Source organism: Phyllostomus hastatus, unplaced genomic scaffold (genome assembly GCF_019186645.2).
Source record: "Phyllostomus hastatus isolate PE091 unplaced genomic scaffold, TTU_PhHast_1.1 phas_scaffold_11, whole genome shotgun sequence".
In the NCBI taxonomy this organism is placed as follows: Eukaryota; Metazoa; Chordata; class Mammalia; order Chiroptera; family Phyllostomidae; genus Phyllostomus; species Phyllostomus hastatus.
Genome location: NW_025334005.1, coordinates 7,549,907 through 7,666,689, shown reverse-complemented (window position 1 = coordinate 7,666,689; position 116,783 = coordinate 7,549,907). Strand labels below are relative to the sequence as shown.

The 116,783-nt window shown below is 45.5% G+C and overlaps 4 protein-coding genes and 1 long non-coding RNA gene across 10 annotated transcripts in view; 1 reads left to right on the top strand and 4 right to left on the bottom strand.

The window, feature by feature from the left end:
• Positions 1 to 10,497: 10,497 nt before the first annotated feature.
• Positions 10,498 to 40,909, bottom strand: PATL1 (PAT1 homolog 1, processing body mRNA decay factor). Its single transcript, XM_045855389.1, has 19 exons — positions 40,672 to 40,909; positions 38,732 to 38,843; positions 32,013 to 32,230; positions 31,641 to 31,721; positions 30,850 to 31,044; positions 29,808 to 29,909; positions 29,249 to 29,338; positions 28,806 to 29,026; positions 27,470 to 27,559; positions 25,641 to 25,821; positions 25,004 to 25,127; positions 24,440 to 24,537; positions 23,790 to 23,849; positions 22,624 to 22,772; positions 19,026 to 19,185; positions 14,799 to 14,954; positions 12,738 to 12,829; positions 12,479 to 12,628; positions 10,498 to 12,142 (listed from the first exon to the last, which is right to left on the bottom strand). Exons 1-19 carry the CDS (start codon positions 40,684 to 40,686, stop codon positions 12,121 to 12,123), a joined length of 2,316 nt encoding a protein of 771 aa, XP_045711345.1. The 5' UTR covers positions 40,687 to 40,909; the 3' UTR covers positions 10,498 to 12,120.
• A 10,719-nt stretch (positions 40,910 to 51,628) lies between these two features.
• On the bottom strand, positions 51,629 to 55,936 carry LOC123829341. 2 transcript variants are annotated; one of them, XR_006787594.1, is made up of 7 exons: positions 55,741 to 55,936; positions 55,354 to 55,554; positions 54,989 to 55,119; positions 54,014 to 54,096; positions 53,809 to 53,908; positions 53,437 to 53,493; positions 51,629 to 52,908 (listed from the first exon to the last, which is right to left on the bottom strand). It is a non-coding gene; the product is annotated as an uncharacterized LOC123829341 (long non-coding RNA). The 2 variants fall into 2 exon arrangements; XR_006787593.1 differs by lacking the exon at positions 55,741 to 55,936 and having other exon boundaries at positions 55,499 to 55,734.
• Positions 55,937 to 56,087: 151 nt separating this feature from the next.
• Positions 56,088 to 98,017, top strand: STX3 (syntaxin 3). Of its 4 annotated transcripts, none has more exons than XM_045854934.1 (11): positions 56,088 to 56,317; positions 72,190 to 72,273; positions 81,535 to 81,634; positions 82,533 to 82,607; positions 83,735 to 83,802; positions 85,149 to 85,257; positions 86,141 to 86,214; positions 86,410 to 86,544; positions 88,393 to 88,503; positions 95,493 to 95,575; positions 97,786 to 98,017. In XM_045854934.1, the coding sequence occupies exons 1-10, from the start codon at positions 56,288 to 56,290 to the stop codon at positions 95,568 to 95,570; spliced, it is 864 nt and encodes a 287-aa protein (XP_045710890.1). In that variant the 5' UTR covers positions 56,088 to 56,287; the 3' UTR covers positions 95,571 to 95,575; positions 97,786 to 98,017. The 4 variants fall into 4 exon arrangements, with proteins under 4 accessions (XP_045710890.1, XP_045710889.1, XP_045710888.1 ...); XM_045854933.1 differs by lacking the exon at positions 97,786 to 98,017 and adding an exon at positions 96,091 to 97,730 and having other exon boundaries at positions 56,089 to 56,317; XM_045854932.1 differs by lacking the exons at positions 88,393 to 88,503; positions 95,493 to 95,575; positions 97,786 to 98,017 and adding exons at positions 88,167 to 88,277; positions 89,772 to 89,885; positions 93,067 to 94,991 and having other exon boundaries at positions 56,094 to 56,317.
• Positions 98,018 to 98,201: 184 nt separating this feature from the next.
• MRPL16 (mitochondrial ribosomal protein L16) lies at positions 98,202 to 102,357 on the bottom strand. Its single transcript, XM_045855203.1, has 4 exons — positions 102,184 to 102,357; positions 101,783 to 101,848; positions 99,712 to 99,860; positions 98,202 to 98,897 (listed from the first exon to the last, which is right to left on the bottom strand). Exons 1-4 carry the CDS (start codon positions 102,236 to 102,238, stop codon positions 98,412 to 98,414), a joined length of 756 nt encoding a protein of 251 aa, XP_045711159.1. The 5' UTR covers positions 102,239 to 102,357; the 3' UTR covers positions 98,202 to 98,411.
• Positions 102,358 to 105,996: 3,639 nt separating this feature from the next.
• The window catches only part of CBLIF (cobalamin binding intrinsic factor), a 14,014-nt gene continuing 3,227 nt past the window's right edge, over positions 105,997 to 116,783 (bottom strand). Inside the window, exons 5-9 of one of the 2 annotated variants that reach the window (XM_045855224.1) lie at positions 115,301 to 115,482; positions 111,641 to 111,818; positions 110,049 to 110,250; positions 108,136 to 108,254; positions 105,997 to 106,215 (exon numbers count right to left, since the gene is read on the bottom strand). In XM_045855224.1, coding sequence (XP_045711180.1) covers positions 106,154 to 106,215; positions 108,136 to 108,254; positions 110,049 to 110,250; positions 111,641 to 111,818; positions 115,301 to 115,482 — 743 coding nt within the window. In that variant the 3' untranslated portion in view covers positions 105,997 to 106,153. Of the gene's footprint in view, positions 106,216 to 108,049; positions 108,255 to 110,048; positions 110,251 to 111,640; positions 111,819 to 115,300; positions 115,483 to 116,783 lie in introns of those variants that run through there. The other variant, XM_045855223.1, reaches the window with a different exon arrangement.

The following is a 116,783-nucleotide window of genomic DNA, read 5'->3' as shown; positions in this document are numbered from 1 at the left end:
CTTACGGATTGGTGGTTGGTATCAGCTGTTTCTTCTACCCTTGACTGGACGAGCTGATGGAAAAGGGGAGGAGTCTCTTCGTCATATCCTTACTTTCAGTTCTTATTGGGTAGCAGACGTGTCGTTCACCTATGAGGGGGAGCTTGAGAATGTTGACCAATGAAAGAAACCTATTGGGAGAGGGGCAGGCCCGGACTGCCAATAAAGTCCAGGATGATAGCATAAGGGGTGTGTCCGCCTGCTTCTAGCTTTAGGGACGTTGATACGAGATAAAAGCGAGTCAGTTTCAGTAAACTGTTTTTGATTTAAGCGTAGTGTTGGAGTCCCTCTTGCTGAGTTAAGACCTCCATACTTTCTTAGTAGGAGAAGTGACTTTCAGCAGTCAGGGTCTGCCTGAATGAGTCTTCCCTTTCTAGAGCTCTCTCGCAGTATTTACTCCGAGCTGAAGGCCCAGATTCCTGGGGAGCCCAGAAATAGCTTCCCCGGTTCCTTCCTGGATCTTCCTGGATCCTTCCTGGATCCTCCTAATTCCCCTCCCTGATTTTCTCATCAGCGCACCACACCTCTGATCTCCTGCTTCTAATTCTGTCCCAAAGGTTGCCCACCTAGCTGTGAAGAGAAAATAGACTTGCAGGGACCTGACTTCGTATGTACCTCACGCCAGTGTCTCTTCCAGGGCTCAAGGCCCTTATTGGTTTTAGCATAAGCGCACGTGTGTATGCCTAACTTCGCACCAAAATTTTTCGTTATAAATGGACTTCGCTCACACATTTGTGAAAGTAACATATTCAGTAACTTATTTAACATTTAGATGTTGTAAACTACTGTTAAAATGGAGCTCTGGGGAACCTGTTACATTTTGCTAGTTTAGGTAGGCAATAGATGCAGCTGTCATTGTAAAACAAATTGCTTTTCCTTGGTAATGTTTTCCTGGTATCAAGAAAGTAAAGAAAAATATCCTTTTCTTAGAAAATATTTTTTAAAAGATGAGATTTATGGAACTCGGAAAAAATGCACTTTGAAAGTCTGCAGTTAGATGTAAGCTATTTGGGATTAATTTTTTTTTTATAAAACTGAACTAAAGGGAACCTATTTATGCTTCAATCCTGCTTTTGCTACTTACTGGCTCTAGGACTTGGGAAAAGTCATTTACTTAAACACTGAAAGACTCAGTGTTCACTTCCGTCAAATAGAAATAAAACCCTACAGGGATGCTGTTGTACATTTGAACATATTTGGTAAATTGTAAACAGCTGTAAAAATGTGAGGTGTGTTGCCAAATACACCTCTCAGCTAACTTGCCAATCAGAAAGGAGAAAGACATGTTTGCAATGGGGAAATCCGGCTGTCCCCACCTTAAAACCCAGTTATCCAACTTAGCATCATTAACCCTGGGACAATCAAGTTTTTGTGAGGTCCCTGTGTGCTGCAGCGTGAAGTCTGCAACATCACTTAATCAAGCTTTTTGCCAAAACCATTCAAGCTGATTCCAATCAAGACTTGAGCGCTAACCTCCCCTCTACAGGGGATGGAGGAACCAGCTGGACACCCTCAAAGAAACAATAGGAAACAACTCGATATCATTCAAGAATGTGAGACATTCTATAAGACAACTGGTTTTATAGTAGAGGAAACACAAAAGATCAAGCAAAATTGATGTCATAAAAAAGGGTCAGGGGCTGACTGTTATAAGCTTCAGAAAAACATAAAAGACAACCAAATGCTTGATTGGATTCAGGTTCTGGAAAATACCCAGGTTTTTAGACATTGTTGGGATAATTGGGGAAATTTGAAAATTGACTGGTATTTGATGATATTAAGCAGTTTTTACACTTGTTCAATGTAATATTGGTATGATGAATATGAAGGAAGACATCTTTAAAATTGAAGAAATGTTTAGGAGTGACCACTGTGAACACTTTGACATGTATTCTACTATCTTATGGATTTTAAAAATTAATTTTAAAAATTTTATGATTGAAATATTTGACACCTATATTTATTAGTTTGCTAGGGCTGCCAGAACAAAATGCCACAAATGGAGTGGTTTAAAAATGGAAATTTATTTTCTTACAATTCAGGGGACTAGAAGTCTGAGATCAAGATATTGGCAAGGCTGGTTTCTTCTGGTCTCTTGCTGATTTTCAGATGGCTCTTTTCTCTTGGTGTCTTCACATGGTCTCTTCTCTGTGCCTGTGTTCTAATCTTCTCTTTTTATAAGGACACCAGTCCTATTGGATTGGAGCCCACCCATGCTAATAACTTTATTTTAACTTAAGATCTCTTTAAAGGCTCATTCTCCATATGCAGTCACATTCTGAGGTTCTGGGGGCCAGGGTTTCAACATGAGTTTTGAGAGACACAATTCAACCCATAAAATCCATAGAATGCATATGATATATGAAAGTTATGAAGCATAATAGTAAAACTAATACCCATTAATCCACCACTCAACATAAGAAGTACAAAATGACCAGTTACCTACATCTTTATGCCCATCCCATTTCCCCTAAACACTCCCAAAGTAACCACTGTCTGAAGTCTATTTTTTAAAAATTTATTCTCTGTCCCTGGCTGGTGTAGCTCAGTGGACTGAGCGTGGGCTGCAAACCAAAGTGTCGCAGGTTCGATTCCCAGTGAGGGTACATGCCTGGGTTGCAGGCCATGGCCCCCAGCAACCGCACATTGATGTTTCTCTCTCTCTCTCTCTCTCTCCCTCCCTTCCCTCTCTCAAAATAAATAAATAAATAAAATCTCTTTTTTTTTAAGTAAAACAGAGACATACTTTAAAAAACAAAACAAAACAAAATTTATTCTCTGTCACTGTGCCTTTAAAAAGGCTCAGGCTCTTCATCCTGTAGACCAGGAATAGTGTTGTGAGGGCCTTTCCTAAGTGCCCCCTTCTTTTATCTATTTCCATCTTCATACAGCAGAGTGATTTTTATTTGCAACATTTATTTATTTGTTTACTTTTAATATCCTCACCTGAGGATACGCTTTTATTGGTGTTAGAGAGGAAAGGGGAGAGAGAGAGAAGCATCGATGTTGGAGAGAAACACCAGTAAGTTACCTCCTAGACGCTCCCGGATGGGGGACCGAACCCACATTTAGGTAAGTGCCCTGGCCTGGAATTGATCCCACAACCTTTTGGTGTATGTACAGGACAATGCTCCAACCAACTGAGCCACCTGGGTGGGTGAGTGATTTTTAAAAGCATATTTCAATCTGGCTGTTGTGGCTCAGTGGATTGAGTGCTGGCCTACAAACTGAAAAGGTTGCCCACTTGTTCGATTCCCAGTCAGGACACATTGGGTTGTGGGCCAGGTCCCCAGCAGAGGGCGTGTGAGAGGCAACTGTTGATGTATCTCTTGCACATCAATGTTTCTCTCCCTCTCTTTCTCCCTCCCTCCCCTCTCTAAAAATAAATAAATAAAATCCTAAAAACAATAAAAGCATAACTCAGATCATTATCTTGTTTTGTACTTTTTTCCTTAAAAACTCTGGAAAGGCTTCCCATTCCATGAGAATAAATCCCTACAAGAGCTGGTGTGGTTACCCTGTTTCACTTCCTTGACTCCAGGAACACTGACCCGCCACGGTCTCTTCAGCTTCTGTCGTTCTCATCTCAGGGTCTTGGCCATCTTCTTCATTTTGCTTGGGAATGCTGTTCCGAGACCTTTGCATGGCTGTCTTCTTCTCATCATTCATGCACCTGCTTAAATGTCACATGCTCCTCAAGGCCTTTCCTGACCACTCTGTCTGAAGTACCTATCTCCCCATCCCTCTTGATTCCATTATCCTCTTCTCTTCTCAGCACTTACCACTGTAAGTACCCCCCTCAGTGTGGAAGCTGCACCAGAGCATGGCCCTCGTTTGTCTTTGTCGCCCCTGTACATGGAGTAACGCTGGACACCAGTGCTTGCCTTATGTTATTAAACTGTTCCTGACTTAGGGGGTATTGTGATAAAACAAAAACAGTGTATTTTGAAGTGGGCCTCACACACACTGGCTAATTTATTAAGTTCTGTCCTCTGATAACCTTTTTAAGCTCCGCTTCTTTATAGCCCAACTACTTCATGAACAGGTATTTGTTTGATGTCTACTAGGTGTCCTCTCTGTGCTGGGTGTTGGGGTAGAGCTGTGAGCAAGACAGTTCCTGCATTTGTGGAGCTCACATATTAATGCGGTGAATAAATGAACAAACCGATCACCTGTGACTGAATACATCTAATATAAAAATGGATTTCAAAATATTGGAATAGAGAAGGGTGAAAACAAGGAGTCTTATGTTTCCTCCTTTTCAAGAACGCTCAACCCAAAAGGGACCATACAGATGCCTCACAATGGCCTTCCTCTAATTCTGATCTTTATGTATTGTAATTGCCCCTTTTTTGACATTACTGGGAGGCAACTCTTTGTCTACTGGAAATGAAGGCATTGAAGTCTGATCGGAAGGGGTTGCTGGGGGAGGAGGGCAAAGGGGGAAAAATTTGGACAACTGTAATAGCATAAACAATAAACAAATTTTAAACAAGAAGTCCGATCAGAAGAGTTTGCAGATATGTCCTTAAACAGTTCTAGTTTTTCTGCTGTTCCTATGTGAAGCATGGGCCTAGGGGCAGGAGCCTTCTTGTAGCCAGGACACTAGACTTGGAGCTTAAAATTCACCGTGTCAGTCCCAGTTTTAGCCCTTACTATAAGCTGGATGAACAATGATGACTGAGAACTGAATCTCGTTAATAAGGCAGCCGTTAAATTATGCCACAATGGCACACAGTGGGACACTATACAAACATGTAACAAACAGGGTAGCTCTCCATACAGTGACATAGAAAGATGTCCACATTGTATTATGAGGCAAAAGTAAAAATATCTCTAACTGTGTATGCATATACATACAGAAATCAGCAGGTAGGAGGGGGTGTGCCGGGCAGAAGGGAATAAAGGGGTGAAAATGGGACAACTGTAATAACATAATCAATAAAATATATTAAAAAATAAAAAAGAAATCACTTGGAAGACAATACGCTAAACTTAGCAGTGGGTTTCCCGGGTGTGGAACTTGAGATACTTTCCCTTTGCAAGTTATCTGCAGATTTCTCTCTGGTTCTTTAGACTGGTACAAGATCTAAGCAATTGAAGATATCCTATTCACGACTGGCAAAACACATACATCACTCATTACCCAGCGCCCTTATAGATGTTTCCCAGCGTTCAGGCCTGGTTTAGGTTAGTATTGACTTGAAGAATGAACTTGGCTAAGCCGGGGAGCTTGGAGAGCCACACTGAATAGTTAAGGAAAAGGCTCTCGGATCAGCCTTAGGTGCAATAATGAAAAGCAAACCAGAGGCTGTGAAGAGACCTGTAATCTACTCACAATCTGCTTCAAGGAGGAAAAAGGGCAAAACAATGGTATGAAGGGATTTCTAAGATACTGATTCCTCAGATTAAAGGCTTGTTTCCAAAAAACCCATATATTAATTTCTTAAGGATCACAATATTAATATATTTAATCAGTATATTTAATATATTTAAGAAGACAAGTATAAGGTGCCTTCAACTTCCCCACTTCATTCCCCCACAATGGATTTCACTGGCCTCCAGTGGATGGTAGATGGAGTCCAGTTCTCTGTCAAATTCAGTCGTGTCTTGACTTCCCTAATGATTGACAAGGACCTTGAGTAAAAGCTAGCTGGCTCACACCTAGGCCAAAGTAGATCTTTCTACAGATCCTGGGATCTGTAGATCCCATCTTTCTACAGGAGCTGGGATCCATCTTGATCTAACAGTCAGTTTGGAAAAATGCAATTAGTGTAAATATGGAAGTCTACTGGGAGATAAAGCTTGAACTTACCAAAGTTGTTCTTTGATCTTTCAACTAATAAATCATCTTATGTGTCCAATAATGGAATACCATCTCTCCAGATAATTGCCTTGCTTTCACATGACTTTTTCAGATCCCTAGCACATTCTTCTGTTACAGAGTCAAATGCACGGGCCCTAAATTCAAGGACAACTAGATCAGACCCTTTTGCCCTGGTAAAACAATGTGGAAGAGCAGGGACAATCGCCTACATACAAACTCCCCCACAACCCTTCCCCTTTAAGGCAACCACTGCTATTTGGTCACCCTCAACGGCATTCTTTTTCCCATTCTTTCCCCCTCACACAGATCACACCAAACACATACAGAGAACCTATTTTATGTTTAACATTATATTCTTAGTATTTTTTCCACACAACTAAATTCTTCCAAAACAGTATTTCTTCTAAGAATATAGGCAATGCATTTTCTCTATAGGAAATTTGAAAAATGAGAAGCAAAAGGTCCCCATATTCATACCACCATACATGCATTTCCTTAAAAAGAATTCGATTCAAAGCATGTACACTTTATGGTTTTCCCCCATGTTATATTATGAACACTTTCCATGATTAAATATTCTGCCTAATTATCCATGACACCTGGCTTATCATTTACTTAACCATTTTTGTGATCTTGGACATTTAGGTTATTTCTCTTATTCATAATGCTGTGAAAAGTATCATTATTTGGGAATCTTTGCTTAGATTTCTGAAGCCAAACTAACTAGTCAAAGGCTATGAATACTTTGGGAGCTCTTCACATCGCCAGATGACTTCCCAGAAATGCAGACCTGTACCCCACCCGTGTAAATGGCAGTTCCAAATCCTCACAAGCATTCTTTCTTCTTTTTTTTTTCTTTTTTGGCATTTAAGCACATTTATTGTTCCAAGGGCCCGGTTTGAATGCAAAGTGAGGATTAGTGGGTTCTAAGTAACAGAACAGCAGTGGCATTTACACACATTAACTCCCAAAGACCCTCTGTTTTAAGGCAAAGTGAGGAAGGGATGTGGTCCCAGACTAACAAAGGGACAGTAGACCCTTTTGGCGCACTACCAGTCCCAAGTACCCTCTGTGGCAATGTGAGAGAGCTGTGTGCAGAGGATCCAGGTTGACAGGAGACATTGGGGACCACAATTTTGCACATAATCGATTTGTGATAAGGGCTTTAAGTAATCATCGCTTTCAGATGTAAAGTTACTGCTTCATTCCCAATACAATGGTCACTACTAACCAATTAGAATTGTGCACGTTATCTGTCCTAGTGCATTGTTCCTGAGGACTAAAGGTCCCCTGCTGGATGTCTAAGGGAGTGGCTGTGGCCAGTTCACAGACATAGGCAAAAGCAATTATGGATGTGTTTAATTCGACAGAAAGGTCCTTGAATGTTGGGCCCACATTATAGCTACCAAAAGGGATACAGTGGACCTTTCAAATGAACAGTACTCTGGACAACTACAACTGTGAGAGTTCACTGTCCAAGAGCTAGTTTCTTGAACAAATCACTCCTTAGCAATATCCTAGCTGGTGTGACAGGGTAGGATTCCATTTTTTATTGCACAGGAGTATGAACATATGCAATTATGCATATCAACTCTTTAAGAGAAGGTACGATGTTACCGAGGTAGGCTTATCCTAGACTAATGGGTGGGGGCACTCTGAGCAATGAGGATTTTACGTATTCTCAAAGTCTGTAAGTGACGAGAAGAGCATGGGTGGGTCTTACCTGTTAGGCAGGACCATGAACCATCACAAGATTTCTAAAAATTTTGTTAATTTGATAAGTTAAAAAAAAACATATCTGATTACTACTGGGGGTGAACTTTTTTTTTAAAGATTTTATTTTTAAGAGAGGGGAAGGGAGAAAGAGGAGGGAAGCATCAGTGTGTGGTTGCCTCTCAGGCACCCCCAACTGGGAACCTGGCCCGCAACCCAGGCATGTGCCCAGACTGGGAATCGAACTGGCAACCCTTTGCTTAACAGGCTGGCCCTCAATCCACTGAGCCACACCAGCCAGAGCTGGGCATGAACTTCTTACTATTAAAATTACTTGCATTTTCATTTGTGAAAATTATTATCCCCGAGTCTGTTACATCTTACCTGGGTCTTCTATTTCTTAAATAAGATTATATACCTCTATGTCAGTTTTTGACTGCGACACACCATTGTACGTTGTTTTAGTGTACCGCCTAATTTATTTTTTGACATACATTAGCAGGGAGGCTAACACTGCTCTCATTGGTTACTTGGAGTCTTAGGTATGACTTTTCAAGCACCTAGGACGAACATTATCTGGAATATACTACATGCTTCAAAATCATTTGGTAGTCATTGTAACCTCCTGTTATACTTACTCATAGAAGAGAACCACATCCTTCCTAAACTCCGGCTTTTTCACACAGGCACGTAACACTGACAGTTTCCGGGCTCAGGCTGGTATTTCTCAGGCTGTGGAGAACTGGAACCTAGAGAGGAGCAGAGCCTACAGATTCCAGTTCCAGCCACTGGACCTGAGACCGCCCTCTCCGTTTCAGCTCCCTGGCTCGGGGACCAGTCTCCAAGGTCTTCCTCACTTGTTGCGTTCTGCATCTACACCTCTGGGGACCCATGGGCATCCCTGGGCCACCTCCTTTCTAATCAAGCAGAGCTATCTAGAGAGACTTTGTTCTTTCGTGTAGGGGTGAGAGTAAATCTACCAGAAGACACTTCTACTCCTTCACAGCACTGAGAACATCCTGTATGAACCCCCGGCCCTGCTGCGTCACCTCGGGCAAGCTCTTTAACTCAAGGAGCCTGTCCACTCACTCATCCGGGGAAAAATAAGGTTCATGTAAGTAGAAAGCCTATGTTACATTATCCCCCTCCCTCTTTACCATTTTGGACTTTTTTCTACTTGTTTGCTGTTATCTTTTTTTATTCACACTGAAGATCTCACATGTTTATTACTGAACCAGTCAACTAGTGCAGAAACATAGCAAAGAGAAAAATGGTTTCTTCTGTAGAACACGTCCACCTGTCCAGAGTGGTGGTATTGCCAGCTCGCTGTGGGAAGAGGCTAGCGCTGGTGACACAGCACAAGCGTGTGCACCATCTCACGTGTCATTCCTCACAGGTCACGGGTTCTGCTCCAGGGTGTCTCCCCTCGGAGCTGTGCCTGACTTTACTACAGTTTCCATCCAAACCCACTGGGGAGTCGGGGCAGCCCCCATTTTTTTCATGGTGAGACATCACTTGATTATGAATGTCTGGTGGGAAGACCCGGTGCATGAAAGACTCGACTGCACAATGGCAGAGCAGGGGAAAAAGAGCGGACTTTTTTCTTTTTTTAAGATTTTACTTATTTAGTTTTAGAGATGGGAAGGGATGGAGAAAGAAATATCAATGTGTGGTTGCCTCTCGAGTAGCCCCCACTGGGGACCTGGCCTGCAACCCAGGCATGTGCCCTGACTGGGAATTGAACCTGTGACCCTTTGGTTTGCAGCCCGTGCTCAATCCACTGAGCCACGCCAGCCAGGGCAAGAGCAGAGCCTTTTATCTTGACCATTTTAGAGTAAAAATGATACTGAAGTCTAAAGAGTAAATTTTACTATAACGAATTAGCCAATTTCCCCCACTTCCTTTGAGGATATGTACTGTGAGATGAAATTCAGAGCTAACCATGTAGGCAGCTTAAGGTCAAACTGGGCTACATGAAGAGAATCTTCAAAGTGGCCAGAGAAAAGGAGTTACCTACAAAGCAGTTCCCATAGGACTGTCAGCTGATTTCTCAAAAGAAACCCTGCAGGCAAGAAGAGGCTGCAAAAGTATTCCAAGTCATGAAAAGCAAGGACCTATATCCCAAATTGCTCTATCCAGCAAAGCTATCATTTAGGACAGATAAAGTGCTTCTCAGATAAGGTCAAGTTAAAGTAGTTAATCATCACCCAGCCCTTATTATATGAAACGTTAAAGGGACTTATCTAAGAAAAAGATAAAAAATATGAACAGTAAAATGACAACAAACTCACAACTATCAACAACAAAACCGAAAAAACAAAAACTAAGCAACTAGGACAGAAACAGAATCACAGAAATGGAGATCACATGGAGGGTTATCAGCAGGGAGGAGGAGAGAGAGTGGAGAAAGTTACAGGGAATAAGCAGCATACGTGGTAGGTACAAAATAGACAGGGGGAGGTTCTGAATGGTATAGGAAATGGAGAAGCCAAGGAACTTATACGTGCGACCCATGGACATGAACTAAGGTGGGGGAATGCGGGTGGGAGGGGGTGTGCAGGGCAGAGGGAGATCAAGGGGGTAAAATGGGACAACTGTAATAGCATAAAATATATTTTTAAAAAATCACATGCCTAAAGATAGATGAACTATATAGTGTATCTACTATAATCCATAATTGTTTTGTAATTAAAAGGGGGGAGGGGAGAAATGAAAGCACTCCAGGACTTTCAAGGAACATTACCATGTAAAAATAAGATCCTTATCTGTGTCCCTTACAACAAAATTAAACGGGTGGAAACATCAGGTAAGATCCTTACCAATCTCCAACATTAAGGTTTGCCAGTTCTACCTGAATACACTAGAAACACATTAAAAATCAAGAAAGGAGAAATGCCAGGCACACATTTTTTCAAGTATACAATTTGTTTTTATTTACAATACCCTATAAAAATGTAAATTTAGAAACTTTAATTTTTATTAATTAGAACCAAACAAAAAAGATAAAGCACAGAGAGGAAAAAATAATAATCAAGTGTTCACTTGATCGGCTGTGAAGTGGAAAGGCAGGAAAGGCGCCTAGTGAAAACAGTCAGTGGACAGTGTCGGAGGGACGCTAGGTGACGGCACTGCGGAACAGCTGGTGGGCCCAGGGCTGCACATGGGGAGAAATGGAGATGGAGACAAGGACAGCTGGTGTAACGGAGGCTTTTACTGTTGTACGGTACCTGTATGTGCAAAACGTGTATTCTCTTTCAACATCATAACCTGTCTCCCCCACTACACTCGGAAAGGTGAGAACAGCAAGAAGTGTATCAGGACACTCCTGTGAAACCAATTCAGACGTAACTGTCTCAAGGGCTGTAATCACTAGGGATCTAAACCCCTTATCCTGGTTGACTGCTGAGTGGGAAAGGGACAAGTGAAAAGAGTCATGGCAGGCTGTTCCTGCTGGGATTCATATCCAGGCCCCTGGGTGCCTGGGACGGGACTCGGGTGATGAACTAGCAAGAACAGCAGTTCTGCCCACGACGTGGGGGAGAATGGAGAGCAAAGCAAGCCTGACTTAGCGTCCATGGTTTCATGGGGACGTTTCTACCCATGACACCGAATAAACACGGGCGAGAGAGAAGGGAGAGCATGGCTTACTGAAGTCGTCTCAGGAAGACAAAAGGTACACTGTGGCAGCAGGCTCTACAGTAGAATCACCTCGGGCAACCTTCCACGCACTTGAAGGGGCAGGCTCAAGTGCACTGTAGCTGTAGCAGGAAAGAGGCTTAACCGTGTGCTGTTTCCATTCAGGTGGACAGAAACAAAGGAAATTCCAGTGGGGAGGAGAAAAAGGACTTCTCAGTCTAGAGCTGGGCATCAGCCAATTAAGAGTTCTGATTTTATTAAATATGCTGCATATCCTGTATTTATATTAAAACAAGGAGAACCCACCAAGTTAATTACAAGATGGACTAGAAACAAGATAAAAAATACATTAGCTGGTTTGTGTTTAGAGGAGGGATGTGTCAACTAAATATTTCTCCATCTAAAACTCATTCTTTAAGGATCCTCTGGAGACCACATAAACGTGTGTGCAAGCATATATGTATATATATATTAATTTCTACTTAATTGGCTCTCATATTAATATGGGGCAATGAAAAAGACTTCAATAGGATGCGGGATGGGATCCTTTGGCAGGCTACAATCTACTCTGAACTGGAGTAGTGGTGGTGGGATAAAGGGAGAGATTATATTTGTGTCTCTAGGGCAAAGAAAATGCAAAACTGGGAAGAATTGAGTCAAAGTAGGACATGCAGAATTGTAACGGAGAAGGTAAGAAGAAACCAGCAGAAGTATCACCCAGCCAAGTGTCCCAGAGCGGGGGGAAACACCTGGCACTTAGAGGCAGCCCCTGTGAACAGGAATCGGTCCCACAAGATGCTCTGGGCGACAAGCTACCTCCCCTCCCTCATTACAAACGCTCCATTGGTGATGGCAGCAATGCAGGCGACAGCCAAAAGGAGGTACAGGACACACTCGCAGATCTTTTACCGTATCCCCTGAACTAGCCTACAGGTGATAAAGAAAGAAAAGAGACTTGTTTGTATAAATGAATTAAAACAGAAGGCAATATTTTGTATTAATATAATATCCTTGTAAAAATTCTCATAAGAAAACACCCAAGAGCCCTCTACCCTTGTCATTCAGTCACCTCTGAGGTGCTGCTGCGCCCAGTACGGTGTTTTACGTCTGGTAGATAGTATGTTTGACCGAAGTCTGTCATCTCTTCCACCAAATTCAGATTTATGCCACCTGCCCCACCCCCGCCTGACCTCCGACCCCTACTGTCTGAAGTGCCCCCTAATGTCATCAGTGAAATGTGGAACTCTCCTGCCGCCAACTTACTGCAGTTTTGTCTCCAGCAAGTTCAGCTTCTGTCTGTCAACATAGCGAGAAAAGAGGGATACTAGGTTTGTGGGGATGGAGATTGGCTTGGCCAGGGATGCTTGGGGAATCCGCAGAAGTTCTCGGGTCGCCATGAACATCACCTCCGTCCTAATGGGAAAAACCAGTAATAACAATGTAAGAAAAATGAGAGGATTACCAAAAAGGATGAGATGATTACGTAAAAGAACTTAGAAGAAGAAATACAGCCCCGACTGACCACTGGTTGTTTTCTGCTGACCCTGCAGCAGGGTCTGAACTCTGCAGGTCTTCCCCACGGCTCAGGGCGACGAGGAGCAGTGACAGGCCAAACTGCAAGAGGAGAGAGGGAAGTAAGTTCGACACTGCACCTCACCCCCGCCGCCCCAGGGAGGGGAAACGGCACTAAATCAAAGTGACCCCCCTGCTGTGCTTTCCTATGGAACCGGGCAAAGGCCGGACGACCACGAGCAGAGATGCTGTGCCCTTCTACTTGCACAGCAGCAAAAACCATAGCCGATGCAAACGGAAGTCCCAGTGTCCCACGGTTCTCTCTGCTCCCCTCTACCCCGCCCCCCGGGATAAAGGGGCAGTTATTTCTCGCCATGGATAATGTGGGACGTAGCTTTTCTCCCATTTACAAGAGCAGAAATGATGTTAAAAGTTAAATGAAGACAAACTTTGACATAGAAAACTAAAGTTCATGGAAAAAATAAGCATTAGAATGAATTAAAAAGGTGCTAAAACCCATAGGAAAATGTACAAAGAAAAGTAACTGGAATGATCAGAATACAGAGAGAAGATTTCCTTAAAAAAGGACACACCTATCTGGAAATGCAAAGGCTTAGATATGATGCTAATGAGAGTCCAAAAAATAAAAGAGGGAAAGATAAACAGATATATTCACCATATCTAGGATTATTAAAATTCAGCAGCATGCTTTAGAGAGTGAAATAATAAAGGTATTTTTTATTTAGGGGTAGTAAGAGCAGAACACATACAGTCTAAAGCGGCACAGAACGGAAACGCAGAGAAGGGCCAGAAGTGCTGGGTTACTGTCTCAACCACAGTTACAGTGGATCGTGACAAGAAGGTGGGGGATCTGGGAGTTCCATGTCACCTTTCTGAGTCCCCCTCACAGAGGACCACCCTGCCTTTCCACGAAAAGTTCCTTTCATGTCCGAAAACAACGCTGGGCTATATAATTTCATCTGTCCTTCCAACCTTCTACTGCCTTTATCAAAAGTGTACCAGGAAACCCAATTACACGGAGGGCACATAGCTGATCACTCCGGAACCCCAACCTGAAGTCCCTGGAGGCACTGCTGCCCTCTCCCTTTGGAGTCACGCTTTGACAGGTTTCCGGGTGCAAGGAAGAGCCTACTTTTCCACTTCACTGTACCATCTGGCCCTTAACGCGTGCCATCTATGGGCACGACAGTGATCTGTTCACAGCTGTCTCTCATCTAAGTAACAGGGACACGCTCAGGGAGACGGCATCACCTCCACTTCACACAGCAGGAAACTGGCTGAGCACAGTGAGATCATCTGTCTGGGGTCACAAGCCTAGCAAGTGGCAGGCAAGGAACGAAACCTTGCTCTGTCTAAAAGCTCATGTTCTTTCATCTGTATTACGCTTCCCCTGTGAGCCTCTGATCTTTACCTTGATGGAAGTGAACTAATGAAACGGGGTGTTCTCTTCACGGTCTCAGGACCGAGACCACTGCTACCCCACCTGATGCGCCTTCCCCCTCCCACGGCACTCTGGGTTCATTTGTGACAACAACGGTGTGAACCAAACATGTTTTCCAGGCCTCCCTGCAGTCAGGGCTGGCATGTGACTAAGACTGGCCTTTGAGATTAAGTACTTGTTGGTTAAAACTCCTGGAAAGGGTCCAAATGAGGAAGGCAGACAGCTGATCCACACGTTTCAGCCCTCCACACGCACCCCTCCTCCTGATGCAAAGTGGCACTTTGAATTCTACCACCACCACGGACCCCGAGAGGTCCCGAGTACGGCGGCCACTGCTGAACTGAGGGTGGCAGAGAAGGCAAACCGAAGGAGTCGCACCCCCAACGGTGCTGTGGGGCCATCATACCAGATTCGCTGACACGAGATACACAAAATTCTACTTTGTTGAAACCACTGTTATTTCTAGCCTCTGTTACTAGGAGCTTAATGTAACTCCTGACTGTAGGAAACCTTTTTAATAAGTTGCCACAGCCACAGCAGCCATTACTGTCATCTACAACTATAATTCAGAAGCCCTGTAAAGCTCAAGAACAAAAAAGGCAAGACCACCTTGTTCTGGAGAACAGCTGTGAGGTGAGGATTAGAGGGTGCTGGTGCGGCTGCACTTTGAGGTAGGTTCATTAGCTGTTGCAGAAGGCTGGTGACAGTCACTGACGGAAGATGGTAGAGGAGGAGAGAGAAGGGACTCAACAAGCACGGCAGCACCTACAGAAAATAAATAAAAGCATTAGCCGCTAGTACCTGTTGCTTCAGCCACCCTCCACCTGAGGGCGTGGGTGGAAGGATGCCCAGCGGGGCACTCAGCGGCCCGCGGCGAGCTAACGAAAAAGGGCTGACAAGTCCAGCAGGCACTACTGGAGTCTCCGCAACGGAGTCTAAGGTCATCTCCTGAGCACTTTTTCAACTCGATGTGCACAGGAAGCATCATGGCTTGTGTGAACCAAGGGTATAAAAATCACTTCTCAATTACACAAGATGCATGATAAAACATCAGTATTTTAATTTATCCCACAAACATTTAAATGCCTACAGTGTAGCAGGCACTTAGGCCAAAAACAAAAGTTAAAAGGACAGACAGACCCTCAGAACCTAAAACACAGAGGGGAAGATGAGTAAACAGGCAATTTCAATGTATGTTGAGAAATACTCTAAGGTTGGTAAATTCTCAGTGCTACAGAATTACTGAGAAGTATTGTTCACACTTAATTCTATCATGGTTTATCTTTATAAAATCTCAAATGAGAAAATGCAGAAACGATTCACCAATCGTACAGATGAGAGAAGCTAAGTGATCAGAAATTCAGTGTTCACTGTTACAAAGCTAGACGGAATCCAAGGGTGATGGATTCTAGCCTGCTAGCCAATCATTCCTTCTGGCCATAGGCCCAGACTGGAAAGTTAAAACACAGAACTACCAACATAACTAGGTTACAACACATGGAAAGAAATCAAAAGTGCTTCTAGCACTCATTGTCCATGGTATAAAAAAATGACGGCTGGTTTTACTTTAAATAGCAGCCAAGGATGGAGAGTGGACTACGTTTTGTGATCTACTACTCTAAATAAACAAACCTTTAAAAATTAAAGTGTTATTGGCTATACACAAAAGTATAAACAGCATAATGAAATCCATGTACTCATCACCCAACTTCAACAACTGAATTAACATTTGCTAATCTTATAAATCTGTTCCACCTGTCTTTCATCTATAATTACTTGAGTTTGTATCTCTAACAAAATCTCTCAGAAAAAAAAATCTCACAATTATCACATCTAACAAAATTTAATTCCTCAATATCATCTAGTATCTACTCCCAACTCAAATTTCCCAATTGTCTAAAAAATGTCTTTTAGCAGCAGGTTTATTCTAATCACATTTCAAGTAAAATGCACACACTCACTGCACTTGGTTGGTAAGGCTTTTAAAATCTGTTAACAGGTCCTTTGTCACTAGCCATCACCTTTTCCCATATCATTTATTTGTTGAAGAAACTGAGTCATCTGTCTCAGTTTGAATCTAACTAATTGCACTGCTGGGGTGTCATTTAACAGATTCCTCTACCCTCTTTTTCCCCCATAAAAGCTGGTAAGTTAAAGTAGAGGTTTGATTAGATTCAAGGTCAACAGGGGCTGGTGGAGGGGTGGTCGAGCTGCTGTGCTTTCTACTGCATCACGTCGACGCACATAGCATCTGGCTGTCCCCTTCTTAGTGGAGCTGATGGTGATCAGTGGGTTCAGGTGTTGTTAGCCTGCTCCAAACCCCTGTAACATTCCCCACCCACCTTTTACTTTGTGCTTTTAGCAACAACGATGGCTGTCTGGACTGTTTTTTCTACTGGGGGCTGTAAAATGATTTCCTAATCTTATATTTTTGCATCCAGCAGCTGAAATTCTTCTATAAAGCACTTTCTATTATCAACTCTCTGGTCACCACACTTGGTTGTAATGGAAAGGCAGAATGAATGCTCGGATCTTTTCTTATCAGTTTTCAGATAATGATGGGCTAGCAACCTCTGAGAATGATTAACATACTTTTTGATATCATTATAAACTCACGAAATATATCTCCCAACCCGCTGCTGTAATTTTTCTTTAAGATGCAAACACTTTCACCTTTAACCAAAAGGAGCCCCTTCAGGTTGGTTTGTGCATCTCTTACACAGGACCCCAGTAATCTTTTAGCTCCCTTGCTTTCTGGCGTAAGATATTCCAGGATTATCTTGCACATTTTATAAGCCTCAGCCCTGAAATCAGCTATTATTTCAAGGAAATGGTATGTAGCAATGTGGTTTACTATGCATTAATGAATATACCCATCATTGTACCCGTGTGTAATGTGCAGCCTTATTTCCCCCCAAAAACTTTGGGAAGGAAGTACACATTATACATGGCAGAATGTGGTATTTAACCATGTTTTCCTCACTAGCATGTCAGCTCCAGTGAAGCAGGCATCTTTGGATTCCTAGCTCCCAGCACCTAGAGCTAGATGCTCTGTTTCTAGAACCAAAAATCAGTGCCTAGTACTTAGAAGTGTTCAGTGAACATCTGCTGAATGAAAAAAGCTCTTCCAAACTTGTTTCCATTGATGAGTTCCTCGGACATGATGAGTGCCTGTCTCCTCGCCCACAACAACTTACATGCTGTAAGGCAGCTGCTACTTTTAGTTTTGTTTTCTACTTTCCAGGATAAACCTCAGATCCTTAACCTTCAAACCATTTCCTCAAATCCATTTTTCATTCCTGAAATCTTAGCATGGATGGAACTGAAGAATATTATGCTAAGTGAAATAAGACAGGCAGTGAAAGACAAATACCATATCATCTCACCTGTAAGTGGAACCTAATCAACAAAATAAATGAGCAAAAAGAACCAGAGACATTGAAATAAAGAGCAAACTGACAGTTACCAGAGGGGAGAGGGAAGGGATAATGGGGGAAAGAAGGGGGACATGCAGAAAGGACCCACGGACAAGGACAACGGGGAGGGGACTGTCTTTGGGAGTGAGGGCTGGATGGGGCAGGGGAGAGCAACAGGGGGGAAAATGGGGACAACTGTGACTGAATAATTAAGAAAAAAACATAAGAAATAAAAGTAAATCATTTCCAAAGAAAAAAAGGTACTTGTCTCATCTCATCTCACTTCGTCTGCTGATGAAACCTAAACTTGGCATTCACTTCCTCTGCAGATGCTAACATTTCAAGAAGGTATGTTTTGAACTCATTTCTGAAGAAATAATTCTCAACTCTTTAATGTTATACCACGGATAAAATACGTTTCCTGGGGACTATTCCCAGACAGTTATCGCTCAACTTGTAGTCTACAGGTTCACTCTCATAAATTCTATTTTTCTGAGTCTCACAGTTAGTATACTAGTCCCTTGTGCAACCCTTATCAACCTCTCTGAACTTCTAACACCGCTCTAAATGGTCTAATCCTTCAAGTGTTAGGACAGGAATAAGCAGAGAACGATTCCTACCAAGAGTTAACTTGTAATAAGAGTTAACTTGTGAACTCGATAATCATGTTTCAATTTCCAATCTAGTTTAGATCGTAATAAAAACCACTGAAAACACTGGTCTGATTCCTGTGGGCAGGATGCCATTCAACTCAGTCTACAGCTAATGGCAACAATCCGGTGAGTGATACTTTACAGCCAGCAAAGTACCAAGACTTTAAATTTGTAAACTTCTTTAAAAAAAAACAAAAAACAAAAAAAGATTTTATTTACTTATTTTTAGAAAGATGGGAAGGGAGAAAGAAAGAGAGGGAGAGAAACATCAGTGTGTGGCTGCCTCTCATGTGCCCTGCACTGGGAATCAAACTGGCGTCCCTTTGGTTCATAGGCCAGCACTCAATCCACTGAGCCACACCAGCCAGGGCAGTGGGCAAACTTTAGTGAGCATCATATTCAGCTGGGGACCCAGTTATACAGGAGCCCTGACCTTTCCTCTGTAAATTCTGATTCAGCATATTTGAGGTACAGCTAAATTATTTGCTTTCCAAGTAATTCAGATATAGATGACAACTTTACAACTATGTTCAATGAGATAGAATCACTGCTTTCCTCAAGTTTAGAAACACAGTCTGTTGGATAAAACATGGGATTAAAAACATAAGCCTGGAGTACAGTTTTCCTTTAAATAATCAAGTCATACTGCCAAAGATGGGATAAAACAACAGAAAAAGAATGGAGAGCAAAAGAAATCTGGGCCCTAGAAACATTATTAACTAGCAAGACTCTGAGAAAAGATGTCCCTCCTGCCCACATGTGATCACCTCATCTTGTGCATCCTTCTTGATAAGGAAAGGGAGGTTCCTGGCCGTCGTCATAAGAACGTCAGCTGCTTGCTCTGTGGAGAGGAAAGGGAGAATGCGGGCAACCATTCTCTTCCCCTTTCGGATACACATGATCTGTACAAAGTGGTCGTCACTTGGCCTGCAGGGGAAAAGAATGCTAACGTAGGTCAGCAAGAACAATATAAAAAATCTTCCCACCCTCATATGTTACTGAATGAAAATACTGCACTCATTTTCACTCTATAATTACCTGTACTACAGAACAGTGAGAGTTACTTCTCCAAACCTCAACCACACAATAGAGTAATTTCTCTAGTTTCCCAAATTTAGATCATCATTTCAAAAACTGTATGTCAGAAATATGTGGTCAAACTATTAACTTTTAACTACGCAAATACCATAGTTAATACAGCAAAATCTGAAAAATACCTAAGCAAACAAATTAAAAATAAATTAATAACCTGAAAGTTAGTGTTAACTTTTGAGGAATTTTTTGGTGTATTATATAAATATTTAATCTCTCATAAAAATATGGGTCCCTAGATTTCATGTGGCTTTGTTGCTTCACTTTTCCCAACAACTTCTTATGAACACTTTTCCACATTAATAAATACACTTCAACTACATACTTTTCAGTGGCTGCATAACATTCCAATCTATGGACAAACCCACATTTATTCAATCAGTTCCCTGTCAGCCCACCTCCACAAAAGAAGGCACTTATTCTTTTTAAATAAGATTTTATTTATTTATTTTTAGAGAGGAGAAGGGAGGGAGAATGAGAGGGACAGAAACACCAGTGTGTGGTTACCTCTTCAGTACCCCCTAACTAGGACCTGGCTCACAACCCAGGCATGTGCCCTGACTGGGAATTGAACTGGTGACCCTGTGGTTTGCAGGCTGGCACTCAATCCACTGAGCCTCACCAGCCAGGGCAAAAGGTGATTATTCTTATGTTCTGTTTTGTTTATGTCCTATCTTAGTCTTTTTGCATTCACCAAATAAATATTGGGCATTTACAGAACATTTACCATTAGCAAGATTCTGTTCCAGATTCTGGGTGGAAAAGAAATGACAGAGATACAAAAAAAAATTAAAAAAAATAAAAAAATAAAAAAAATTAAGGAGCTTAGTCTTCACTGAAAGACTGACTGGTTTCTACAGTGTATGAGTATTCTATGGAAAGCCCAAGAAAGTTTAAATGTTTATATTTTTCAGCTTAGTGGAAAAGAAAATACATAAAGATTACAGGGTTCATTTGGAAGGAGGAAGTAAAACTGTCATTGTTTGCAGATGCCATGATAGAGAGACCATAGGGTTTTACACAGAAAACCCTATAGTCCCCACAAAAAAATACTCAGTAAGTGAATTCAGCAAAGTAGTAGGATACAAAGTCAATATTCAGAAACTGATGGCATTCTTGTACACCAACAATGCATTATAAGAAAGAGAAACTAAGAAAAAAAATCCCATTTACAAATAAATGAGAGCATATACTGTGTTCACAGATTAGAAGAATTAACATCATTAAAATGTCCATACTACCCAAAATGATCTATAGATTTAATGTAATTCCTATTAAAATATGAATGGCATATTTCACAGATATTGAACGAATACTCCAAAAATTTATATGGAATCCAGAAAGACCCCAAATAGCCTCAGCAATCCTGAGAAAGGAGAACAAAGTAGGAGGGATCACAATATCTGGCACTACGGCTATACTACAAGGCCACTGTATTTAAGACAGTCTGGTACTAGCATAAGAACTGACATATAGATCAATGGAACAGAATAGAGAACAGAAAAAAAACCCCATGTCTCTACAGTCAATTAATATTTGAAAAAGGGGCACGAGCATACAATGGAGTAAAAACAGTCTCTTCAACAAATGGTGTTAGAAGCACTGGACTGGTACATGGGGGGAAAAAAAAAGAAACCAACTTACACCATACACCAGAATAAACTCAAAATGGATAAAGGACTTATAAGTCATGGTATCATTAAAGTCCTAGTGGAAAACATAGTAAAATTTCAGACATCCCACATAGCAATGTTTTTGCTGATATATTTCCTAGGGCAAGGGAAATAAAGGAAAAAATAAACAAACAAATGGGACTACATCAAATTAAAAAGCTCCTGCATGGCTAAAGAAACCATAAAAGGAATCAACTGTATGGAGAACATATTTGCTAATGACACATTGGGCAAAGGTTTGACCTTCAAAATATATGAAGAACTCATATGACTCCACACCAGGAAGACAACCCAATTAAAAATTGGGCAAAGACCTGGGATGGGGGTAAAAGGCAGAAAACTGTACTTGAACAACAATTAAAATTTACTTGAACAACAATTAAAACTAAAAAACAAAACAAAAGGGCAAAGAGGCCAAATTGACACTTCTCCAAGGAGGACATAGAGAGGGCCCAGAGACACATGAAAAGATGCTCAACATCAGTAGCCATCAGAGAGATGCAAAATTAAAGCCACAATGAGATACCACCTCACACCAGTCAGAATGGCCATCATCAATAAATCAACAAACAAGTGTTGGCAAGGACGTGGAGAAAAGGGGACCCTAGTGCACTGTTGGTGGGAATACAGACTGGTGTAGCCCCTGTAGAAAAGAGTATGGAATTTCCACAGAAAACTAAAAATGGAACTGCCTTATGACCCAGTGATTCTACTGCTGGGATCATGCCCTAAGAATCCCGAAATATCAATTTAAAAGAACTTATGCACCCCAATGTTCATAGCAGCACAATTTACAATAGCTAGGTGCTGGAAACAGCCCATGTGCCATCAGTACATGAATGGATTAAAAAACTGTGGTACATTTACACAATAGCATACTTACTACACAGCAGAAAGAAAGAAGGAGCTCCTACCTTTTGCGACAGCATGGATAGAACTGGAGACTATTATGCTAGGTGAAATAAGCCAGTTGGCAAAAGACAAATACCACATGACCTCACTTATAACTGGAGTCTAAAGAACAAAATAAACTAACAAGAGAAATAGAACAAGAGACATGGAAACATGGGACAGACTGATAGCTGTAGGAGGGATGGAGGGAGGAGGGAAATGGTGGAAGGGGAAGAGACTAGTCAAAGAAAATGTATGAATGGCGCATGGACATGGACAATGGAGAGGGAATCCAATGTGGGCTACAGGGGTGCGGGGGGGGGGGGGAGGGTGCTGTTGAGAAGGGTAAAAGGGAAAGAATTGGGACAATTGTAATAAAGTAAATAAAAAAAGAGATTACAGGGCTAAACATACTAGTAAGTATAAATCAGGTACAATTTGTAAGCTTAAAATCAGAAATGATAATATTCCTGACTGTCTCTCCAGCACCCAGCAGTCCCTAGTAGATACTAAAGAGAATGTTTTCCTGGCTGGGAAAGATTACAAAATGTTTTATTTAAAGCAGATTTGAGTTAGGCCAAAAGGACAGACTTGGAGCTTACTGAGATGGTAGGGAGGGAAATCTAAAGGTAGAAATGTATAAAGTTCAGTTTAGCAGAGTAAGGAGTCCGGCTAGTCTCACGTTTTCCTCAAAGTGTGTAATTCTTACCTCTCTTGTCCAGGTAATTTCCCCCTTAAGTTGTCATACATGCTACAAATTTTGTGCTTTCTTTCTTCCGTCAGGGCAGGTCGCTCTTCTTCCAGACTTAGGAGGTAACGCCGTTCATAATCCTCCACATCAAGGAGTAAGCTGTAGGTCTGAGTCAGGACCAGAGTGTTAGATAAACCACCCCACGGTTCAGGACTATTTGATAAAGACCTAAGAATAAAACCTCAATGTAATAACATTGAGAGAACAAAGGTACTCTTTTAAATCCAGAAAAACAGAGTGAGATAACTCAAAAAAGAAAAAAAACCTTCAAAAACTGATCTTCATCCCTCCTTGACCTCTAATCCAGAATGTAGTGATACTGAAATGATTACTTTTCTAAATGATCACTCTCTAAATTTCCAGCAGCAACAACAGCACTGTAATAAAAACCGTCTGTAGCATTGCTCCAAGTTATGTCTTACATGAATAAAAATGGTAATAATTTTACTACTGGGTGACAGGCACTGTTCTAAGAACTTCGCATGTATGTACTCATTCACCACAGCCCAGTGAAAAACAGACTGCGATCATTTCCATTTTTACAGATAAACTGAGGACAGCACAGAAATGTTAAACAACTTGTCTCAAGTCACAGATTCAGAAGTAAAAAAGGCCTGATTTGCAACCTGTTTCTAGAGTCTGTGCTCTTAGAATCAACCACTATGCTCTGTGGCCTTGCAACACGGTATTTACACTTCACAAACTAAGTGCTGGTAACTACCTTGTTTTCCTTAGCAGCCAGCACAGTGCCTCACACCCAGGGAGTATCCAATAAATATATGCGAACTGATGAACTCACTAAAATAATTAATACATGGACAATGTCATTTTTATCCCCTTTGTCTTAGAAAGGTGACCTGCCCCTAGCACTCAGCGGTGGCCTGAACAAGCCTGGACAAAACCCCAGTACTTCTGGGGCCTTCGTGGCACAGCTCCTTCCACGAGGCCACAGTGAGGTACACTCCATTCCTTTTCAGTGTGCTTTGTACACAACAGGCACTCAACAAGAATATATCCACTAATTAAAGTTATGGAACACTAACTCCTAACTTTCCCACTTGTGTATACATTTGACAGTTCTGTAATTGAAACTAACTATATAGCCAACAAATTCTAACACTTACTTTCTCAATTATGACAAGGGTTTTTCGTCTCTTGTCCCGAACCTGTTTTTCTTTTGTTTCCTAAAAAAAAAGACAAGACTATTCAATGTGGACTCTTTAAGTCTGTTGAAAGTAAGTTTCTAAGTATGCACATGTAAGTTCCACTTGTGAAAATACTTTGAGATGACAATCTTGATTTTTTGAAAGTTAGTAATCTAAAAACAACACTGATGTGAACAAAGGTCACAAGTTGACTGAATCAATCTACATACAAACCATTAAACTTAGATAGGATTCATAGATAGAACTGATCCTTAGAATTCATAGACAGGCAAAGGTAATTTTAGAATGCAGCAGATATGAAGGTATCATAGAAAAATCTGAAAACACATAGAAAATGACAACTTAAAGACTGGAGAAAATAGCTGAGGTTGGTCGTAGCCGGTTGCCCAGTGGAAAGATTCCTGCTCCCTTGGGTCTTGCCTGGCTGCCTTAGAGACGTGTCAGAATCTGAAGAAAATCAGAATGCCGCGACAGGCCCAGCCAGAAGCTCCAGGTTGGGTTAGACTGTGAACAACTCCATCGTGCCTGGTTCCATTCCACCACAATGACCCCAAAAGAAGAAATGATGACCCGGAATTTCTCGACCACAGAATTCTGCTGACACTTACATCATCCTCACTCCGAGATGTCACAACAGCATCAATCATTTTCCGGGGATTATTCACACTAGAGACGGTAAGCTTTCCCAAAGAGCCCTCAAACTGCACTGCAAGGACAAAACATTCCAACAAGTAAGAACTCAGCAATGCAGGCAGGGGCTTTCCAAGATCTTTATATTCTCTATTCTTTACTCATAATCTAATTTACTACAAAAATCCATTTATCATCTAAAGCAATCTCTTATAAAACCTATCCTTTCCCCTTTTTTGTTGCAATAATAATCAAATTAAAATCTGAAGTGTTCCTCCTGTATCTATTTTAGGGATATTAGAAATTAAAACAGACACTAAAAAGTTATAAACTCTCAAATAGAAAAGAATCTAAGAGGTCATTTACCAAACCACTTATTCCACACTTAAATAAAGGCTGATCTCTGTATTTATTAAGGACAATGGTACTTTATAAATCAGTTCTAAACATCTGTATCCAATTGCCTGTATAATTATTTATATTTTAACACAGCAGCAGCTGCCTAATGTCTCTTATTATGGGCCTACGGATAAGGGCCTCACCTGGCTTGTAAGCGTGCTCCAGTTTGGCCACCTGAGGGGTAATGAGCTTGGTGCGCTCCTTTTTAGGGCCATCGCCTTGCAATTCTTCAGCAGCTGACAATTTCTCCAGTTTTTCAAAGTAATTCTGCCATGTGAGAAGATAATTTCAGTTGCAGCACAGGCACAGAATATGGCAGCTCTTTACGGATAAATAATTATACTAGTGGCTGTAATAACTTGCTGTCTGTAAATGTACTACTGATCTCTAATTTTCATTAGAACTACTATAAATGTCCTTTATCAAAAAAATCCCAGCCTTCAAAAAGCTAATTATCAATGGGAATATCTTTAAAGTTATACCACCAATATTCTTAATTGAAAGAACCAGATTACTGATGCCGAAGGGATTTGGAAACACTGGTCTGAAGGCCTCTGTGTGAAGGATAAAAGGCATGGATGCAAACCATTTAGTGAAGAGTGTGAGAGGCTCTCCAGCTGGAAAAGTGGACAGAATCTGCTTAGTCACTTTTATCCACTTGAAGACTACTACTTCAAAAGAAAATGCTATCAATATTCAACTCTACCAGCGTTTATATGAGTGCCTTCACCAGAGGAAGAGACTAAACTGTTATCCGCAAAACTAGCACAGAGTGTTTACCTGGTAATAAAAATCATCCAGGTAGGGATCAGTGCTTTGCAGCTGCATCATCTGGATTTTAGAGACCCAATCCTTTTCTCGCTGCAGCATGAGATTGGCGTAGGGATCCTTCCGGAGATGATCCTGGTGGCTGTTCCGGTGACTCCCTCTGTCTCCCGCACCATTGAGATTCCGATGCTGACTGAAACGCAAACGGGCCGCATTTCCTTCAAGTGGGTGCATCAACTATGCCTTACAATTACAATTACACAGGAGTAAACCAGGCCAATTAAAAAAAAAGATGCCTCTTGGCTTTTGTTAAAATTAGAGAAGTAAAAAAGAGCTGAATCTTTACAGAATTTGAGAGGAAAGAGTTATGCAATACACAATTAAGGAAATAAAACTAAGATGTGACTTTCTTCCTTACCACATGCTAAATACTCTCACCTACGGATTTCTGTGTATGCCCTACAATAACCCTGTGAGCTACTAGGGTTATTTTCTCTGCTTAACACAACCAACCAAGGCCAACAGGCATCAAGTAATTTGTTCAATTACCTGAACCTGGTCAGAGTTAGGGCTCTGAACACAGGCCAATTTGATTCCTAGTCTACATACTTTTAAAAAACTTGTTGAAAATCATGAAACACTTCAAATGTAGAGAAAAGCCCAGAAAATACTATAATTAATTAATTCATTAACCTTCCACCTCGACATAATGAAAAAATCTGTTTTGTCAAATTGGCCTCAGATCTTTATGAGTAATGTTAAGTGTCACATTTAAGGCTGAAGGCCCTCTTGTATTTCTCTGGATGGATCCTGGTTTTCAGCTTCCTTCTCTTCCTGGATGAATGACTTTGGTATGAATCCTCCATGAAGTGTTTGTATACGTTGATTACTTGTATGTCCATCTTTAAATTTTATCCAATATTATTCTGTGTGTCTTTCAATTTTACTTAAAGGGTCTCCTTGTTTCTTACCCAGTTATGTACTAGGAAGTGAAACTGTTGAGATGTGGTGTATTCACATTTTCAACCTTATTATTTATTGCCAAATTCTCTCTTAAGAGGCTGTACATTCCACTCTTGCCAACAGCGACAGTGATGAGATACTTCAAGTTTTGTCTATCTAGTGATGTAAAACGGTTATCTAATTTTCATCTCCATTTTTCTAATTACAAGTGAGTTTGAAAATCTTCATTTTCATGAGGGAATGTGCATTTGCGTATAAGGTCTTTTGTTATAGAGAACAGTTATCATGAGATTTACCCTCTTAACAAAGTATGAATGACCATAACATAAGCTCCACTAAAGCAGGATTTTATATGTCCTGTTCTTTCAATCCCCAAAACCCACCATAGTGTCTGGCATACAGCTGGGGGCCACATATATAAATATATGTTTGTATTTGTTTTCTGAGGATTAAATAATTGTGCTAAGATGCAAGAGTGACTGTTGGCATTATAGAAGACCCAAATGTAAGTCTAGCCACTATACTCAAGATTACTGAAAAGCTGAGATGGCAGACAAAAGGTAATTAAGAGTATGGTAAGAACTTAGTAAGCAGTGAATATAAAATGTTGGGGGGGAAAAAGTCAGATCTGAACTGCATTTCTGATGTACAATCAACAGAATTATAGTAACTTGGATATTAGTTGACAAAATCTTGTCATTTACATCCCATGTATCAAAATCATAAAACGATAGCTTATATGTTCTGACTTTACCAGTAAAATAAGATTATTATTAATTAAACTTACTAAAAAAGTAAATGAAATTAGTAGCACTTGTTACACTGTCAAAATGGAAAGCTGAATCAAGAGACTGCAAAGGAGGGAGGTGAGCACTTACTTTCTGTTCTGTTGCTGTCTCTGATGCAGAAGTCGACGGTGCTGTGGATGAAGGTGAGTGGTGTCTGGTCTAAACATCGGGGCCTGAGGTCTAAGGACAAAGGGACAAGGTTTTCAATTCTGCTGTCCTGAAGATCTGAAATTTTTCAGAGTGTTGTCAGCACAAGATAACTTCATGTGGGTTCATTCAGGGGAATGCAAACGTCCACTCTAAGGAGGCCTTCTAGAGGGAAAAGACAGCCATGTGTTCTGACATCTTCCACAAAGGCCGGTTCTCAGCTCCTGAGCAGACGATCACAAATCTGACCAAACTGACAGTAAAGCAGTATATTTTTTGTCTTTTTGCTACTGTTAAACAGAAGTCCCTAAATAGATTTAATGTACTTAGTTACAACCATTCGGGAATGACACTGCAAGTGTGTGTGACGGTGCATTTCATATGCCAACCTGGCTGGGCCGTGGGGCCCCGCTGTTCAGTCACACATCAGTCTAGATGTTGCTGTGAAGGTGTTTTGCAGAAGGGATTATTAACCTTCCCAATTGGTTGATTTTAAGAAAAAGTGATATAATGTGTGTGGGCCTCACTCAACCCTCGGAGAAAAAAACAATTTTGCCTCAAGACTGAAACATGAAAGTCCTGCCCAAATTTCCTGCCTGCCAGCCCACCACATCAACTTCAGACTCAGGACTCAAATTTCAATATATAAATTAGTAGCACCTTGTTACACTGTCAAAATTAAAAACTGAATTAAACCACAAAGGAAGATGAGTACTTACTCATCTATATGATATCATCATGTATATGTGTCCATTTATATGTAATAGATAATTTAATATATAATTTAGTTACACATATAGAAGACATGCACGCTAGAAGGTAAGTATGTACAGGGTGTGGCAAAAGTAGGTTTACAGTTGTGAATATGTGAAAGAGAGTTGATTCTTGTATTATTACTATTAGTTATTGTACTATTTTCCATATGAACAACTGTAAGCCCACCTTTGCCCGACCCTGCGTCTGCACATATGGCACCCATTGGTTCTGTTTCTCTGGGGAACCCTTAGCATATGCTAAGTCCTGTTAGGTAATACACACTGTGTGTGTGTGTGTGTGTTCAGAAAATGAGTATAAAGTAAAGCAAGTGACTTGGGGAAAATGTGATTCATAAGAAAGCCTGCAGACTGTCAAATATTTCTGTGTTTGGCAACCCGAGGATCCAGTCACATCTTAAAATTTATCACCTGCGCAAATCAAGACACTTCCATACTGTAACATTACACTTCAACAAGAGACAGCCAACAGTGCATAAACAAACAGCAGCATTTGTTGTGCATACCGTAAGTTTTGCAGGTGAGGTCCTGGGCCAGGCGGGTGCTGCTGTGGAGGAGGAGGTGTGGCGGGGGGTGGAGCACTAAAGAAGGCACGGAAGCCTGGTGCTGGGGGGAGCATCTGCCCAACTCGCCCTTGCAGCAGCTTGGGATTCATGGCAGCAAGTGGACTACCAACAAATCCAGGCACCCGCGCAAACTGGCTGGGAGACATCCGTCCAGGCTGTAGCTACAGAGGGACAGAATCTTAGGTTTAGTTCATCAGCAAGCCCCCTTGCTTTTATCCACAGAAAAGTCAAAATACTGTTTCCATTGGCAACTTTGTTTGAAAAGGTAATGTTTAAAAAAAAAAGGAGGCAGTAGTGATTGATTAAAGAGTAAAACAGGTATCATCCAGCACACTTTAGGAAAGTAAGATAGTTCTTGATGGGTCGGGCTATTCAAGACTTACCTGTGCTCCTCCAAGCAGCTGCGCTCTCTGGAGGGGGCTGAGAACAGGAGGAACAGCAGGAGGGAAAGGGTGACCCAGTAGGGAAGAGTTCTAGGGGGAAAAAAAGGAAAAAAGAAAAAAAAATTACACCATGAAACAAGTAAATCAGTATAATAAGAGAACTCAATAGAAACGCAGAACAAAGTCAGATATAAAAACTCTTAAATTGTACAGTCAAGTTGTCCATTGAAGAAATATAAAAGAATTATGAAATTATGAAGAAATTACAAAGTACTATGATAATGTAACAAGAAAAAAAAAGCAGTAGAATGAGGGACAGAGATAGCAGGAAACCAGATAATCATGCAACTTTAGATTTTTAAAGATAAGAATAAAACTGAGATGAGAAACAACTGAACATAATGAAACATGTCTTCTGATCTGGGGGCCAGAAGATACAGAAATTCGAGGAGAGAGATAGGAAAAAATATGTACAACTCAGGAGAAATCTATACACTTGTATAGTGATTACACAAGTAGTGATCAGGATGCATTTTCATTTGGTCGCAAAGTGACCTACCGGGACATTGCAGAGCTGGTTTGGAGACATCCTCTCACCATAGGGAGCAGGATACCGCGGCGGCATCGGGGGTCGAACATGGACAGGCTTCGGACACAGAATCTATCGGGACAAACATATAAACAACTACACTCAATGAAGTCAGTTTTTCCTCCACCTACACTCCCTCCCCTCTAGTACTGGTAGACACACAGAACTCAATGCAAAGCCCTACTTCTAAGCAAATTGCTATGGCTATGGGTTCACACATAGAACCTTTGGTCACTTCCTCTCACAAATATCAAGCAACAGTGCCACTTTTAACTGAGGAAGATTTAGCTAATTCTCCAGTTATCCCCACCCTTCCATGCTATCTGAGGGAGGTACCAGCAGATATTTGAACTTGCAAATTCTCTCCAAGAGGATGTATTTTGGTAGCAGTGAGGGAGAAGGAATGATAAGAAAGCTGGAGGATTAACTAAGTCCTATTCTGAAGCCCCTGTGATATGGCCGCCATGCTCAGCTCTTTTGTGATACATTGTGACTCCACCATTTCATAGGATCCTGAGCCTAACTAGGCCATACCAACACCACCCTCCCCCCATACCTTCCAAATTGGCCTTCCTTTTCAGCTGCTCGTTTCAGGTGGAGGAAAGTCTATGGAACAGGACTGCACAGGCTCTAGGGAAAGCAGGGATATCTTAAAGGTAAAAAGGGATGTGGACAATGCTGCGTTGTTCCCACTCCCCCCAGCTTTCAGTTACCTCTCTGCTAATGTTTTGGGCAGCCAGCAAAACCCTTTAAAAAGGACATATACACTAACTGTGGTTAACTACCCTTTCACTCCCCCATTTATAAAGCAGGAGCAACAGGAGCAGCACCAGCAAAGGGCATTAGGGAATGTGTCTCTTATCGGTACTAACTTCTCCTCCAACTGGCTATTTTTCTTTCTAATCTAATGCCTACCCAACACTTCCACCCTCCTCCCAGTACAACCAATTTCCCAAATAATTTTGCCCAGATTCCCAATATCCTGGGCTGAGTGCCTGTTAATGAGAGGTACCTGTTGGTTGAAGCCGGTTACAGCCATCTGCTTAGGTGGGGTGCCTATGGGGACGGCTCTAACAGGAGGGCTCCCAATGATAGGTGAAGTTGACCGCCTTGGTAATGCCCGCTCGGAAAGGTCCCGATCATCTTCTGGGCCCTGTGGGGGCCTCTGAGGCAAGGCATATTCTAATACAGACACTGTAGGCATTTCCTAATTAAGGAAGCAGTAAAAAAAATTAGCTAACTTGAAATGTTTTAAAAATCTCTACACATGCCAAAAGTATCTTGAGAAATCATTTTTAAAATTTTAATTGAACTTTATTTCATATCCAGTAAAATTTACCCTCTTTGGTGTACAGTTGTGTGAGCTTTAATAAATGCAGAGTCATGAATCTACCACCACAATCAAGACACAGAACAGTTTTATCACTCCTCAAACTTCCTCTGTACTGTGACTTTGTAGTCAACCCCTCCCACCACTCCCAAACACTGGCAGACACAGATCTGTTCTCCAGCCTTACAGATCCGCCTAGAAATAACTTTTTAAGTAACTTAAATTGTAGGCGGACAAATGTGAGTAACAAGGGCTCCATTCAAAGTAAAGCGCAGTCAAGTGAGCACTGCCCCAGAGGCTGAGGCAGGGCGCAATCAAGTAGTGCAACTGTGAGTGCTGGGAGAAGTAATTAACATAAAACTGGCCAACCATATCCAACTACACATGTCTCTGCACGGAAAGGATGACAACGGAAGCCCAACTTGCAGTTTTCACATATTAGGAATTTTATATAAATAGAAAATGTTTAATACCTGAGCAAGCAGTGGCCCTCGAATTCGCCTCAGAACTTCAGATCCATCCCAGATGCTGGAATTGAGACTTCCTGGTTGGGGCTAACAAAAAAGGAAAACACGCTAAGTCTGGAATACCAGGGGCTCTCTGTGTGACACACCTGCTTTTGGTGAACACGGCTCCCAAGGAGCCTCAACTGCTTGAGAACAAGAAATGATAGTGTTCCAGAGTATAACTATTCCCCACCTTCATTGCTAGAATTGTTATCAGGAATTATATTAACAATTTTCTACAGCACACATACTTTTCTCATTACAGTAGATGAAGTAAAATGGCAAAGCCAGTATTTCACTTAATCTGCTACAGTGCTCAAACCTGAGGAACTGACTCACTTGCAAAGCGGGCCTGGTCTGCACTGCCCTCATGATGGCTGGGTCTTCTAGTTCATTTTCAATCACCATCTTGCTGAGCCTCTCGGCCAGGTTCTCCTCATGGTCACCCAACAAGTCCATCTCATCCCTCTCTCCATTTCCTGTTTGTTCACTGGCTGCTACCGGAAGCTTCTCTTCCAATTCGGCCAGTCGCTCATGTGCTTCCTGCCAATCATCATCTATAAGGAAATCACAAAAAAGAAATTCAGTTCATACTCGAACTAGGAAGTTTTATAAAACTCTTCCCTTAACCAAGTGAATAATTTCAACTCCAGATAGGTGGAAAGTTAAATGTCTACTTGGACACATGAAATAAAGCTTAAACTATGGGGCATAATAAAGTGGGCTTCTCATTTTTAAGAATAACATCATACTAGGAATAAAATTCAAGCATTTAGAGTAATAGCTTAGTACATTATCAATGGTATCTAAACTATATTCTGAAACCAATTTTGAAACTGTCGATCTTGAGTTACTATGACATTTCAGGCAAAAAATTTAAAGGAAAGCTAAAACTCACTACACTAACATACAACTTCCTCTTAGATTGTAACTGTCATCTTTACAAGTTTTTTTATCTATTCATTTCACTCAATATTTGTTGGGCATCTAATGTGTGACAAGCCCTGTTTTTGATGCATGGGATACACGAGTGCAGAACATGGACAAGGACCCCTACCCTCCTAGAGTTTTCTTTTAAGCAGGGAAGAAATAGGTAATAGACAATACACACAATAAATAAGTAAATTAGAAACCACATTAGAAGATGCAATACTGTGGGAATATGGAGGAAGAGAGGCGGACCGAAAACTTTAAACAGGATAATCAGAGGTGCGTTTCACTGAGAGGGTCACACTCGAGGGAAGGATTCAGGAGTAAGCCAGCTAGCCATGCTGGTGTCTGGGAGTGTTCCATGGTGAGGGAGTCAGTATAAAGGCCACAGGATGAGACTGACGATTTTGAGAAACAGAAAGAACCGTGTTTGGACTGGAATGATCAAGGGGGGAGATAAAAGAAAATGAGGTCATAAAGGTAGAGAGTGGAAGAGAGCGGCTTTAGGGCCTCTTAGGCCACTCTGAAATGAGGGGCTACTGAAGGTTCTGATGTGGCCTGACTTTTTGAGAATCCCTCTGCCTGCTGTGCTGAAAGCCGACTAGGGGCAGCAACACTGGGAGCATGGAGGACTGCTAGGTGGCTCCTGCAGTATGCCAGGGCAAAGGTGGTGGTGCCCTGGACCAGGTCAGTTCCTCTCCTGTTTTCATGATGCCTGCGATTCCTGTGCACTACTATCAAGTCTGTAGCACTGGCACCAGGCTGCTGTCTTGTTTCTTTTCATGCTGACACAGGACTGTTTTTGAGTCCTCCTACAGCACAGGAGAGTGTCTTCAGAACCCTCTGTCAGCTTCTCTAAAGCTACACCTTACTTCCATCACTTTGCTCATCCCAGAGCTCCTCAATCTCATCACCGTATTCTGCTTCCATTATAAAAACCTTACTATTTTGCTCCCCTAAGCATTCAAATTCAGCCACCTTTCTCTCTCCATTGAAGCTTTCCCTAAATGACCTTTTCATTTTAATTCTACCTTCACCTCATTTAAACATGCATTACTTTCTAATCCACAAAACATCCATGTATTCTTTTATATGTTACATATTTTATTCTGATTTTAATTTTGTTTTGTATGTTCAATGAAATTCAACAAAGAAGTAACAAGGGAATTCCCTTTATGACTAACACAGAAACAAAGAATTCTCAAAAAGTGTCCTTAATGACAATTCTCTCCATATAATTTTCCCATATGCCTCATTAGAAGAAAGGAGAAGAAAGAAAAACAATGCCTGATATACAGGGTGCAATAGATGGGGTTCATGTGCAACTTGTTAAAATTATCTTTATTCTTTTTTCTGCTTACAAAGAAAATACATGGTTACATCACACAAAATGTAATTTAGAAAGTTTCCCACAGTTCCATATTGCAAACTATAAAGTTTAAACTTGTTTATTTTTTACTTAAGCAATATAGCTTGGATATCTTTTCATGCATGCACACACAGATAACTACTGATAATATTAATTCATTCTTTTTAATTTCTATATAAGATTCTATTCTGTTGACAAACTAATTTAGCTTTTCCCTACTGATGGCAATTTAGATCACTTGCAAATTCTCAATATAATGATTAATACTGTAATGAATATTATACATATCTTAATATCTTAAGCAAATATTTAAGTAGGTTAAGTCCCTTTTGGGGTTAGATTATAAACATTTAGAATCTGCTATTTTTACTGCACAACAATGTATCATGTAACACTAGTCCAAAAAGTGAGGGAAGTGGGACTTCCAAATTATAAATTTGGTATGATCAGAACCACACTGCCTTGTCTTTGGGTACCGCAGAAGATACAAATGTACTGCTTGTGGTAAAGAAAAAATCCATGTTACATGAAAATTAAGTATTAATTTAAATAATCAGTTATCAGCAAAAAAATTCCTGAAAAAATTGTGTAATTAAAAATCAGTTGTGCTCTGTCTAGTGTGGTTCAGTGGACTGAGTGCCAGCCTGTGAACCAAAGGGTCGCCAGTTCATTCCCAGTCAGGGCACATGCCTTGGTTGCAGGCCAGGTCCCCAGTAGGGGGTGTATGGGAGGCAACCACACATTGATGTTTCTCTCCCTCCCTCCCTCCCCCTTTCTAAAAATAAATAAATAAAATCGTTTAAAAAAATCAATTATGACATTAATACTTATGACATCTTTGCTAAGGAAGAGTAAACTGAGAAAATTTTTAAAAGACAAACCATTTTTTTAAAATAAATTTACTAACTCAGGAAATGCCAAAAAAATTGGGAGTCTGTAATCCTGAAAAAGGATTTTTTAATATTTATTTTCCAAATTTAATAAGTTAATTTGCTAATGGATTGATTCCAATGCAGTAGAGTTCTAATGTGCATTGTTTTCATTCACTGCTTACATACTTACCTTTACTAACTTTACCAGATCCTAGCCAAAAAGAAGTTTATTTGTCCTTAACAATTACATCTTAAAAACACTGGTTAAACAGCCATATTCTGTGAGAATGGCTGTTGTGAACTGTTACTTTTTGAAACATGTAAGCAAAGGAATCTATGTAAGGAATACCATCATCATCATTTCAGGTTTTACCTGCTGTTGTGAAAAATCATCTGAAGCAATGTCAGAGATGTCAAATCTTACAAGAGGATACCTCGCTGTGTGTTTTTTCAGATGACCTGAACATCTAGTTATGCAGATATGCCAACGCTGCACCTCAATCCACACTGGTCAAAATGATAAACAGAAAGCAAGAGAATGACAGAGCAACGAAGGGAAAGAGGTACCTGTTTTCCTTCAACTCATTAACCTATACCCTGAGGTGGGTTAGTGAATTCCTGATTGTTCCCATAAACTTGTGCTTGTAATGATTTCCCTGAAGTCTGTCTCAGGGATATTAATTTTTTTATATCTTTACTGATTTTAGAGAGGAAGGGAGAGGGAGAAATAAACACCAGTGTGAGAGAGACATTGACTGGTTGCCTCCTGTATGGGACACGACAGGGGATCGAACCCGCACCTTTTGGTGTACGGACTACGCTCTAGCCGAGCCACACTGGCCAGGGCTCAGAGATATTTTTAAATAAAAACAAAATGATTAGGAAGTACAGGTGATTTAACTTTAAGGCCTTCTCAGTCCCTGATGATTACAGCAGCTACCAATAAAAGTAGGAAGAGTGCGGAGTCCTTCCATGTGGAGGTGGGAGGTGCCCCAAGATTCCCCAAAGATTGCTTTAACTGGTGGTTTGCACTGATTCCATTTATAGTTACTTCATCTGTTACTTTCCTTCCTCATTTTCCCCCTTCCTCATTTGCTAAAATGAGGATAATAGCAGTGCCTACTTCACAAGGTTGCTGTGAGGGTTATATATAAAACATTTAGAATGGTGTCTAGCACATAATAAGCATCTTGTAAACGCAAGCATTTACTTTTAGGGAATGAATTGAGATTACTGTGGCTCATTTATTGCTCTACGAGGAAGGAAACATTTTCCCATGCAGATGACAGGTACTAGTTTCTTAAGGGAAGGTGACATCAGAGTAGCTGGCAACTTAAAATAACTACTGTATTAACAGGTTTCATTCAAGACACTCACTCCTTGAATTAGAAATCATCAAACCAAAACACGTGACAAAGGTCTGACATTTTTATCTCCTGGTTTAAATTCTCTGCACCACCTGTGTATCTACTTGCAGAGGTGTATTAAGCAAGACATAGGACGACTTAGCAATTTCCCTTTTATAAACCCTTACAGTATTTAGATCAAGAAGTTATGAAGAAAAAAAGAGATGGTATGAGGCATTAAGATTTTAATTTTACAATTCAAGTATATTATACTCAGTGGAAAAGGCTCGCACCCGCAACTTTTTTCATTATGAACTCTGTTAACCAAGAAATCCTTCTTAAACACCCCTATGCCTGAGGGCACAAAGTGGGCTGACCATGTGCTATCTCACTGCCTCTGCTTTTCACTGCCTGTTCTTTTGTGTGTAACCCCAGGGGCTTTTTCATTGTGTGTGTACTTTTCTTTCTATCACATAAAATACAGCTCTGTAAACTCGAGCATCCTTCTCAGGCAATATTTCCTCCATCTTGTGAGGAATACAGAAAGTCAGAAAAAAAGACTGTCCAGAGCACTCTGGAAGCCCAAGAGAAGGCAGGACTACTCCTTCTCTGCCCAGGTTCAAAACTGAGGGACACATTACTACGCCGAGTTCATCGATTTCATCAACTTCATTCTAATACTGAGGAATCTGCTGAAAAATGGTAAGATTCAGGCCCTGGCCAGATGGCTCAGTTGGTTGGAGCGTCGTCCCATACACCAAAAGGCTGAGGATTTGATTCATGGTTGAGGGGGGTTCTATCCCTGGTTGGGGGCACATATAGGAGGCAACTGATCGGTGTTTCTGTCTCACATTTGATGTTTCTCCCCCCGCCCCCCCCAAATCAATGAAGATATCTTTGGGTAAGGATTAAAAAAAAAAAGTAAAATTCAGTACAATATTTTAAGAGAAAAAGAATTCTAGAAAGAAGCACACAATGTATGTAGCTTCCATTGTATTCTATGGGGTATTAGTAAATGAACTCTAAATATAATTTACCATGCACGCCAGTTACCCACTTTTGTAATTCTACTCTATTGCTTTTGCCCGTGATCTCCATGGAGAGAGAACAGCGTCTGAGATCATGTCATTGTCCTTGGACGATCTCATCTCCTAAACTATGGCTATAATCCAAAAGGTCTTTGGTTCCCTTCTGTAATGAGTCTATGCTTCTACCTTAAACACTTCTCTTGTTGCTCCAAAAAGCGGCAGTTTTGAGCCCTCTATAAAATTTTGCAAACCCTGATTGATAAAAGTAAACTCTCATTTTTGCCAGTTCATTCAACTCAGTCTAAGCTTTAATAAATTTAAGCTGTTTAGGTCACTGCAAAACCAGTACCTATTATATCATCGTTACGACTTCTTTTTGGCCCTGACTGGTATGGCTCAGTGTGTTGGGTCTTGTCCCACAAACCAAGGGGTCACTAGTTCAATTCCCGGTCAGGGCACATGTCTGGGTTGTGGGCCAGGTCTCCAGTTGTTGGTGTGCCAGAGGCATCTGATCACGATGCTTCTCTCCCTCTCTTTCTCCCTCCCTTCCCCACTCTCTAAAAACAAAACAAAAAAGAACACCTCTTTTCGATATTCAACACCTTGTGACTATATACTACTGTTAAATTTTTCCTTATTACTTAACTTTGAATATTTGTTGCAAAGAAATCAACATATTCTACACATCCTAGCAAAAAAGTTGTTGCTGTTTTCAATATCAACAAAGCAAAAATATTTGCACTTAATCTTAACCTATTCATTTTTTAAATATACGGTTTAATTTAAAATTTTTACAGTTTAATTTTAACTTATTAGTGTACTTGTCCTAGGATCTATAATTCTCAAACTTTACCATGTAAGCTAGCTCTCTAAATTTCCCATTTCAGTAATCATAACTTTGTGACCTCTAAGAATAGGTTGGCTCTTTTACTTTTTATAACCTTTCCAACTCCTAGAATTTTTACTATATTCACGGATGGGAAAATTTCATCTTATTCTTACTTAGGAAAATTTTCTATCATCAAAATTCTTGGAACGAAAGGATTTTTATTTTATGGAACATACTAAAAGACAACAGCAGGACCATGTAATATATACTACTGACCAACTGAATTTTAAAACATACATACCAGAATCTGAGTTTCCTTCTAGCTCACTAGTTTTCCTTAAGTTTTATGTTCCACAAATAAAAATTTACCTCTTCTAGGACAATTTTAAATGTTTGTCAAACGTCTACTTCTCTAACCATTTGAATTCCTTATAGTGTCAACCTAGAGCAATACATCACATAGCTGGCAGAGACCAGACTTGAAGAACACCTGGTTTCATAAGTGAGGCAAAAGAGGCCCAGAGGAGAAGGATAGATGCTTCCAGTCAACACCAGTCTATTCTAAGACCAGGAGTGGAGTATTTTGCTAAATCAGTGACTGAGATTATACTAAAACAAAACACTTAGAAAGGAGAACATTTGAAAACAGCAAGAAATCAGTATGATATATAAGATGTCACTTACCAACTGCACCTGACCCAAACGTGTCATCATTGAATTGATCAATCTCTTCATCTTCCTCTCCCAGGCCCTGAAATGCATCCTCATCTTCATCCAGAGGACAATCCTCCAAAGACTGAAAAAAGAAAAGCTATTCGTGAAGTTCACAACCTCACTGTAAAATGTTCTGAAGATGTTCATCTTGTCTTCCCAACCAACATAGCAGCTTCATTATGACTTTCTGTAAAGATGGCAATCTTTCAATCCTCCAATTTCCCCAAACATTAGAAAATGTCAGCATCTTCTTTTCTTTCAGTTTCTCTTTCCTACTCATTTCATTTAACCTTCCCCCTAAATATTCCATTTCTCTATCAGGAATCAAATAACATTTCCTCATGGTATGCCAGCTTCCTTTGCATCACTGGTTAACAGTAATAACAGATGAAAACAAATTCTTTACTATTTTCCCTGAGTGTTAGTGTATTTTTCAACAAAATTTTCATCTTCCCCATATTCATGTCATGTTGTCAACTATTTTATTTTTCACTTGTAAAGCTTTCTCTTCATTTTCCATCTTTTCCCCCTTCTGTTTCCTACAGGCCCAAACTCTGGTCATCAAACTAAAGCTGAACTTTTCAAACACAATTAAGCAAACTCTCCTGGTGTGAACTTGGACAAGTAAGTCATTTGCAGCGATCAATTCATTAAATACCTCGTGAGCACCTATTGTGCCTCAGGCTTTGTTGGGCTCTAGTCTCTGAAGTGGTAATACAGGTACATCACCTTCCCCAGTTATGAGGATCAAATGAGGCACAGATTTAGACTGTGGATTGCTGAACAAAGCCAGATATTACGGTAACAACCTAGGTGGGTTCTATTTTACAGTTCTTCCTTCCACTTCAGTTTTTTAACGGATTTCTCAAGTTTTGTTCTCTTTTGGCAGCTCCTTACCGCGTCTCATCACCTCTCCACGTTTAAGTGAAGTTAGTTTGGTCTTAAACCATTTCCTATCACGTATCAAGTTAGGCGTCCATAATTTTCAAAGATTTGCAATCCGAAGGCAGGGTTGTGATACACCTCGCTTGGCCACCTCTTAGCTAGGCTGTTCCCACATAAAGGTGAGGCAAAAGGGCCATTTCGCCCACCTCAAGACCTCCCAAACGCACACAAAGCAAGTATGCAACATCCAGCAGCACTCCTTCCCCAATCGCAAAGATCTACGTAATCAAATCACTGGATTTTTAAATTGGAAAGACGCTCAGGGATTATCGAGAGCAGCTCTTTTATTCTACAAACCCAGACTCTATGTCCAGAGATTACGAGTCCCTCAAGGTCACACAGTGAATCAGTGACATGTTCAGGACTCTCGATTATTGCTACATTACCGGGAACGACACCAAAAACCCACGTCTCCCCCCACTCGGCCAGAAGAAACTTCTGTTGGACACGCCTCCTCCCAACTCCGAGGCCTCTTTAGTAAAGTCTACGGACCCAGTCTAAGGACGAGCACAGGTCCCACTGACCCAAGGGTTGCCTGTGTGTATGGGTGCGTGTAACTGGAGGGAATGTGGCTCCGGATCCAGGGCGGGAAACCTATCTGTGGGCTTTCCCCAGTGACTCTTCTTCAGGAAGAGCCACCAGGTGGGTGCAAGGCCGCCTCTTCTCGGCTCCTCCCAGGGTGGGGCTGGCGGGTGGTCTGGGTAAGGCACTTAACGGGCCCTCCCCATCTCAAAACAGAGGCCAACACCCCCCAGCGACAACTAATAGGAGTGTGCCGCCGCCAGAAGCCAGCTCACAGCTCTCAGATTAGCCCACGACTCCAGGCCTGACGCGTTCCTCTGGGTCCCGCGGGTCACACCACTCGTCCCCTCCCCCCCAGGAGCCCGGGACAGAAGCACAGGGGATAAGTAAAGAAAAGGGGCTCCAGAGGGAGGGAGGGGTCATTTCCGGTCGCAACTGCTCACCTCGTAGCGGAACATTCTTGGGGAGGGGGGGGAGGGAGCGGGGAGGGGAGCGGGGAAGGGAGGGAAGAAGAGTTGACTCGCCCGGCTCCTCCGCGCGCGGGTCCTCCACCGGCTCGCGACCCCTGGCCGCCGCCGTACGCCGGAGCGTGCGTGGGAACGTGCGCAGGCGCGCCTCAGGGAGGGCGGCCACCCGGCTCTGAGCCGCAGGCGGCGTCTGCGCGGGGACTGATTTGGCGTCCGGCTTCCTAGTCTCAGCGGCGGGAAGTAGGTCCCGTGTTGTAAGACTGCGCACGCGCCGCTTGTCCTGGGCTTCTTAGCGTTCCGACCTGCAACTCCGCCCCTGCTTTCTCTGAGTCTGCCCAGCTCTCAGGTCAGAGTCACGAGTTTTCCGTCACCTACGGGGCGGAGCGAACCCTTGTGATTGTCACAGGGTATGGCTTTGAAGAGTTCCAAGCTGTCGGACCCGGGAGAAATGGAGATGCCTTGGCTGTTTGTCCAGCGTTCAACACGGTCTTCAGGTTGCTCGGCAGTCCTCACGATATATGACATGTACCTAGTAGAGGGAAAAAATTTGAGAAATTCAGGTCATCCAAAGGGGCTGAATTTGTCGCTGCTATCAGTGGCACGTCACCCGCTGAATCAACAGCATGTCAGGGCTGTGATTTATGTGTCTCAAAGTGGCGATGGCGCTCTCCTTTTTAAAGTCCGAAGGCACGTTCCGAGAGGTTCAACCAGGGTGATAATATGTAGGCGCCAAGCGCCCCAGGCACGTGGAGGGTGGGGAGCCAAAGGGGCAGCACAGCTGTGGGCAGCAAGGTCATTTGAGGCCGAGAAGCGCCATCCTGGGTGCGCCGCTGGTTGACACCACCTCCTTAGAATCGGATCAAAGCAGGAAAAGAGTGTGTCCAGGTTAAAACCTCCACGTACTGGTTCCAGAAATCTGGGTGGTTTGTGACATCCTCTAGTATCTCCCGTGCCCTTTCAGTCTTAGAGCTCCGGGAATTATACCTTTCCTCCCAAGGATTAGCACCGCCAAGAATGAATTCTTGTGCTTTCGCAACTCCTTTCTCTGCATATCTTAAAGTGCAACCTTGCCTTGGAGCAGCATACTGTAAATCCTTTCCATTTTAGTGGGATTGGATTAATCAGAGCCGGAGTGCTGGAAACCTTGGATTTGGAAATAAAAGTTCTGGGTGTGAATCAGTGCTTTGTGTTACTATCAGTTTTAGGCAAGCTATCTAAATATGTCTGAGCCTTAATTTCTTTGTAAAATGGGTTTAATGATACTTGCCTCACAGAGGAGTGCTTCAATGGCAAGATAATGCCAATACCAATGATGATTGAAGTCTCCCTGGCACTCTGCTAGGTCCTTTATAATAGTTTGATAATACGGATTATCAAATCGAATCTTTCCTAATGCCAACCCCATGAGGTAGGTACTATTATTTTTTCTACTTTATAGATGAAGAACCTGAGGGTTAGAGACATTAAATAATTTGTCCCAAACCACCCGATAGGAAATGTTAAAGCTGGCAACTGAGGGCTGTCTGATACCAAACACCCAATCTCTCAAACCTGTGACAATTTCACAAAAGCAAATGTTTACATGGGCCAGGCCTGCACTTGAAAGAGGTGGAGCAGGCCAAGGATAAGATAATTGTCAAGCATACATGGAGCATTACAAAACTTCTTGTGCTAGGTAACAGCAGGTCTTAACAATGACCAAAGAATTGGTGCCTTGTGAACCAAGGCAAACTATGGCCCTTGGCCAAATCTGTCCAGCTGCCTGTTTTTGTAAGTAAAGTTTTGTTGGACTACAGCCATGCTCATTTAGTTACATATTGTTTTCGGTTGCTTTAGGGAAACAAAGGTAGAGTTGAATGGAGACCATTTAGCCAGCAAAACCTAAGATCTTTATTATATCTGGCCCTTTACAGAAAGGGTTAGCTGATCCTTGATGCTGCAGGTTATGTTTTCCGATCATTATGTTAGAAATCAGAAATTTTTACTTCTGCTCAAGATAGCAGCACAGGTAAACATGGCTCACCTCATCACATACCACATCAAAATTACATCTAAATGATAGAACAGCCGTCACTCAGAACTGTCAGAAATCGAGTTAAATGGAAGTCTGACAACTACAGATTTAAGAAACCACATCTATCCAGACTGGTAGGAGCAGGTATATAGAATGCGCTGGCCCCACATCCATGTGTGGTGGACAAAAATTCGGGAAGCATATCTTGGGCATGAGGAGTCCCAGAACCACACCAGTTCCCCCAGCCCAGGGTTCCAGTGCCAGGAAGATGTGCCCCCGTAACTTTGGCTGCAAAACCCAGCAGGGATTGAGTTGGTGGAAGAAACTTCTGGAGTCCCCAGTAGTTCCTCTGAAAGAACCCACACATGGACTTACTCAGGCTCACTCCCTCTGAGCTCCAGCACCCGGGTAGCAGTTTGAAAGGCACCAGTGGCACGCAGGGAGGAACTGAAATGTCTGGCATCAAGGTGAGAGCTGGGGGAGAGCTTTCTCCCAGACAGAAAGGCAGGCAGAGGCCAGGGTCCCTTTTCTGAACTCTACCCCAACAGAGCCATAGAACTGTAAGGTGGGTGCCATATTTGAGATTCCATCAACCTGGCTAACACTGTTTGCCCTGCCCTGGAGCTACCCTGAGGCTTCCTCCCACCCAACTTACAGCTGTTACCAGTGGCTCTTCCATATGATAGTCTGGTCTTGGCTCGTGCTTCACAACTTCCTAAATCCTTTTGAAACCGGAAAAGACCAGTGTTCGTGCTGCCTGTCACAAACCAGACCCAATAAGCAGAGACAGATTGAATCTGTGTGGGCACTTTATTCAGGTAGCCTGCAATCTGACAAGATGGAGGGTTCACACCCTCACAGACTGTCTTAAATTCCATTCTAAAATGGACCATTTTGCAAGGAGAACAGAGTGTAGGTATGGGGTTTGGAATTTAGAGAAAAGTTAATTGGATTAAAAACTGCAGTATTCTCACTCTGGGTGGTGGTCTTTAGCTACGTCTGGGCTGTGGTATCTCACCCTGGAGCACAAAGGCTCAGATACCATCTTCATGGCTTGCAGTCCTCCTGAGGCACAAAGGTGGGACTGCTGATGGTCTCCTGCAGTCAAGGTGGGTCCTACCTTCAGTCCCTGGAACAATAGCTTTAACATATGCATTACTTGGTGAGCTTATAACCATTTACCTGAAAAATTCACAACTCTTGAGTCCCCTATCATTGCCCCACTGTTAGTTTTAAAATATCTTATTTTCTGAAGATCAGTTAGGTTGAAACAACGGAGTCCTTCCACATATTAGAAACCATCGTGTGGGCAATTTAACATGAGCAAAAGCATAAGATACATCAGTGGCGGTGGTGTAATTCATCTCCACACCTGTCGAGAGCACAAACCAGTTTTTAGTACAGTTGACAAAAGTGGCACACTCTAGCTGGGGTACAGTAGCAATCTTTAAGGAAAACATTTCCCTGTCCTTTATAGTTACCACCAGTCCTCAACTGTAAATAGCAGAGTAGATCATTTTCTTTTGGATATGCTCAAACACAGTATAATTTCGGAGGCTTTCCAAGGGTGTACAAACACCTACAAGCCATGAAGTGAAAGTTTGTTCAATATAAATTCCTCCTGCAAGACAAAAGTCAGAAATATTCAGAACATTTTTGCTAAATATACCCGAATATTTTGATCTTGTCTGAAAGGAATAAGTTGTCCGTAGAAGAGGTTAAACAAGAGGTAATGAAATTGATTTTGAAAGATGATTTTTCAGGGCTTCTTGAGGTTTGGCAGTCCATTGTTCCTCCAGTACTTTCTTCATCCTGGTGTGATGAATCCAAGGTTTTGTTCCTGCCAACTTCACCGCAGCTGGGCTGGTGAGGAGTACCTCCCAAGGTCCGGCCCACTTCTCTGGAGGTGCCGTCCTCCAAGTCTTGAGTAGCACCTTATCTGCAGGCCCAAAGGAAGGTAGCACGCCTTCGGGGGAGAAGTATCTAATACAGGCAAGGTCGTTTGTTACAGCTAAAGTTTGACTTAAATGTTGTACACATTTCTTTACCTTCACTTCTTGATCTATATCCATACCTCCCATGTCAATCATAGCCTGAAGTGGCCACCTGAACACAGTTTCACGGGGCCTTAACTGAATCCCACTTCGAGGAACCACGCTTATCCTGAGCAGGGAAACAGGCAAAGCTTGATCCCGATGGAGATGACTTTCTTGCCCCAGCTTGGCGATATTTTTCTTCAAGGTGCACTTCATCTCCTCTACCTTCCCAGAAGCCTGAGGTCTCCATGCCGTGTGGAGTCTCCGCTTGATTCCTAAAGTTTACTAACCTTCTGTGTAATTTCTGAAACAAAAGCAGGTCTGTTATCATTCTGGATGCTGCCAGGGAGGCCAGAGTGAGGGATTACTTCCCTCCCTCAGGGAAGTAAGGCTTTCACTGCCTCCAAGGATTTCTCCGTTCTAGTGGGACTGGCTGCCCGTCCTGAAAAGAGAATGACGTAACCTGGGCGTAAACCTTGGAGAATGACAACATGTTTTGTAGCAACTCAGAGACAGTTTGTTCTTAGCTACTGTATGCTTTTTTTTGATGTATTTATATTCCACTATCTCATTTAATTTTCTTGAAATCTTTAGCAAGTAGGAAGAGAGCTCCCATTAATACCTCCATTCTGTGGCCAAGGCCTTGTAAAGAAGGGAATTGATTCATTCTCTCACAGTGATTTAGAGGTGGAGGAGAGGCTAGTGTTTAGATCTCCTTGTACTTAGCAATCGTCACACACATCCTGCCTTGATTCTTGTCACAGGACTGTGAGCCAGTTGTTATCTTATGGCTGACACTCCCAGGGAACTCAGGACAAACCAGCAAACAGCTTTTCTCAGGTCAAGGCTCTTCTAGACTTGTTAGAATGGCCCTCATGATACTAGAAGAAAAAAAAACAAAGAAAATTCCACCCAGAGTTTCCAGCTAATTCTCCAAATCTACAAGGTTTCTGTGGTTGGGGCAACTCTAAAAAATTCTACTGATTCAAAGAAAAACTACATGAGTGAGACTTGGCTTAGTCTATGAGGAACTCAGCTGTGGTTGCAGGTACCAAAAGCACCCATCTCTGGTTCCTGGAAACACAGCCCTACTGATTGGCTCACAGAATTTGACTACTGGAGTCAAAGAGACCTGGGACCATCACCTGGCTACCAGCTATGTGGCCTTGACAGCTTTATCTCCAGGTACTCCAGTTTCTTCACCTTCCAAGTACACATAATATAAACATGTATCCCTTGAAGTTATTGTAAAGAGGTAGTGACTCCAAAGTGATTTGTACAGTGCCTGGTAGTGTTGTCCTTACGGGTTAGCTATTCCCATGACTGAGCCTTCAGAAGCTGTGCTGATGGCCCTGCGTGAGCCCTGCTGTAGGCAGCGTGAGTTCCCATTCTGACACAATCGTATGTAAAATCCTCGATGATCTTTTTTTCCCTGTTTTCAGTTCTCTCTGTACAATAACACGTCTTCCTGCATCTGATTATCTCCACGGGACAAAGCATCAGTATGTTAGCGTGGCATTATTATTCCTTCAATCCAAACCAGGGCACCCTGGTCCCAGGGCGGAATCCAGTGACCTAAAGGTGCTCGGTTCGAAGTTTCCAGTATCTCTTTCCCTTTTGAATTTTAATTACTATAATCAATGACTTAGACTATTTGTTTTATATTTTCTCTTATTTCACATTCCCCCAAGAAGGAGGGGCTCACGGCTCTCAGAGCATTGTACACCCAACACCTATCAGCACCAGAGTACAGGAGACAATGTAAGAATGAACGAAGGAGTTCCTACTTGTGTACACTAGGGAGAGGGAGAATACAGAGCATCATCTGGGAGATTTTGAGGTTCCTGTAAAAACCAGCTCAATGGGGGCAGTTTCTCCGGAACATCCTAAATCTTGGAGACAGAGCCCCCCAAATTTTCACCTGATTTCTTTTTTATTATTATTTATTTATTTTTTATTTTTTTAAAGATTTTTTATTTATTTATTTTTAGAGAGGGAAAGGAGGGAGAGAGTGAGAGAGAGAGAGAGAGAAACATCAATGTGCGGTTGCTGGGGGTTATGGCCTGCAACCCAGGCATGTACCCTGGCTGGGAATCGAACCTGGGACACTTTGGTTCCCAGCCCGCGCTCAGTCCACTGAGCTACGCCAGCCAGGGCTTCACCTGATTTCTTAGGACTGAGCAGATTTGTGTTAAACAATGGGATGTGAGGGAGTTAGCGTATGTACCCATGCAAGGGTCATTGCCGTCATCATGACTACATGCGTGGCCTCCGTTTTCTTCATTTTGAAGTTATGAGATGGAAATTGTTCAATGCACAGTCAGACCTGTTGTGTCCCCTCTGTCTGTCTTCACTGGGACTAAATCGTGTGAATAAGTTCACATGACAGATGGCAGGTCTCTAAGTTACTGACAATCTGGATAGAAAGTCAAAACTCAGATCAGACTTCCGTGGTGCTGCCAGTCTTCCAGGTTCTTAAAGATTTTACAAAAACCAGAGACAGAGACAGAATCCTTATTATTCCAAGGGATGATAGGATCACTTTATTATCAAAACTCTGATGGTGTGTCTCCTTTACGATGATCAGTATCCACTTCGTTCTAGAGCACAGAGGTAAGGAACCTGACACCCTAAAAGGCTGCTAAGAGAGATGCAGCCACTGGCTGGGAGCTGACCTTCCTCTGAAAGGATGAACCCCCTTCTAACCCAGTCCTCCCTGAGTCCATATATGAATTAAAGGTTTTGAAAATGTAGCTGACATTGAAGCCACAACATAAAGGGTTGTGGTGGCAAAAAAAAAAAAAATGTCCATCCTTTGAATCTAATAATCAGAGAAATTACTGGGAGTAGTGATCATAGTAACCGTGTCAGCTCTTGCCTCATGGAAGAGAGTGAGGTTGGGGAACAGATGGTCAAATTTGGGGATAGCTGTGAGCGTTGATCATTTCCCAACCTGCCTGCTTTGTAAAGCAGAATCACATGGAAGGCATGGGAGGCTCGTTAAAACTCGGACTGCTGGGCTCTGCCTTCTCCAGTCTCTGATTAAGTAGTTCTGGGGTGGGGCCTGGGAATTTGCATTTTAACAGATTCCCAGGTGATGTGGATGTTCCTGGTCCTGGAAACCAACTGCACTTTGCAGACCACTGTTGCAAAGTAGCAACTGCAGAGGAACCGAATACCTCCAGGTACATGTTATCATTGGAATAATCAAGAAGCCAGCCAGAATCCCCTGTGGTTCAACAATTTTGCCTAAAAGAGAAAAGCTGCTGCTTCTACTCCGCCCCCCCGCCTTTTTTGTTCATCTCCTTCTCCTCCACCCTCTCATCCTAACTCTTCAAGTATATTACTCCTGAAGTATTGTTTTCTTTTAGCTGCTATTATAATTGGGATTATATCTTAATTTCCTTTTTTGAAGATCAACTGATATTTGTGTATGGCTTTTGTATTCTGCAACTTTGCTGAATTTTTTTACAGGTTCTAATAGTATTTTTGTGGAGTCTTTAGGTTTTTTTTATGTATAAGATTATATATTTGCAAATAATTTTACTTCTTTCTTTCTGATTGGGATGCCTTTTCTTTTTTTTCCCCCTCCCTTGGGTAGTTGCTCTGACTAGGACTTCTGGTATTATGTTGAATAGAAGTGACAAATAATACATTCGTTAAGAGATTCTGAAAAGTTATTTGATAAATTTCAGCAGAGATTCTTTTTTTTTAAGATTTTATTTATTTATTTTTAAGGAGGGAAGGGAGGGGGAGAGAGAGAGAGAGAGAGAGGGAGAGGGAGAGGGAGAGGGGAGAGAAACATTAATGTGCGGTTGCTGGGGGTTATGGCCTGCAACCCAGGAATGTACCCTGGCTGGGAATGGAACCTGGGACACTTTGGTTCCCAGCCCGCGCTCAATCCACTGAGCTACGCCAGCCAGGGCTGAGATTCTTTATAAAAGCTCTGAATAGCCCTGGCTGGCGTGGCTCAGTGGATTGAACAGCAGCTTGTGAACCAAAGCGTTGCCAGTTCAATTCCCAGTCAGGGCACATGACTGGGTTGTAGGCCAGGTCCCCAGTAGGAGGCATATGAGAGGCAACCACACATTGATGTTTCATTCCCTCTCTTTCACCCTCCCTTCCCCTCTCTCTAAAAATAAATAAATTAATTTAAAAAATTTCTGAATAAAATAGTAATAGAAATAAACCATTTAAATATATAATAGCTAACTTTTAGTAATTCTGTAAATGTTTACTGAGTACTTATTGTGCCAGGAACTGGGAGTACAATGGGGAATAAGTCAGAAAAGACTAATGGTCTCATTCTTGCGTCAGTAATGCTTCTTCTGCAGTGGGCTCTCTTCTAAGGACTTCACATGTGTTATTTAACATTCACAAATACATTATGAAGGAGATACTACTAATACCCTCATGTTTCAGATTAGGAAACCGAGGACCAAGATTGAGTGACTTGCCCAAGGTCACATACAACTAGCAAGCAATGGCACCAAAATTCAAACGTATTTTGTCCCATTCCAAAGTGGGAATCAGCTAACTACAGCCTACAGGCCAAACCTGTGGGCTGCTTGTCTTCGTACATGATGTTTTATTGGAACACAGCCACACCTGTTCGTTTCCCTATTGCTCGTGGCTGCTTCCACATCACAACAGCAAAGCTGAATGGTGACAGAGACTGAACGGCCCACAAGGCCTGTTGTATATATTCTCTGGAACTTTACAGAAACATGTGCTGATCCCTGTGGACAGCTTAACCTTCAATCATGCACCAACTCTTTCTAGGGAAAAGACTGTATGAAAATCTCACAGCAGGCACCATTTTAATTGGTGAAATAACCAAACCATGTTCATAAAATATTGGGTGCTGGACAGGACCCCCATTGCCATGATTAGTCAACACTTTCTGGAGATTCCGAATCATGCAGTGAGACAGGAAGGTGAAAAAATTGGCCTCAGATGATAGGGTTTGAAACCCAGGGAACGTGAGGAATTTCAATGTAAAACTACTATATGTATTAACAGAATTAGGATGGGCTGGGCTAGGCCTGGAATTCTGCGCGTGTACCAAGCTCCCCAGCTGATGCTGATCCTGCTGGTCCCCATGTCACACGTTGACTAGCAAATATATCCTTTGTGCATGCAGTGCTCTTGGAACAACTCAATAATCATAGGCATGAGAATGATCAGGAGGGTTTGATTGAAAAAAAAAAAGGAATGAAGAGCAGGGAAAGAGTGGCCTTGGGCTTGGCAGTTTCAGACAGGGGGTCTCATTTGATTTCTGCTGCAACTCTGAGATGCCTCTTGCACTCTTCCCACGTTTAAAATGAGAACACTCAAGCCCATAGCTTCTCCAAGGTCACCCAGCTGGTAGATTAGGCAGCGAGGGAGGCAAGACAACACTAACCAAACTCCAAAGAAAGCAATGAGGATAAATACTCAGTGACCACAGACTGAGCCCGCTCCACGCTCAAGGGCACAGGAGAGTCATTTTGCCCCTGACTTTCCCCGCCTGTACCTGGTCTAGTGGCAGAGGAAGGCCCTTTTTGGAGAAGGGTTAGGAAAGTTATGTGTCTTAGAATACGGGCTTATTGGGCAGGTGACATTGTGGTTCAGTTTTGCATAATTCTTAGAACTTGTCTAGGTGCACGAAATTAACCCCTACTCAGATAAATTAAAACTGTATTTATTTATTTTTAATTGAAGTTGACATACATTAGTTTAAGGTGTATAACAGGGTGATTAGGCATTTATATAACTTACGAAGTGATTGCCCTGATAAGTCTAGTATCCATCTGACACTGTAACTAGTTGTTATGATGTTACTATTTTCCCTAGACTGTACTTTACATCTCTGTATTTTTTTATAACTGGCAATTTGTATTTCTTAATCCCTTCACCCTTTTCACCCACCCCCAAGCCTCCTTTTCATTTGGTGACCATCAATTTGTTCTTTGTATGTATGAAGTTTTTTTTTTTAAATTTTATAAAACTGTATGTCTTGATAAACTCCCTAAAAGTTGGAGTGTAAAAATTTTAGCAACAGTTAATATAGCTGAGTCTAGTAGCAATTAAACTAGTTTAGAATATCACATCCTCAAACAATTCCTATTTGTGTTCAAACATTGAACTACAGGGGATGGTCAAGTTAAGGTCAAGTGAACCTCGTAGGGCCCTATTGAATCAAAGTAGGAAGAGCATTGTTCAGAAATGAGATGAGAAGGAGTGAGAGTTCAGAGGGAACCCAGAAGTCTGTCTCTGCAAGCCCCCAAGTCTTGTGCTCTTCCCTTGAGAAGCAGCAGCAGGGAGGGGTTCAAGGTACTGAGGTGTGTGCTTCTTATACTGGTGTGCTTCTCAGATACTCAGTGTCTATGGTTCCCAAGATCTCAATGGGTTAGACCAATGAGCTAATTTTTATTTTGTGGCACCAGCCAGTAGAATTTTGTGATCTTCTTTAGTTATGTTCAGCCTGGAACAGAGATGTTGGCTGCTACAGATGTTGGATATAATCCTTGGTCAAGAAGCCAAGGGTAGTGACAGTACTGGCAAAGACTGATGCAAGAGACAGACCACAAATCTTGGTTGGATGGGGCAGGAAGTGAAGCCTGAAGCGTGCTTATCTGGGGGAACTGGAGGCATCGAGGAGGTGGTCTTGAAAAGGTGGAAAAGAAGCCCTGGCTGGCATAGCTCAGTGGATTGAGCGCGGGCTGGGAACCAAAGTGTCCCAGGTTCGATTCCCAGCCAGGGTACATTCCTGGGTTGCAGGCCATAACCCCCAGCAACCGCACATTGATGTTTCTTTCTCTTTCTCTCTCTCTCTCTCCCCCCCCCAAAAATAAAAAAAAATAAATAAATAAAATAAAAAATTGTCACTAAAAATAAAAAAGAAGAATTAAAAAAAGAAAAGGTGGAAGAGTAGTGTTAATGATTATTGCTAACATATACGGAGGGCAGAAACATGTACTTCTCACAGCAATCTTAAAGAGTTATCTTTACAGATAAGGAAATTGAAGCAAAAAGCTTCAATAACTTGCTCAAGGTTGTACTGTTGGTCGATGGCAGATCTCGGATTAGACCCTAGATGGTCTCACCCCCACGGGCTGTGTTCCTGACAACCAGGCAAGGGATTACGAGAAGAGAGGGATTGTGGTCTGGGAATGGTATCCTGTGCTTTAGGGTTTCAGTGCAACTCGAACAGATATTTATACACCAGTGTACACAATAGCCAGAAGGAGGAAACAAGCCAAGTTTCCCTAAAGAAATGAAGGGTAAACAAAAATGTGGTCTATACACACAGTGGAATGGTACTCAGCCACAGAAAGGAATGCAAAAATGTTGGTATGTATCGCCACATGGATGGCCCTTGAAAACATGATGTTTAGTGAAGTGAGCCAGATGCAGAAGGATAAATATTGTATTTATCCTCACTTGCATGAGGTCCCTAGAACAGGCAAGTTTGTAGACACAAAGCACAATACAGGTTACTAGGGTCTGGAAGGAGGAGATAGTGGGGAGCTGTTCTTTAATGGGCACAATGTTTTTGTTGGGATAATGCAGTTTTGGGTATAAATAGTGGTGATGGTTACACAAGATTGAGAATGTGTTTAACGGCACTGAATTGTGTACTTACACATGGCTAAAATTGTAAATATTATGCAATATATATCTTACCGCAAAATTGAAAAAATGTTTCAGTGGTGAACTAGTTCTGGGTGATTACAACAACAAAAAATCTGTTGGAGAAGTGAGCTGCGGAATGTAGGCTAGAGGTCACGACGGTCGGGGTGGAGAAGGTCAAGGAAGGGCAAGGCCAGGAGTTGAATGGGTCATCCAGGAGGAGCTCCGTGTCCTGACATTTATTTATCCTGAGGGCAGCACCTGTGCCATTATCAGACCCTATGCACTGAATACAAGGAGGACGCAAAACGACCTGGGATGATTCACTTCCACTTCAGCCCCTTCTCCAAACTCGCCGAGTTGTAGATGCTGATTTTCCTGACCTTCCGGATTGTGTACCTGAGCAGCAGCAGCAGCCATGCCTTCACTTCTGTGATCATCTGGGTCAACCGTTCTCTCCACACCACTGTGTACTTTTTCCTGGCCAGCGTGGCAGCACTGGAAATCTGCTATTCCTCCACCACTGCCCCTCGGACTGTGGTCAGCAGCCTGTCCACAGAGAGAACCCTCATCTCCCTGTCTGGCCGTGGCGCCCAGATATTCTTCGCCTCCCTGGGCAGCACAGACTGCATTCTGCTGGCCCTCATGGCCTATGTGCATCACCTTAGAAACAGATCCCTTCCCAGGCAAGCATGAAATAGCACTGTAGCCCAGCCCAATGCCTTCATTGCAGTTTTGTGAGATATCTTGACACAGAGACACCCAGCTAAGCCACACCTGGATTCCTGAATCACAGAAGTGATAGGATAATAAATGCTTGTTCTTTCAAGCTGCTACGTTTAGGGACACTTGTTATGCAGCCATAGATAACTAATACAAACTATGAGGGGGCAAAACTGCAAGTCAGAAATTTTGTTCTCCATCCTGGTTATTCTGTCCTTCCTGCCATGGGGAACAATTGCTGTGGAGGACAGAAAGAATCTTCCCTTCAATTCTCTAGCTCCCTTATCTTTTTCTACTGAACACCACATGCCAGAGACCCTGCCTCAAGGTACACCCGCCAGAAAGCGGTTTTACCTGTTTCACAGCAGGCTCTGGAGGTCCCTTTGGGGTAAGGCTCAGTTCTCTTCTCCACTGAGAAAGAAAGAGGCTTAGAGCGAGGAGTGAGGAGAAAGCCCCAAGTCCCAGGAGTCTGTCTTTGGTTTGTTCGTGAAGATGAAATTATTGGCTGATTTATTTATAACCCAAATGCAAACACTTGAATGAATCCTGACTCGTGTAATGGGGAAACAGCTGTACTAAAACCCGGTGGGTGGGAAAGGCCAAGTATATGTGGGGCAGACTAAAGAAAACACAACTGAGAGAATACTGAGTCTGGGACCGGAAGTCACTGTCCACCTATGTGGAGACCCTGGAGTCCACTTGGGCTCAATATCGTGTTTTCCTCACCAGCCCAGGGAGTCCTCCAGCTCAGGTCCCATGTGCCACAGGTACTTCACTTCCTTCAGTTTTTTTGTGTGTGCACAACTAGTAGGTAGAATCCAGACTGCTGCCCGTCAGGAAAGAACAAATATTAACGTTAAGATAAAATTAACAAAATAGGGTTCATCCCCACTAGGAGGTTCAGAGAAGGCTTGAAGTCTATAATAACTACCCTCAAATGGAATGCCATCCCCGGAGAAGCCTGCTGATGCTCCCCTTCCTGGACTCCGGTTGCAGGTCAGATGGCTCTTTACACTGTTTTCAGGATTTAAAAAAATAAGGGGAATCATACAGTTATTTCTGTATGGCCACACAGGCTAACCAAAAGGTCATTTTTTTACTTCATGGAAACATCCTCTCATTGGAAACCAAATCCCACCACCCTCAGTTTTATGGAGATGTAATTGACATATCACATTGCATTAGTTTAAGGCGTGTAACAGTGACTTACATGCTTTAAGTATGTGATTATGTACATACAGTATTGCAAAATGATTACCGTAAGTTAACATCCATCACCTCACAGTTACAATTTTTCTTATGGTAAGAACTCTTAAGATCTATTCTCTTACCATATTTCAAATATATTGCACATTATTGTTAACTGTAGCTACCATGCTGTACATCACATCCCCAGAACTTATTTCTCTAATAACTGAAAGTTTGTACCCTCACCCATTTTGCTCCTTCCCCCCAAGGACCAGTCTGTGCTCTCTATGTATGAATTCGAGGAAACAAAATTTCTTCTTACATAGTAAGTGTATTTTGTTAGGGATATGGAGTCTTTCAAAACAAGAGATCCACAAATGAAAAAAAAAAAAGAATGCATGATATTTTTGATCTTGAAGACTGGTAATCGTTAGTTGTGATCCGCTCCTTTACTTGAAAGATGAGGAAATAGATTGTATGATGTCAAGTGACCGCTGTTCTGTGGGAAAACTCTGTGACTAGATTCAGGAGACCCTCATTTCCCGAAGAGCAGGGACCCAGCTATCCTCAATCAAGATTGCTTAAGAGGTGGGATAGGGTTCTGATTTACTTTTTCCGTGTACGACCACCAGGGGGCGCAGAAGCCTTCCAGTACCACAGGTGGGAAACTCCACCTAGCGGGTAACACCTGCGGGAGAAGGAAGCGTTCAGGACTCACCAGGGCGGGTTAGGGCTGGGATGGCCGAGTTCAAACAGCTCTGCCGCTCGCGGACTGTACACATAGACCCTTATGGGAGGTGATGAAGTCAGCATGGAGCACACGCTGAGATCTCAGAAGAGGGCAAAGGTCTGTTAGAATGACGAAAAATAATTACAGCCTTTTCACCTGGATGCATCGAGCAGATTCTTTTCGTGACTTGAGAAATGAATCTTCGGAGTGTCAGTCCCATTTAGGGAGCGCCACTCTCTGCTGAGTGCGTCATTTGTTCCCCCCAAAAGGGGGCACACAGGGAAGAGAGAAGAGAGGGTGTGTTGCGGGAGAGAGAGGCAGGAAGATATTCCAATACAAATATCTTTACTTACCACCCTGGTCTGTCATTGACTGATCAGCCATGTCGCCCCTGCCAGCCAGGCCTCACCCCACACTGGGAAGTATTAGCTCTTATTTATAGATACAGGAACTGTCCCCTAGAGAAAGAGAACCGGTGCTTCCCCCAAGGGTACACACAGCGACAGGTGTTCTGACGTCAACGCCGAGGTGCCCGCCGTTTCTCCGAAGGGTCCCTACGGCCAACACCAGGAAATCCGAGTTCTTCGTCCCCGCCGGCCCCGTCCGCTTGCTCCTTCACCTCCAGCTCTCCTCCCCGGGGCCGCCCTCCGCCCGCTGTGCCAGCTCCTCTCCCGGAACGCCCCCCGCGCCCGGGAGACCGTAGTTGCTGCCTCCCCCGCCCGTTTCAGGGCAAACCCCACCGTGTTGGCCTGCGGCGCTTCGCCCCGCCTCGCCAGGACGAGCGAGTCCGCCGAGGGCAGGACCCCAGCTCGGAGCCTGGCCCAGGCAGAGAGCGTCTGCCGAGCGCCAAGGATGCAGCTGAGGCCACACGGGCGCCCTCGCTCTTGCTCGCCCCCCCACACCCGCCCGCCCGGGCTTCTCCGCTCTCCGGGGTCTCTGGGGCCCCGGGGCTGCGGCGGGGGAGTCAGAGCAGCCGCGGGAGGCGGGGCGGCGGCCGGGCTGGGCCCCTTTAAGGAGGAGCGCGGGGCGCGGCCCAGGTAAGGGGCGGGCCCGCGGGCGGATCAGCGCTACGCGCCGGCGCTGGCCCCGGAGCCGGATTTGGAGCGCGCGGCGCCGGCGGGGCCGCAGGGGGCGGCTTGGCGGAGCCTCCCGTGGTCTCGGACACTCCTCCCAGCCGGCCGCCGCCGCCGCCCGCCTCCAGCTCCCAGGCCCCGGCCCGGCCGGGTCGCCACTTCCGGCAGCTCACCTGGGACGCGCTCACCTGCCTCCCGGCGCCTGGGCACCAGGATGAAGGACCGGCTGGAGCAGCTGAAGGCCGTGAGTCCCGCCGCCCCCGGGACCCCGGCGGGCTGCGGTGGGGGGGGGACTTCGGAGGGTGGCGCTGCGCGGGAGAGGGGCTTCCCCTGTCTCCCCAGCTCCAGGCCGGAGGGGGCCGGGCGGGAGGCCTGCCCTGCCCAAGCCCCAGCCGCATCCCGCGCCGGTTCCGCACTCTCCCCTCCCCACCGGGGTCATGTGCCGCTGATTCATCGCTGGACTGCGGTTTCCCGGGATGCCTCTGCTAGGCTCTCCTCCCTCCTCCATTCCCCAGCTGGACAGCGTCCGTCCGGGGCTGGGATCTGCGGCGGGCGCTTGAGCCAAGAGGAGCTCTCTGTGAGGTCCGGGGCAGCTCCGGGCTCCTGGGGGACCTCCTGAGCTACGTGCTGAGACGGGTCCAGCTCCTTGTCATCCGGCGCTCTGTAATTATTAATTTACCCCAGCACCCTCGGGTCAGCTGTGGTCGGGGCAAAGGCTCTGAAGGTAGCCCGCCTCCAGTCCTGCTACACGAAAGCTGTAGAACCTTAGGCTACTTACGCTTTCGAGCCTCTATTTTCCTTATCTGTCAAATGGGGGTGATCATGCCTCGGCTAGAGCTTTGTAATGCAATCAAATGACATAATGAGACTTAGCACACACAGGTTTTTGAGTCAGATATTCACTGACTCATTCAACAAATAATTATGGAGTGCAGTCTAGGGGCAGGCCCAGGGCTCAGCCCTGGGCCCAGGCTCTGCCTCAATGGAATTTAAAAATCTAGTCCTGGCCACAAAATAGTCCATCTGCTTGGGAGCTTGTTAGAAGTGCTGAAGTCCTAGCTGTCCCTTGACCTCGGATCTGAAGTTTTGTCATCTGTGAAATGGGTGGTTGTGAGGACCACCCCAGAAGGGCCCTCTGTGTGGAGCACAGAACCCCGGGGACTAATGAATGGTACATGTAATGCTACTGACTGTTAAAGCTCTTTGGTAAAAGAGAGACCTTTATTGGGACTAGTGGGGGACTAGTGGGATGATGTCACAATTGTTTTTCTTTCTCCTCCCTTGCCTTGGGTGACACCTTCATGACTTTTCACCTTCTCTGGGTAGTAGGATAGCAGAGGAGCAGGTCAAAGGGGAATGTGAGAAAGGAGGGGACGGTGAGGGAGTGAGCCTCTGCGCCTCCTGCCTGCTGTCTGTCACCTGAGCATCACAGCAGTTACCAACAGGGCAGAATGTCCCGCCACTGTTTTTGTAGGTGAGGAGACTAGAGCTCAGCCTGGGTAGGAAGGAGGGTTGCCGTAAGTGACGGAGCTGGTGACCCTCCACAGTGCTTTTTCTCTGAAGCACGCTAGTTGGGGAGGCAGAAAGGGAACAGGAGCGTGGTTTTGAAGGTCTTCCTCTATCAGCACATCCAGCCGTTGTAGAACATTGCAAAACCGAACAGCAGGCAGAGGCAGCTCCCTTCCTCCGAGGGATTTCCAGAGGAAGATAACCCTGTGGCCTCTTTCAGTAGCCCATTGTCCACAATTAGCCAAGAGCCTTCCCTGAGCTTTGCATTCCTGGTATCAATTCCCTTTGCCAGGGAGCCTAAGTTCCTTTGCTGCTCCAAGCTTCCTTATTACTCCAGTAACGTGGGGCAAATGCTGTGTTTCCTCCCTTTGCCTCTTGGGGTGGTGGTCAAGGTGAGACTGTAGCAGGTGCAGCTGTGAGGGGAGCACCGTTCTGACATCACAGGTGCTCTAGCCTTTTGGAGCCAGGAGGTGGGTGGGCCTGGGCTGCAGGTTCAAAGGCTTCCATGGCCCTGCCACTTAATAGCTGTGTTCCTTTGTGTCACTTTCCCTGTCGGCTTCTCGGTTCCTCCTCTGGGAAACAGAGTTTGGCTGCGCTTAGAAGCTCCTTGGGCAATGTTAATGTTTTCCAGGAAGACTGTTAAGGTTTGTATACATTTCGGTTTCTAGTCCAGTTCCTCCCTTCCCCTCCCCCAGGAGAGAGATAGCTCTCGCTGCAACAAGATAACCATCTTCTCTCTCTGATTTCTTTTTATCAAGGGAAGGCATCCGTTAATCTGCATGAAGCCAGTTTCGTGCTGAGCAGCCTGTGCAATTTCTTTCCGAGGCATCTTTCTAAACCTCGGGGGAGGCGAGGCGATAACTGCCACCAGATAGCTGGAGGGCTGTCACGTGCCAGAGACTGGGTTCAGCTGCGCAGACACAAGGAGAAGATGTGAAGTTGAGGGGTAGAAATTACAATGTTGCATCGCAGCATTTTTAGTGGTCAGCGCTGCCCAAGGAACAGCTAGGCTGGCTGGAGAGGCGGTGAACTCTCACGCACCGGAGGGAGGAGGCAAGGAACCTGTTGGAATGTCAGGTGTTTGAGCATCTTTGAGGTGGGGGAGGCAGTCAGGAGGTTTAAGGCCTCTGTCCACCCCGAGGATGTGTGAAATGTTTCCTCTGGAGCCTGCGCTGAGCACCCGTTAGGCTCTGGCGTCCGAAGGCCTGAGGTCTCAGAGTTGCACCTGTAAAGCGGATCATCAGCTCTGACAGGTGTGACTCAGTTGGTTGGGTGTGGTCCTGCAGAGTGAAAGGTCACCAGTTCGTCTAGGTCCAGGCACGAGCTTGCGACTCTCTGGGTTCTGTTCCTGGTTGGGGTGTGTACGAGAGGGAAAGATGTTTCTCTGTCCTCTCTTCCTCCCTCCCTCTCTAAATATAAAGGCATAAAATATAAAGTGGCTCATCCTACCTTTCCCCTAGGGTCCCTGAAAGGGTGAAATGAGATAATCCATGATAATCACCCACCACAGTAAATGTGAGTTCCTCCAGCTTGACCTGCTGGGAGCAGCACCCACACTGCGGGGCCCACCCTCCTGGGGCCAGTGTCACAAGACAGGACTCATTTCTGGCACTGCCCCTCCCGGTGGGCATTCTCAGCCGTCAGCGTCTTCAGTGACTAAGACAGGCTGGCCGGGACTGTGCGCTGCCTGCACTTAGCCTATCTCAGGAGGTGGGTCCTGCTGATTTCTCACTAGCTGAACTTTGGATCTGCTGAGTCCAGATTAATTCCTGGCCAGGAACCTCTTGCTTGTCTCTCTTTTCAGCCAGCAAACATTTACTAAGCTCCTGCTGTGTCCCAGGTGTTCGGGATGGTGCTGGGGTGTAATGGTGATGAATACATCTTCCTGGCTCTCAGGAAGTTCCTAGTCGGATCGGGAGACACACGAGAAATAGACACAATGGTGTCATCCTTGTGGTAAAAGCGTCTGCAGGAATACCTCGTTGGCTGGCTCCCGGGAGATGGGGACAGGGTGTTAGGGAGTGGGGCTGCTTCCCAGAAGAACTGGTGCTTGAGCTCAGGTTTCTTCATCAAGTCCTAGTTAAAATCAAGTCTCATTTCTTCAGAGGCATGTGGAGTCTGCCCAGGAAGCCAAGGATCCTGAATTTTCTCAACCAGTCTCCCATTGGCGGGTGTCCACATAGACACTACAGTCTGTGCTCTGCGACCTGGTGGGCTTGCTCATCCTCATCCTTTTAGACCTCATCCTGCTGGGCATCACACGAGCCAGCATTACCACACAGTTCTGGTCCTTAAGAGTTAATGGTCATACAGGGAAAACAAAGGACTGTATTTTATGAAGTAAGACCCCTCCCCAAAAAAACACTGAAGGCCAATAATGATACTAGAGATGACAGTGATATATGGAGTAGAGGTCAAGGCCTTGGGACCCTGTTGGAGACTGATCTACAGAGGACTAGAAATGGCTTGGGGTGTGTGGGCCCCTCCAAGGCCAGCACCTAATGAGGTCAACCACCTGGGGCTCTAAAGGTCAGCCTCATTTTTGCCCTTTCTGCTCTGTCCTGCGTCCTACAAGGACTTGTCTTTGGCCCCCTTCCCCACGTGAAGTTCTGGTGTCTCTGCGAGGTCAGAGTTGCTCCGGATAATGGTGATAGCACAGCCCCAGAGAAACACAGCTGGGCTTCCCCTTTAAAGCTTAGTTCATTCTGTCAATACACAGGGTCCGGCACAAACGACGCCCCCCTTTTTTATTAAAAAATCTTCTATTACAAAATCATAGGCATGCAATTCTGTAATGTAACAATATCACTCAGTCATACTGTGTGACATTTTAGGTGAAATGTGCACATTAAAACTAAGTTATTACACCCATGTTATTGCCCTACCAACCACACTTGAGCATTACTCCTGCCACACCCTGTATTTTGAGTCCCTACTATGTTGGGGATGCTTTGGATCATAAGCAAATCTTAACATCCGGACTCAAGAATCTGTCTCTTCACTGAGATCCCACCCTTCAATGGCAAGATTTCTACCTAGCCAGCGCTTGCTTCCTCAGCTCCTCTCTTCCTCTGAGAGGGTTCATTCCCTGGGCGAGCTGTTGTGCAGGGGGCAGATGGGAAGCCGCTGAGATGAGAGTGACAGGGATTGAGCAGGGATTACAGACCCGTCGGCCGGAGGCCAGAAGAGAACATGCTTGGATGAGAGCAGGGGATTAGTTTTATTTTTATTCCTGTGCGTGTGGGGGAGGCCGGGGAACTGGCAGGCTCTGAGGGAGACATGCTCGCCCACGTTTCCCCTCTCCCTTGCGGTGTTCCCTTACCCTCGGTCAGAGTCCCTGCCTGTCTTTCCAAACTGACTCGCTGCAGGTGATGGCTCCCTAACCGGAGCCTGCAATATGCTCCCTCCATTCCAGCAGCCCGCATGGCTAGATATTACGTTGTAGCAAAATCCCTTTCTTCTAATAAACCAGTGGGGTTATTTGTTACCATGGAGTGGACTTGGACCCACCTTCCATTTTTTTTTTTTTTTAATGAGATGGACTCTTTGTCTTCTGGGTGCTGTTGTCTTTAAGATCGATGGTGCTATGACTTCTTGTTGCCACCATATCAGCTACGGTAACAAATGATTATCTACTGAGCAGCTACTTCCTATTGGGCAGAACTTGTGTGAGGCGCCTTACTTACCTGGTCTCTGATCCCCTCAACTGTGCAAGACAAGGTGTTGTTATATGATTCTCATTGCACAGGTCAGGGGCTTGAGGCACACAGCTGATGGACAGCTCCAGCTCAGAAGTAGTGGGACCAAGAATTGGGTGTATCTTTCTTGCTTTTTTTTATGTCGCCCTACACTGTATCTGCTCATCTCCCCAACTACTGTAAGCTCCTGGATGCAGTGGCAGAGGGGCTGGTCCTCTGGGGCCCCAGAGCCTAGCATGGTAGTTAGTAACCTGTTACACATTTGTTGACTGATGAACAGCAGCTCGACCCTTACACGTCCCTTATTCTGACGATCTTCTCACTCCATCCCCTGTGGGCTGGTGAGTCTTGACTTGCCTGAAGTGCAGCATGAACTCAGGGAACCCATACATTTCCTAAGGAAACCAGAGGTCCGGGTTCCACCCTCAAGGACAGGGATGGATGAGTTCTAAGGCCCCTAGCTGTACGGGTACGCCCAACCCTCCGCCCATACATCATGGAAGGTTGCCCTTGTTCAGAAAGGAAGTGAAGAAGATGTGGATGCCACAGAGAAACTCCAGCTGCCCCATTTCCCTCTGGCCAAATCTTGCACATCCTTTAGGGCTCAGTGCCAACGTCATCACTGCAGGGAAACCTCCAGACCCCGAGCTGACACATGGACTCTGCCTCCCCTGGGACTTCCACAGACTCTTTTACTTTTGTTGAGAGAGCAAAGCAGCCACACAGTGTTGCAGTTTCAGAAGCTGCCGGCGCTGTAGTGTCCTGCTCTCCAAGAGAGCACAGACCCCATGTGCCCCCTTCCCCTGTATTGTTCACTTCCCAGCCCGCAGCTGGGAAAGCTGTTAACCACATACCTTCGGTGGATGAATGGGGATGTTCTGCAGAGGAACTTTTCTGGAGACTCTGTCTTCCCTGGGGTGTGTGTGTGTTGAGGGGTGGGGGGCGCTGCTTATCTCCAGCCACCGTTATATTAGGCCCTTCTGCAATTTCCTCCCCTCACCACTGTCTCCACGGTCAGGTCAGCTCGTTTTCTGGCATTGGGCTGTTTCCACGGCAACATTCTCCATTCTCTCTGGAGACTGAGTGACATTCATCGCCCTCCTAAAGAGATCAGTGAATCGTGTACTCTCTGGTATGTTTCGCTGTCTGGGTTAGGGCTGTTTGGCATGGCATCAAAAAAAAGTTTGCTTTTTTTCTTTTTATAAATTAACTTTTTAGTCTAGGCTAATTTTAGATGTGCAGAAAAGTTACAAAAATAGTACAGAGAGTTCCTGTCTACCCCTCACCTGATTTCCTCCATTGTTGACGTTGCATTACAACGGAGCACTCGTCAGACCTGAGAAGCTGATATCGGCACGTAACGATTCACTAACCGCCAGATCCTACTTGCATTCCTCTGGTTTTCCCACAAATGTCCCTTTTTCTGTTCTAGGATCCAAACTAGGATATGACACCGCATTTAGTTGTCATGTGTTCTTGGCCTCTGGCCTGTGACAGCTTCTCGGTATCATGTGTTTCCTGACCTTGTGGGCGTGGCATCTTTCAGAGCTTTGTGAGTGTGTTTCTGGGGCCCGCAATGCACGCTGAGCTGGGGCAGGGGTGCTGGTCGGAGGCATCACTTCTGCCGGCGGAGTCCCAGGGCTGTGCCGCCAGCTGCCCAGGCTGTCCTGGTTCAGGCACCATCGCTGTCTGCACCATCTCTACAGGTTACTGGTCATCTTTATGTTCCCGTTTCTGAGCTCTCAGAAGGGGAAGGTCCTCAGAAGATGGTTATGAGATTAAATGCTTTGGTGGATATAGAGCACATGTCTTAGAAGAGCCCTCAGCGCCTGGAGAGCGCTCAAAAATGGTATCTGCAGCCCTGGCCTGTGTAGCTCAGTTGGTTGGGTGTGGTCCCACGGACCGAAAGGGTGTCGGGTTCAGTTCCTGGTCAGGGCACATGCCTGGATTGCTGTTTCTCTCCCTCGCTTCCCCTCTCTCTAAAAAATAAATATTAAAAAATGTTATTAATTACAACTGTTAATAAAGTAGCCTAGAAGGAGCTTGAGGGGGAGGGGCAGGATCCTGAGGGGGAGGGGCTGGTGAGACCGGCTGAAAGGAAGGGTTGAGGGTTGAGGAGAAGGCTGAGGGTGGAATAGAGGAAACATTAGTAGCTCCTTCCTCCTTTCTGTATCCTTGAGAACTGGATGTTGTGGGAGTGTTGGGGGACAGAGGAGGGGTGGAAGTCAGAAAAGAGGGAAGAAGGCTAGGGAAGGGGAGGATGGTTCGAAAGGCGACTGGAACTCTACTTGAACGGCTCCTGGGAGCAGAGAGAAAGCAGGGAAAAGGTGTGGTGTTGTCACCCCGAGGCCTTTCCTGAAGGTCTCCTTTGGTAAATACAGTCCACCTGCCAAATTTCCCCGAGGAGTCACCTGCGCACACATCTCTAGTCGGCTTCCATCTTTCCCGGGTTCTGGTGAGGTCGGGCCGCCGTCTTCTCCTGTGCGCACAACCCTGTGCTAAGTGCGGCCATCCTCAGCGTGTGGACGTGTAATGACTTGTGTGCCTGTCTGCCCCCCGCCCCCCGGAGACAGTGAGGTCCTGGCGAGCAGGCAGTGCTCCGTGGCGTCTGTGTGTCTCCAGTGTCTGTTCTTGGGCTTGGCAAATGACAGATGCTTAATGAATACTGTTGGTGAGTGAATGACCTTGTAATGAGAAGGAAGAGGTTGTGGGTGGGGTGGTTGGTTTTGAGACCCCAGAGCCCTTCATTCAGGTGAACGTCCATCCCTTTTCACTGCTCCTTCTCTAGACCTGGCTCAGGTCTTAGGAGGCAACAGCAGATGGGAATCAACATGACACGCAGAGATGAAACTTGGGTGATTTTTATGTACAGCAAATGAATGCAAGATCTTTTCAAATACACAGAGAAGATTAAAAAATATTGACCATGTAGTCCAAGCATAAACAGAAAATATCAAATTCCACACAATATGGAGTCATCTAGACTATGTTCCCTGTTAGATAATGATGTAATAAAACTAGAAATTAATAATACAACAATGGTTCCCTGATAATGACATAAGAAAATTAGAAATGAACAATATAGCAATAGTCCTCCCCAGATGCTTCTTGCTTTAGAAATTTAAAAACACTTTTCTAAATAACCCTTGGGTTAAAAAGAAAGCAAAATGGAAGTGACAAACTGTTTAGAAATGAGTAGTAATGACAATTGTAAGCACCAGAATTGGTGAGAATGTAGCAGAAGCAGAATCCACAGGTTGCTTATTTCTTTAAATGCACATAGCAGAGAAATAACTTCAGCAAAAACTCTCTTGGGAGAAAACAAGGCCCAATTCCCTGCTTTAGATGGTATGGTCTTGGGCATTTAATATGTACCCAGCATTGCTTTAGATTCTTTCTGTGTATCAACTAATTTAACCCTCACAACAGTTCTGTGAGTAGAGTACTCATGTTGCAAATGAGGAACCTGAGGCACCAAGAGGTTAAGTCCGTTGTTTAAGGTCACAGAAGCTACTAAGAGGCAGAGCTGGATTTCTAACGCAGATGTATCTCTGCATCTCTGCATACACGCACATTCACGGATTCTATGCACCGGTATTTTTTTCATTCATGTATATAGACTAATCCAACTTAGTTATAGTGACATCGCAGCATCCCCTGCAATAAGTGAGGGTGTGTTACCAAGCCAGAGGGGGAAGGGCGTCTTTGAGTGGAGTGTAGAAGGTAAGAACAGAGTCCTAGTGCCGCTATTATTAGCTGAATGACTTTGGATGAATCGTGCAACCTAATTAAGTGGTTGCCTCATCTGTAACTGGAGAAAGTAATTATTTGTCTCTCCTAGGCTTGACGTGAGAATCAAATAGCATATTTGAAACCACAAGCGTGTCTGCAAGCAGACACACACAGGTGTTATCTAGTGGTGTGATTGTTAGGGCAGAACGCATGGAAAGGGGTCCTCGGGGGCTTCGGCCTTAGTTCACTGGTCCACCAACTTGCTGGCCTTGGGCTGATTTGGTATTGAGTTTGTTCCTCTGCGTCTCATCTTCCAAAGAGGGCCATGCTCGCCTCCGGTGCTTAGCAGAACAAACACCTGGGAAGTGAAAGTGGGAGGCTCACCTGGGGTTCATTATCCGTGGATCTCCTCTTGATTCATCTGACAAGTGTGTTGGGGAAGATGCATTTCAGCCGAAGGAGGAAGTTCTCTCTGGGAGGGTTTCACTGGACAAGAAAAAAAAAAAAAGACAGTGTAGGAGGGAGAACTGGGCAGTGGAGAAAGGCCATGTGGCTCTGAATGGGGAACAGAGAGCACTGAGTGCCTATCGAGAGCTGACATGCTTACTCCGAACTTCTGGCTTCTTTTCATCAAGGAAGAGGGACTGGAAAAACCAGATGTCGGGCTCTGTGTGTGTGTGTGTGTGTGTGTGTGTGTGTGTGTGTGTTTGGAATTTTTGGAAGTGGTGATGTTCACCTTTGGGAATGCACAGACCCTCATCCTAGAGGAAGGCAGTGCGGGGGAAGTGAGTGGCAGGGGCAATAAAAATCATGCCGTTGTCTCTTTGAATCAAGTTTATTGGGAGAAAGTCTGGGTTTATAGAGAAGAATGTGTGTCTCCTGTGCAAAGAGCTGTTTAAATATGGAGAGGAAGGGGTACAAGAATGTGTGGTCACCAGCTTTTGCCAGGAGGGCTCCTGCCCCCACTCCTGCCCCCCACCCCTGCCCCCATCAGCCACAACCCTTCAACCCCCCCCCGGGGGAGTTAAGGACCAAATGTTCCTCTTCAGTCCAGACTGCTGGTCCCTTCCCCTCTGTTATTATTTGCTTCACCTCAAACTTTTCCCAAGAGCTCTGGGCCTTCTGTCTTGTTGTGGGACCCCCGGGTCTTCCTGGGCCGGTGCCTGTGGCAGGCAGAGAACCAGGGAGCCCCCGACTGGTGTCCTCCTCATTTGGGATGGCTTCCATTTAAAAAAATTCCTCATTGATTCCCTGGCTGGCGTAGCTCAGTGGATTGAGCGCGGGCTGGGAACCAAAGTGTCCCAGGTTCGATTCCCAGCCAGGGTACATTCCTGGGTTGCAGGCCATAACCCTCAGCAACTGCACATTGATGTTTCTCTCTCTCTCTCCCTCTCCCTCTCCCTCTCTCTCTCTCTCTCTCCCTCCCTCCCTCCCTCCCTCCCTCCCTCCCTTCCCTCTCTAAAAATAAATAAATAAAATCTTAAAAAAAATAAAATAAAATTAGTTAAAAAAAATCCTCATTGAGGATATGTTTATTGACTGGAGGTGGCGGGGAGGAGAGAGAGAATATGAGAGAGTGAGAGAAACATTGATCGGTTGCCTCCTGAACACATCCCTGCTGGGGACTGAACCCCCAACCTAGGTGTGTGCCCTGACCAGGGATGGAACCAGCAACTCTTTGTTGTATGGGGGGCCCCATTTCAACCAGCTGAGCCCTGGCCGAGGCTGGGACGGTTTCTCTTTTCTTTCTTTGTCACTTCCTTCTCGTCCTGCCCCTCTGATTTGTAACGATCCCTATGGAATTGCTGAGGATTTTCACCTCTTGGCAGCTGTGTTTTCACTTGGGGGGGAGTGAGGGCCCTCCCTGTTCTTTCTCTCCTTTCTTGAGAAGGCATCCGTTCCTTTACTTCGGTGGTTTTCCAGCTGGCTAGCTAAGCTTGCCGGCTTCCTTCCTTCTTTCTTTTTCTTCCTTTCTCCCCTCTCATGACAGCAGGATTTAATATGAAATGTTATATTCAACCCCAAGGCAAAAAGCAGATAGAAAGTGAAGCTGTGCAGATTGACCAGGGGGAGGGGACCGGTCTGCCTGACTCCACGCTCCCTGACTCCCCTGGGTGGTTTCTGAGGCGCATCTCAGGTGTCCTGGGTTTCCACAAAGCCGCACTGGAAAGCTAAATTCTACTGGGCGAGACAACCGAGGCTTACCAGAGACAAGTGCTGTGCCCAAGGCCCACGGCTTGTCTCTCCCGCCAGGTGCTTTCTCCCACCAGGGTGGGACTGTGGCCCTCCTGGGCTGCTGGCTGCTTTGGCGATGCGCTGCTCTGCTCTGAGCAGGGTGCAGTGGGGTTAGCAAGAGCTTGGGACAGACAGCTGGAGCTTGGGCCCCGACTCTGCAAGCCAATAGCTGGGAACCCTCGAATAACATAGACATTCTCTGACCTGCAGGTTCTCAACTTCAGCATACAGATGGGTTTTGTTGACATAATTTATCAAAGCAGTGTTGTGGCCACTCAGCTCCTACTAGGGACTAGAAATGGCAAGTATTTTTACTAAAGGAACTAGTGAAAAGGGACCCACAGTCAAATAGACTGAGGGTGGCAGGGAAGGCAGTTGAGAGAGAGAAAGGCGGTGAAAGTGGAGTGGGAGGACTCGCAGGTGAAATCACTTCATACTGACTTCTGGGCCCCTGAACTCTTGCTGCTTTCTGTCCAGAGAGGGCATGGCCCCGGCTGCCCTCACGCCCTTACTGAATTTTGGAACACATTTGAGAGGTGGGTGCTAGATAGGTCCTGGGCTCTCTCTCAGGGCTGCCTAAGTCACTGATGGTATCTCCAACCTCCTGGTGGGAGAGGCAGGAGGAGGCTGGGGTCAGGTTGTGGGGACAGGAAGTGGGCCGTTGGGCTGACATACACTGTTTTTTTTTTTAAACTGTGGCTGACGTCGCAGCTACTGGAACGTTCCTATTACCACAGGCCTTGATTGTTTGATAAAGATGCTCAAGTTTTCTTCTTGGCTGTGCTCAGTCATGTGGGCTGCAGATAAAGGGCCTTTGGGGTCCTTGAAGCCTCCTGGTCTGAAAGGCACAGCTGGGTCTCCAGGGAAGGAGCCCCAGCTCTGGGATCGGCCAGGTCCCCCTCCTCGAGAGGCACGGTGGCAGTTCCCAGTGTCACGTGGCTGCAGACAACCACCTTACCCAGATGACCTGGGAGAATGGCCTTCTTCCCTGCAGTTTCTGATCTACACGTGGTTGTTGTTGACGTTCTTGTATGTGGGCTGGAAGCAGCGCACCACAGCGGGAGGACCTGCCTGGGAGGACGGGTCCAGCAAGCCTGTGCTCTCTTCCTGCTGAATCCGTAACTCATTATCTGGAGTTACGTGTTGGTTTGCCCGTCTCCGAGAGAAGTTAATGATAGGCTCTGTCAGGCTGCATTGACTCTGCAAGTCCTGTGTCTTCCCTCCCCGCCCCCCTTTCCTGTTTGAAGGTACTTAGATCCCGGTTAAAACTGTAGAGAAGCTGGCGAGATCTTACACGCAGGTGTTCTATTGAGTTGTTACCATGTGCTCTTCATCGCGTAAGGAACTTTAAGTGGTGTCTTAGTTAATCCTCACAGAAGCCCTGGTAGACGCTATTGTTCCTATTTTGCAGATGAGAAGGTTGAGGCTCAGAGATGTTAAGCCAGTGGTTTAAGTGACCAAGGTGTGAAGGGACCCTGGTCATCATGACGCTGCGTGGTCCATCTCACTGACTGAGCCTGACTGTGAGCACTTCCTGTGGCGGGGGGCGGGGGGTGGACTCACCCTTTAGGCATCGGGTCTTCAACGCTAGGTGACGGGGACGCTGACATTTATTTATTAGACCCTGGAGTGTGCCCAGTGTCATGCTAGAAACTCTGCATGTATGGTCTCCTCTAACCCGCATAAGAGTGTTAACGTGTGTGGTGTTATTTCTGTTTACAGGGAAAAACCTCAGAGTAGTAAGGGACTTGACTGAGGCCTCCCAGCCAGCAGTTGGTAACAAGTTTTGGACCTCAGGTGTGCGTGGCCGGAGACGTCCCCTTTCCCAGTTCACACGTCCTCTCGCTGGACGTGGGCCAGGCCGCCCTGCTGGAACCTGCTGAAAGCCCACAGGCGGCTGGCTGTCTTGGAGGTGGGGGATGCCTGTACAAATTCTAGGGGTCTTAAACCTTATGTCGCGCTGGAGAGCTAAGTGCCTGCCTCTCATGCTCGAGGACACAGTTGTTCTCAGCTTCACCGCCAGGTGACGGGGTGAGAAACTCCCCTCAGTCCATCCCGTGATGGCAGCCTTATCCCACTTTCTTAGCATGCGTGTCTGTTTGAAGAAAGCCGAGTTGGCGCGCTTGCATGTGTGTGTGTATGTGTGGCTGTGGACACACACGTACACTGGGTGTGCCCCCTCAGTGTGAGTCTGCAGAAGACCTCTGAAGAGAGGGAACACCCAGCAAATGCTACCTAGAGGAAGACTGGGTTCCTGTCTGCTAGTGAGGACCACAGAAACCCTCCGTGGGAGACGAGCTCTCCGGAGGCTGCCGAGGTGCCCACGTGCTGCTCACAGCTGATCAGGGGAGCATTTCTCTCAAACTGGAAGCTGCTGGGTGAAGGCAGGCTGCCAGTCTGTGTGGACACTAGTGATTTGCTCAGCTGAAATCGATTACATTGCTGTTACATAGCCAGTGTATGGTCAGTGCCCAGAATACATGTGGGGTAGATTAAAGACGAGTACAAGTATTTTTTAAGAAAGACTTTATTTATTTACTTTTAGAGTAGAGGGGAAGGGAGGGAGAAAGAGAGGGGGAGAAGCGTCAATGTGTTGTTGCCTCTCACACACCCCCAACCAAGGACCCGGGCCTGCAACCCAGGCATGTGCCCTAGACTGGGAATCGAACCTGTGACTCTTTGGTTCGCACAGGAGGGCACTCAGTCCACTGAGCCACACCAGCCAGGGTGCAAGTACACATAGTTTCGATTGCAAAAGCCGATTCTGCCTAAGTGGATTTTAACCATGGTGGAAGAATCCTGTTCTGCTCATCGGAAGTGTGTCAGGGAAGGTCTGGAGAGCCTGTGCGACCAAGCCAAGGCGCGGCTTGGGAAGGACGGGAACGAGGGCCGCTCTGCGAATCTAGCAGACATCTCTGTTTGCCAAGGCCGGTTGAGTCTGCTCTGTTCCCTTCACAATTCGAGTTCCTCAGGGAGCCTGGGTCATGACTGAGAGCCTTCCCGGAATCAGGCGGGCGGGTGAGGGGCACCTGCACAAGGGAAGGAGTCCTGGGCAGGAGCTGCCACAGTAGATGTAGATACACACACACACACACACACACACACACACACGCATGCACGCGCACACAGTCCTGGCCCTCCAGGAGTTTACAGGTGGGGGGGGGAAGGATGCATAAATCGAGGGACAACTCACAGTAGGCGGAGTTGGCTGCTATGGAAGTTTGTACAGAATGCACTGGGAGCTTAGGGAGGTTTTAAATTTTGTGTGCGGAGGAAGGGTCAGGTAAGGCTGACAGGTGAGGCTGTCCGAGGTTGAGTTTTAAAGGCTAAGGACAAATTTGCCAGCTGGACAAACGCATTTCAGGAGGAAGACCTTGCGTGACCATTCAGCAATATGAAAGAATGATGTGTCCCGGAAATGCAAGGAGTTCCCAGTGCCTGGTGGAGACAGTGTCTCCTGGAGGGAGAGAAATGGGTGGGGCCTGATCTTAAAGGGCCCCACGTGCTCCAGTAGGCAGTGGGAATATTAGTCCTCGGAGGTGAGCCGTCATCGAGTGACTTCAAGTGGCAGAAGGACATGATCAGTTCTTAGTTGTGGGGACTATAGCAGTGCCTCAAATTTTAACTCCTCTGATTGTGGCTGTTGAACTTGGGGGGCTGATGGTTCCAGTTGAGCCCCAGAATGAGATGGTGGGGCCCCAGTCAAAAGAGGCTCCCTGGATGACTGGAGAGACCCAGACTGTAATGGGCATTCCCAGGAACTCCATCTGTGTTGCAGATCAGAGGGGGCAGTAGCAGGGGAAGAAAAGAGGCCCCTGGCGGCTTTCATTGCCCGTGGAAGTTCTGAGTGTGTGCCAGTGACGTGTCTTGGCTTAGAAAGCCACAGGACCACTAGAGGTGAAGAAGCTGGTGTAGGGGGTTTACCCCTCCCTACCTCCACTCGCAACAGCCCATTCTCTGTCCTTAGAAACGGGCCACGTGCAACGCAGCCATGGTCTGGGAAGAACTTTTGGGAAGAATGGAGCAAGAGCTTAGGCCCTTGATGCCCGGTGGGAGGGGAAGCCCTTCCTTTAGATAGCCGTTTGGTGATCTTGCAGAGGAAACTGAACGAGGTTAAGAAAGCTGGCGTTTCCAAGGGTGGCTGGGGGCTGGAGGTAGAGCTTCCTTTTCCTTGTAAACATGAACTCGGACAGGGAGCAACACAAAGCATCCGCCCATTTCCTTTGCAGTAGGTGCTTCTCAAAACAGGAAGATCTTCACTCCTGCTGTGAGAATTTGCAGCCAGTGTTTGGAGGAACTGTGGCTGGAAGCTGTTCTAAGAGATCTCACAGCAGGGTGGCTCAGGCACTGGACAGTGTGGATGGAGAAGGGGCTGGAACGTGGGCTCCAAAGCCCGGTTGGGCTAGACCCCGCCAGCTTTCCCATTGTAGCTGTGTGACTTTGACCAAATTACTTAACCTCTCTGGTTTCGGTTCTTTGCTTGGAATGAGTTATACTAATGTCTCCATCACCAAGCTTAACGATTTATTGAGTATTTAAGGCATGCCTGACACTGTGCAGAAGTGTTTTATCATTGATTATCTTACTGATTTGTTAAACAAGCCTGTGAAGTTAGGAGTGTTATTATTAGCATTTCACAGATAAGAAGACCGAGGCACAGTGAGGAGAGTGACATGCCCATCCTTCCCTCGCCTAACCTACCAAAACAAAACAAAACAAAACAAAACAAAACAAAACCTGTCAACGGTGGAACTGGGATTTAATTAAATTCAGACAGTGTGGCCTTGGAGCCTGACACGTCACAGAGCTGTTCTGAGTTTTGGAGGTTGTAAATGCAAAATGGCTAATGTGGATCTAGCGCATCATGGCCTTAGGGAGCATTCAGTACTGTGACCGAGTTCTTGCGTTTTTGGCCTCACCCCGCTCCTTTTGTCTCTTGCAGAAACAGCTGACACAGGACAGCGATGCCGACGAGGTTGAGATTGCCGTTGACAACACAGCTTTCATGGATGAGTTCTTCTCCGAGGTAGGCGACCTGCTGCTGCCTTCCTCTGAGTGTGTGTGAGGAGACACAGCATCCTCAGCAGAGAATAAAAACCCTCGGATCTTTGAAGGGCCTCACCAAGAACGTCCGTCTTTCCCTGGGGCAGGGTGGCCAGACCAAGAAGTTACAGGGAGAGCCTCTCCCATACTTCCTTGGGAGGATTTGAATTTTTCAATCTTAGGGACAAAGTCAGCAGAAGGTAAATGATATGTAATTAAAGAGATGCTTTTAAAGTCTTATTCTTACGTGACACGACAACTCTTTAGTGATATCCTTTTTTGCCTAAATTATTGTAACTTGAATACAGGACCAGCAACCATGGAGGCTCAGCCACAAGGATAAAACACCTTGCATTTTCAGGTCTGTGATTCATACAGATCAGATTTATTTCCAAAATTTAGTTCCTCTGACTTAATTCTAGTGGTAACGGAGAGACCGAGAAACCACCAGTTTAGATTTCTGCAGTTGAATAGGGGTGAAGACCAGTGAGTGTCCCATGTCTACAGACTCCCATAGTCTTTGATTTCGAAGGTCCCTGTTGGGAAGGTGCTACCGTAGACAGCAAGGGCTGGAATGCTGTGGGGGGGCGGGGTGCATCACGGGCAGGGACACAGGCTTTGGAGCCAGGTAAACCCAGGTTCAAATCTCAGCCCTGCTTCCCAGCAGCTGTTGATCTTGGGAGTGTTAGCAGGCCTGGTTTTCCCACCTGTAGATTGGGTGGGTAATGCAATAATCCCTGGAGGGTTATTGTCAGGATCAAAGGGCATAATGTTTCTAACACATTCAGTGTAGCATCTGAGATAATATGGATGTGCTCCATAATGGTACTTGGAAACAAAAAGAACAAAACCACAGAAAGTTCAGGCACTGAAGTTTCTGCCACCATACTATGGTTTCTTTCTATGGCTTTTCAGTCTTTTTGGAAAGAGGACAAGAGGCATCATATTCTCTTGCAGGGGGCATGAGGGTACGTCCTGTCCTCTAGCTTGCAGATGTAGAAAAGTCATCCTCTGGTCCTTGTCTAACCAGACGGGAGTGGAGCGAGGCTCGAAGGTTCAGACCCGTTCCGGGGTTAGAGTAATGAGCGGCCATGAGCGTGAACGAGGGCGTGTGCTGGCCTGTGTGGGAAGCTGGCTGTGGACGTCCCTCAGAGCCCCGCCCTCCCCTGGGGGTGGGCCTGCCCTTGAGGTTGAGAAGTCACAGTGAGATCAAACATCTGCGTTTTATGAGTTAGTTTTGTTCCACGAGTGGATCATGGTTAGTTAGAAATGTCTTTCTGTTTACTCGTTGGGTGAGACTTGAGATGTTTACGTCACTGTAGCACGTCCCTCTGATCTCGCCTTGGAGAACCAGAGGCCGTCGAGAACTTAATCTAAGGAGATAAGGAATAAGGGATAAGGAATCTTACCCACCCAAGGACCCTGTTCTGTGTCTTCTCTTAAACCAGTAAGAGGGCCTCTGAGAGGCAGTATTCCTTGTGAGGTGGGAAGAGGGTTGGCGTCGGCCTCCAAAACGTGGTCTGTGTCCTTCTTTAAGCATTTAATGACAGTTGATGTGGTTACATCACGTAACCCATCTGGGCCTTGATTCCTGCTCTGGAAATCAGGGACGGTAGCACTGACCCTTCCAGGCGGTTGCGAGGCTCACGTGAGGCCCCACGCCTGGGGAGCATTATCTAGACTGAAAGGCACTGGGTGGGTGGTGGTGGTTTTTGGAGACTTGAGGTCTCGAGGGCTGCTTTTTTCTTGCAGCTTGTTCTTTATCACCTGCTTTTTTGTCACTTAGAAAAAAAGAGCCCTATCCTATTTAGGGTGAAGAAGGGGACAGCATTGGGGGGTGGGAAGAGTATGGTCTTTGAAAGTAATTCCTTAACTGCTCTAACTGTGATCTTGGGCTCATTCCTTAACTTCTCTAAGTCTCAGTGGGTTTATCTTGTGAAATGGGGAGAAAAATAGTCACCTCACGGATTTATTGGGGATTAAAGGAGGTAACACCCAGAGAGTCCTTGGTGTGGGCATAGGTAGGTGTTACTTTCCTTCCTTCTCATCAGATGAACAGCACGGAAGGAGTAAATTCTGGAGTGGGGCGGAGGCGAGAGGAGGCGGGCCGTGGAAAGAGACCCGACAGGCTCTGGCTCCCCGAGGATCCTGGCCTCAGTCTCAGCTCTGCCCAGTACTCGCGGTATAACTTTGGAAGAGTTGTCTAACTGCGCAAAAACCCGGTTCCCTCTAAAGCAAGAACAGTCCTGCTGGTTATTATAAATATGAAATGAGAAAGGTATGTGATATTCCAGGCACGGTGCCTGACATACGCTAAGTACGTCTGCAGCGATTTTAGCCCTTGTCACCATCGTGTTCCCCAACGTGTTTAGAGTAAGTGGGCCACAGAGTTGATTTTATAGAGTCTGATCTAGAAATATCCTTGACAGTGAAATAAAGTACATTCCAGATGATGGGGATTTGGGGAAAGAAGGAGGTTTTCCTTTGTGACTGGGGAAGACACCCTGTACGAACTATGACCCTACGGGACATAGCTAAGTGGATTCCTTGGGAAGTTACTCCTATAGTAAGACCTGCCTTTTGGTCTCGTTTCAGCAAGTAGGGCGCCCTCAGCTATTTGCCGCGGACCAGCAGTGCGTGTGGTCCACAGGTGCTCAGAGCGGCGCTCGCAAGGTGTGGATGAGGCCAAGGACCAGGATGGTTTCCAGATGTGTTTGCGTTCTGAAGCTCCAGTGGGTTCTCCAGCTTCTCGGTTGTTAGAGAAAAGAGTTGGCCCTTGGGTTTGCAGGCCTCCTTGGCTGGGTAGGCCAGGGTCTAGTAAATGATAAACCTAAGACTTTTGTCTAATTGGCAGTCGTCCGTATTTTCCTTGCTCTGCTTTCTCAGTTGGCAGAGAGAGCAGATGGAACGGCGGAGAGAAGGCAGACCTCGAGGGGTTTATTGTTCTAACTTCCGTCATCCATTCATCGGTTACGTGAGTGCCGCTGTCTTCCAAGAGAGTGGGTTAGGTGCTGGGGAGCGAACGTCCCATGGGACGGTGTCCTTGCCCTCTGGTGTCCCCTTATCTGGTGAGGGTGACAAGTTTTTTTAAAAGTCGCATGATCGTGGAAACGTTAACAAGGTAGGAATGTGGGAGCCCAGAGGAGGAAACTTCTCTTTCTGCTGGGAAGGAGGGAAAGGGGAGCAGGGCAGGCTCCAGTGGTTTTTAACTCGACTCGCCCGTCAGAGCCACCTGCGAGCGGTTTACACACACACACACACACACACACACACACACACACGTGAGTCAGAGGGCTTGGAATCGCTCAGACTTCTGAAGTTCTTCCAGATGATTCTGCAGTTACACGTGCAAACCCCTGCAAAGTGATGGGGAGCTTTGGAGGTTTTAAGCAAGGAAGTAATGGGATTACAGTGTGTTTAGAGCGTCATTCTGGTGGCAGTGTGTGGAGGCGGACCAGCCAGAAACGGGAAGATCAGTAAGTCGGCTGGTGCAGCAGCCCTTGGGGAGAAAGATGAGAGCTCTGGCCTGAAGCTGGGTCCCTGAGCGGCAGCAGGGGGTGCCACTTAGGGATGCTTTCGAGTAATCAGTAACAGGCACCTAAAGCAATACAGATAGGAAATTGTTTTCACAAATGAACAAGTCAGGAGTTAGAGGCGGTGCAGTGGGTTAGAGGTGCTGGGACTCTAGGTCAGTATCTTTCTGATCCTCTTGGCTTGTCCCTTAGGATCGAGAGACGGGGTCTGCTCTGACTATTGCTGTGTAACAAGTTGATGTCACCGTTACTGGTGTCACCAGCCCTTTGGTGATGCTGACAGAGTCAGTGGAGTAGGAATTCAGACAGGGCACAGTGGAGGTAGATGAGTTTTGCTCCACAGTTTCTGGTGCTTTAGTTGTGAAGACTGGTGTAGCCGAAGGCTGGAATCTGAGAGAGACGCCTTTATTCTCACATGGGTGCCTGGACTAGAGTGACGCAGGAAAGCTCAGCAGAGACTGCCAGTTGGAGTGCCTACACCTGGCCTCTTTCTGTGGCTTGGACTTCTCAGCATGACGGAGCCAGGAGTGTGAGCTTGGTACACGGAGACTCAGAGGCCCAAGGCCGGCGTTCCAGCTGCAGAAATCACCTGTGCTTACTCTGCTGTGGAAGCAGCATGAGCCCCCCAGATTCAAAGGGTCCATACATGGGATACCACCTGTCAACAGGAGGAGCGTTAAAGAATTTGTGTCCTGTTCTAAAACCACCACAGAGGCACAGCTCCACGTGGTCTCAGCCTGCACTAGCGGGGCAGCTAGAAAAGTTCAAAGATCTTTTTATCATGGAGGAAAAGGACCCAAATCCTCCAAGCTGACTTTCCCTTGTTACCCATTGGCCAACAGTGGATCACATGGTTGTAGTCATTCTCAGCTGGAAGGGAGACCAGGAAAGTGACTCCTTCACAAAGGGACAGGATTGTCAGGATTGCCATAGAACTGGCCATGATTCATCCTCTGGGGCTGGCAGTACCGCTGCCCACACGGAATCAGAGTTCTGTTAACAAGAAGAGCAGGGGCAGGTGGGATGGCTGTTTGGTGGATCAGAGCGCATCGTGAACAGCAGGATGAGATGCCAAAAAGACTGCTGGGAGCAAATGTGCTTGAGAAATGCTTCCTACTCCCTCCTGCCATGGAGGTGTAAAAAGCACGTTAACACACTCAAGGCTCCAAGAAGTCCTGTAGTAGAGAGACCTGCTTTACTTCCCATTTATTTTTTCCACGGAACCCTTTCTGACATGTGACTTCTCTTAACAAGGGTGAATGAATACATTTTGGAAAATGCTGTCAGAAAGTTTTCTTCTTTGGATGTGCTTAAGAAAAGTCTGCGAGACAGTCCTGCAGTGGCGTGTGCTTGTTTCTTGCGGTTCCTTACGTCCTTTCTGCGGAGTGACACCACGTGCTTGGCACGGTGACGGGTGCCCTGTTGTCTAAGAGGAACAAGCTGGTCGCCGCCCTCGAGGAGATCTGAGTCAGGCGGGGGAGAAGTGAGAGCGGGTGGAGTGTGGGCAAAGTGCTGTGGGGCTTTGGAGGGTGGAGTGCACCTGGTTGGAGGAATGGGGAGGCGAGCGGTCTTGAAAGCATTAGGATTTGCTAGGTGGGCTTGATGTCTGTTAAAACGAAGAACCTCAAAGTGAGTGAATGCAACTTGGAAATCCAGGCATGAAGTCAAGTACAGCAGGTTAAATACTCTGTGATTCTTTCTTTAGGTAGGCTGTTTGGATGACCAGGTAAGCTGGTAGGTTCTGCGTTTCTGGGTCCTTCCCTGGGCAGGCGGGAAGCCCTTGCCAGTCCTTTGCCTATTTGTTCTCAGGTCCACCCCCGCCCTTCCTGTGCTCTGCTCTGCACTGTAGGGAGCTCATTTCCCAGGTTCCCTTGCCAACTGGCTTCGGGGTGTTTGACCTCGGGGAGGCGCTGGCAGAAGACTCATGGAGGAGGGAAGAGGCCATGGTTTTCCTCCCCAGACCTGTCTCCCTCACAGGCTCAACTTTCACATGATGGGCCCACCTCCATGGTCCCGTTCTGCTGGTCCACTTCACTGTGGTCTGGCTCCCACCAGAGTGGCCCTGGCCTTAGGCCCAGGTGGCCCTGCCTTCCCTCTGTGTCCCTCCAACCTGCTGGGGCCAGTTTCCAGAGAGTCTCACTTTCCTCTATTGGGCTTCTTGGCCCTTCCATCTCTGTGTAAAGAATTCCCTGTATTCTGTTACTTCAGTTAAAATAACTAGATGGGTTTTTGTTTTCCTGACTAAGTTTTGAGTGTTGCAAAGCCCAAATACACTGCTGATTTGTCTAAGAATACTCGATTTCACTGGTCAGTGGGACTCTGAGATCATTCATGCCTTTTCATTCATGAGAGAGAGAGCTGAAACACTAGTCCCAATCTTGATAAAACCCCGGAGGGATTTGACTTCTGTTGCTTGGCTGACTAAGACCTCTCTCTGTCCCTTCTCATCAATGTTTACTTGTTTTCCAAAGCAAAGAAGCCAAGCATTCGAAGAGGACTTGACTCAGGACTTCTAGTATGAGGACTGTTTTGGATTGTTCTATTTTGGACAAAAAGTAATGAATTGTGAAAAGAAGGAGTCATTTATTTGACCCTTACAACTCCATTACTTTTGTCACATTAAAGGGTGGTGGTGCATAATATAAATATGCAGGAATTAATGCCTAACTAGAGCGGTGCAAGTGCATGGAACTTGGGGGAAGCAGAGATGTTTTAGGTAGAATGGACAAAGCTTTCTACCCTAGCCCCTGACGTCTGCCACTTCTCCAGAGTATTGCAATAGTACTTTCTCTGCTTTCCATTGTCTAATTAAATTCCACTGGCTACTTAGGTCCAGAGGGAAGAGGCCACCCATGCCTTGAAAATAACTCTCTCCTTTTAATTAGATGATAGTGATTAGTATAATGTGGTAATCATAATTTGTTCCCCGAGGCAGACACCCAACTTGAAGAATGGTCGACTTGCTTGTCTTACTTAATTTCCGTGGGTGGCTCCTGACGATACCACAGAGCATTTTGTTAATATTCGGAGTGGTGTGAGGGTTAAACGAAGTGTCCCCATAGACGCAGCATAGTACCTGGCATTAATGAATGTGCAGTCACTGCTGGTTATGATTGTGTTATCATCACCATCACTCAGTGTTTACTGAGCATGTACTCTGTGTTAAGAGCTTGACGTGTATTATCTCATTTAAACCCTACAAAAAGTCTAGGAAGTGGGAACTATGATAATTGTCATTTCACAAGTGAGAGAACTGGGGCTGGGGGGCAGGTGGTAAGTGGCTTGTTCAAGGTCATGAAACTGCTAAGAGGTGCAGCTGAAACTTGATCTTGGTATATTTGATGCTTATTTTCTTAAACTATACTATCTGGACTTCCATACTGCTGACAAATAAGAAGTAACATACAATAAGCAGGCACTGAGGATGTACTAGTTGCACATTTAGTGTGGTGATTAAAGAACCTGGTTGGTTCCCTTCATCGGCAGTGTTCCATGAGCACACTTTGTGTGAAAAGCTCTCTATAGGGAGCGTTGGTTGGAGAACCAAGAAATAAGGCCGGTGATCTCAGTGAAAGGCCACTGTGACCCTGTCACAGAACTGTGAGTCAAACATACACATAACCTGACACAGGCTGATGTGCACAGACCTGGGAGAGAAGGCGGAGGAGCCTCCTGTAGGTGGTTCTTGCACCTTTACCTGGTTCAGGAGGCAGGGCTTAGTATGTAACAGATGCTACGTTCAAACCTTGATGTCACCTTTCTGCAGTATGGCCTTGGGTGAGTTTCTGTACCTGTCTGAGCCAAAATGTTCTCATGCTTAAAAGGGAGAGAGTGATGGGGACTTCACAGGCAGGCTTGAAGGCCTTGTTTCTGCTGCAGGTAGGTGTTAAATCCGTTACAGTTCTTAAACATATTATTGTGCAGGGTAATGTCAGTATACTTAAAACAACCCCAAACAAACACACAAATGGCCTTGAGCTGTTAGGTTCAGTGCTGCTAGGTTCCCAGTCCTGGACCCTCCCTCCCCCACCCCATGAGCCTTTGGTTATCTGGCAGATGCACAAAAGGAAATTAACTGCATGTAGCTGCCAGTGTGAAATACCCAGAAAGTCACCTCTGAGGAACACCAACACTTCCAAGAAAATGTAAAGACACAAAGTTCAAAAAAAGAAAGCTTTTTGACTGGCCAGTGGCCCATCCTGAAGCTCTAAAGCAGGGGTGTCCAACCTTCTGGCGCCTCTGGGCCACACCGGAATGAGAAGAGTTGTCTTGGGCCACACATTTAATCCACTGTGACACAGAATCACAAAAATCTCCTGTGTTAAGTAAATTGACGATCTTCTGTTGGGCCACACGCACAGCCACCCCGGTCTGCACGTGGCCTGTGGGCCGCAGGTCGGACAGCCCTGTGTCTAAAGGGTGATCATGTGGCGCACGGACTAAATTACTAAATCAGCTTCTGAAATGCCTCCAGAAGGGAAGGTTGATGAGGACGGAGGAAGGAGCAGGGTGAGCGGGGCGATGGGAGAGGAGGCACGTGCTCCCCAACCTTGGGAAGTCCCACAGGCAGGTTGAGGATGGAGCACCTGGGCTCGATCTTCCTGCCCATAGGGCTGGACAACCTCCCTACCATCCCGTCTCCAAATGTCTGGAGCATTCTGAGCCTGAGGCCCAGCCGTCTCATCCTAGCAGCTTCTGGTCTCGTTTTTTATACTGTTGACCAAACGTTGGGTCATGATGCTTTTCCGTTTATGAAATAATATTCCAAATATATTTTCTAAGACATCTGATCCATTGAACATGCAAAATCTAAGGTCTCTGGCTTGTTAAAATATGTTAAGTTCATTTACCAATGGTTAGCATATTTCATTCTAGAAAGTCTCCCCCCGCCCCAGTCCTGTTTTATATAATGTAATTGCTTTGGTAAGACAGTCACCTGCTGTGATGCAATGACATTTTATGAGTTGGGGAGAGGAGCCAGTGTCTGATAGAGAGATAACGGGGAAGGGAAGGGTAAAGGGGGCAATTTCTGGTCACCCAAGGGCCTGATTCTGAGGTGGCTATGCCCCTAAGGCTGCCAGATTTCACAGGTGATAACTTGGGCCTTTTTAACAGTTGCATAGACTTGGGATTCTGCTGTAAGTGGAACAGTATGGGAAGGCCAGACAGTCTCAGGCTGCCTCCTGATACAGTCACTGCGGAGTCTCACTCTCTTCTTTATCTCTTTCTCCGTTTCTGTCTGACTGTTCCTTTCAGTCTCCTCTCTTCGTTTTTCACGCTCTAGGTGGGTTCTCTCCCTTGCACTTCTTTTCTTCCCTGCCTCCCCTTTTTCCCTCCCTCCTGTCCTCATCTCTTTCTCACTTTGGGGGGTGGGGCAGGTGCAGGGTGCTAAAGGATCTCCCTGATCGGGTGTGCTGGTCCTTCTCTGATTCCTCTTCACGGCTTTTCCTGGCTCCTCTTGACTCTGGCCTGAATCTTCCCGTCCAAGGTGGGCAAATGTGTTCCTCTCAGGGAGCGATGGCATGGCTTTTCAATGACTGCTCTGTTGAGATGACTTTATCCATGAAAAGCAGAAAACACGTCAGTCATCATCCTCTTCCCCAAACCCAAGAGGGCGGGCAGCTTTCACCAGGGAGCTCTGCTAAGCCTTAACCTCAGTCATGGACATACTCTTCCTCTGATGACAAAGGCCATTGTCTTTCTGATGACAGATCGAGGAAACGCGGCTCAACATTGACAAGATCTCCGAGCACGTGGAGGAGGCTAAGAAACTCTACAGTATCATTCTGTCTGCACCAATCCCAGAGCCGAGTGAGTGTTTACCTAGGGCTGAGTCACCAGCGATGGCCTTTGGCACTGGGGCCGAGCCAGTCTTGTTTTTCCTTCCCTCTGTGAACAGCGGGGGAGTGTACGTACACAGTACATTCCACCGGCGTGCACGTCATCTCATCCCGCATTCTCCTGTGTCCTGTCTGAGGTCACCCGGCCCAGCCACGGGCAGCTCTTGTCTTCACAGCCCTGCATAACCCATGTCGCCAGACTTTCCTTCCCCATTGGTCACTCTCAGGACTAGCAGCGACCCTTACTGCTTCTTCTTTCCCCGCCTCTGCCCCGCCTCTGCCCCGCCTCTGCCCCACCTCTGCCCCACCTCTGCCCCTTTGCTTGTGCTATCTCCTCTGCCTGAAATGCTTTCCCCAGCCCCCTGTCCAAGTCCTCCAGATCACGTGCAGGTTTTTATGAGGTGCTCCAAGGTGGTTCAAGTTCACCTCAGTCCCTCCCATCACCAGTTTCCTATTTGGTACCATCATGGAGGCAAACTTTTTCCCCCCTAATTATTTCACATTTTTGGAGTGGAATTTAGGCTATGTTTTGGATTCCATAAGAACAAGGAACAAGCTCGATACTGTTATTTTACTGGTCAGATTTTTCAATGACTGTCTATTACCTAAAGATTCAAGCTGAAATGTGGTAGTGGTGCACATGGGAACCTTCTTGGCCACCTTCCTGCCGTCCTCCCCCGTGTTACCTACACTGGAGCCAGACGGAACTCTGTGCCCCAAGTGCTGCTTGTGCCTACAGGTCTTTCACAGATTGTTTCTTCTCCCAGAGACTCCAGTCTTAGTCTGGGCGACGGGTGCCTGAGGGAGCGCCTCACCTCCTCTGTTGATTGGTCTTTTCTAACCGATCCTGCCTGCCTTTGTTTACCCAGAAACCAAGGATGATCTAGAGCAGCTCACAGCTGAGATCAAGAAAAGGGCCAACAACGTCCGGAACAAGCTGAAGAGTAAGAAGGGAGCCAAGGGAACAACCCTGCCCCCCACACTCTCGTCTGCCTCCCATCCGCGGGGTCCAGCTCTTCTGGTCCGAACCTCACCCCCATGGGAGTGATGCCACTTGTTCCACCTTTGCCTGTGGCTTGGGCACTGTCCCTGGAGTGACCTGTTATAGCCCCAGAAACTTATCTGTTCTTGATCACGAGCGTGGTTGGTGGACTGAAGCTAGGAGGTGGGACCTCAGGTGTGCTCTCGGCCGCTGAGTAGTTGTGTGACTTGGTCCTGTAACTTAGTCCCTCGGCCTTTCTGTTTCCCCAGCACCTGCCTCCATTTGAATGGTAATGGTACAGACACATAGATGCAAAATATATTATTTAGTCCATGGACACTTTTGGGGGAGGGCAGGCATATCACCTCCCATTACCCCAGCCCCATCCCTTCAGTTCAAAGCATCGTTCAGCGAAGCCGAGGTCAGAGATTGGATTCCTCTGGGGGCCCAGAAGGTGTCTTAGTTCCATGGCGACGGTCTGCATTCTTGTGCAGTGTATTTGGTGAATGCATGTCATTGGTCAGAGAGTGAAATCAGCATTGCTCAGCCCAAGTTATTATTTCTTCCCCCCCAAACAAGTCACAGTGCCTGTTTTCATGGGGGCGGAGGTCGGAGGTAGAGGTCACAGTGGCTGCTTCCGATAATAGCGATGCTAGCATGTCTGCCACTGGGCCAGGCACTCTGTGGACAGTCCGGCTGAGTCTTCACATCAGGGCCGCGAGAGGGGTGCTGTTGTCCGTTCCATTTTTATGGGCGAGGGACCACTAAGAGAGGTGAGGTGGCTTTCCCAAAGCCACGCAGCTAGTAAGTGGCAGGACAAGGGTTCGAGGCTAAGTTTCCTGGTGACAAAGGCTCATGCTGTTAACCACTGTGCTCAGACGCAGTCAGAGAGGACCCGGTAACGGTAAAGGGCGTGCAGTGCCAGTCCTGTGGCGCACACATAAGCTGACGTTTTGAGATGGTGCCTGCCTGTCATTTCATCTTCATGGGCTGGCTGAGAACGAGCGAGGGGGTTTCAGCTGGGCTGTGGGTGTCTCAGAGGAGAGCCGCAGGTGTGTGGCCAGAATAACCTGTCTCTCTCGTCTCCAGACATGGAGCGGCACATTGAGGAAGACGAGGTCCGCTCGTCGGCGGACCTTCGGATTCGGAAGTCACAGGTAGGACTTTCTCCGGTCTAACAGTTGTCTAGTCCAATCTTTTATTCTTTTCTCTTAGCTCAAGGCTTTTAAAAAAACACAGTTCTTACTTGGAACTCAGTTGGAGAACTGGTAAGGAAGGGGGAGCTGTCCAGGGTAAAGCAGAGGACCGGGGCCCCGCCCTCCTGGCCCCTCTCTCACGTACTCCTTGTCCAGGGAGGCCCCTGGAGGGCTTCCCAGGGCTCCCAGAGCACAGCTCAGGATTTCATGTGCCTCTTTGTTTCATGGGCAAGGAAACTGAGATCTCTCTAAAGATGGTGTGTCGTCAGTGGTCCAGTTTGGAGTTAGGTTGGTTGGCGGTCATCCAAGACACAATCCTTGTCCTTAAGGAACTGGCATGACATTCCAGCGGCATAAGGAACCTACTGTGTAAGACCTGACGGGGGAGCAGTGTGTGGGGACGTAATCTGATGCTCGTGCTCTCAGCATTAGAAGGCCTCGGGAAGGACTGGGGGTAGCCAGAGGAGCCTGAGCCTTGGATGGGTAAGAGTGCGCCTAGGGGCAGGCTCAGGGATAGAGGTTCTCCCAAGAGGCAAGGGGACAGGAGCAGGGTGTGTGTGAGTGCACGTGTGTGTGTTGGCAGCAGCAGTGCTGGTGCCGGGGCTGCGGTAGCGGTGAAGGGCGAACACGAAGAAGGGCAGCCCATCTGGGTAAAAGGCTGTTGTGGGATAGCGGACATTGAGTTTTTGCTAGAGAAAGTAGTACCATATTCCAGAGGTCCTTGGCTGCTTGTCTGATTACCACTGAGCAGCTGGGTGCATTTACTTCAGGCTGCAGTCTGCTAGGAAGGTAATCTGGTAGGTGTGGGAAGGGAGTCTGGCAGCATTAGAAAGCAAGCCAAGGGTTGTGGCAGAAAAATGCTCCAGGTCCACGTGGGTGCCGGGCTCTGAGATGCACAGATTATCTTATCTGGCCTCACAGTCACCATATGACGCCAGCGGGGCAGGTGAACAGATGCTGAAGACGTACTTTGGAAAGGTCTCCCATTACTGTAAAGTTAGGAAATCAAAAAGTTGAGTTTTATACGCTGGTCTTTTTTTTTCTCTTTATTGTTGTTCAAGTATGTTGTCTCCATTTTCCCCCCACCATTCCCATCCCATATCCCCGCCTCCCACCCTTGATCCTACCCCCTTTGGCTTTGTCCAAGTGGAACCTAGTGGAACCTCAACAAAACCAATAAGCAAGCAAAATGTACATTGGTCTTTTGATTCCAAGGCCAGTGCTGCTGGAGACCAAGCTGTGGCAGTTAGGGACCTCCCACCTCCCTCACCTCCTGGGGCTTACCGCATTTGCCATTACTCCCACAGCACTCCGTCCTCTCCCGGAAGTTTGTGGAGGTGATGACCAAGTACAACGAGGCTCAGGTGGACTTCCGTGAACGCAGCAAAGGGCGGATCCAGCGGCAGCTGGAAATCAGTACGTGTCTGAAGTTTGGGGATGCTTTTCCATGTCTTCCTGCCATGTGGCGGTCCGTCCGGGTCATGAGACCTGGGGGGAAGCTGTAGCCACTGTGCTCGTGGCTTCCGTCTCACATCCTGCGGCCATGCCCAGGACAGGTGTTCCAGCGCTGGCTCTTCCCGGATGCTGGTTCTTGGGCTGCAAGGTGGCTCTGTGTTTATCAGGCCCAAGTGATTTTGTTCTTGTGGGAGCCAGCGTTTCCTATACATAGAGGACAGACACCAAACAGTTGCTGTCCGGGGGACCCATGCCATTGTTTGTGTCTTTTTGATCGCGAAGAACATTTATGAAATGGAAGGTACAGCGCTTCTTGCCGTGAGGAGTGATGACGTTAGTGGAGCCATGGCCTTTAGAAGCTGAGTAATGAGGAACGCAGGGCCCTGCGGGGTGGTGTGCCCTGTAAGTGGAGGAACTGTAAGAGCAAGGGCATAGTCAGGAATACGCAGGCGTATTTAGGAGTGGCAGGTTGTCCAGGGCCTGGGAAAGCGTGCATCTGGGAGAAGCAGTGTGAGGTTCACAGGGATGGAGGGAGGCTCACCCAGCAACCGGCTCCTTGTCCTGAGGGCCCTGGGCTCCGTGGTGTAGTGGTAGGGCCAGTAAACGTTCTGAGCTGGGAAGGAACGTGGTCAGGCGTATGCTTCAGGAAGGTAATTGCTAATCATGTTAAGGATAAATTGGATTGGGGAGAAATTGGAAGATAGATGAGTCAGGGGGCTGTTGGCAGAGTGTTGTTAAGGCCACGGTCTTTGTGGTGGAATTACTGTAGTCTTAATTTCCAGAGCACTTTTGAAATGGCGTGCCTTGACCTTGTACTTGATGCTGTCCTTCTTTTGTTATAAAGCCGGCAAAAAGACAACAGATGAGGAGCTGGAGGAGATGTTGGAGAGTGGAAACCCTGCCATCTTCACTTCTGGGGTGAGTGACTGGGGAGCGGGGTGCACGTCCCTCCACAGAGGAAGGAGGCCACTGGGGCGTTCCACTCGGGTAGTGAGTGAAGGGTGGGCTGCAGGCGTAGGGGGGCAGGGGAGGTGAGGGGCTCGGCAGGAGGGTGTGTGGGGGCTTCAGCAGGGGATGGTGGCTGATGGCCTGTCTTTGTGTGGCCGCTTGTAGATCATCGACTCTCAGATTTCCAAGCAAGCCCTCAGCGAGATCGAGGGACGGCACAAGGACATCGTGAGGCTGGAGAGCAGCATCAAGGAGCTTCATGACATGTTCATGGACATCGCCATGCTGGTGGAGAATCAGGTAAGTGGCCGTGGGTGCAGTGTGGCGGGGAGGAGAGGGGAGCTCAGGTTCTCCTGAGAATGGTGAGGGAGGGACTGGGAGCCAGGTGGGGCAAGGTGAAAGAATGATCAGAATTTACTTAGTGGAGAAACAGAATCCCAGTGTCCCAGGGAAAGGAATGCTCTCTTGAACCCTGATGCATGGGGCCGTCTCGGCCTTGTCATTCTTTCCTGGCGCTTTGGCCTCACAGTTATTTCTAGTTAACATGGGGTTTGATGTGTCTGTCAAGTGCCTAGTTCCGTCTGGAGTCAGGCTCTCATTTTTTTTTAGAGATGTGGGCTTTTAATGATGATGCCTGAAAACAGTCCCCTGGTGTGAACTGTTTCACCGGTAATAATGAAAACATGTGCTCTTTTCCCCACTTAACAGTGAAAAGTTAGGTTCAACAGTTTTCAGTTTTTTCCATTTTTGTTTTTTATTCTGTATTTGCGCTTCCAAAAACGTTAACGCTTTTTGCTTAGGAACGAGAGCACACAACACAGTGAATGGGAATAGCACGATATTTACATAAAAACTCAAAACCCTCATGGAGCTTAGCAGGACAGCTTGTTCCGACCCTGGGTGCACTTCTCCGGGGTGCCAGTCTTCGTCCCTGTGTGTGGTGTTAGTGTCACACGGTCAGATGGCACCCAGTCCTTACAAGGAGGCCAGACATGGCTCGGTGTCACGGTGTCGTGCCCCCGTCACTGTGGACCTGCAGCTGCTCGGCCAGCTGGACAGGATTAGAACTCCCTCGGGAGAAGGACGACAATCCTAACCGCAGCCGCAGCGCTGCCTGGCTGGTTGTTGACGTTGGTTCCCTGCTCAGGGCTCAGGTGCCTTTGGCCTTTGAGACCACGGTTCTAGTCCCCCCAGCCCCACTTTTCTTTCTTCTCCCCACACTGCTTTGCCGAGGAGCTGGTTTGAGATTCGAGTGCTGGTAAGTGCCTTCTCTGCCTACGGACTGCAGTAAAGCGAAGGGTTGGGCTGAGGGAAGTGTAGGTAGGTGAGAATTCCTATCCTAAGACACAGGAAATTAATTGGAATGACACAACCTCCTGTCAGGAGGTGATAGCTGGGAAATGGTTGGGAATCTTGTTCAGAGACCACTGGGTCTTAGCCACGCAGCTTGGGTGCACCCTGTATATCACCTAAGGTGGGGGGGCTGGGAATATCTCTTACAGAAAGCACAGGTTCCCAGCCTCAGATATTATACTGAGTACCTACGGTGTGCCAGGCACCATTCTGTAGTAGTGAACAAACTTAGTTCAGGACAGATGAACTCGGTTCGGGTCCGAATGGCCAGGAAGAGGCCAGGATCCTGGCAACGCCCTAGGAACCTGTAGTTACCGGGCATCCAGGCAGTGTGCTCCAGGCGACCAGCCCAGTGCCTGTCGCAGAGAAGTGATTCCATGAGAGTGGCCAGCAAGGATGGGAACCGTGGGTAAATCACGGGGGGGAAGGGGAAGAGTGCCTTCCGGAAGGCCGCACATCAGGCTTCCTGGATGCTCCTCCTGGCATCGAAGTTTGTGATGTGGGGGGAGCCAGGACTGCCCTGGGGCGGGGGCTGGCGGCTGAGTGTGACCAGCGCCTGTTCTCTGCAGGGTGAGATGTTAGATAACATAGAGCTGAACGTCATGCACACAGTGGACCACGTGGAGAAGGCACGGGATGAGACTAAAAAGGCCGTGAAGTACCAGGGCCAGGCCCGGAAGGTGAGACTCTCCTGCTGCCTTCAGACAAGGGTCCGTTATGCACGCTGTCTCTCGCTCTTTCTTCCCTCCGCCTATCGCTTTTCCTGCTGCCGCCACCTCTTGCGTCTGGGGCAAGGGGGCCATGATTGACCGTATTGAGAACAACATGGACCAGTCAGTGGGCTTCGTGGAGCGGGCCGTGGCTGACACCAAAAAGGCCGTCAAGTATCAGAGCGAAGCTCGGAGGGTGAGCGCCTTCGTCCCAGCTGCTCCTACTTGCCTCTCCTCTCTCCGGTCATCCCCACCCATGTCCTGGAACCTGTGCCTCCTCTCCCTGTCCCGGCCTCATCCAAACCCCTGCGTCAGCCTTGCCTAGAGACTAGCCGTCCTCCCCTCCCAGGTGTGCCTCGCATGGATCTGGCTCCCGGGCTCTCCCCCAGGAGCCGGCACTGAACGCAGTTCTGTCGCGTGACTGGTACTGCGTGGGCGTCGTGCTTGCACAGAGCTTGTCGTCCCTTCAGATGCCACACTCGACTCCCCTGTCTTCAGAAACCTTCTCTTCATTGTCTTCTGCTCCAGCAGGCCCAAGCTCTGCCCCCTTTTTCTCTACCATGAACCCAGTGCTGTGCTGGTTGCTATGTAAACATCTTATTCCTGTATCTCAGGGAGCATCTATTACTACTTCTTCCTAGAGGAAACGGTGGAGGGGCAGAGGTGAGATGTTTCAATAATTGGCTTCAGGCCCTGTAGTCAGCATAGGAGCTGGGGCTCGGGCTCAGATTCTAATTGCGCTCTTTCCACCACACCGTCCCCTCTCCCCACCCCCTTCCTGCTGGTGATGCTGGGGGCCTTCCAGCTTCTCTGCCCATGACTGGTAGCCAGCTCTGTGGCTTCTGCTTTTTAGACTGTTTTTTTTTCTGTTTCTCCTGGGCTCTGATATTTTTGCTCTTCAGTTCCTTGCTTTCCTTCTAACTTTACTTATTGCTCGCGCAGGGATTTAGGATGCGGGGGAGTTATTTTACGTGACGGACCTGGGCGGGTTCACAGCAGGACCATAATCACGCTTTTCCATCCACAGCCACAGGGGTGGTCAAGGGGTGGTGCACTTTATGGGAGAGATGGACAGAAGTTTGACATTAAGACTATGTCAAAATCATCTTTACATTTCCTTCTTGAAAAGGAAAAGTGAGTCACTTTATATCTTGGCCTGTTGCTGCTTGGTGGCTCCGTGATAGTTCCTCTGACATCTGTCCACACGTGTGAGACCGCAGTGTGAGCTGAGAGCTGACAGAAACTCCGTGTTTCTATCTGGAATACTTTGCTAGCCATGAAGTAATCTAACAAATATAAAATATCCTAGCAGATGTGTCCATAGAGAGAGGTAGGCTGTTTTCTTTGAACTGATAAGATGCTTTCACTGTCGAGGTGAGAGGAGGCTGGGTTTTGGATGAATTATCATTGCTCTTTGGTTGTTTGTAATGATGGCTTGTGTTTGTTTCTCTCACCCCTCTCCAGAAATTGATAATTATCATTGTGGTAGTGGTTGTATTGCTGGGCATTTTGGCGTTGATTATCGGACTTTCCGTTGGGCTGAAGTAAGGGTGGCCTGAGAGGCTGCTGCACTGAAATGTAAGTAAACGGAAGGTTCTCGGGACTCTGTGTCGGCTCCCTGGGATTCTTTCCCACTGGCCTGGGATTTCAGATTCCACTTCTCCTGCCTTGTGATTGTCCTCGCACACACTGAGCTCTCTGAACCTTGCAGTTGCCTGTGCACTCTTGAATCTCTTTAGAATTCTGTTCTTGTGTTCCGGCCGCAGTCCATGGGTTGGGTCTCCTGTTCGTTGCTATTTGGTGGGTTCTGCCTCTGTTCTTGCCTGTTAGTGTGTTTCACCACCATTCTGGGCCTGTCTGAGCACCTCATTGGCATGCTTCTTCCTCAGCAAGCACGCTCCTAAGCTGGGCACCAGCTGTGTTTTCGATCTGGGGATGGTCTTCTGAATTCTTGCTGGATTTCGTGGATGTTGGGCTTTGCTCTCCTCTCCTGTTCACGTAAATGAAGCTTTGAACTGGAATTGGGGTCTGTAGGGGTTTGTGTGTGGCTGACTGGTGGGATTGAGAATAACTTAGTAGTTAACGTTTTTGAGTGGTGAATTGTGCCAGACAATATACTCAACACCGTATACACATAACATTGACTCCTCACCCCTATGAGATAGGCGCTATTGTTATCCACATTTTATAGATGAAGACACCTCATCTTACAGAGAAGTTAAGTAGCAGAACCAAGTGTGAACGCACAGATAATAGTGGACCTAGGAGGGTCCTTGACTACATCTCAGTTTCTCTTGGTACAACTAGGTAGCTATTTACCATTGTCTACGAAGTCCAGCAGGATAGTGACTTCACAATTTAGCCTATTAATTTCTCCAAAGTCCGGTAGAATACAGCTGACCCCTGAATCAGGATGTCATGTGTACAGTGGTAACGTAATAAGAAAGATGCAGTTATTGGGACTGGTAAAACTTAAGACTGTTAAGTCTGTGACTTCTTGAATATTATTTTTTTCTGAATAGAATATAGTACTTTTTTTGTTTAAAAACTCATAAAATACAGGAAAGGTGAGCAGAATTGATGTTTAATGTTATGGCTGATAACCTTGTGGCATATCGACACGCTCAGAGGCAGTTTCATACAGTTCAGACCGTGGTTTTCTAGTTGCAGTTACTTATAGTTTTTTCACCCCGTTACAGAATTATTAGCGTCATTCCACACCACTAAAAGCTCTTTGTAAATTGGATTTTCAGCACAAGGTTGTGAATATACTCTCAGTTATTTCACATTTTCCCAATGTTGGAGTTTGTTGTTATTGTTCTGCTGTTACTAACAGTATGACTAACTTAGAACATGGTTTTCTCATTTCTATTTTGTCTTTATTATACATTCATAGAAGTTAGATTACTGAGGTAAATAGATAGAAATATTTCTTTTTTTTAAGATGTTATTTATTTATTTTTAGAGTGAGGGGAAGGAAGGGAGAAAGAGAGGAAGAGAAACATCAATGTGTGGTTGCCTCTCACTTGCCCCATACTGGGGACTTGGCCTGAAACCTTGGCATGTGCCCTGACTGGGAATCGAACTGATGACCCTTTCATTCATAGTCCGGTGCTCAGTCCATTGAGCCACACCAGCCAGGGCAGAAATATTTCTAAGACTCGATATGAACTACTATGTTGATACCCAGTGCTGGCCCTTCACTTCATTTCTCTCCCCCTCCTTCCGTGTGACCGGAGGGTGTGGAAGCCACATTACAGCACTAACCATTCACCTCCTCTGGAGAGATGAGCAGCAATGAGGCGATCAACACGTCTTCAGTAATTAACTGATTGGTTTGTTCCCCCAGCATTTGGCGTCTAGCCCTTTATTATTATCAGTTTTTGCTTTTTAAAAAAATAATCTTCAGTGATTTTTTTAAAAGATTTTTTATTTATTTATTTTTAGGGAGAGAAGGGAGGGAGATAGAGAGAGAAACATCAATGTGCGGTTGCTGGGGGTCATGGCCTGCAACCCAGGCAGGTACCCTGACTGGGAATCGAACCTGCGACACTTTGGTTCGCAGCCCGCACTCAATCCACTGAGCTACGCCAGCCAGGGATCAGTTTTTTGCTTTTGAAGTTCAAGTTTTGTTCTGACTCTCATTGGAAAGGATGTTAAAATTAAGCAAAGGCATAATAGTGGATATCTCCTCATATCCTTGGATGAAAGATTTCTTGCAAATCCATAATGCCCTTTACCATTCCTAATTCCAGGAATTCAAAATGTAAATGGATCATCTTTTAAAACGAGGAGACTCATTAGTGTATTATTTTCAGCTGACGTGCTAAGTCACCCAGCAGTTGTTGAGTTGCTTACCATGACGTATGCTGTATTTCCTAATGAAATCAGGATGGATTGTGACTAGGTCTCAACTCCTCTCTGTCTCCATGTGACCTGAGAGAGAGAGGTCTCTGAACAGGAGGGAAGGAAGACAACCTGCAATTCTCTTCCCTGTTTGTGTAGCAGTTAATTGCTCTAGGAGAATAACGTTGCCCCCTTTTCAGAAGGGAAAGAAAGTTCTTCGAAGCTCAATAAAGAAACTTGCCCCAAACATACGTAATAAGGTGGAGTAGCCGTAATATGACCCCTGAACTGTTCCATACTCTTTTCAGTGTGCCTTTCTGCCTTCTAAGGAAAGTGGAGTGTAAGGGGAGTCATGGAGAAGATTCGAGTTTCAGAAAGCTTCTGAAGCGTATATTTGAAAGGTGCTGATGTGGGCCCCACAGAGAGAATAGGTGTTTGGGTTTTTTTTTTTTTAAGATTTTATTTATTTACTTTTTAGAGACATGGGAAGGGAGGGAGAAAGATAGGGAGAGAAACACCCATTGGTTGCCTCTTGCATGCACCCTGGCTGGGGATGGAACCTGCAACCATGCAGGTGCCCTGACTGGGAATCGAACTGGCAACCTTTTGCTTTGCAGCACAAGGCAAACTGGGCCACACCAGTCAGGGAGAGAGCAGGTGTTTCAACAAGTGGTTATGCCTCCCCACTGACAAGTCCTTGCATGGGAATGTACAGCCTGTGTGAATGGCTGCAGAAGGCCCAGAGATTTTTAAAATTTGCCCTCCGTCATAGGGCTTTGCTTTTTAAGCAGCAGGACACTGAATGTCAGGTCCTGTCTTGGGTACGTCTATTGGATTTCTCAGGCTTAGTGTTCACTTTCCCCAGTGTTCTCCTTTTTCCAGGTACTTCTGAGTTTTCCTCTCCACCTTCTAGGTCCGTGGCTGATTCATGTCGCTCCTCACTGTCACCCTGTGTGCTGATCAGATCCCCCTCCTCTGCCTCCCTTACAGCCCGATTGTACTCTCGCCTGGTGTGGCCACCTTGTCTGCAGACGGGAATGGACTTCCAGTGGCCTCCCTGAGAGAGAATGGGGCCCATTCCCTTGTCTCCTGTAACCATCCGTGGACCTGACCTGCACACCACCCAGCCCTGGAGGAATCTGACCCACCTGTGCAACCCTGACTTTTCCTCCAACCCTTCTCTCCTGGAGTGCCCAAACCAACCTGGCTTCTCTTTCTTCCCCCTCTGCTGTGTCAAATTTTGCCTCGCACCTTGGGAAGCCAATGATTTGAGACCTTCCCAAGGTGCTGTATTTTCTACCTCACGAGTACTCTTCTCCCAAAAATTGCATCGTACATTTTTTTAGGAGGGGTTTCTTTAACAAAGCAAAGGGATTCTTCCAAGTTATGGCAGCAATAAGGTTTGGACTTGCGTCTTCCACCTGGAAGGATCCCAGTTCTCACTGTTTGCTATCCCCGTGTCCTGAAAACATGAGGGATTGGCAGATGTCGTTTTTGGTCCGGGGAGCTGACTTGTTTGAAATTCAGCCTTCAATTAAGCTCAGTATGTTCAGCTTGGCGGCCACCCCACCCCCGATGCTCTCACGTTTACTTTCGGCGGTGCCAGCGCGATGCTGTCGTCTGAGGGCACCCTTCGCAGAGGTGGAGAGTGAGGGGTGTTGCTTTTCACGGTCAAGTCTTGGAAACTGGTTGCTCGGTGTTAGAGTCGTGCTTTGTGAAGCCGCTGCCTTGAAGCCAAATATGCTTTGCTTTTAAACAATGATGTTTGACACTTAAAGTTGGGCCAGGGACAAGGTGCTCGAGTCTCCGGCTCCGGAAGTGCTTCATTCAGACTGGTGCCAGCCTTCAGTCAGTCATTTCACGTGTTCCAGAGGAATTTCTGTCATTCTGTGTGATGTAAATATGTTCATGTGTCTCTCACGAAGTAGGAAGCTAGACGTGGAGGACATTCTAACCTCACAGAATAACCCTGATCTAGGCTAAAAATTAGGTTAAGAGACATTTGCTTACCTGCAAATGAATCACAGTAGTGATACGCTCTTCCCACGTCATCGAGAAACCTGCTGGTTCTGTATGAGTCCTGGGAGAATCTTAGACCTTTGGGGTGAGGACTAAGTTGATCTCCATTAAGTCTGTCTGCCTAGCAGGTAGGCTTGCCACGCTTTGACACCTCCCCCTACCCACTCTTGAGGCTGGGCTTGCCCTGAGAACATCCCAGAGCAATTTGGTGTCACTTGTGTGACCTTCGGAATTCCTTCTCTCCGGGGCTGAGTCAGCTGGGGGACACCAGGGACTACTGAGTAGCTCTTCCTTCTACAGGGTTAGTGAGCTTGACAGGTTCTTTGTGTCTCCCCCCGCCGCCTGCAAGTTCTTGTCAGGGAGAAAGCAAAGCAACAGCCAGGACATTTTCAAGTGTAGTGACTCTGCTGGCCCAGTGGTGAGTCTTTTTGATTCCCCACTGGTCCCTGCCAGTCGGATTTACTAATATATTTCAGCATTGATTTTAATGCTTTCTAAGACGGGGTGTGTACCCTCACCCAGGCTCTGCCCACTGGCTTCCTTTGCAAAGGCTGCTTACTCCCAGTCATCGCCCAACACCCAGACGGAGCCCAGGGGGCGCCCTCGCGCCCTTGGCTGTGAAGTCGATTGCCGTCTGGCTCCTGTAGCAAGGCCAGACAAGCTCTGATCACAGGCTTTTGCTCTGTTGAGATGGAGGTCTAGGGCTCGTAGTTTGGAATACAGTAAGTGAAGAGTTTTGTTGTTTGTATGTTTTTAAAAATGTAAACTTGATTATTTTATTGCTATTTAAAAATAAATGACTTTATATTGATTGTGAAACAGTTCTGGCTCTATTTCCCTGCAAAGCACGTAGTGATTGGGTGCCACCATGTGGTGGCTTTTGTTTAGGTTTTGGAAAAGGGGTTTAAATCTTTTTTAAACGTGTGCTGGCTCAGGTGGATCAAAAGTTCTAGTTTTTGAAAATGGCTCGACTCTCGGAGTGCGGTGTAACCATATTTGAGTTGCAGGGCTGAGTGCTCCCCCCAGAAGAATTTGGCCCCCTCGTTGACAGTACTGGCTCCGGGGGCAATGGGGTGAATCGCTGTGACAGTGTCTAGACTGCGGGGCACACGAAACTGTCGTCGGAGAGGGTTGCCGACGGGATCTCTCAGCTGGAAGTCACATTCCCGCACCCCGGGCTCTAGAAGCCAGATCCATCTCCCCTCTCCTTCGTGTCCCGTCCCACGTCCAGACCCACGCTGCCTCCCTTCCCCAGGACCTGGACCTGCACGGGGATGTTATCTCTCATTGTGCTTTTTCTTTCCTCGTCTGGATAAACAGAAGAAGGTCATGATCATGATCTGCTGTGTCATCCTTGCGATCATCTTAGCTTCTACCCTTGGGGGCATATTTGCCTGAAAAAGGTGAGCGGTCTGTGGGGAGGGTGAGGCCTGCCTTCGTCTACCTGACACGCTCGTGTCCTGCGGGCACTCGCTGTCTGTCACCAGGTGCCCAAATCCGGCGGGCAGGATCGGGTGTTAGAAGAGACGCTTCCTAGTGAGAAAAGTGAGCGAGGAATGAGTTGGTAGCAGGCAGACAGGGAGACAGAGGTGGCGACCTGTGTTGCACCAGGTCTGGTGGCAGAATGCCTTGTATAAGGGTGGTGAGCTCTGGTGGCAAAATTTGGGCCATGCCACCTGGGAGTGGCCAAAGGATGAAGAATTGGTTCTTGCATTAGAAGCACCCTGAACTCTTTGGAAGAGGGCCACACAGCAAACCGGATGTCAACATATTTCCTCCATTACAAGGTTAGGACAGATTAACGCAGCCTTGTGAGTAGCCTTTCGCCTCTGCAGGAAGGGGTTAGTGATCCCTATCTCGAACACCTTGCTGTGTAATATTTGATTTTTCCCCTCCACTTTTCTGTTATCTCCTGTAGCCCTCGCAGCTGGATCCACGACGGGCAGTTTTAACCCTCCTTCCACCTCGGTGGTGCCATCACTTCCCACTGCGGACTCCTCAACAGCGACTCCCCTTTCCATTACCAAACCTCCTACAACACAGGGCATCAACCATCAACCACCTACAGAAAGTTGTGCAGGGGGAGCCTTATGACAGTGCAGAGCTGGGTGGCGGGCAGGCGTGAAGGAACAGAGTGCAGAAACACCAGCCAGTTGGAAAGACGGTTTACAGGAATGGGCTGCAGGCTCACAGGCACCTTGGTCAGGAAGTGAAGGCAGACACGGCAGCACACCTGGTTCCTCAGGATCTCGTGTTCAGTGCCGCAAGGTCACCAGGGTCAGGACACTTTGTTACTTCCTTCAGGTTCTTCTAGGTCTCACCCTTCCCCGGCCCCGTCTGCCTCCTCCTTCAGGCCTCACTGGCCTTCAGAGGGGAGTGCTCAGTGGCAGGCACCACGCACGCCGCGCTCAGTGCTGTGTCCTGTGCTCAGCACAGCGCCTGCTGCTGACAGGCGCTCCAGTGTCTGTCGACCTCATTACCTGTAGTTAAGATCTGGTTTCTGCTCACGGACAAGTCCTTGGGTTTGCTTCTCAACCCCTTTAAGGCACCAGTGGAAAATGGTCTGTTAGTACCAGAGGCTGCATGAAATGCCTGGAGTGGGTTGATCTATTTATGTAAAAGTGAAACAGGATCCCCCTTACAGCAACTTACACTCTGAAGTCCTCTCTCTGTGGGGGGTGATGGTGGACTTCTGTCGGTGGCCTCTCACTCTGCTAAGATGCTTGGCCCCAGCATGGTGGTCCACTGAACTGAACATGGACCCAGAACACAAGGGATGGGTTTAGAGCGCAGTTGGACTCACGGCAGTCAGCAGTACTGTGCGCTGTGAGGGAGGAGCTGGAGGTGTTTGGTGGGAAAGGGGAGGTGAGACTCGCACTCACCTCCCCTTTCCCTGGTGCACGTTGCTAGCTGAACCTTTGTCGGCCAGCAGTGTGTGCCCCCAAAACTGTTCCACACACTGTCCCCAATTCAAGGTCCATGTTTGTTCTATGCAATTTAGTAATTAATTATATTTCAAGAGGTTAATGAAACTTACACTAAAAATAGCATGCAACTTTTGAGGACCACACAACTGTTGAGATAAATGTGTACTTTTGAAAGTGAATGACTTTCTTTGCAGGGGATCTTGTAAAGAAAGCGGGATAAAAACATTTGACATTGTAGTCAGTGTATGGTCTACCCACTTTCAAAAACAAGTGGTTTAATATTTCTGTCAATTTGTACTTCCTTTAGTTTGAACAATGGATAGAAAGCTACTACTGAACAATAGTTTAATCTTGGTAAGGGCACAGGGAGCTGCAACTTCGGGGCCCTCATTTACCCAGCAGTCACTGCTCCAGTGTGGCGTGGCGCACGGCACTGGCCTAGGACCTGCAGGGACACAAAAGCAGAGCCACTCTTCCTCCTCGATGAACCTCAAATCTGGGCAAGGCCACACAATTTCCACTTTTATCAGTTCCTTTTGCTAAGAGGCCAGGGTGTGTTCCTGGACATACTGTTCAACGTCCCCGCCTCGGAGATTGAGAGAAGATGGGTAGCTGGGCATAAATAAATACCTGTTGGATTAACCTATGTACTGTCATTTTTTTCTTTGCTTTCCCAAAAACATTAGTGTGTTTTTGTAAATAGTAAAACGTTACAGAAACTGGCTTCTGAAACATGCGCATGTGAAAGTTGGTGTGGATATCAAGTCCGACTTGCATCAGAGGTGGGAGAGGCAGCCGCCGGCCGTAGCCCTGCAGACCCTCGCCGTACAGCCAGGGAGGGCCCGGGCTCCCGAGAGCCCCGCAGGCCTGCTTCTTCATCATCGGAGGGATTAAGGGTGACCAGTGAAAAGTTACAACCGCCCTGGCTGGTGTAGCTCAGTGGATTGAGCTCAGGCTGCGAACCAAAGTGTCGCAGGTTCGATTCCCAGTCAGGGCACATGCCTAGGTTGCAGGCCATGACTTCCAGCAACCGCACATTGACGTTTCTCTCTTTCTCCCTCCCTTCCCTCTCTAAAAATAAATAAAATCTTAAAAAAAAAAGTTATAACCAGAGCTGATACTCAAATTTTATTTAATATAAATATAATGCACTCAAAAAAACAGACACAGTACACCTTTCCAGAAATCGTCCACAGCGCTTGTACGCTGCTCCTTGGTTCTGACATCGGAGCTACCCAAGGCCTCTCAGGGCAGGCTGAGGGAACACAAGTGCAGACTCCTCCTCCCTGTGGCTTTACTTCTCGTATTCTCACTACACGCGTTCGGGCAGGTAGAACTTGCCCCAGTATCGCCCCTTCTGGGTCAGGTCGTAGGGGCTCAGCACCTTCCGTATGCCCAGCATGTTGGCGGTGGCTATGCGCTCAAAGGTCCAGGGGTTTTGGTTGTTACGTTCTCGCTCCTCTTGGTCTTTCCGCATCTTCTCTAGCATCTCACGGCTCACCGCCTTTGCTGGGAAGGGCAACTTGTGGGCGACCTGGCTGAGGAAACCTTCCACCTCTTTGAATTCACAACGTCCCCCCATCTCTACTATGAGGCGGCCAGTCCTCACGGGAGTCACGTAGTGATCAATGGCGCCTTTGCCTCCCCCCATGCGCTGTCCCATACCCTTGCGGGTGATGGGCTTGAAAGGGGCTGGTACTCGCCACAAGGCAAACATGTTCTTGGGGTCCATGGAGCGGTTGATTGTCAGGCGCATCATTTCGAAATGGCCCCAGTGGAGGTAACCGCCACCCAGTGCCTAAAAGTGAATGGAAGAATCAGAAGCACGTGGGGATTTAGATATCTTCTATGGGCTCTGTTCTTAGGTCTTTTATGGCAACTGCGCCTTCAAAAGTATTCATGAAAATAAGAGTTCTAGTAAGTACCATGGAAAGCCCAGGACTGAGTAATGAGTGAGAACAAGGGTGGACCCACTTCACGGGTAGCCAGGAAAGGCCTCTTTGAGGGGGTGACATTCAAAGCTGAGGCCAGAACAGTAAGAATGAGACAAAGGAGGAGGGAAAAGTGTTGCAGGCAGAAGAGTGGTGTCAGCGAAGGCTGGATGAGCCGGAGAAGCCAGTGTGGCTGAAGGAGAGTGAGGAATGGGGGCTGTGGGCATGAGGTTCTGAGAGGCAGGCAGGGGCTGATCGTGGGCTGTGGGGAAAGGACTTTAAAACATCGCTCTGGCTGCCCGATGGCAAATAGAGCCTAGTCCACACCCATTTGTGTAGCTACTGACATTCAAGCCTTCATGGAAGCCGCTGAGTAAGGGAACAGCTGCCTCACATCCTAAATACTGCATAGTTTTATTTTTCCAGAGGCCTGAGAAGATCTCATAGTCTGATTATGGAGTAAGTTAGGTAGCCTCTTTCTTGCTCTGCTTTTACGTTATTTTTACTCTACATTAAAAAAAAATTCACAACTCAAAACATTTACTGATTATTGCACATCAGTTTAAAGAGCAACAGGTGGCAGTTTTAATAACACCAGTGAAAGCAGGGACTCAAAGAGTCTGAGATTATGTTGATCCCTGGCTCCCACCCTGCAGTTGCCTGATGCTGAACTCAACTCACCAAGATCGCAAAATTGCCTTCTGTGAACTCAGTAGCTTCCGTCGAAGGTCCCTGTATGTCACGTAAGTTTTTGGGTTCTCTTCTGACTTTTGGCACAAGTGGTACCCTTTCAACGAATCTCAGCTTTGGCTTTTCAGGAATGGAAACATCTAGAAGGAGCACAATTAAGGATAAGTGAACTGCACATCTCAAAGGATTCCTTTTCTTCCTGGAAAGATTTGTAGCAACCAGGAGAAAGTGTTAAATAAAAGTTACTGTGGAACTTTTGTATAGTTCCAAAACTATGTCAGTTTTTTCTTGTGGATGCTGTTACTGACACCGGGATCCTCTGGCTATGACAATGGCTAGTGTAAATGTTTGTGAATCTTTGAAGATAGCAAAGTTTTAGCCTTCAAACCCAAATGCATTTATCAAATGCCTACTCTGTGCCAAACACTCTACAGGGACCATTTGGGACAGGACAGAAATGTAAGACTCACAGAAGAACACTAGCCGACATTTTTTTTTAAAAGTAGTGCTAGAATTGAGCTGAATGCTTTACATGCATTATCTCATTTAATCTTTTAAAACAACTTTATAGCCTTGGACTTTTTTAGGGCTTCCTTTTTAAAAGTTTTGAACTTTTTAGTTTTCCACACATATATCAAAGGGCCAAATAAAAAAAAATGCACAGCTCATTGAGCGCAGGCTGCGAACCAGTGTCGCAGGTTCGATTCCCAATCAGGGTATGTGCCTGGATTGCAGGCCATGACCCCCAGCAACCACACATTGATGTTTCTCTCTCTCTCTTTCTCCCTCCCTTCCCTCTCTAAAAATAAATAAAATCTTTTAAAAAAAGGAAAAAAAAATGCACAGCTCAGTGAATTATCACAGAGTGAATGCTTAAGCACACCCACATAACTATCACCCAGATCAGGAAGCAGAACATGAGGCAGGTAGTATTTTTAATCTCCATTTTACAGAAGAGGGACTGCAAGCCTAGAAACATATTATAATTGGGTTTAGGCCATTCAGTTAACACAGCAAAGCCAGACAGTGTGACTCTTACAAAACAAACCTACATTGCATCTGTGGATGTTAATGGGGGTAGTGGAAAGAATACTACATTGTACCCGGAAAACACTTAAGTTCTCCTGCTCTGCCACATTCTCTTTGGGCAGCTTATGACCTAGGACTCCCGAGGTCAGTGCTCTTCCCTCTCCTCAGGCAGGGGTGCTCCGTTAGAGACTTGCACACGTCCTACCACATGCAGTGGCATGCAGGGTGAGGGTGGGTGGGCTGAAATGCAGGTCAAGACACCCTACGTCTATCATGTCTGGTGTTTTGGGGAAAAAATTAACTTGTAAATCATTTCTACAGTAAAACAAGCACAGCTCTACGATGGAGTCAAATATAAAACAGAAAACTTCAAGGAAGTATCAAGTTATTAACAGGCTATTCAGAGTTACAGAAACTGCCCCCCACCCTCCAAGTTTCTATATGAAGCTAGAGAAACAGTAATGCTTCCTCTGGTCTACAGGCCCATATGTATTTCTGGAGCAAGTAGCAGTGTAACAATTACGTGTAGAAGGCTCTCAGAGGTCCGGGCCCCTTGCATTTTTGCGATTTCCAATATATTTTTTTAAAAAAGGGAAATCAGATTTACAAGATTGCCACTTCAATATTTACATATTGAATACATATTTACATACTTTTACACATTAAAAGTATTAACAAATTAATACTTTTCACATAATCTTGTTAAGTGGCTGCATATATGTAACCTCGTTTGGAGAGAACATCTAAAGTCTAGATTTGAGGCCCACTGGCCCTAAAGCTGAGGGTGGGCATGGGGGGCATTCCCGTTGTACATTTGCTCCGTAAACGTAGGGACCTTTTTGGCTCTGCTTTGTTCTTTAACTAGAACACTGGTTGGCATACAGAAGGCCCTCGATACATATTTATTGAATGACTGAATGGAGAAGGAAAGCACAAGAACGTCCCGTCTTCATCCCAACCCCGCGCTGGGTTCCACCAGACAAACCGCTTACGAACATGAACAGGAACATGAACAGGACAAATCAGCTCTCACCCTCAAAAGTCGGCACCGGGAGCAGCGTCTTCAGGCCAGCACTGGCGGGCGGCGCTGCCCAACAATCTGTACAGAGACAAATGAAATTAAACGAGGAAGGCGACTCTGGGCCAAAGGCACTCCTGATGGAGGTGTCTTAAGGGGTGGGACGCGGTTCCACTAAATGAGTTCGCAGGCTCAGGCGCCCAAAGAGATCACCCAGCCGGGGTCTCTGGGCACCAACCTCCCTAGGCGGCTGGAACCTTTTTGCACGAACCGTGTGGCAGGAGGGGCGGCAGCAAAGCGCAGCCCCTACCAGCGCTCCGGCAACCAGTCGCAGGACTTCTTTGAGTTTGAGCGATAAAGGATAAAGCATGGGGTGGAAAAAAAGGACTGCCTGTGGGACCGAGAGGACTTCTGACCTGATAAAGGCACCCGCAGGAGGGGCGCGCTGGCGCGAGCCAGCAAACGCCACATGGTCACGCGTGTCCAGCCGCGCCGAGCTCCCACAGCGACCACGGAGGTTACCTTCACCCGGAGTGTGGCACTGTACAGCCCTGCTGGAATTCCCTCTCACCACTCTCCGTCGGGCCGGAAGTTGCATTTGCGCGGGTCCCTTCCGCAGAGAGTCCCCACGGAAGTAGAAGAAACCCGAGCTTCCGGGCATGGGTTCCGGTTCTGGCTCTTGGTGGTCTGGAAGGGCTTCCCTTTGACGCTCTGGGGTCTGCACCCAATCTGGGGTCTTTTCTAGATGAGGGTGGCAGGTCGCGGAGTTTTCTCTGCAGATTAGTGTGCTGAGAAAACCTGGATTCACATAACAATTTGGTTATGTTAACCTGAAAGTAAAAAAGCCTTGGCGAGAGGCAATGACCTTTGAAATCCAAAAATAATTATAATTCTGCGAAGCAATGTTTTAGAAAGAAACCCAAATCGTATTTAAATTGAGAGGTGAAGGCAAGGCGTATTCACGAGAAAAGGAAGGGGAATGATTACGTGACTAGAAGGCAAGACTTTATGTAGGTACAGAGAAAGGACACAGTGACGCTAATTTTAAATGTTTTAAATTTCAGGTCAATATTTACAATGTCTGCTTTCCTGTTTTCTTTGCAAATAGTTGTTTGCAATACAGAGCTGCTGTAGGCCCAGTACAAAAGTTATTTTGCCTGGTTTTGACCTTCCAAAGGTTTGAGGAGTAAGAAGTGCAAGGCACTTCCTCAGGAATTTCAGCTCTGACTTCATTTTAAAGTGGCTTCATTCATGTTATATTTTACAGTTCCTTACAACTCACTACATTACACCACTTTTCTAGGGTGCCCCTCAAAGACTAATTCATCATTGTATTAATATTTACTGAGCGCTTGCCATGTGTCCAGCATGTACAACAAATCCACAAGATAAATCATTACACCCATTTTTGCAGATTCCATCTGAGCATCAAGGACTTGATTTCCTCAGGTTTGCAAACAGGACAAGCAGAACTTGAACACAGTCTGTGTGACTCCAGAGACTCCAGTGATTGGAGAATATCATAACTTGATATCAAGTTAAAGTTGTAATTATTCCAGGAGGTTTTTGGGCAAATCATTTATATGGGCCTAAAGCTTTTTAATGTTTAGAACAAGAGTGGATCTTTTTCTAAGCTTCTAGGACACAAATGGGATTAGCAAATTGAGACAGATGTCTATTGTGTTTAAATTGCATATAATTTTTAATGAGCAAAAAGTACTTGGTAGCAATCTTCCTCCCTCTCTCCTTTGGAGCTTCACAAATTTGCATAACTGACCGCATCCCTAATTAAAGTTTAGGCGTTACCCGCCACGGCCAGTAGAGGTCACAAAAGTGCTTCTAATTAGTCACTGAAACAACCAAAATGAGGGCTTGGGCACTATGCCTTCTGCAGTAATGACCATGGCTACATTTTATTAAGGTACTACTCAATGCGGAATTACAACTTGTAGTAGATCTCAGGTCAGTATCACTTCCCTGTCTCCCACCCCTGCAGTTACAGATGAACACACACAGAATTACTAGGCACGTAGCTAAAACAAGGTTTTCATACATGAAACCAACCTGTGACTGTCTCCCTCTTCACTGTTTCCCACACTGCTCTTGTTCCTCCAATTTCTATCATTAGAGCAAAAGTTGGGGGCAGGACTTTTTAAAAAATTTTTTCAATTGTAGTTTATTGATTATACTATTACAGTTGTCCCAATTTCTCCCCTTTGCCCCCCTCCACCCAGTACCCCTCACTCCCTCAGGCAGTCCCCTGCACCATTGTTTATGTCCCTGAGTCATTCCTGTAAGTTCTTTGGCTACTCTGTTTCCTATGCTTTACACTTCAATGGCTATTCTGTAACTACCCATTTGTACTCCTTAATCCCCTCACCTCTTCACCCATTCCCCCACACTCCCTACCCATCTGGCAACCATCAAAACCCTCTCTGTGTCCATGATTCTGTCTCTGTTCTTGTTTGCTGAGTTTGTTTTTCAGATTCAGTTGTTGATAGATGTGTATTTATTGCCATTTTATTGTTCATAGTTTTGATCTTCTTTTCCTTAATAAGTTTTCTTTAACATTTCATATAATCATGGTTTGGTGATGACGAACTAACTCCTTTAGATTTTCCTTGTCTGGGAAGCTCTTTTTCTGCCCTTGGGGGCATGACTCTTGTGTGTGTGCAGGCACACACATTATTTTCGTTGTCTAATTTGTGGTTAAATAAGAAAAAAAGTCTTTGTTTAAAGTAGTTTTTCCCATTTTCCAGTTGCTCATGATTATGTATTGAATGAAGAAAACTTAAAAAACAGAGGAGCAAGCAAAATCAGTCATTAATAATTCTATCACACAGGGATAACCACTATACCTGTCTGGTATAGGTGTAGTTATATGATGCTGTGCCATCTGCTTCCTTCACATGAATGTCTTTTCATGTCAGCAAGTGTTTATTCTCTACATGAGTTTTAGTGACTTTTCAGTATCCCACCATATCTCCTCTGGGACATTTTTTCCACATCATAAACGTTATGTTATGTTATGTTATGTTATGTTATAGCAGTATTCACCACTCCCTAAGGGTTCCTTCATTACAGTAACAGTCCTAGCCTTTTTGGGGGATATAGTGACTTACCTAGTAGGTACGTTTAGGATGGGGATCTGGGCCTGTGTGGTTCACACCTCTCTCTCCCGGAGCCAGACTGGTACCAGAGCGCAGGTCTTAGCTCTGAGATGCAGGGTCAGGGTGGGGGCAGGAGACCTGTGACAGGGCCGTTAGGTCTGTCTGCTATGGGGTTCAGTGTGTATATGTGTATATATGCACACACACTGCATATCTAAGGCATATATACTGTAACTGCATATCTAAGTTTCATACTTTAATTGTCCCATCATTTTGACTCTTGCATATCTGTGTCCACTTATCATTCTCCCTTTTATATAACTTTCAGAATTGGGATTTTTGGGGGGGTCAAAGTTGAGTGTATTCTAGGTGTTTTGATTCAAATTTTCATATTCTTCTCTAAAAAGTTTGTGCCATTGTTGACTTTTAACAGTAGAGATTAGAATTATGATTGTCTTTTAAAGTTTTCATGTATACATATGCCAACACATATTGTGAGTTTATAGATTTATCTATATTTAGTGTATAAAATTATATATATTTATATGAGGTGGGATTATAGATGTATATCTACATTTACTATCTAAAATATATTATATCAAATTTTGTGTTAAATATTACATACAAATTATTTATATTAAATGTATTTTAATATACATTTAATAAAATGTATTATAAATTATATTTATATAAAATGTATACTCATATATAAATTGTATAAAAGTATCCATTTAAACTTGAATTTACCCAGAACAAATATTGGAAGTGGAAGTAGAGAATTATGACATTAATATAGTTTGCCTCATTCTGAACCATCTCGGGGTCTCATAAAATAATTTTGGCCATTTCATGTGTACGTGTATGTTTATATGTTCAAACAAGTGGTTAGAAAAAGAGTACTTGTTATATGATGCAAAAATAGGAGTTTCTAAAATATATCACTTCATTTGCAAAAATAAAGGAGTGCATTGGTGGATTAATCAAGCTCGGATTGGTCCCCCAAAATATCAGCCGGGCTGTCCTATCTCCCATCACACTAGGTTTGACTGACAACTGGTGGTCAATGCCTTTGAGAAGCTGGATTTCATTTTCACAGGTCACAGATGTTAAGACTCTAGAGAAGTTTGTGTCATTTATTCTACACATAGTTTACATATTTTCCCAGGAATATGGTACCACCGTAGATGTCCACTGTTTGGCATAGATTTGAAATGACCTGAAAAAAATTCCAGCCGTCCTTTGGAGAAATGCCCAGTAGAACGTGACCACCTTGTCCTTAGTACTGGGTAAAATTGGCTGTGATGTGCTCATGATTGAAAGGTACGTAGTCAGCAACTCCTGGAAACAAGCACAGAGGGACAGGAGGTCACCAAGGTGCATATAACCATCCCCCCTCCCAAAGGATTAGTTCATCATTAGAGAAGTAAAATCACTGTAGAGCGAAATGGGCAGCTGGGTGAGTGTGGGAGGAGCGTTGGACTGAGGTTTAGGGAGTCCTTGTTGGCAGACTCCGGGTGGCCCTGTGGAGCATGTCTTCGGGCAAACCCCTTACATTGTGTGAGCCTCATACATAAAATCGCACAAGTAATATTTACCCTGGATTAGAAGTAATGACTACTAGATGCCTAGTATAGTATCTGACACATAAGTGCTCAATAAATGGTGATTATTATGAAAATGGCTTATTTAATAGAGCATTTGTGGCAGGAACTTAAGTTCACTTTTGATGTTTCTGAGAATTTTTGTCTTTCAGGGCAGGAAAGCTAGATGATGACAATATCGATGACTGGCTTTGGCATCAAAAAGAATAACAGTTCCAGGCCCAAATGTTTTTGGATCTCTGAGGCCTGTTTACCATTGCTTCCTTCAGAGAAGAGTAACAACTGACCACTTGAGAATAAACCTGTGTTAGTTCCCTAGGCAATTCTTGAGGTGAAGGTGGCAGGGGAACTAATACTAATAATGACTAGCATTTTGAACACATGCTATGCAAAAGACATTGCACTTACTCATTTTAAATACATTATTTCTAATCCTCACAATAACACAGAAGTGGTGATCCCTGTGTCCATTCTATGGCTGTGGAAACTGGCTCAGAGAAGATTTATTACTTGCCAAGTGCAGCTAGTAAATCAGAGAAAGAGCTTCTAGTCAAGGCCCATGTGGCTCTAAGATTCTTATTATAGGCTTTGCTGCAATCCCACAAGTTCTGATTAGCCAGATTTCTGTTAAATACATGACAGACTGTCAGAAAAACATCTCTCCCACCGGAATCTTGGACACTGAAGCATCTTTACAGAGCCCAGTCTCGCCTATGCTGTGACTTTGTTTGGCTGAGTCACATCTCTCTGCACAGTGACAATATCAGATTAACCAAGTAATGTCATCTTTAGACAAAACCACACACCGCTGCCCCTTAAGTTGAAGGACATTTTAGTTTTTCTGCAAAAATTTTAAAGAAAGAGTTTCGCTGAACTCTGTGATTTATTCGTCCCACTTGGCTCCTGCACAATGCACGGACGGACTTTCCTGGCTCTGGAGATGCGAAAACAAAACAGTAACGGCAGGGAAGGCAAGGAGTGGATTTTGAGCAAAGCTGTGGTAGAGAACACGCTCACTCTGGGCTGGACTCGGCTCTGGCACACACGGGATGTGCGCCTCGTGCAAGCCCCTTCGTGTCTCTAGGACTTAGTTTCTTTCCCTGTCAAAAGAGAGTCACTAATACCTACAGAGCGGGTGTGTGAAACAAGAAAATGTAACATCACTACATAAATGGCTACTATTCTGTCCCTCATAGTTGTTTATTACTGGTGGTGCATTCACTGTGCTTTTGTTTTATACGTACTGTGTTTACGTTTTCAGTCCCAAGGCGGCTGTCTTCTTCGATCACACAATAGTTTTTCCGTCTTTTTTCTTTTTGGTCCCTCTCACATTATTTGCCTTTTCCTTCTTCAGCCCTTATTGTTTTAAGTAAATTGATCCACTTTTCTTGTTCACTGGATATTTTCCCAGAGTGGAGTCAGGATTCTGGATTTTTTTTAAAGCTTATTTCTATCTATCTATCTAATCACCATATATGTACTCATAATATATTTGTGTATGTACATACATATAACCACTGTATATGTGATTATGGTATATGCACATACAATCTTACAATTATTTACTGATTAAATGAATGAATGAATTAAATAAGGAAAAGAAATATGTAGCCTTCAAACGATGGAGGAAATGCCCACATTTCTTTTATCCTCCCACCTTCCATCAAAGGTGTCGTGCCACTAAGGAACTGCCAATACGTCTTGTGATTCACATTCTCAGCGATGTTGTTGATGGAAGAGACGACAAGGCCCCAAGATGTCATTGTGGTCTCGAATCTGTAAGAATAAAACCATGTGTATGATTAACACCTCACTTTAGGTCAGGCAATAAGGGGTTAAGATGAAGGGAGAGAGACATGGAAATGATTTAAAGATCAGGTAAAATCATGCTTAAAAGAGAAAAGGCAAGTGATTGAAAAATATGAAATCACTTGGGATTAAATGAAATTTAAATGAATGGATTTAAAACAAAACTATCAATAAGCAAATTAAAATGTGTAAATGTCTAACAATGAGCAAATCATTAGGTGAGCAACGGAATGAACATCCTATATTGGATATTTTACAATGATGAAAATTGTATTTTTCAACAATTTTCAGTGACATGGAAGGAAGCTTATGCAATAATGTTAAGTGAAAATGTGGTATACACATTTTATGTGAAATATCAATCTATGCCATGGATATGGTGGACACAACTATTTTGTAAGATGCATAGAGAAAAATACCTACAAAATTATAAAAAAGAGCAACAGTAATTATATTGTGGATGGAGATAGAGGCTTTGTTTCCTTCTTCATGCTTCCCCCTCCTCAAAATTTCTATGTATATTTTAATTACATTTACAGTCAGAAAAAGAAAAGTCAGGCAAAATTAAAGCAAACTCACAGAAGTAAAGTACATTCAGAGGGTTGTTTGAAATTAAATATTCTTGAAATGCAATTTTTATCCTGACTTGTCTATAGAAATTAGGGAACAATAAACATTCCACAAAATCTAATTTTCTCCTCTGTGATTTATTTCCATGTTCTACTCTTCCCCAGCAGGGCAGTAGAAGGAACATGAGCTTCAGAGTCGCTCAACCCTGGGTTCAGATCTCAACTCTATTAGTTACATGTTATGTGACCTTAGGGATATTAGTGAACTTCGTTGGGCCTAAGTGATTCTGTCCATAAAATGGGAATAATTAGATCTGTCTTGGTTTTGTGTTCAGTGTCTTTTGCTTGTCCTGACTTCTTTTTCTAGAACTTCTTTTATACCTTCAAAAGCTTCTGAATGTTTCTCTTTCAAACATCCACAGTTAAACATATCTGGAGGAATAGCCTTTTTCTCTAAAAGTCCTTCTCTCTTCTTGACACTCCTGTCAATAGCGGTGAAGCTTCTTTCTCTTGACCCCCACATCCAGCACTCACACAGCCCTGGGGACTCCTCCTTGCTAAGAGTCCATGTATGCGAGCTGAAGTCCTCATCACTGTACAGCTTCATCACTGTAGTCACGCATGCCCTGGCATTGAATGTTTTACAACCTGGCTTTTCACATTCGAATCTTGCAGTGCTTCTGTGCAGTATGCAGTCCAGCCTCCTTGGTATAAGGAAATACCTCCTTGTATTTCAAGCTTTTTACATTATCACCCAATCTCGCCTTCCAGGCTCAATTAAATCTCAAATTCTCTTGTCAAGCTGGCCTACTCATTAATCTTGAATTCCTTGCCCATTCCTGCCTCGAATGCTTTGTGTTAGCCATTCCCTCTCCCCAGACACCACCCTCTCGCATTTCCTGTGTAGCACCTATTCTCTGAGTACAGTACAAAGCCATGGGCCTTCTTGACTATTCTAAGCCACAATGGATTCTCATTCCTTTGAATTCCTGTTTTTTTTTTAAACGCTATCATATATTAACCCGTATGATTTAATTTTTCATGAGAGATCACAGGCTCTTGAGGAGCTATTAAATAAAAATCTATTAAATTATGAAAAGAAAAAAGTAAGCAAATGAAGGAAGGAGGGAGGAAAAAATGGGAATTCAGGTTAGGCTTGGGGAGAATGGCTAACGCCACATGGAACACTCACTTGAACATGGAATTTTTGCGTTTTGCTTCTTCTAGGACCACAAGCAGCACGGATCCACTTCTCACACTAACTTCAGTGGTCACGTTGAAGAGCAGCTCCACCCCCCTCAGCTGGTTATTGATGGTGTACATGACAGTGATGTTGGATGCGGCAGTGGGGACAGGACTAGGATAGCTGGGTAGAGTTGGTTGCACCTCATGATCTGTGAAGAGCAAGGAGGCCACATTTGTTAAAGATTATGGGGTCTGTATTAAAGGAGCAAAATCCCCGTGGTTGGCAACCCATCCCAGAAAACATTTCAAAAAATGGCGATGAGTTTGTGGATTGTTCTGAGGAACTGATGTGATCTATGAAGCTCTCATTTTGAGTCTGGAGAACTGATCATAGGCTGAACCACTGACAGCTAGTTTTACAATGAACACTGATTTTGTTAAAAGAACTTGTAACTTGAAGTGCGGGTTGGGAGTCCTAAATCACATATTTTATATGATACTCACCGTTCAGTTGCTGTGGTTTTTTGTTAACCCTAAGAATCTGGAAGCAAAGGTAGTGCATTTCACAGTATTTAACAAAGCACCTGAGCAACTATTGTGGAATCCTGGAAAAACTCCGTGGTCACCTGGTTAAAGCTGGGAAATCACTGTGAAGTGTTTGCGGCTGTGTCTGGCATGGTTGGGATTAGGTTACTTGATTGTGGTCTCTCTAGAGCTTGTGCTCTGAGGTAGAAAAGGAGCTTATTAACCTCTGCTTGTCTTAGGATGTCCAAAGAACATAAAGTGAACAATACTTTATAGTAGCAGTTGAGTAGAAAGACGAGTTGGAGGAATCTATGCCAAAGACTAGTGATCTATGGAGTGATAACATTTTTATGCAGAACTCCCACTTTCTGAATGCATATTTTGGCATTGTATCTCTGTATTATATTTGTAATCAGGCAAAACAAAGATACGTCCAATAAAAAGGTTGTGTGTCTGAATACTGCCCCATCCCCTTGGTGTGCCGTGAGCACCAGGGATTTATGTTTAGGTCTTTAAGACCTGGCCGAAATGTCAACTCTGTTCTTCTCCTAAGACTCTCAGACAAAGTCAATGATGGATGATGGGTTACACTCTCTTTGCTTTTGAACTGTATATGGCTTTTATTTCTATTTACTAGTTATTTTATTTTTCCAGATATTGTGGGTTTTTGTCTAGATCTTTGTCAGCTGGCTTTGTAAAGAGAAGATATGATAAGATACTGCATATTTGGTATATTTGTCAAATGAATAAATGAAGTTGCATGTTATTTGATTGTTAGGGTCACAGATCTTCCCTTTCTATCAGCATCTCACAAAATGCTTTGCTCATAGTAGGCGCTTCCTAAATGCATGCTGAATGAAGTAGACACGAGGGCCGAATTCTGCATGTGGGGTGGGTCATGGCTGTGTGTTCTCACACAACCCTTGGGGATTGGAAGTCAGATGTGCTTCCACCTGCATGAAAGTAATGGGCATTAAAAAAGCCTGCATGCCTCTTAAAATTGATCCACATAGCATTTCTGATGTAAGTAGCCAGTTCATGACATGAGGAGAGACAGATGTTAAGAGTTCTTACCAGGGCTGCAAGATACGTGGGGCACATCTAGGTATGTCTTGCCTTCCAGGGAAGGGAGGATTTGGGCAATAGACATGGGGTTGTGGAATTTCCCCTGCTTAATCTCATTAAGTATTGCATCCATAGTCTTCTGACAATTCCACTCCTTGTTAGGTCGCTTAGGTGACACGGAGAGAGCCTGGGACAGGGGAAGAGAGAGAGAGGAGGGGGAGGGAGGGAAAAGAGGGAGGGGAAGAAGGGAGAGAGAGAGAGGGAAAAGGCGGGGGAGGGAGAGAGAGAAAGAGAGGAATTAAGCATAGCTGAGATTTGGCCTTTATGTGCCTTATAAGGGATACACTTGATCATTACTCTCTGTGGTCACCCACCCAGATCCAAGCTGAAGCTGCATAGGAACACCATCTGTCTTGTTCACTGCTGCATCCCCACCACTAAGCTCAGTGTCTGCCACATAGTAGGCATACACTTAGATTCAGCGAACACTACTGGGGCTGCTGTATTTACCAACAGTTCTTGGACAGAATGAGGGCGAGAGCTGGGCAAAGCAAGCCCTGAGGGAGTGTCAGTCTAGGACAACGTGGCCATCTAAACGCAGTAGACCTCTTTTGTTTTGTGTTTTTCTGTGCACCCTTGGTGGACTCCTCCCGCACTTTGTGATTGTGTTGGGACTGTCAGCCAGAGGCTCCACCACCCTGGCCTCAGGAGTGGACTCCTGGCCTGGGCTGGAGTAATCATGCAATGCCACCTCTGGGTGGCTGTGACTGTGGGGCACATGCACTAGACAAAGTCCTTCCCTGATATACACACATTGGGAGAGAGAAGCATTTTTTTCCCTCCTGGGGTTATCAGGAGGTACCATGAGGTAAGCATTGAGCTGCTAGTGACCATCTTCCATGGCCACTTCAAAGGAGCCAAGGGGCAGGAAAGAATGACAAAAACCAGGGCTGAGAGGTAAAAAAGAGTCATCTCTGATTATCATGATTGGAGCTCTTTATTCTCAAGAATCCTGAAATCACCTAATCTAGCCCTGGACACCCCAGTTTATGTGAAATAGCTAAGTCTCCATTTTTCTCAAGCAAAAATTATTTGGGTTTTTGTTATTTGCAAACTCAGTCTTGGTTAATACACCAAGCAATTCACTCTACTTTGCTGAATTTTTTGCCCCATGGGCAAAATAGAAACTGTAACTCCTGCTCACTTTTGGGTGACCCTTATGGGATGATATGCAGCATCATTTTGCAATGTATGATGCGTAGCTATCATTACCACCTCCCTCTCTGTAGGTTGGTGCTGACCACAGCCGCCAGCGTGTGTTAATGGGCTGAGATTGCTGATGACCGATTTACCTGAAGCTTGAGATGGGAAATGGGAGAATGGAAGGGGAGTCAGGAACAGCCCCATGAGCAGTAGTATGAACAGTTTTGACAGGCATAACCATTGCTGTGAACCTCGGCAACCAGGAACCGTACTTGCCAGAGGCCACTTTGTAGGACAGTTTGGTTTAGGGGCATTGGGTAAGTACCCCTCAGCAACCATACCTTGTTCACTTGTCATATTCACCTCTGAAGTCCTGCTAAGTGTGGGGTAACACACTACCAACACCAACACTCTAGACAGGAGTAACATATTAAGTTGTGAAGAATCATTAATAACTTTGCATGAGGAAGTTCATCAGATCCCTTTTCAAGTTACATTTCTACTACAGGAGCCTGAAAAGCATGAGAATATTGATGGAAGAAAGGGGAGAACTTCTGGAACAGAGGGAATGCCTTGTGAGAGCCTCAGGGATGCAGTGTGGGCAGCTTAGGTCACTTGAAGGCCACTGACTTCCGAGAAGGGGGTGAACGAAGGCTGAAAAGGAAGCTTAATGTCACCACCCTTCTGCTGGGAGAGACCTCTAACAATTATTGAACACCACATTGTGCCTGTGATGTTTTTAATACCTTTACAAGCTTGTTATAGTGAGGAAAAATGAAATTCAGTTCAATTCCATATTTCCATAAGATGGTGGCAGATCTACGACTTAACCCTAAATTGTTATAGCTCCAGAGCCCCTTGGTGTTCTACATCAGAACACTTTGAAGTAGAAAAAGGTCATATATCACACACTTGGTGGTTTCAGACTTTGGGCTGTCTGGGTAGACTCTGAAAACGGGCCATCAGGTGGTCAGGAGGAGGCTTTTTGCCATAACTGATGGGAAATCCACGTGCCCTGTTATCTGCACATGGCTGAGGTCCTGCCTTCTGATAGGAAAAGCTTTACTTCTCAGGAACAGCTTATCAGAGTGTACCCTGCTGGTGATAAAATCTAAACAGAATTCACAAATCAAACTAGCCAAAGCAAACACCTCTGTGTCTTGTGCTAAGGTGAAGCAAGGTTATTTTAAGTGACTCATGACTGAGCCCCATTTCCTATCCCTTTCACACTGGCCCTGCTCCTCCACAAAGCTGTCTCGGCCTGAGCCCTGGGATTGGTCCTGTATGACTTAGCCATGGGAACCTTCAGCCTTTTGTTCCATAGCAAACTCCATTGACCATGACCTGACGCAGAAGCTGACTTCTCAATTGTTGCTCCTATGCATGGTGCCTTGGAGTGAAGATTTTGTATTTACTCTTATGTTTAACATGAACTAAATTTTAGTCTGTTTGTGCCTTTTGCATAATTTTTCATGTGTGGACTGTCAATACCAGTCTCTGTCCATCCCTCTTCCCAAAGGGTTTCTAACAGCAGTCCAGAGCTGCGTTAGGTTGAGGGCTGGCCTTGTAACTCTGTGGCTCTCTGTTTCCTGGGCTTTCTGAGTTGGGAAGTTCATTCATGATGTTGTTTTTCTATTAATCCTGCAGGGCATTTTGAGACTTGGAAGCACAAACTTCTCAGTTTGGGATAGAGGATTGGGCCACAGATGAACCTTTAGTTTCTGATTCTAGTTGGTTATCTCTCTCCACTATCCGTGGGGTGTTTTGCATGAGAGGATGGTGCCCTAATCAACCCTAATCAAGCAGCACCTTATGTAATTTAAGCCTGGGAATCTATACCAGGGAAGCATAGTATGGACTTGTTACCAGACACACCTGGCCCCGCCTTGTACAGGGGCTCTTTCTGAGGTGAAAATGGGATCAAGATCAAAATAGAGCTTGGCCAAGAGAGGGTGTTCACTCAGCGTTAGATTATTTGAATTAATCACTTTAAATACAAGCCCCCTCTTTTATTTTGGCTCAAGATGAAGGTTTATAAAAAGAACACCGACTGGCAAAGTAGAATTAGAATAATTCAATATTTTTGAGGACCTATATTAATATCTTTTGTATATTTTGTATATGTTTTATACACCAAATTTTGATTAGTCTATAATTATTATGAACAAATTGATCATTATTAATAACAAACCAATGCATTTCTTGGATTCATTTGTTTCTTTTTTTTCTAAGGAAGGAAAACTAGTTCATGTAGATTTGTTTTCACTTTACCTATAAACTAGGGAGGAGTTAACACTTACCTGCATCTTACCAGTAGAGAAACTGAGGCACAGGCACCACAAGGAATCTATCTAAAGTCACACTACCTGGTCTTTCCTAGAGATATGAGAGGAAGCCTGGTCTCTTGACCCCATAGTCTGGTCTCACTGGCATGGACCCAGCAAAGAGTGTCAATGATGTGTTTACCTGCATGGCAAGGCCAGTGCTGTAGATGTCCCCGATGATGCCATTGTCTTTGATCCTCAGGCTGATATTCTCCACAGTATCCTTTAGCACCTTACCAAACAGGGTCCTGTATCCTTCCTCTGACCCTACGGGGATCTTGTTGTACATACAGGTCAAAGCCAAGGTCACCATCGCTCCCGTGTCTGTGAATCATAGGGGGATAAGACAGCCACCACCACAACGATATGGTCAGTGAACATTTACTGTGTGCTTATTGTGTTCCAGGCACCTTATCTCCTTGACTCTTCAGGACAGTCTGTGAAATAGGACCTATAATAATCTCCATTTGAGACGATGGAGTCTCCAGTTAAGTAACTGCCCAGGCCCATGCAGCTAGAAAGCAGCAGCACCAGGCCTTGAACCCAGATCTGCATGACGCCACAGCTCGTGCTTTTAATTCATGTAGACTGGCAGTGCGTTCAGCCCCGTTTCTCTTATCCCAGTGTTTGTCTTTCAAAAAATGTCACTGGTTCTTGAAGGCCTAGCAGTCACCCCCTCTCCATGAAGCCTTCTCTGGTCACCTCAGCATAATAGGCAGTCTCCTTCCTGAACTTCAATGGTACCGGCTGTTTACACCTGTTCTGCAGTCTTGGCACTCTGCTGCTTTGTTGTTACCATGCTCCGTGAACTCCTGGACAGTGGGAGCTCAGCACAGTACAGGGGCTTTTCCATTGTGTTCGTGGGAGAACATGTGTGGGCTGAGTGAGCAAGCTCTGGCATGATAAGACCAGGACAAATAAAAGCCTTGCCAGATGGCATCTTTTCTTTCATTGATCTTTCCTCCCTATCCCCATCTCCACCTTAAAGTTGCATGACCTCATTAAAGGTGGCAGAATTGTTCAAAGCAGTGCTGTGAAAAAATGTCCAAGTTCCCTGTGCTGGCAGAGATGCTCCAGATGGGAAATGGAAGCCAGTCTGTTCTCGACCCACCGTGAGGGAACTTGCATAAATATCTACCTGCTTGTTGGCCTGAAGGAGCTCCAAGTATGAGGGGTTGCTGATGAGGCATGTGTAAGGGGGTGGAAACCTGAGAGAAGGCCTTTGCTTCGAGAGGGCGGAGGAGGAAAGGTGGCTGTGGGTGAGGGGCTTTACACAGAGAAGGGATCACGAGACACAGAAGGGTGGGCCCAGGAAGGACATGGTGTGGTACAGAAGTGTCCGTTCACAAGCAGCCACACGCTTGCAGAACAAAGGACCAAGATGGTTCCACTGTATCCCCCAAGGGGTGCACGGTGGGCTTAGGGTTCAGAGAACCGCTGTTGAACCCACAGCACAAGCTTGGGCGCTCTAAGGAGAAGCTTTGAGAGGAACAGAGTGTGGAAGCATCAGCACTGGTAAAAGAGGGGGCTCAGGGCAGAGCTGAGTCTACTAGGCATTGATTCAACCATGCACCTGGAACAGCTCCTGAGAAGCTGGTGGCAAGTTTATTGTTCCCAGTGGAGAT

Bases quoted from the DNA above. Each gene is read 5' to 3' on its own strand.
- PATL1 (XM_045855389.1), bottom strand. The intron at 29,910-30,849 runs GTACCTCTCATT...TTGTCCCGATAG, and splicing joins TAACCGGCTTCAACCAACAG to ATTCTGTGTCCGAAGCCTGT. The intron at 25,128-25,640 runs GTAAACACTCTG...CTCACATGGCAG, and splicing joins TGGATGATTTTTATTACCAG to AATTACTTTGAAAAACTGGA.
- STX3 (XM_045854932.1), top strand. From the start codon at position 56,288: ATGAAGGACCGGCTGGAGCAGCTGAAGGCC. The intron at 81,635-82,532 runs GTGAGTGTTTAC...TTGTTTACCCAG, and splicing joins TGCACCAATCCCAGAGCCGA to AAACCAAGGATGATCTAGAG. The intron at 82,608-83,734 runs GTAAGAAGGGAG...TCTCGTCTCCAG, and splicing joins CGTCCGGAACAAGCTGAAGA to ACATGGAGCGGCACATTGAG.
- MRPL16 (XM_045855203.1), bottom strand. From the start codon at position 102,238: ATGTGGCGTTTGCTGGCTCGCGCCAGCGCGCCCCTCCTGCGGGTGCCT. The intron at 101,849-102,183 runs GTCAGAAGTCCT...GTCTCTGTACAG, and splicing joins CCTGCGGGTGCCTTTATCAG to ATTGTTGGGCAGCGCCGCCC. The intron at 98,898-99,711 runs GTGAGTTGAGTT...ATTCACTTTTAG, and splicing joins AAGGCAATTTTGCGATCTTG to GCACTGGGTGGCGGTTACCT.